Source organism: Tursiops truncatus, chromosome 5 (assembly GCF_011762595.2).
Source record: "Tursiops truncatus isolate mTurTru1 chromosome 5, mTurTru1.mat.Y, whole genome shotgun sequence".
Classification (NCBI taxonomy): Eukaryota; Metazoa; Chordata; class Mammalia; order Artiodactyla; family Delphinidae; genus Tursiops; species Tursiops truncatus.
The window spans coordinates 26,087,397-26,231,575 of record NC_047038.1 but is presented as its reverse complement, the minus strand read 5'-3'; positions in this window follow the sequence as shown (position 1 = coordinate 26,231,575).

Genomic DNA, 144,179 nt, shown 5'->3' with positions numbered 1-144,179 from the left:
AAGGAAGATATGGGACATATATACAATGGAATATTACTCAGCCATAAAAAGGAACAACATTGTGTCATTTGCAGAGATGTGGATGGATCTAGAGACTGTCATACAGAGTGAAGTAAGTCAGAAAGAGCAAAGCGAATATCGTATATATGTGGAACCTAGAAAAATGGTACAGATAACCGGTTTTCAGGGCAGAAATTGAGACACAGATGTAGAGAACAAACGTATGGACACCAAGGGGGAAAGTGGTGGGGGTGTGGGTGGTGGTGTGAATATTTGGGAGATTGGGATTGACATGTATACACTGATGTGTATAAAATGGAGGTTACTTAAAAAACTACAAATAGAACTACTGTACGACTCAGCAATGCCACTACTGGGTATATACCCTGAGAAAACCATAATTCAAAAAGAGTCATGTACCAAAATGTTCATTGCAGCTCTATTTACAATAGCCAGGACATGAAAGCAACTTAAGTGTCCATCATCGGATGAATGGATAAAGAAGATGTGGCACATATATACAATGGAATATTACTCAGCCATAAAAAGAAACGAAATTGAGTTATTTGTAGTGAGGTGGATGGACCTAGAGACTGTCATACAGAGTGAAGTAAGTCAGAAAGAGAAAAACAAATACTGTATGCTAACACATATATATGGAATCTAAGAAAAAAAAAGGTCACGAAGAACCTAGGGGTAAGACAGGAATAAAGACACAGACCTACTAGAGAATGGACTTGAGGATATGGGGAGGAGGAAGGGTAAGCTGTGACAAAGTGAGAGAGTGGCATGGACATATATACACTACCAAATGTATAATAGATAGCTAGTGGGAAGCAGCTGCATAGCACAGGGAGATCAGCTCAGTGGTTTGTGACAACCTAGAGGGGTTGGATCGGGAGGATGGGAGGGAGGGATACACAAGAGGGAAGAGATATGGGAACATATATATGTGTATAACTGATTCACTTTGTTATAAAGCAGAACGTAACACACCAGTGTAAAGCAATTATACTCCATAAAGATGTTAAAAAAAAGTGGATGACTAATAAGAATAAAAAATATTAAATAAAATTTCTTCACCAGCAGCAACATAAAAAAATTAAAAAATGAAATAAAATCTGCTGAAAAGAAATATCCAGGCACAGGTGGTTTCAATGAAGAATTTTACCAAACGCTCAATGAAGAATTAACAAAAATATTATGCAATGTCTTCCATAAGATATAAATGTAGGGAACACTTACTAACTTATAATAAGGCAAGTATTACCCTGACAACAAAAGGCTTTTGCACACAAACATGAAACATGAAAAGAAAATTATAAACCAGTATCTCTCAAGAACACAGATGCAAAAATTCCCCATAAAAGCTAGCCATCAGAGATGGCATCAAGGGAAATACCAGAGTAGAAACCTCTACAAATCCTCTCCCTGATAAAAGTGACAAGGACACTGGGAAAAACCATCAAAATCATCTTTTCAGAATTTTAAAAATTAACAAGGCTTGCAACCATCTGTGGACAATCTATCCAAGAAAAAATGACCAAATCTTATTATCAGGTTTGTGGCATTTTATTTTTCCTTAATTTTATCCTTCCCTCTCCCTTTCCAGTTCTGTGATAGCCTTGAAAACCAATAGCCCACAATCACAGTGAAAATCATTAGCCTGGCACACAATGGAGCACTCAAAAGAGCAGTTGGAGCTCTTTCAAAGGCTCATTTTCAGAAAATTGTCATTATTTGACCTGTCTGGCAGTTTCCAGGAAATCTCCACTTGTAAGGATTTTCTTTATTTGACTTGACTCAGAGCTCACTCAGTGTGAACAGCCTTTTCCTCAGGGGCATTTGTTGAAAACAATTAGTGGCAATTGTTTAACTTAACAGCTTACTGAAGTGGCATTACAAGTTGGGGCAAACAATAAGCTAAACAAAAAGAAATTAGAAGGAAAGGCTGAGAGGGGAAATCTCCATGGGAGGCTTTGAAAAGTGTTGACATATTCTTGGGAAGCTGAAAGGCCACACATATATATAGGGCTCTGCACATGCTCAGGGAAGACCCAGTGCATCCCTATGCTCTCTCACCTTTTATTGATCTTGAGGCACTGCAGGAAATGAAAAGTCAGAGGAGTGAAGTGCCTAACTGGAGTGTTGAGGGTATGCTCTATCACATACACAGAGCCCCTTAACGAAGACTGGGAGACTTTTTAGTTCTATATATATATAAGGAAATTCTTGTCTAATAAGTAGCTGACTGCTAAGCTAACCAAGGAGAGACTTCACTGACCACACACAACAGAGAATAGACTTCACAAAGTTCAGGAAAGTGATTAAACAAACAAACAAAAAACAACAAGTCTTAGGGAGAAGGAAGAAACTGATATCCAGATTTGTCACATATTTAAAATGTCTAGTTTTCAAACAACAAAAAAACACAAGACCTACAAAGAAACAAGAATGTATGACCTGTACATAGAGGGAAAAAGATAGTCAATAGAAACCATCCCTGGGGAAGTCTAGGTATTCAACTTACTAGACAAAGACTTTAAAATGGCTATCAAAGAACTAAAGAAAAGTATGAAGACAATGTTTCCTTAAATAAAGAATATCAGTAAAGAAGTAGATCCATATTTAAAAACAATAGATTTTGTGGAGTTGAAAAGTATAATAACTGAATTGAACAATTCAGCAGAGGGGCTCAACAGCAGATTTAAGCAGGCAGAAGAAGGAATTGGCAAATTGGAAGGTAAGGCAATTGAGATTATCATTTGGGAACAGAAAGATAAAGAATAAAGAAAAAAATAAACAGAGACTTGGAGACCTGTGGAACACAATTAAACATACCAACATAAATACAACAGGAGTCCCAAAAGGAGAAGAAAAATAGGCAAAAAGAATATTTGAATATTATGGTTGAAAACTTCCCAAATTTGATAAACAAAATTCATCTGCACATACAGGAAGCCCCATGAACTCCAAGTAGAATAACCTCAAAATGACCTTCATCTACACACATCATAATTAAACTGTTGAAAATCAAAAACAAAGACAGTCTTGAAAAAAACAAGAGAAGTGACTCATCACATACAAAAAACTCACTAAGATCAATAGTTATTTTACAGTCGGAAACCATGGAGGCCAGGAGGCAGTGGAATGACATATTCAAAGTGCTATAATTCGTGATGGTTATATAAAGCTATACAAGTGATAAAATTCCAGAAAGCTACCCATGTAAACACACACACACACATACAACTGGTGAAATATGAATAAGCTGCATGGTTTATACAAATGTCAGTTTCCTGGTTTATTACTGTACTCTAGTTATACAAGATGTTAACATTGGGGAAGACTGGATGAAGTGTGTACAGGACCTCTTTGTAAATTTCTTTGCAATTTTCTATGAATCTGTACTTATTCCAAAATGCATTTAAAATATATACATTTCATCTTAGGAGTACTCTGTAAAATATTACTGTTAAAGAGAGAATTCTCAAAGTTCCTGAAACAATACTCATCAAAGCTAAAGCCAGTTGCTGTAATTTTACTTTTCTCTCTATTCTCTGAAACTTTTAGAATGAGATAACCTGGTGCCAAGCTACTACTCTTACATTCCTGAAGCTGTCCTTGAATTGTAGTGTGACCTTAAGCTAACCATTGAATTTATGTACCCCTGAGAATCTTCAACTACTGCCTAACAAAGTGATTTTACACATATTAGGCAGCATGTGTTTTAGTTCTTTGAAAAGAAGATCAAGATAGTAAAAAATTTTTGTAAGTAAAATAAGTTTATACTTACATTAGAAAATAGTCCAACAATGTAAACAGAAAGTAAAGGCTTTAATGAACAAATGTTGTATCTCAATGAAACTGGCCTATTTCATTTTATAAATTGCATGATATGCAAATCTGTGACTCCCAGTAATCTTAGTTAGCTCTCTTTTGTTAATATTTTTCACATGATCATTTTCATCCCTAAATATCATTTTCTGCTTTTTGTTAAGTTCTATGATGTTTAAGTTTGTAATATTCTGTTGCAGCCTTCTCACTTTAGTAATTTTTAAGTATCACATTAAATTAAAATGCTTTTGATCTCATTGACTGAGCTCTTACCCATCAACAGCAAGGCAAGTCATAAGAAAAACTGCAGTTTTTGCCTAATGTCTTAGGATTTAATTTACAGTATCTTGGGAAAAGTTCTATTTATATTGTGACTTGAAAAAAATTTGATTGCTTTTGGAGATTTTGAGAATTCTTTTGATTGATTGGCATGATCAAACTATAAGAATGTCATGGGATATTCTTGCTTACATGATTTTCTCCTTAGAACAACAAACCCAATATACTAAAATATTCTGCAAAGCCTAAGCTAAAAATGCACCTGTGGCACTACTCAAATCATATTGAATGTGAATGACACAGATTATATTCAATAATATTCAATCACTGAAAAATTAGAATGTTTAAAAAAATCTTTCTAGTGCCTACTCCCTTGTGATGTCAGAAATTCTTTCCCTTCCTTATGTAAACCTGAGCTTTAGACTTTCAGTTGCTCAGAAATCTTTATGAAACGGCTGCTGTGGTAAAGGCAAATTTAAGAGTTTCAGGATCAGAAAAAGAAAGGATAAAGAGCCAGAGTGGCCACCTTTAGAATTTGAAGAAAATACAAAATATGCTTATATATTGGTCTTTATAGAACAAATGCTTCTTTAGAACAAATGTTTTATTTCACAGTTTTTAGAATTTTTCCCTGCTCCTGATTTAATTTGTTCTTCTGACCACCTTAGATAATCAGCACAGTAATATAGTCATTTCTAGTGAAAATATAACTTGGAATTAGGACAAGATCCAGGAGTGTTAATAGGTGGTCCTTACAGGAAGTCAATTATAGACAAGTTCGTGGTTAGAATCTAGTTTCAGTGAACACAAGAGTTTGTTTCAGGCTTAAAACAAGGATGGGCTTTTATGCACAGAAATATCTTGAGAACTAAGGAGACTGCATTTTCGGCAGGGTGTGTGTAAAATGTAACCCCTTAAGAAAGAAAAGAAAAAGGACGTGTGATGTGTTTTTCTCCACCAGGATGACATTATGTTACAGCTTGAGAATGTATAAGAGTTGCATTCACTGAAGACATAAACACCAAAATATATTATAAGTGCCACTATGAGGGCTTAGTGCTAGGTTCTTTACAAAGTGTATTAAACAATGCAGGATTTGTTTTTCATTAGAAAATGTCCAATCACATCAAGTTGTGTAATCAACCCAATTTTTTTCTTTGTGGTTGAATTCAGTAAAGGCCTGACCTAGCAGAACATTTAGGTTTACTATTATTATATTATATCTAGAGCACATCTTGCTATATTAAAGGCATGATATAAATAGATTTTGAGTCTATAACCAATTTTCATGATTAAGAAGTTCCTTGTGTTTACTTTTTTTATGATTTGTTTTGTAGAATACCCCCCTCATTAAAAAAAAGTGGAGTAGAAAGTACATTTGACCAATACTCCCTCTTTTATAAAAATGTATGCATCAGGTATTCAGAATTAGTTTAACAATAAACGTTGATTCATGACGCACTGTCATCAGTGAGCCATGCATGGCCACATTAAAAATTTTATTTTTATATGACACAAATGAACATATCTATTATACAAAACAGAAACGGACCCACAGACATAGAGAACAGACTTGTGGTTGCCAAAGGGGAGGGGGCATGGGAGGGAAGAATTGGGAGTTTGGGATTAATAGAGGCAAACTAATATACATAGGATGGATAAATAACAAGGTCTTACTGTATAGCACAGGGAACTATATTCAATACCCTGTGATAAACCATAATTGAAAAGAATATGAAAAAAACATAATATGTATAACTGAGTCACTTTGCTATATAACAGAAACTAACACAACATTGCAAATCAACTATACTTGAATGAAATTTTAAAAAAATTTATTTTTAATAATATAGTTAATATTAATGAACCTACTACCAAACTGGAGATCTATAGGACTGACAATAGCTTACATTTATTGAGGTGTTCCTTCCCTTGAGTAAACACAAGTTTACTTAAGAAGTTTTTTTGTTGGTTTGGCTTTTTATTGAAGTATGATTTACATGCAATATTATATTAATTTCAGGTGTACAAAAATAATGATTTGATATTTTTATACATTACAAAATGATCACTACAATAGTCTAGTTACCATCTGTCACCATACAAAGTTATTACAATGCTATTGACTATATTTCCTATGTTGTATATTACATCCCTGTGACGTATAACTGCAAGTTTGTACCTCTTAATTTCCTTCAGATATTTCACTCATCCCCCCATCTCCCTCCCCTCTGATGTCAGACCATCAGTTTTTTCTCTGTATGTATGGTCTGTTTCAGTTTTCTTATGTTTGTTAGTTTGTTTCCAGATTTTTTGTATCAGTGAAATTATACAATATTAGTCTTTGTCTGATTTATTTCACTTAGCATAATGTGCTCTAGGTCCATTCCATGTTGTTGCAAATGGTAAAAGTCCCCTTTTGTAAATGGCTAAGATTCCATATATATACAATGGTGTCTTACTCAGACATAAAAAAATATATATAAAATACAGCTCCAGTTTAGTGGCTACACAAATTTTGCAACAATTTTTGTTCTGTAGAAAACAAACTTATGGTTACCAAGGGGGAAAGGGAGGGGGGGAGGGATGAATTGGGAGATTAGGATTGACATATACAGACTACTATATATAAAATAGATAACTAATAAGAACCTACTGTATAGTACAGGAAACTCTCCTCAATACTCTGTAAATGACCTATATGGGAAAGGAATCTAAAAAAGAGTGGATATATGTATATGTATAACTGATTCACTTTGCTGTATGGCAGAAACTAACACAACACTGTAAATCAACTTTACTCCAATAAAAATTAGTTTACATTCCCACAGTGCCTGAGGGCTTCCTTTTCTCCATATCCTCAAAAACACTGATTATTTTTCTTTTTGATAATAGCCATTCTGACAGGTGAGAGGTGATATCTCATTAGGGTTTTATTTGCATTTCCCTGATGATTAGTGATACTGAATATCTTTTTACATGTCTGTTGGCCATCTGTATGTATTCCTTGGGAAAATGTCTATTTAGGTCATTTAAATTGGGTTAAATTAAATTAAAATTTTTAAAGATTTAAATTAGGTTCATTTTTTGATGTTGATTTGTATGAGTTCTTTACATATTTTGGATATTAATCCCTTATCAGATATAGTGCTTGCAAATACCTTCTCCCGTTCAGTAGGTGCCTTTTCATTTTGCTGATAATTTCTTTCACTGTTCACAAGTTTGTTTTGCATCTTTATGATCATTACCTTGAACTCTTGTTTAAAAAAATTTGTATACAATTTTTAAAGGTTACTCTCCATTTCTTTCATTTGTAATATATTCCTCTGTCTCCTCGTTTTTCCTAATTCTCTGTGTTTTTTTCTATGTATTAGGTATGTTGGTTACCTTTCCTGATCTTGTAGAAGTAGCTTTTTATAGGATAAATCCTATGGGGACAGGTAGCACCTTTCCCTCTGGTCACCCGAGTTATATGCTCTAGGGATGCATCCTATGTGGGCTGTGTGAGCCCTTTTTTGTGGTGGGACTAAATGCTGTGGCCATGCTGGTAGGTGGAGCTGGCCTGGACCAGTTGGCTGCTAGGCCCTCCTCATGCAGTAGATGCTGGCCCACTGGTGGGTGGGGCTGGGTCCCCACATGGCTGGCTGCTTGTCCTGGAAAGTCTTAGAACTGGTACTGGCCTGCTGTTGAGCTGGTAAGTCCCTGGCACTAATAGACAAGAGGGAAGACCCAAATGGTACTTGCCAACACCAGTGTCCTCGTGGTAGAACGAGCCCCTAAAAATGGCTGCTGCCAGTGTCTTTTTTCTCAGGGGGAGTCCCAGTTGCCTCCTGCCTCTCTGGGGCGGGGGCTCTCCAAGACTAACAAGTGGGTCTGATTGAGGTTCCTTTCAAATTATTGCCTCTATGCTGGGACTAAGACCATGTGAGATTTTTACATGCACCTATTAAGAGATCTTGCACTGTACAGTCTCTTTGTCCTGGTTCCCAAACACAATTTCTGTTATAGAGAAGAGAGATTCCTTTAGAATACTTATACAAAATCTGAGTGCTGCAGAACACCACTTTGTTTCCAAGACAGTTTATGTCGTGTTAATGTATCTGTTTCTCTTATATACATACACACAAAGGAGCACACAAAAAATGTATAAATACACATCTGTATACATCTAACTTAAAAACAGACTTTCATAATGCTGTTTACCCACAAGTTAAAGCAAGTTGTGCCTCTCCTTATGTGTTTGTTGTTGTTTTTGCATCATCACTATTTCTTATTGATTGCAATTTATTTTTCTCTGCTTTTGCAGTCCTAAAGATTGATGCTGTTTGGGGGTCTAATTACCCAAGCCATTACCAAGTATATTTTCAATGTGTTTTTTCTAAAATGCCTGCAGTTTATGGCACTCCCCAAATTGCCTGTTTAGCTGAGGTGCTTGCTCAGCATTTCTTCCTTCCACAAGCGTGTCACCTTCAATGAAGTCTCACTTTCCCTACAGAATACTTTTTATTTGCATTTACATATGTCAGCCAAATCCTGTCCTTCTTTTGCACTTTGCATTTTAATTAAGGTTTCTTCACCATGAAATAACCATAATTTATAGGGAATTGGTCAGAAAATGCAAAGAAGAAATTAACAGGAAGACATATTTTAAGGAACCATCCAATTTTTCCTTTTTCAGCATTTTTATTAAAACACATAAATGATGTTTTTCAATCTAAAACTGTTGTTATTTCATAGTAATTGGGTCTTCTCAGAGACTATTTCTTAATTAACTGATACATTTAAAAATTCCTTTCTTAAGAAATGGCAGTAGTAATAGAACAGCTGAATTCTCCTCTCCCTAAAGGGACAGTTAAGTAGGTCCTTAGGTATATATCATTAACAATATTTAAGAATATTCAGGAAAAATTACAGGAACAAGAAACACACACCTCTGAGAATCAGTTTAGCTTCTAGATCCTGGAAGGTGCTGTTTATTCCCATTGAGGGGTGGGGGAATGTGTTATGAATAAGAGCTGGAAATTCTAGAGGACTTGCTCAAAAATTGATATATCAAGCAAATAAAATATATGTAAAGGTATAGAAAAATTCAATAACAAGGTTAATATGCTTTTTTGTTTATATGTGTATGTATATATATAGATAGCTTATGTGTATATATATATATATCTTTGTACATATATATAAAGATACAGAATTCACATTTCAAGCACATGTAGAATATTTACAGTCATTGAAAGTATGCTAGTCACCATAAAAGCCCCAATACTTTTCAAAAGATTAATCATACAGGCTAGATTCCCTAACCAGAATGCACTAAGATTAAAAAATCAGTAATAAATGGCTAGCTGTAAAATATCCTATGTGACTAGAAACATTTAAAAAAATACTAAATAACTGGTTAAAGAGGAACTCAGTAGTTAAATTACTAAATTTTTAGAACTAAATGATAAGGAAAACATTGTATATCAAAATGTATGAAAAATATTTAATTTAGCACTTAGGAAAAGTGATACATTTCAGGTACCAAAAATAACGAAAAAAATGAGATAAATGTTCATTTCAAGAAGACTGAAAAAGAGCAACAGTGTAAACCCAAAGAAACAAGAATAAGATTAAAAAAAAAAAACAGTTGCAGATATCAGTTTCCATCAACCGGATCGACAAAAAAAATTATAAAATTAGGTAATATTAAGTACTGGCAAGGATGGTGGCAATAGGGACCTTCATTCACGGATGGTACAATGAAAACTGGTGAAGAAATTCTGAAGAACAATTTGGTGGTTACTTAGCGAAGTGATGAGTGTGTATATATATATAGCAATCGCATCTTTAATATAAACTGAAAAACTCAGAACACTTGCAAAGGTACACATGAGAATGTGCAAGAATGTTCACTGCAGTGCTGTTTAGGATAAACAGATGGAAACTGAATGACATCTATGACATAATAATCTTCATGTATTTTTAAAAAAATATAAGATAACATTTTTTAGAATAAACATATCTAAATAAACGTATAGACAGTGGATTAGAAGTTGTATTAGTTAAGAGACAGGCTAAGTTGCTATAACTAAGGGACTGAAATGTACAGAGACACAAATTAGATAAAAGTTAATTTTTGTCTTAAGTTGAAATCCAGAGGTAAGTAGTCACATGCTGGTGGGGTGGCTCTGCCATTAACACCTGGCTTCCAAGATTCCTCCACATCCTCCCAAAGGTAAGAAAGAATGTGCACCTTTGCAAATGTAAGACAACTAGCAAGCTTCTCCCTCTTCCAGCAGGACACTTAAGCATGTTTATCCTTATTAAGCTGCTATAAATCTGACTGCCTGTAATGTGTTCTGATAATTGAATGACTATCAGTAATGACCAACCAAGTATAACCCAGTTCTAAATTTTCTTTCCTGTGAAAACCAACATTAAAAAGACACAAACATTTTTAATCTGCAAAGCTTTGGCGTTTATGATGTAATTTTGTATACATTAACTTATTTCACTGATTTGAAAACATGAATGTGAAACATTCATAAAGCAGACACTAGAAAGAAATCTGCTTCAAGTGTCTAAAACGTAGTATATTTCTTAGTTGAAGAGTTTCTTGGAATGCTACTTATGCTTGGTCAATCAGTATACTTTCATCCTCCAGCTGAAATGGGTCCTCTTGCTGACATTAATGTTTTGTCTTCATAGGACAGAACATAATTTGCATAGAATTAAAAATCTACCTGACTGTCATAGATATGTCAGAGAGAAGTGAGCATAGAAATCTTCCTTCTAATAGAGGCAAAATTCTGTCTAGCTGGTAACATAATTCCTATTTTGTCATGGTGTAAGCAGTTCAGTGCCTGGCATCTAGTCCACACTAAGTCAGTTGATGACTATTTGTCTCATCAGTGAAGGACACAGCAGTCTGGTGTTTCATGTTCTGCCTCTGTCTCACGTTTAAGCATCTTATTACTATGTCGTAGGACATAAGGAAGCAGATTAAAAAAAGATATAGAAAACTTATACACTTGAGAAGCAGCTCAAGGAGAAGTGTTTACAAATATTTAAAATTTATTTATAAGGCATGGAGAATATTTGCCTGCATCACTGCACTTAATGTGATCAGTTTAGGTTATTTAATTCACTTGGTTTTTCCCTTTGAGGACAATATAAGAATAACAGGCATTGACCCTGATTTTATTTATATTTGTGCCATGATTAATAGCACAAAATATTTAGTTCAGTTTATTTTCTTTGTCAGAATAGTTTTGATAAATGCGTTGCCTTGATTGTATGATATGGACCTTGCTCCTCAGTTTTCTCAGTCATAATGCTACCTCTGAATAAAATAGAGATTTATTGGTGACCCTCCAATCAGGCGAATAGATTGATAAAAATGACTGATATAGACCAAAAACAAACCCCAAAACAAAAAACCCACAAACTTTTCTTTGATGCACTTCTTTCCAAATATGGGAGAAATTTCCTGATATTCTGCTTATTAGTGGCTTTGTAATGAATTTTCCTCTCAATATAAGACTTCATCATAAAATATGTTTGAATTACTTTTCTTACCTGAGGACTGAAGTGTGCTACTTTGCACATTGAATAGAGGTCAATGCAGAAGGAATAGGATCACTGACTTTTACTTGCTGCAGCTTTCTTTTTTTTTTTTTTTGTGGTACGCGGGCCTCTCACTGTTGTGGCCTCTCACGTTGTGGAGCACAGGCTCCGGACGCGCAGGCTCAGCGGCCATGGCTCACGGGCCCAGCCACTCTGCGGCATGTGGGATCTTCCCGGACCGGGGCACGAACCCGTGTCCCCTGCATCGGCAGGCAGACTCTCAACCACTGTGCCACCAGGGAAGCCCTGCAGCTTTCTTGACAAGGCAAATTGCTCTAATAATATGAAGGTGCTTGGAACCTGAAGTTTATATCTTCTTTGAAAAAATGTCTGTTCAGATCTTATATCCATTTTTAAAATCAGTTTGTTTAGTTTTTTTGTTGTTGAGTTGTTCTTTTTATATATTTTGAATATTAACCCCTCATTGGATGTATGATTTGCAAATATCTTCTTTCATTCTGTAGTTTGCCTTTTCATTTTGATGATGGTTTCCTTTGCTGTTTTAAAGCTTTTTAGTTTGATGTAGTCCTATTTGTTTATTTTTGCTTTTGTTTCCTTTGCCTCTGGAATCAGATCCACAAAAACATTGCTAAAACTGATGCCAATGAGGTTTCTACCCGTGTTTTCTTCTCAGAATTTTATGGTCTCAGGTCTTACATTCAAGTCTTTTTCTATTTTGAGTTAATTTTTGTGTATGGTATAAGATAGTAGTCTAGTTTCTTTTTTTTACATGTGGCTCTCCAGTTTTCCCAACACCATTTATTGAAGAGACTTCCCTTTATAGTATATTCTTTGCTCTGTTGTAAATTAATTGCCCATAAATGAGTGGGTTTATTTTGGGGTTCTTAATCTGTATGTCTGTTTTTGTGCCACTTCCATACTGTTTGGATTACTATAGCTTTGCAGTACAGTTTGAGACCAGGGATCATGATTCTTCTAGCTTTGTTCTTTTTTCTCATGATTGTTTTGGCTATTCAAGGTCTTTGGTGGTTGTATATAAATTTTAAAATTACTTGTTCTCGTTCTGTGAAAAATGCCATTGGAATTTTGGTAAGGAATTCATTGAATGTATAGATTGCTTTCAGTAGTATGGACACTTTAACAACATTTATTTTTCCAGTTTGTGAACACAGAATATCTTCTCATTTATTTGTGTCTTCTTCATTTTCTTTTATCAATGTCTTACAGTTTTCAGTCTACAGGTCTTTCACCTCCTTGGTTGTTTATTCCTAGGTTTTTTTTTTTTTTTGATGCAATTGTAAATGGAGTTGTTTTCTTAATTTCTCTAATAGTTTATTATTAGTGTATAGAAACACCACAGATTTCTGTATCTTGATTTTTGTATTCTATGACTTTTTTTTATATAGTAGCATTTCATCTGCAAATAGTGGCAGTTTTAATTCTTCCTTTCTTATTTGAATGTCTTTTATTTCTTTTTCTTGTCTAATTGCCATGGCTAGAACTTCCAATACTATGTTGAATGAAAGTGGTGAGAGTGGACATCCTTGTCTTCTTCCTCATCTTAGAGGGATAATTTTCAGCCTTTCATCATTGAATATGATATTGGCTGTGGGTTTGTCATATATGGCCTTTATTATGTTGAGGTATGTTCCCTCTATATCCACTTTGTTAAGAATTTTTATTGTAAATCGATGTTGGATTTCATCAAAAGCTTTTACTGCATCTAGTGAGACAGTCATATGATTTTTATCTTTCATTTTGTTAATGTGATGTATCATGCTGATTGATTTGAACAATCTTTGCATCCCTGGGATAAATCCCACTTGATTGTGTTGTATGATCCTTTTGTGTATTGTTGAATTCAGTTTTCTAATATTTTATTGAGGATTTTTGCATCTGTGTTTGTCAAGAATGTTAGCCTGTAATTTACTTTTTTTGTGGTGTCCTAGTCTGGTTTTAGTATAAGGGTAAAGTTGGCTTTGAAAAATGTGTTTAGAAGGTTTCCGTTCCTTTCAATTTGGGGGGAGTTTGAGAAACATAAGTACTAATTCTTTGAATATTCTGTGGAATTCACCATTCAAAGTCTTTAGTCCTGCACTTTTGTTTGTTGGGAGATTTTTGATTACTTTTAATTTTTTTCCTATGACAGTTGGCACTTGAACAAAGCAATGGTTAGGGGCACTGATGCCTTCGCACAGTTGAAAATCTGCGTATAACTTTACAGTCAGCCCTCCCTATCTTCAGTTCCCACATCCACAGATTCAACCAACCATGGATTGTGTAGTATTATAGTATATATTTATTTTAAAAAATTCACATATAAGTGGACCTGCACAGTTCAAACCCATCTTGTTCAAGGGTCAAACCTATTCAGTCTATTCAGATTTTCTGTTTCTTCATGATTCAATCTTGGAAGATTGTATGTTTCTAGGAATTGATACATTTCTTCTAGGTTGTCCAATTTGTTGTATAATAGTTCATAGTAGTCTCTTATGATCCTTTTATTTCTGTGGTATCAGTTGCAATGTTTCCTCTTTCATTTCTGATTTTATTTATTTGTGTTTTCTCTCTTTTTTCTTGGTGAGTCTATCTAGTTTTAATTTTGTCTTTTCAGAAAATTAGTTCTTACTTTCATTGATCTTTTCTATTTTTTTTAGTCTATATTTTATTGATTTCCACCCTGATCTTTATTGTTTTCTTCCTTCTGCTATTTTTGTGCTTAATCTGTTCTTCTTTTTCTAGTTCCTTTAGGTGTAAATTTAGATTGTTTATTTGGGATTTTTCTTGCTATGAACTTCCCTCTTAGAACCACTTTTGCTGCATTCTATAGGTTTTGGTATGCCATATTTCTGTTTTCATTTGCCCTCTAGGTATTTTTTGATTTCTCCGATGACCCATTGGTTTTTCAGTAGCACGTTGTCTAATCTTTACATTTTTATCGGTTTTTTTCTCATTTTTTCCTTGTGATTGATTTCTGATTTCATACCATTGTAGTTGGAGAAGATGCTTGATATGATTTCAATCATCTTGAATTTATTGATACTTGTTTTGTGACCTAATATATAATCTATACTGGAGAGTGTTCCATGTGTACTTGAGAAGAAGGTGTATTCTGCTGTTTTGGATGGAATGTTTTGTGTATATCTATTACGTTCATCAAGTCTAATGCATCGTTTAAGTCCAACTCTCTCCTTGTTGATTTTCCATCTGGAAGATTTATCCATTGATGTGATTACAATACAATACTATTATTGTATTTCTTTCAGTTTTTCACTTTAAGTCCATTAATACCTGCTTTATATATCTTGGTGCTCCTCTGTTGGGTGCATATACATTTATAACTTATATCTTCTTACTGGATTGACCCTTTTATCATTAGGTAATGCCCTTCTTTGTCCTTTATTACAGTCTTTGTTTTAAAGTCTACTTTGTCTGATATGAGTATAGCTACTCCAGGTTTCTTATTTCTATTTTCATGGAATACTTTTTTCCAGTCCTTCATTTTTTTGTGTGTGTGTCCTTTTAATGAAGTGAGTCTCTTGTAGGCACCATATAGATGGGTTTTGTTTTTTTATCCATTCTTCTACTTTATGTCTTTTAATTGGAGCATTTAGTCTATTTACATTTAAAGTAATTATTGATAGGTGTGTACTTATTGCCATTTTGTGAATTGTGTTCTGGGTGTTTTGTAGTTCCTTTCTGTTCCTTTGTTCTCCTCTTTCTCTCTTCCCTTCTATTTGGTAGTTTTCTTTAGTTTTATGTTTAGATTCCTTTCTCATTTTCCTTTGTGTATTTACTATAGGTGTTTTCCTTATGGTAACCATAAGGTTCACATATAACTGTGTGAACTATAACTATATAGCACATACTTACTATGTAAATAGTAGCATGTTTTCAGTTGGTAATGCAATTCAATGCTTTATCTTTTTATACCCCCCTACCTTTTATACTTTTGATGACATATTTTGCATCTTTTTATTTTATGCACTACTTAACTAATTATTGTCACTTTGGTTAATTTTACTACTTCTGTCTTCTAATCTTAATGCTGATTTATTAGTGATTGATCTACTACCTTTACTGTATATTTACTTTTTCCAGTGAAATTTTTACTTTCACATGTTTTCTTCTTATTGATCAGTGCCATTTCTATTCAGCTTAAAGAAGTCAATTTAACATTTCTTGTAGGGCCAGTTTAGTGGTAATAAACCCCTTTAGCTTTTGCTTATCTGGGAAACTCTTGATCTCTCATTCAATTCTGAATGGTAACCTTACTTGGTAGAGAGTTCTTGGTTGGGAGTGTTTTCCTTTGAGAGCTTTGAATTTGTCATGCCACTCCCTTCTGGCCTGTAAAGTTTCTGCTGAAAAATGTGCTCATAGCTTTAGGGGTTTCCCTTGTATATAACAAGTTGTTTTTCTCTTGCAGCTTTTAGGTTTTTTTAGCATTTCACTATTTTAATTATGATGTGTCTTGATGGGGCTCTCTTTGAGTTTATTTTATTTGGAATTCTCTGGTCTTCCTGGACCTGGATGTTTGTTTTCTTCCTTAGATTAGGGAAGTTTTCAGCCAGTATTGCTTCAAATATTTAATTTTATGGCCTTTTATCTCTCTCTTCTCCTTTTGGGACTCTCATAATGCAAGTGTTATTCCATTTAAGGTTGTCCCAAAGATCCCTTAAAGTATCTTCACTTTTTAAAATTATTTTTCATTTTGCTGCTCTGTCTGGGTGAGTTCGATTGTTTTGTCTTCCAGCTTGCAGATTTGTTCTTCTACCTCATCTGGTCTGCTGTTGAACTCCTCTAGAGTATTTTTCAATTTGGTTATAATTTTTTTGGTACTTTCTTATGTTTTCTATCTCTTTGTTGAAGTTCTGACTCTGTTTATCCATTCATCTCCCAAGATAGGTGAGCATCTTTGTGACAATTACTTTGAACTCTCTATCAGGTACATTGATTATCATTGTTTCATTTAGTTCTTTTTCTGAAGTTTTTGTCCTGCTCTTTCAATTGGGACATATTTTTCTGTCTCCTCATTTTGCCGAATTCTCTGTGTTTGTTTTTGTGTATTAGGTAAATCAACTATCTCTCCCAGTCTTGAAGGAGTGGGCTTAGTTAGGAGATGTTCTGTTGGGCTCAGAAAAACAACCTGCCTAGTTACCAGTGCCAGGCACTCAAGAAATGTTCAGTGTGTGGGCTTTGTTTGCCTTCGAGTTGTGGTAGGGCTATGGCTACTGCATTATGCTGGTGGGCAAAGCTTGCCCCCAGCCTGTCTGTGGGACTCAACTGTGGTTGTTGCAGTGTGTTTGTGGGCAGCATTGGCTCCTGCTGTGGGACCTGTCCATGACTTGAAAGAATTTTTTTTTTTTTTTTAGAATGAATCCAAGTTTATATCATTTTTCTAATATCCTAGTTAAAACTGTAGGGTAATATTTTGCATCAACATTATTAAATATACTTGTTTTTTCTTTCTTAGCTATTTTTGTCCAGTTTTGTATTCAATGTTATATTGAATTCATAGATAGCATTTGGAAACTTCCCTTACTCACATGCTTTGGAATACTTTAGTAAAAGTTATGTTCCCTGAAAGTGTGATAGATTTCACCTGTGTACTATCTAGTCTCTATTATTTCTCCCAATCAGCTCTATTATTTTTCTCATTCAACAAGTGTTAGATAATACTTAGTATCTTTATTTCTTTTGTGGTCAATTTTAGAAATTATTTGCCTAAGAAAGCAACTATTTTTTTTCCAGGTTGTCAAATTTAATTGCATATATTTGAACAAATTATGTTATTTTAACTTTCTTTCCATCTGTAATAATTTCCTCATATTTATCTCTGTGTTCTTGCATCTTCTCTCTTTTTTCTCAGTTAGCTTAGATATTTTATTGCTTACTTGTTGTTTTTGCAAAGAAATATCTCTAGAATTGATTTATTAGTTTTTTCTTTTTTTTCAAATTTATTGTTTTTGTTATCTTTATTTTTTGTTTCTTTTAATTTACTTTATTTAACTTTTTCTAATGTTTTGTATTGAGTGGTTAATTCATGTAGTGACTTTTCTACTATAATTAGCATTTAAATAATAGATTTTTTCTATTTTTTCTATTTTTCTAAAAATATTTTCTATTTTCCAGATGTTTGTCTATTTCAGTTATTTTCTTTCTGAATCAAAATAAAAAAAATAATGTCCACATAATAGATGTTTTTGGTATTTTCTTTTTATTGTTACCTATATGTATTTACTTGGGATCAGATAATTTTATCTCATTATTTTATCTTTTTATAACATATTGGCATTTTCTTTGTGGAATAATAAAGTCAGATTTTAAAATACTACACAAACACTTGAAACAAAGGTGCGTTATTTGTCTTCAGAATTCAGAGATTAAGATATCTTTTTGATCCAAATTCATTGTTATTTAGACATCCTGTTTGTTCCTTTTATAAAAAATCTATTTGATTCTTTAAAAGATGAGAAAGTGAGTTAAAATCTCTTGACATTATTAATTCTTTGTCTATTTTTACCTTGCATCTCCTGAAGTGTTTTCATCATACATTGAGATTCTATTGATCAGATGTATAAATATTCACAATCTTTTGTGTAAACTTAACCAGTTATTATTAATGAAATTGTCATTTGTCTCATATAGTGCTTTTGCTCCAGTTTCTACCTTGACTAATATTAATATTTCATCCCTCTGTTTTCATTACATGTATTTTTCATCATGAAAGTAAAATGATACTTTTATTTTCAATACTTGTACATCACTTGTCTTAATTTTTTCCCATTGTACAGGTTACTTTTGGGTTCTGCTTTTAGATTCAGTCTATTTGTGTTAATAGACTAATTAATACTTTTTATACTATTTGATATGATTGGTGTTTTGATTGTTCTTAATTTTATTATATTTCCATTCTTGATAAAAGTGAGAGAATAGATTAGAATAGTAGGTTCCAGTCACATCTTTATTAAACTGCAAGAGCTGGAGAGAGACTCCTTTTGTCTTTCCTCTTTTGTTTTCTTCACCCTGATGATCTTGTTTGTCTTTAATTCTCTTAATCCTTGTTTGATGCAAGATAAAACTAGCATTGAATGTTTATAAATGTTTTCTTTTTTTCCCTGTGTTTTACCTATTTATACCATTCATTAGGATTAAAGGAAAGGAATCTGATTTCATTTCTCCATTCTAACGCAGAAAGCTGAAGCTTATAAGTTTTAACAGATGCATAGCATATCATATTATAGGTGTTCTGAATTTACTTAAAATATGGCTAATATATAGATTACTTCTAATATGTCAATATTACAGGTACTGCTGAGTGGAACATCATTGTACAGACATACTTCTTTTTATTTCACTGCAATTTATTGCACTTCACAGATAGTGTGTTTTTTACAAATTGAAGGTTTGTGGTGATCCTTCATCAAGCAAGTTTTTTTGGCACCATTGTTCCAGAAACATTATTTTTTAATTAAGATATGATTGGTTTTCTTAGCCATAATGATTTTGCTTACTTAATACAGTACAGTATAGTGTAAATGTAACTTATTTGGGGAAACCAAAAAATTTGTGTTACTCACTTTATTGTGATATTTGCTTTATTGCGGTGGCCTGGAACCAAACCTGCAATATCTCCAAGGTATACCTGTACCTATATTTTGGTGCAATTGTGAAAATATCTCTGTAGAATGGAAACCTAGAAGTATAATTTTGGGACTATATACACTCATATATGCTCTACTAACAGTATATAAGGAAGGTCGTTTCCACATGGTCTAATCAACAGTGAACATTTTCAATATTTTCAATTATACTTTATTACTTTGATAAGTATAAAAATGATATTTTGTTTCTATCTCTATTTCCCTTATTGGTAGTGTGTGTATGTTTGTGTAGTAGTTATGTTGTCTGTTTTTATTTTATTTTTTTCTGTGAATTTTTCTTTTCCTTATTAATATGTAGAAATATTTTATATATTCTGGCTATTCCTTTTCTGTTACACACACTGCAAATAGTTTCTCCTTGTCTCTCACTTGTATTTTAACTTTTATAGGGGTTATTGACTCTTAAGTTGCTTCCATGTCCTGGCTACTGTAAACAGAGCTGCAATGAATATTGGTGTAGATGACTCTTCTTGAATTATGGTTTTCTCAGGGTATATGCCCAGTAGTGGGATTGCTGGGTCGTATGGTAGTTCTATTTTAGGTTTTTTAAGGAAAATCCATACTGTTCTCCATAGTGGCTGTATCAATTTACATTCCCACGAACAGTGCAAGAGGGTTCCCTTTTCTCCACACCCTCTTCAGCATTTATTGTTCGTATATTTTTGGATGATGGCCATTCTGACTGGTGTGAGGTGATACCACACTGTAGTTTTGATTTGCATTTCTCTAATGATTAGTGATGTTCAGCATCCTTTCATGAGTTTGTTGGCAGTCTGTATATCTTCTTTGGAGAAATGTCTATTTAGGTCTTCTGCCCATTTTGGATTAGGTTGTTTGTTTTTTTGATAATGAGCTGCTTGCAAACTTCGGAGATTAATCCTTTGTCAGTTGCTTCATTTGCAAATATTTTCTCCCATTCTGAAGGTTATCTTTTCATCTTGTTTATGGTTTCCTTTGCTGTGCAAAAGCTTTGAAATTTCATTAGGTCCCATTTGTTTATTTTGTTTTTATTTCCATTTCTGTAGGAGGTGGGTCATAAAGGATCTTACTGTGATTTATGTCATAGGGTGTTCTGCCTATGCTTTCCTCTAAGAGTCTGATGTTGTCTGGCCTGACATTTAGGTCTTTAATCCATTTGGAGTTTACTTTTGTCTATGGTGTTAGGGAGTGTTCTAAATTCATTCTTTTACATGTAGCTGTCCAGTTTTCCCAAAACCGCTATTTAAGAGGCTGTCTTGTCTCCATTGTATATTCTTGCCTCTTTTATCAAAAACAAGGTGACCATATGTGCATGGGTTTATCTCTGGGCTTTCAGTCCTGTTCCATTGATCTATATTTCTGTTTTTGTGCCAATACCATACTGTCTTGATTAATGTACTTTGTAGTATAGTCTGAAGTCTGGGAGCCTGATTCCTCCAGCTCTGTTTTTCCTTCTCAAGCTTGCTTGGGCTGTTCAGGGTCTTTTGTGTTTCCATACAAATTGTGAAATTTTTCTAGTTCTGTGAAAAATGCCATTGGTACTTTGAAAGGGATTGCAATGAATCTATAGATTGATTTGGGTAGTATAGTCATTTTCACAGTGTTGATTCTTCCAGTCCAAGAACATGGTATATCTCTCCATCTTTCATCATTGTCTTATAGTGTTCTGCCTAGAGGTCTTTTGTCTCCTTAGGTAGGTTTATTCCTAGGTATTTTATTCTTTTTGTTGCAGTGGTAAATGGGAGTGTTTCCTTAATTTCTCTTGCAGATTTTTCATCATTAGTGAAAATGAATGCAAGAGATTTCTGTGCATTAATTTTGTATCCTGCTACTTTACCAAATTCGTTGATTAGCTCTAGTAGTTTTCTCCAGCATCTTTAGGATCCTCTATGTAGAGTATCATGTCTTCTCCAAACAGTTACAGCTTTACTTCTTTTCCGATTTGGATTCCTCTGATTTCTTTTTCTTTTCTGATTGCTGTGGGTAAAACTTCCAAAACTATGTTCAATAATAGTGGTGAGAGTGGGCAACCTTGTCTTTTTCCTGATCTTAGTGGAAATGGTTTCATTTTCTCACCATTGAGGATGATGTTCTTGGTGGGTTTGTCATATATGGCCTTTATTATGTTGAGGTAAGTTCCCTCTATGCCTAGTTTCTGGAGGGTTTTTATCAAAAATGGGTGTTGAATTGTGTCGAAAGATTTCTCTGCATCTATTGAGATGATCATATTGTTTTTCTCCCTCAATTTTTTAATATGGTGTATCACATTGATTGATTTGCATATATTGAAGAATCCTTGCATTCCTGGGATAAACCCCACTTGATCATGTGTATGATCCTTTTAATGTGCTGTTGGACACCGTTTGATAGTATTTTGTTGAGGATTTTTGCATCTATATTCATCAGTGATATTATTCCGTAGTTTTCTTTTTTTGTGACGTCTTTGTCTGGTTTTGGTATCAGGTTGATGGTATCCTCGTAGAATGAGTTTGGGAGTGTTCCTCCCTCTGCTATATTTTGGAAGAGTTTGAGAAGGATAGGTGTTGGCTCTTCTCTAAATATTTTGATAGAATTCACCTTTGAAGCCATCTGGTCCTGGGCTTTTGTTTGTTGCGAGATTTTTAATCACAGTTTCAATATCAGTGCTTGTGATTGGCCTGTTTATATTTTCTATTTCTTCCTCGTTCAGTTTTGGAAGGTTGTGCTTTTCTAAGAATTAGTCCATTTCTTCCGGGTTGTCCATTTAATAGGCATATAGTTGCTTGTAGTAATCTCTCATGATCCTTTGTACTTCTGCAGTGTCAGTTGTTACTTCCCCTTTTTCATTTCTAATTCTATTGATTTGAGTCTGCTCCCTTTTTTTCTTGATGAGTCTGGCTAATGGTTTATCAATTTTGTTTATCTTCTCAAAGAACCAGCTTTTAGTTTTATTGATATTTGCTATTGTTTCCTTCATTCCTTTTTCATTTATTTTTTAAATTTAATTTTACTTATTGTTTTATACAGCAGGTTCTTATTAGTCATCAATTTTATACACATCAGTGTATACATGTCAATCCCAATCGCCCAATTCATCACACTACCATCCCCACCCCGCTGTGTCTTTCCCCCCTTGGTGTCCATACATTTGTTCTCTACATTTGTGTCTCAACTTCTGCCCTACAAACTGGTTCATCTGTTCCATTTTTCTTGGTTCCACATACATGCGTTAATATACGATATTTGTTTTTCTCTTTCTGACTTACTTCACTCTGTATGAGAGTCTCTAGATCTATCCACGTCTCAACAAATCTCAACAAGTGACCCAATTTCGTTCCTTTTTATGGCTGAGTAATATCCCATTGTATATATGTCCCACATCTGGATAAGACGAATGGATAAATTCGTCTGTCAATGGGCATTTAGGTTGCCTCCATGACCTGCCTATTGTAAATAGTGCTGCAATGAAATTGGGGTGCATGCGTCTTTCTGCATTATGGTTTTCTCTGGGTATATGCCCTGTAGTGGGATTGCTCGGTCATATGGTAATTTTATTTTTAGTTTTTTTAAGGAACCTCCATACTGTTCTCCATAGTGGCTGTATCAATTTACATTCCCACCAATAGTGCAAGAGGGTTCCCTTTTCTCCACACTCTCTCCAGTATTTGTTGTTTGTAGAATTTGATGATGCTCATTCTAACTGGTGTGAGGTGATACCTCACTGTAGTTTGATTTGCCTTTCCCTAATAATTAGTGATGTTGAGCAGCTTTTCATGTGCTTCTTGGCCATCTGTATGTCTTTTTTGGAGAAATGTCTATTTAGGTCTTCTACACATTTTTGGATTGGGTTGTTTTTTTCTTTAATATTGAGCTGCATGCACTGTTTATATATTTTGGAGATTAATCCTTTGTCCGTTGATTTGTTTGCAAATATTTTCTCCCATTCTGAGGGTTGTCTTTTCATATTGTTTATGGTTTCCTTTGCTGTGCAAAAGCTTTGAAGTTTCATTAGGTCCCATTTGTTTATTTTTTTAAAATTTCCATTACACTAGTAGTTGGATCGAAAAAGATCTTTCTGTGCTTTAAGTCAAAGAGTGTTCTTCCTATGTTTTCCTCTATGAGTTTTACAGTGTCCGGTCTTACACTTAGGTCTCAAATCCATTTTGAGTCTATTTTTGTGTATGGTGTTAAGGAGCATTCTAATTTCATTCTTTTACATGTAGCTGTCCAGTTTTCCAATCACCACTTATTGAAGAGGCTGTCTTTTCTCCATTGTATATCCTTGCCTCCTTTGTCATAGATTAGTTGACCATAGGTGCGTGGGTTTATCTCTGGGCTTTCTATCTTGTTCTATTGATCTTTGTTTCTGTTTTTGATCTATGTTTTGATCTAAACATTGATCTATGTTTCTGATTACTGCAGCTTTGTAGTACAGTCTGAAGTCAGGGAGTCTGATTCCTCCTGCTCCGTTTTTTTCCCTCAAAACTGTTTTGACTATTCGGGGTCTTTTGTGTCTCCATACAAATTTTAAGATTTTTTGTTCTAGTTCTGTAAAAAATGCCATTGGTAATTTGATAGGGATTCCATTGAATCTGTAGTTTGCTTTGGGTAGTATAGTCATTTTCACAATATTGATTCTTCCAATAGAAGAAAATGGTATATCTCTTCATCTGTTGGTATCATCTTTAATTTCTTTCATCAGGGTCTTACAGTTTTCTGCATACAGGTGTTTTGTCTCCCTAGGTAGGTTTATTCCTAGATATGTTATTCTTTTTGTTACAATGGTAAATGGGAGTGTTTCCTTAATTTCTCTTTCAGGTTTTTCATCATTAGTGTATAGGAATGCAAGAGATTTTTTTTTCATTTATTTCTGATCTGATCTTTATGATTTCTTTCCTTCTGCTAACTTTGGGAGTTTTTTTTTTTTTTCTTCTTTATCTAGTTGCTTTAGGTGTCAGGTTAGCTTGTTTATTTGAGATATTTCCTGTTTCTTGAGTTAGGATTTTATTGCTATAAACTTCTCTCTTAGAACTGCTTTGTCTGCATTACATTGGTTTTTGTTTGTCGTGTTTTCATTGTCATTTTTTTCTAGGTGTTTTTAGATTCCCTCTTTGATTTCTTCAGTGATCTCCTGGTTATTAAGTAGTGTATTGTTTAGCCTCCATTTGTTTGTATGTTTTACGGATTTTTTCCTGTTAACTGTTATGTTGTCTCATAGTGTTGTGGTCAGAAAAGATACTTGATACGATTTCAATTTTCTTTAATTTACCAAGGCTTGATTTGTAACCCAAGATATGATCTATCCAGGAGAATGTTCCATGAGCATTTGAGAAGAAAGTGTATTCTGTTGTTTTTTGTTGCAAGGTCCTATAAATATCAATTAAGTCCATCTTGTTTAATGTATCATTTAAAGCTTGTGTTTCCTTATTTATTTTAATTTTGGATGATCTGTCCATTGGTGAAAGTGGGGTGTTAAAAGTCCCCTACTATGATTGTGTTACTGTCAATTTCCTCTTTTATGGCTGTTAGCATTTCTTTATGTATTGAGGTGCTCCTATGTTGGGTGCATAAATATTTACAATTGTTATATCTTCTTTTTGGATTGATCCCTTGACCATTATGTACTGTCCTTCTTTGTCTCTTGTAATAGTCTTAGTTTTAAAGTCTATTTTATCTGATGTGAGAATTGCTACTCCAGCTTTCTTTTGGTTTCCATTTGCATGGAATATCTTGTTCCCTCCCCTCACTTTCAGTTTGAACGCGTCGGTAGGTCTGAAGTGGGTCTCTTTTAGACAGCATATATACGAGTCTTGTTCTTGTATCCATTCACCCAGTCTATGTCTTTTGGTTGGAGCATTTAATCCATTTACATTTAAGGTAATTATCAATATGTATGTTCCTATTACCATTTTCTTAATTGTTTTGGGTTTGTTATTGTAGGTCTTTTCCTTCTCTTGTGTTTCCTGCCTAGAGAAGTTCCTTTAGCATTTGTTGCAAAGCTGGTTTGTTGGTGCTGAATTCTCTTAGCTTTCACTGTCTGTAAAGGTTTAAATTTCTCCATGAAATCTGAATCAAATCCTTCCTGGATAGAGCAATCTTGGTTGTAGGTTTTTCCTTTTAATCACTTTAAATATGTCCTGCCCCTCCCTTCTGGCTTGCAGAGTTTCTGCTGAAAGATCAGCTGTTAACCTTGTGGGTATTCCCTTGTGTGTTATTTGTTGTTTTTCCCTTGCTGCTTTTAATATTTGTTGTTTGTATTTAATTTTTGATAGTTTGATTAATATGTGTCTTGGCGTGTTTCTCTTTGGATTTATCATGTATGGGACTCTCTGTGCTTCCTGGACTTGATTAACTATTTCCTTTCCCATATTATGGAAGTTTGCAACTATAATCTCTTCAAATATTTTCTCAATCCCTTTCTTTTCTCTTCTTCTTCTGGGACCCCTATAATTTGAATGTTGGTGTGTTTAATATTGTTCCAGAGGTCTCTCAGACTGTCCTCAATTCTTTTCCTTCTTTTTTCTTTATTCTGCTCTGCAGTAATTATTTCCAGTGTTTTATCTTCCAGGTCCCTTATCCGTTCTTCTGCCTCAGTTATTCTGCTATTGATCCATTATAGAGAATTTTAAATTTTTTTTATTGTGTTGTTCAGTATTGTTTGTTTGCTCTTTAATTCTTCTAGGTCCTTGTTAAATATTTCTTTCATTTTCTCCATATATCCAAGATTTTGGATCACCTTTTCTATCATTATTCTGAATTCCTTTTCAGGTAGACTGCCTATTTCCTCTTCATTTGTTAAGTCTGGTGTGTTTTTTACTTTTCTCCTTCATCTGCTGAGTGTTTCTTTGTCTTCTCATTTTGCTTAACGTACTGTGTTTGGGGTCTCCTTTTCGCAGGCTGCAGGTTCATAGTTCCCATTGTTTTTTGGCTGCCCCCAGTGGCTAAGGTTGGGTCAGTGGGTTGTGTAGGCATTCTGGTGAGAGGGACTAGTGCCTGTGTTCTGGTCGTTGAGGCTGGATCTTGTTTTTCTGGTGGGCCTGTCCACGTTTGGTGGTGGGTTTTGGGGTGTCTGTGACGTTATTATGATTTTAGGCAGCCTCTCTGCTAATGGGTGGGGTTGTGTTCCTTTCTTGTTAATTGTGTGGCGTAGGGTGTCCAGCACTGTAACTTGCTTGTCGTTGAGTGGAGCTGGGTTTTGGCTTGAGTTGGAGATCTCCTGGAGATTTACACCTTTTGATATTATGTGGAGCTAGGAGGTATCTCGTGGACCAGTGTCCTGAACTTGGCTCTCCCACCTCAGAGGCACAGCCCTGATGCCTGGCTGGAGCACCAAGAGCCTGTCATCCATGTGGCTCAGAATAAAAGGGAGAAAAGAAGGGGAAGAAAGGAAGAAAGGAAGGAAGGAAGGAAGGAAGGAAGGAAGGGATAAAATAAAATAAAACAGAATAAACAGTTATTAAAATAAAACAGAAAAAATAATTATTGAAAAAACATTATTTTAAATAATTAAAAAAAAAGAAAGAACAACTAAACCAAAAAGCAAATTCACCAATGATAACAAGCACTGAAAACTATACTAAAACAAAAACAAAACAAAACCATATAAAAAACAAAAAAGAAGAACGGACAGAGAGAACCCTAGGACAAATTGTAAAAGCAAGTCTTTACAGACAAAATCACACACAGAAGCATAAGCATACACACTCACAAAAAGAGAAAAAGGGAGAAAAAATATATATATATCATTGCTCCCAAAGTCCATCTCCTCATTTTGGGATGATTTGTTGTCTATTCAGGTATATTCCACCGATGCTGGGTACATCAAGTTGACTGTGGAGATTTAATCCGCTGCTCCTGAGGCTACTGGGAGAGACTTCCCTTTCTCTTCTTTGTTTGCAGTGCTCCTGGGGTTCAGCTTTGGATTTGTCCCTGCCTCTGCTTGTAGGTTGCCTGAGGGCGTCTGTTCCCGCCCAGACAGCACAGGGTTAATATAGCAGCTGATTAGGGGGCTCTGGCTCACTCAGGTCAGGGGAGTGATGGGTACGGAATGCGGGGTGAGCCTGCGGCGGTAGAGGCCAGTGTGACGTTGCACCAGCCTGAGGCACACAGTGTATTCTCCCGGGGAAGTTGTCCCTGGATCACGGGACCCTGGCAGTGGCGGGCTGCACAGGCTTCTGGGAGGGGAGGTGTGGAGTGTGACCTGTGCTTGCACACAGGCTTCTTGGTGACTGCAGCAGCAGCCTTAATGTCCCATGCCCGTCTCTGGGGTTCTCACTAATAGCTGCAGCTTGCGCCTCTCTCTGGAGCTCCTTTAAGCAGCGCTTTTAATACCCTCTCCTCGCGCACCAGGAAACAGAGTCAAGAAGAAGTCTCTTGCCTCTTCAGCAGTTTCAGACCTTTTCCCAGACTCCCTCTCGGCTAGCTGTGGTGCACTAGCTCCCTTCAGGCTGTGTTCATGCAGCCAACCCCAGTCCTCTCCTTGGGATCCGACCAAAGCTGGAGCCTCAGCTCCCAGCCCCCGCCCGTTCCAGCAGGGGAGCAGCAAAGCCTCTCGGGCTGGTGAGTTCTTTTTGGCCCTGATCCTCTGTGCGGGAATCTCTCCACTTTGCTCTCTGCACCGCTGTGGCTGCGCTCTCCTCCATGGCCCCGAAGCTCCCCGCTCCGCCACCCGCAGTCTCCACCTGCGAAGGGGCTTCCTAGTGTGTGGAAACCTTTCCTCCTTCACAGTTCCCTCCCACTGGTGCAGGTCCCGTCCCTATTCTTTTGTCTATGTTTATTCTTTTGCCCTACCCAGGTACGTGGGGAGTTTCTTGCCTTTTGGGAGGTCTGAGTTCTTCTGCCAGCCTTCAGTAGGTGTTCTGTAGAGTTGTTCCACATGAAGGTGTATTTCTGATGTATTTGTGGGGAGGAAGGTGATCTCAACATCTTACTCTTCTGTCATCTTGAAGCGCCTCCTCTGCTGTAGCTTTTGAAGTAGCTTATCAACTTGGCCCTTACCCCAAAGCAGTCATTGATGGACAAGACAAAATTACTATGGTTGAGTAAGTGCACTAAAATTCATCTCCAATTTCTTAGAGAATATCAAGTTTTTAAAATCCCTCAACACCAATAGGACTTCAGTCTAGAGAAACTGAGTAGTCCTCTAATACAGGGGTCCCCAACCCTGGTACCAGACTGCAGCCTGTTGGGAACCAGGCCGCACAGCAGGAGGTAAATGGTGGGTGAGCAAGCGAAGCTTCACCTGTCGCTCCCCATCGCTCGCATTACTGCCCGAACACACCCCCACCCTGGAGAAAAATTGTCTTCCACGAAACTGATCCCTGGTGGCCAAAAGGTTGGGAACCACTGCTCTAATACATTCTGGCTTCATGGATTATGGCTACACTCTGCATGTTATATCCCCTTTTACCCAAGGGTGCATGGGCCTTCACCGATTGCACTGTTCTGTTGAGTTTTACTTAATTCTGTGGAAATATTCAAACAGATGAAGAATTTTATGTAAGATTTTTCTTTTAATTCAGGATGTCTTCTCACCATAGGTCTAAGATAAAGCCTACACCTGATGCTGTATTAAATTTCTGATTTCTAGTGGATATTTGTTCTCTGCAACCCAAATAGAAAGCAGATCCCTTGAGATTGTCTTAATGTATGTTAAAAATACCAACTAGAAATGGGAAATAAGAATAAATTAGTGGGTACTTCAGGAAGGAGATATCTTGGGGCAATGAATAAAATGATACCAGCAAGGAATACCATCTGTCTAGAAGAGTTGTGAACCACCGTAGAATGAGGCTACTATTTCAGCAACTATCAGGTGTGTTCCAAGAGACTTGACATGAAGGCTTCATAAAAAACAAAACAACTATGCTTACATTAAAGGAAAAGAAAAAAAATCCAAGAAACTCACCAACTAGAGGCAAATCAAGAAGGGGATGAAGAGCCTCCTTAGAAGCAGTGGGAAAAGTATCAGGGGATTTACCACTGCTTCCTACTTTTTCCAGTGGTCCTGTCAGTGTCCCGTCCAGTGGCTCTACTGGGTGGTGAGCCTGCCCTTGCGGTACGCAGGCCTCTCACTGTTGTGGCCTCTCCCGTTGCAGAGCACAGGCTCCGGACGCGCAGGCTCAGCGGCCATGGCTCACGGGCCTAGCTGCTCCGTGGCATGTGGGATCTTCCCAGACCGGGGCACGAACCCGTGTCCCCTGCATTGGCAGGTGGACTCTCAACCACTGCGCCACCAGGGAAGCCCCAAGCCTGCCCTTTGAGACTGAGTGGTAGGTATCCCTGCTCCCTGGGGTCTTTGCACTCTGGGCCTGTGGTGAAACTAGTGGCCCTGATAATCTCTGAATCACTTTTGGGTCTTTCTTCCTTTTTCTTAAAGGATAACACACATTTGCAGTTGAATAGCTCTCTGGTCCTGTCCTGTGAAATCCAGCAGTCTGATAGCTTTCTTCATTCTGTCCTGCCTTCTCTGTCCCCTTTAGTTCAAACTGGCAGTATCTCTACTGGTAAGTATAATCCCATTTCCATTCCTGACTTCTGCTGAGGTGGCTGATTAAGTCTATAAGTTGCGTCAATGATCTTTTAATCGAATGGTTGTTCAGCCACACTCTTAGTGTTCTTTTCAGGACACATTTTCTCATTTTTTGCAATATGGATAAGCTGAGCATTTACCAAACCTTCAGGTCCTGGTTCCTTTCTGCTTAACAATTCCTTCTTCAATTCATCTCTTTCTTTTCACCTTTTACTATAAGCAGTCAGAAGGAATCAAGCCACTCCTTCAACACTTTGCTTAGGAATCTCCTCAGCTAAATATTCAGTTTTATCACTTGCAAGTTTTACCTTCCAAAAAAGACTAGAACATAGTTCAGTCAAGTTATTTGCCACTTTGTAACAAGTATCACCTTTCCTCCAGTTTCCAAAAACATAGTCCCGGGCTTCCTTGGTGGCGCAGTGGTTGAGCGTCCGCCTGCCGATGCAGGGGACACGGGTTCGTGCCCCGGTCCGGGAAGATCCCACATGCCGTGGAGCGGCTGGGCCCGTGAGCCATGGCCGCTGAGCCTGCGCGTCCGGAGCCTGTGCTCCGCAACGGGAGAGGCCACAAGTGAGAGGCCCGCTTACCGCAAAAAAAAAACCCAAAAAACAAAACAAAACAAACAAAAAACATAGTCCCCATTTATGTCTGAAACCTCACCAGAATCACCCTTAATGTACATATTTCTAGCATGCGTTCAAAACTCTTCCAGCCTCTACCAATACCCAGTTCCAAAACCATTCCTACAGTTTTTAGGTATTTGTTACAGCAGCACCCTACTCTCAGTACCAGAAGCTGTCTTTGTCTGCTTAGGCTGCCATAACAAAATACCACAGACTGGGTGGCTTAAACAGCAAAGATTAATTTTCTCACAGTTCTTGAGGCTGGAAGGAGTCCAAGATCAGGGTTCAGGATTCTAGCATGGTTAAATTCTGGTGATGGCTCTCTTCCTGGCTGTAGATGGATACTTTCTTGCTCTCTCCCTACTACGTGAGGACACAGGGAGAAGGCAGCATCTACAAGCTGGGAAGAAAGCCATCACCAGAAAGCAGCTATGCTGGCACCCTGATCTCAGATGTCCAACCTCCAGAACTGTGAGGAAATGAATCTCTGTTGTTTAGGCCCCTAGTCTGTGGTATTTTGTTATGGCAGCCCAAACAGTTTAAGACATTCTGATAGATCTTTGCCTGGACTTAATTTTCACTCTGTTGAACTTTCTCAATTACTTAGAATTATTATAAAAGTGGTGTAATTTTAGCTTCCTTGCATGTTCCTAAATGTATAAGAATAAAACATTGTGAGGATATATTCTTGGATCATGGTTTTTTCCTCTGGAAATCTATTTTCTTAGCTTACATGAGAAACTTGATGCTGTTTTGACTTCCTTTCTTCTGTAAGTAATCTATTATTTCCATCTGTAGACTTATAAAATTTTCTCTTTATCTCTGTCATTCAGAAGATTCTTTAGCTACCTCTTTTGAAATTAATCCTATTTTAAACTCAGTGAGTCTTTCTATTTGAAATTTTAAACCTTTATATTATTCAGGGAACTTTTCTTCCATTATCTGTTTGATTGTTTCTTCTTGATTATCCCTCTCTCTTTTTAGAAAGCCCTGGATTAGTTCCATATCTCTTATCTTTTTACTTGTGATTTCTATTATTTTTGCTTTATGTCTTCCTTTGACTTCCCCAAAAGTAATATGGTTTCCAGCATTTTTGAGTTTCATTATGGAAAGTAAAAATTTTGAAACTATATTTCTCTTTCCTAAAACTATTTATTTTGTAGTTCTCTGATTGTTCCATTGTGCTATGTTGTAAAACCTTAAGAATTTACATTACAGCTCCTTCAAGGTTGTCTTTTATTTTTCCAACTAAATATATCCTCAGTGGAAATCACTGCTCTGAACACTTGGCTTGGTCTCACTCCTTAAAATTAGTGTGTTCTTATGATTTGTAATCTTTCTCTGTCTACTCAATGTGTTTGGGTGAGAGTTTCCTCAAACATATTTTAGTCATCATTTCAGGTTCACCAGGAAACTGATTTGAAATGATTAGGGATACAAAATGTGCTTCTTTGCTATTAGGCAAGCAATAACTCAGTTGGCTCAACTGAGGTTAGATGTTCAGGCCTTTAGCTTTTCGTGCCTTTGTCAGTATAAATGGGAGAGAGTGAGCTTTCTCCCAAATGCACTGAAGGAGAGCAGTTGATTCCAACAGTCAATTTCTACTAAAATGTGGTTAACTACATCCTGATTATTGAAATTCCATCACAACTACACATATAGGGCAGGACAAAACCCTTTAGAGGCCCTACTCCTTGAAAAAAAAAATGGTATGTCTCCTGTCCTCCCCACACACTATATATAATCCACAATAAAACTAATAAGCATAAGAAAACCCAACCATGTTGTGATCCTCACATGATACTTTAAAATCAAGCATCAAATACTATTAATGTTTAAATTTTCCTGTAATCCCCACTTTAGTATTGCCAGAAGCACTTGCTTGTTTGATCAAGTAATAATCCAACAGTGTACATATTGTGAGCAGGTTGGGGGGCTCATCTATATGTGTTGAGGGAATCCATCCAGCTTTCTGAGCTGGAATGCTCTAGCAGCTATGAGTTCGAAGTCTTTGCTCTTATGCTATCAGGAAGCAGCACCTTCTCCCAGGCTTCTGGACCTGAGTCCTCCTCTGGGGCGGTAAGCAGGGACATTCTAATGCTAACTTCTCCTGGCACTGACTGCCCTATTCTTTCTGGAGTAGAAGCTTAAGATGTGTTTGGGAGCCCTATTATTTTCCAGGAATAAGTTTCACTCAAAATACAAGTTGAGCTGTCTCTAACAGAATAGGGAGAGAAAGGGAGTCATAGATATGTGCTCAGGCAGCTACTTTTCAAGAATTTCTGAAAACATGCTTTCAATATAATTTTTAGGAGATATCATTCAATTTCCATAAAATGAGGTGAACAAGGTTTATTTATAATTTGACAATTTGCTGTCCACAGAATGTTTCAACATTACTTGAATTCTTTTTTTATTGAAAAAAATTTATCTTAAGAACTAGAGCTGAAATTGTACATAAAATGATGTTGCCTTGAGTGCTTTTTATAAGAGTAAATGTTCTTCCAGGACTAGATTCAATTAACTACATTAGCTTAATGAGAAGTCCAAGTTCCCATCTACCATCTTTTTAAAAAAAATTTATTTATTTATTTTTGGCTGCCTTGGGTCTTCGTTGCTGTGTGCGGGTTTTCTCTAGTTGCAGCGAGCAGAGGGTACTCTTCGTTGCAGTGCATGGGCTTCTCATTGTGGTGTCCTCTCTTGTTGCAGAGCACAGGCTCTAGGCACGCGGGCTTCAGTAGTTGTGGCACACAGGCTCAGTAGTTGTGGCTCACGGGCTCTAGAACGCAGGTTCAGTAGTTGTGGCGCACGGGCTTGGTTGCTCCATGGCATGTGGGATCTTCCCGGACCAGGGCTTGAACCTGTGTCCCCTGCATTGGCAGGCGGATTCTTAACCACTGTGCCACTAGGGAAGCCCCCATCTACCATCTTTGATGTTCACAATTATACTAAAGTTATCTGTATGAAAACTGGTGATTAGGGCAGGAAATTGATTTTACATTTTGAAATTCTAAATTGAGAGTTTCCTTGGAGATATGTGTTGATTGCATAGTTGGTATTTTGGAATGCTAATTATTTTTTCATCAAAATGGACACATACATGATCTTCTATTCATCCCATCTATGTCTGTTTCTCTTTGACTTGCTCAGATTCCTAATGGAGAAGAAAGTGTAGCCAGCAATATTGCCTTCTTCCCAGCTTGACTTAAGGATGTACTTTATCCACACCTGGCTCTTTTCCAGAGTCAGAGAGTTCTGAGTCAGTTCTCTGCACCCCCTTTCCCTCACTTTTCAGTTGCACTCAAAAAAGTGAAAAATGACTTCTCATAAAAATGATGGGGGTAACTGTTGACATCAGAACAGGACTCTCTCATAGATTTCTGCCAAGATTTCATTCTCTGTGTAGAGAATTATTCACATCTTTATTTAGTACAACTGAGTAACCCAAATGGTTGAATAATAGTCACAGAGAAGATAGTAGGAGTAATTCTCTTATTGCAGAGAGAATTTTACTTATATTGACTTAAAACAAAGATATCAATTCCTTTACAATATCTGAAGAATATATATAATACTAAAATAAAAGGAAGACACTTATTTTTCATGCCCCACACTCAGAGGTAAAGGAAATCACATTTAATTCTTTAGTTTAGGGGTCACTTTTGATTCCTATCTCATCTTCCGTTTTTGTCTCCTTTCCATGGGAGGAGAGATGTCTTTTTGTACTCAGTGAGATTGGAAAAATGGACATTCTTCCAGCACGTCTCTGTTACATAGAGTACAGGTAAAACGTACCCTTTCCCCACTCTTGTTCCTGTGAGGCGTGCTCTGCAAGGAAACAAGATTGAGTGGCTGAGTGGCAGGGGCAGGAACTGTAATGCTGTTCTGTGCCCCTTTGGAGTAGGCCATGGTTCCCCAGCTATAGGTAAAACAATCCAACACAGGAAAATAGAGGTCAAAAACCAGATATGTGTCCGCTTAGGGCCTTTGCATTCACTGTCTCCTCTACCTGAATGCTATTGAGAATGCTAATTCTCTCAAATATGCTGGTACCCTTTGTGTCTTTGCTCAAATATCCCTTTTTAGTGAGGTCTTTCCAGACCTCCCTACTTAAAATAGCAATCATCTTTCTAGCACTCCTTATACCCATTTCTGGATATGGCATATAGCTTATTATTTCATCATTGTCTGTCTTTTCCCTAGAATGTAAGCTCCATAAGAATGTAACTTAACTGCTCTATCCCCAGTGCTTAGAATAGTTCCTAGCAAACCTCTTTAAGTATTATTTTAAATTATTTTTTAAAATTTATTTTATTGAAGTATAGTTGATTTACAATGTTGTGTTAATTTCTACTGTACAGCAAAGTCATTCAGCTATACATATATATATACATTCTTTTTCATATTCTTTTCCATTATGGTTTATCACAGGATATTGAATATAGTTCTCTGTGCTATACAGTAGGACCTTCTTGTTTATCCACTGTATATATAATAGTTTGCATCTGCTAAGCCCAAACTCCCAAGCCATTTCTCCTTCACCACCCCACCTGCCTCTAAGTATTTTTTGAATAAATGAATCAATGTGTTTCATTTTAGTCTTTTAATCAAGCTGTGTTCTCAAAGTTAGTTTTACAAAAACAAAAAACCTGTTCTTTGGAAAATAGAGTTTGTACTACATTCTAGTTCCTATATAGTTCCTATGTATATTTCTCAAATTTGTTAGCCACTTTGGTGAAAAGGATTGTGATTTATGAGTACCCCTGGACCCAGAGAGTAATATGTGAAAATCACAGACTGTATCAGCCAAAGCTGGCAAGTTTTGTTGGGGAGGGGGTGTATGGGAAGACTGCATAGGGATTTGATAGATTCACTTTCATTTTTTGCTTTGATAATTATACACACACACACACACACACACACACACACACACACACATATATATCTGTGGCAGCTACCTCAGATTTAAGGGATTATGAGTCTCTATCCTCGTTATATTTTTGAGGACTTTACTTCAAATTTTCTAAAATGACTATACATGATCTATACACTACACAGGGAATAATAAGCTCTATTGAAGAATAATTCTAAAGCAAAGGAAGGAGCTTCCTTTGGTAATAATATGTTCCACTTGACATGTTGAAGAGAACTTTCTGTCCTCTGCTTGATAGCAACCCTGCTGGAATGCTGATACACACAGAACACCTGCACTTCTAGACTTGAAACCAATCCCAATTGTTCCCATGTTCATGCAGTGCATTTTCTCAGAGTAATGCTTTTATCATAACATTAATTTACTCATTTGAAGAGTAAGATAGTCTTCTAATGGGAGTAGTTTGTCTTCTAATTAAGGTGACTGGCAGGTTGCAGACACATGGTCCATTTTAAAAAGGATTTGATTTGAATTTAGACTCTTAGCTCCTCTCTGCAAAAGATTTTTTTATTAGCTCAATATTATACATTACACTTTTGCACTTTTCCCAAGAAAATAAGTTTATTAATTCATTAAAAAATTATTGACCACTTCCTAGGTTTCAGGCACTAGCTTAAGCACCAGCAACATGGTGTTGAATTCAAACAGACATGGTTCCTGACAGATTTTACTGTTCTCAAGGGACCCTGCTTAATTCTCAGACAGACCTTCCCTTCCAGCCATGCTATATTTTCAATAGCCTTTCTGTAGCCTCAGAAGCACCTTTGAAAGCTCTATAACTTTTCATATTTCTCACGTAGTTGTTTTGTTCTGTAAATTTTGTTTCAGAGCCAGATATGGCAATTTCAGCTGACTTCTAATGACTTTTTCAAAAAGGGGTTTCTTTATAATGTGAAGAATACACGTTCCTTGAATTATGTAAGGAAAAGTCAGCTACCTTTCTGCTGTTATTTTATGCTGGAACCACGTGCCAGTACACTTAGAATACAGTCACACACATATGCATTGCTTTCAAACTGGGGGTCTTATATTAACACTTACCCATGCGTGTAACTGTTATGCTTTATTCCCTATCTGAAATTTCCTCTTCCTCATTCCATTTACTTTCTCTCAGTCTTCTCTCAGATATCACCTATTCAGTCCATTTCAAGAAGGTTTGTCTCCCTTCTGAGCCGCTGAAGCACTGATGTTGTGCACCATATGGTTATTTGGCACTTACAGTGGGAAGAAGCTATTGTCTATCACTGTTATTCACAGTTGCCGTCTGCTTGGTGTGCAGCTATGCAAGCTATTTTTAATATGTTCAGCAAGAAGAGTGTCTGGTGCTTTTAAAACCAGAAATAAACTTACACGAATCTATAAACTTCAGTACAGAAGTTAAGTATATTTAATTTTAAATCCTTGAAATGTGAACAGAGTCTGTTGCTGATTAGAAAACGATAGTTATGAATAAATATGCCAAGCATAGCCATCATTTTTTGCTATTCCTTTTTGTCCCTGATTATATGAGGGGATGGTTGCAAATGGTCAGTTTCTTCCTGTTGCAGAACTGTAGCTAAAGTATTTGCAAAAACAGAGCCTGGTATAAATGCTCAAGACAGTGCTGTAAGAAATCTAAGTTTCAGTGGAGTAGGCTTAGGTTGCCATGTCAGTTGAGGCTGTTCCAAAGGAGGCTTTAGGCACCCAGGTGTGTTTCATGTTTTCTCTCAATAGGGTTAAAACAACCTACTGAGAGTCGTTAAGCACTGATGATGGTTAATTTTAGTGTGACGATGCCTCACCATACATAGTGTAATAAAGACTGACTCCATTTTCTGATGTGTGACTGTTGACAACTTCTAAGCCCACCCTGTCTCTTCTTCTTTGCCCAGCTCTGGACAAGCTGATAAGAAAACCCAGGTGCTGCCTCCTTTGGCCCTGTTGATTCAAACCATGGAAGCTCCTGCCCATGCATGGGAACCTTCTTCCGGCCCTGCTCTCTAACTACATTAAAAATCCCATGCTCTCTGAAGCTGTTTCAGACTTACTTGGGAGGCCTGCCCTGCTCTGCTCAGAAAAGCTTCAATTATGTAAGTAATAACCCATACCATTTCACACGCTCCTGGTGTGTGTGATGTCATTGATCTTAACATGAACATTTTTTTTTTGGGGGGGGCATCTGCTTTTAGCAGGGTAGCCATAAAAGCCTGTATTTGAATTATAAAATTTTGCCATAGATGGTGTTTGTTTAAAATGATAGACTTTAACGCTTCGCTATCTTTTAAACAGTAAAAACATAGGTTATTCGCTTACGATGACTCATGTATCTAAATATATGGGGAAACTGATATGCATTGGTCATAAAGCTGTAGCATAAAGCCATAACAGTGCTCGTCTGGTGACTGATTCTCAAGTTACAATTGTGAGCCTTAAAAATAAACAGGTTTATTCATCCGTGCTCAACCTAGACACTTGAACCAAAATAGGGGCTTCACGTGCCCTTCTTATAGCCCCGTAGATATTTAGGACTGGAATGTAGAGGACCTGTCATAGGGCTTCTTAATGGCTTGTGCTGTTAAGTTTGCATATAACCTAATCAACCAAGTGATCCTTGAGGGCAGGGGATCCTGCCAATTTAACTTCTGAATAACTTAGTAATAGTAATGCAGCCACTCTACTAGGTACCTTATTATTTATTTACCACTACATTTCAAGCATATTGATAAGCTCTTTTCATCTATTAACTGTGTAATTCTCCAAAAGCCTTTATAAGGTAGGTTGCAGAGATATCGCTCATGAGCAGATGACACTTGTATCAGATAATCTCCAGTCCAGGGTCCCACAGCTGGTATGTCAGGCCTGCTTGGCTCCAAAAGCTACTATTAACCTCCTTGCGCTTCGATCCCAGTCTCTTGTGTGCATTCTACTCTTGGTACGGCTAAAACGTATTGGATATTTATAACTACTTTTGTATGGAACATGCTCACAGAGAATCAAGGTAGCATTGTAAAAAGGGTATTGAATAGGTTTTTTGTACCGATAGCTTTGAATTTCTACCATGTTAGGTATCAGCTGGTTGTCTGGAAAAAGTACCCTCCTAGTGACTTTATTTATTTATAAAATTATAGGGTTGGATTAGGTCAAGGGTTCTTATCCTGTGACTCAGAGAACCCTGAAATTATAGGCAAATGTTTTTTTTATGTGTGCATATGTATTTTTCTATGGACAGTACTCATAATATATCTCTTTCTCAACGGGTTTCATAAAAAATTATAAGAATGTTCAACTGGAGGATTAAATTATCTTGTAGTTATCAAAATATTGTGACTCCATCCAGCTTGAGGATGACAGAGAGGGAGCAGGAAGGATCAGGAAATGAGAAAGAAAGGATTATATTCCATATTTTAATTTAAACAATAATGTTTGGATAACATTTTTTTCTAAACCTGGCATTTAAAATAAAAACCTATAGAGCTTTCTTTTTAACAAAGCCCAAATCTACATCTTTATGTATAAGAGGGAGAAATAATAAATCTGGTTTGACCAAGATCCAAAACCATAGCCATTCCCTGCTTGAATGAATCAGTAAGTATCTTTAGTTTGGGAAATAAAAGTGGAGAATTATCTATTACATTGCATTAGCTGACCTTGAGTCTTGTATCCTCTTGACTTCAGAGCTCATATCCAACTATTAAAAAGTCATTTTCTTGTCTCTTTCAAATAAATAACTGAAAATTCTGAACTTTCTAATTATGTGGAGCTGTGGGATTTCAGGGGAAATAAAGAGCTTATTATCTTTCAATTCCTCAGATTTAAAAATAATGACATCCTGGTGTGTAATAACAGAGTACATGCATCCTGATCATATAACAAGAAGACCACCAGAGTGAGTGCAGCAGGGAAGATGCTATTTAACATCCTTGATTGCTTTTCAAAGGCACAGAAAGTTTTGATGAGAGAGCATCTGCTTCTTGTTAGAAATTTTTCCACAGTCAAAATTTTATGGAAAAAACAAATCTTACGGATCATAAGTAACACACAGTGTCATTGTCTGGATTTATTAATTGTGCATGTCATTTGTCCATGAAATATACTTATTGCCATTAGATTGTAGTCATGTTTGAAAGAAAAAAGTGTGTCAAAAGGAGCATGATCAGTATTCCAATTAGTTTAAAGAAATTTAGCCAAATTTTCAAAAAAGTAATGTGTTCCTTTCTGCAGTCATCACCCATTCACTTTAAAATTTGTGGCAATTTGCCTCTTACATCTCTAGCCAGTCTTCATCCCCTCTTTCTCTCTCCAACCTGGTTTTTGTTTTTCATTTTTTTAGTTCATTTTATTATTCATTCAACAAATTTTTATTAAGTATTATGTGCCAAACACTCTTCCAAATGCTTGGGATACACATTATTTACACAATGGACAAAATTAAATTTCTTCACCCACTGTACCTAGTTGGCAGCATGCCTCAATACAGTAGGGTGAAATATTCTGCTAAGTGGTGTTCCTGCTATCAGTTTTGCACAGTATAACCCAATGTCCATAGAACAGAAAAAGTGAGTTTTAAAAGTCAAATTTAAAAAATATTAGTCCTTTGCTACCTTCAACTGTAACTTAGCCACCTACAAAGCTCCCAATAATTTGGCCCTTCTTGGCTCTTAGCCTTACTCTTTTGTTTTTCGCTTTTTTATTTTTAATATCTTCATTGGAGTATAATTGCTTTACAATGGTGTTTTAGTTTCTGCTGTATAACAAAGTGAATCAGCATACATACAACCCCATATCTCCTCCCTCTTGCATCTCCCTCCCACCCTCCCTATCCCACCTCTCTAGGCGGTCACAAAGCACCGAGCTGATCTCCCTGTGCTATGTGGCTGCTTCCCACTAGCTATCTACCTTACGTTTGATAGTGTATATATGTCTGTGCCCCCTCTCGCTTCGTTGCAGCTTACCCTTCCCTGCTCTGTGTCCTCAAGTCCATTCTCTACATCTGCGTCTTTATTCCTGTCCTGCCCTTAGTTCTTCATAACCATTTTTTTTTTTAGATTCCATATATATGTGTTAGCATATGGTATTTGTTTTTCTCTTTCTGACTTACTTCAGTCTGTATGACAGACTCTAAGTCCATCCACCTCACTACAAATAACTTAATTTCATTTTTTTAATGGCTGAGTAATATTCCATTGTATATATGTGCCACATCTTCATTCATCTGTCAATAGACACTTAGTCCAACCTGTTTTTCCTCATTGCTCATCAAATAATCTTGTCACCAATTTTAGCAGTTATTTCTGAGTGATGGAGCTCTGCATCTGCTCAGAAGACACTACTTATCTCCAGCTCTTTTTTAGTAACGGTGTCTTCTATTACTTTCTGTGATTAGTTTTACTCCTCTGGTTCTCCACCCTCATTTCTTTTCCTTCTACTTTCTAAAAATAGATTTTCACTAAGATAGTTTCAGTCCTTTCATTCTCTCTAAACTTTTTTCTTGAGTGATCTCATTTTAAGGGTATATTTCAAGTGGAACACAATCAATTAGCTCCCATACATTTACTAACATCATAAAATATTGGGTTGGCCAACATGTTCGTTTGGGTTTTTCCGTAATGTTATGGATTTTTGTATTTCCGAAAGAATTTTTATATTTCCAGTATTATAATGGAAAGCAACTATGGTGGTTATTGAATAGACAGGCTTAATACTGAAGTGACTTACCGAAAATGCCCTAGTGAAAAGGGCAAATTAGACAGATCCAGGTGTTCTGATTCTAAATGTAATCCTTGTTCCATTATACCAGGAGCCACAGCTCAGAGAAGTAGAGGTGGAGAGGGAAGCCAAACACAGTCATAGGTGAGGCTGCTCAATACACTTTAGTTGAAAGCAATTAGATACAAAAAAGGTTGCTTTAGGTGACAATTTGTCTAGATGACGATTTCGCTTCTGTAATTAATACTCCATGTCACTGGTTTGTTTGTTTTCCCTTCCATATTGGCATTTGCCATGGCCCCATTTCTCTTCGTTTCATGAAATACTCTACAGGCCTTCCAAAACATTTCCTTTCTTTTCTTTCTTTTTTTTAAATTTAAACTTGTTTAAAATTCTAAGCTACTTGCGAACAAAGGAAACTTGCCCAAGACATATGTATTTGGAATTTAGTAGAATACATAGCTTACTCTCTCACTAGTGTAACTGTTACTGAACCAGCTTCATCTTGCCCAACACAGAGCAAGCCAAAACACTGAGACACTGAGATTTGAAGCAAAGAGAAGGTTTATTCACAAGGCAGCCAAATGAGGAGAATGTAGGACAAGTTTCAGATCTGCCCACCTGAAGGCAAGTGGCTGGAGGTATTTCTGGGATAAAGAGTAAAGAAGCAGGGTGATCTATGAGTGGGGAGCATGGAGAAAGATGATTGGACAAATGTTCTGTGCAGGGGTAACTAAGCTAGAGGCCTCTGCACATTCAAAAACGGAGGCGCTTAGTACAATCTGAGGGTGGAGTTTTCAGCCCTCCGATGACACATCAGTGGACATTCACAGAGCCTGGGTGGAGGGTCGGTGGTCCTATCTAATATTAACTGGCTCATCTGGAACTGGATACAGCTCACTCCAAGTTCTTGGACCACTTAGGCAAACATCTTATTTAGGCTATGTGCCACTTGAAGGACATGCAAGTCTTTTGTAGCAACAAGTAAAATGATCTTGGTTAGTGAAGGTAGGTTACAGGTGAAATGGATTTAACTAGTGATTATGCTAGGTTTCATAACTTCAATTCCTTTGGATGGGACTACTGAAATAAGTACAACCTATTACCCATCTACTAGGCTGCTTCACAAGTTTCCATTTGTAGTTGCAGTTACGTTACCTAAAATTTCCTTTCCCTAATATTTACATTCTCACTTTCTTTTTTTTAATAACATCTTTATTGGAGTATAATTGCTTTACAATTGTGTGTTAGTTTCTGCTTTATAACAAAGTGAATCAGCTATACATATACATATATCCCCCCCTCCCTCTTGTGTCTCCCTCCCACCCTCCCTATCCCACTCCTCTAGGTGGTCACAAAGCACCAAGCTGATCTCCCTGTGCTATGAGGCTGCTTCTCACTAGCTATCTATTTTACATTTGGTAGTGTATATATGTCCATGCCACTCTCTCACTTTGTCCCAGCTTACCCTTCCCCCTCCCCATGTCCTCAAGTCCATTCTCTATGTCTGCATCTTTATTCCTGTCCTGCCCAAAGTTACTCTCAGTGAAGCCTTCCTTGACCATCTTTTCTAAAATTTCAACCCCCAACCCTTCATATCCTTTTCTGTTTTTTTTTCTTTGCAGAGTACATACTGCTATCTAACATACTACATATTTTACTTATTTTGCTTATCACTTGATTCCCCTTTAGACTGTAAGCTCCCTGAGGGCAGGGTTACTGTCTGCTTTGCTCACTCTTCTATCGTCAGCACTAGGAGAAGTCCCGGATCCTGGCAGGTGCTTGTAACAGATGTCACTGTGTTCCACACAGAAACCTTGTTCACCTCAGTGAGATCAAATGAAGAAAATATGCTTCTAGAACAGGATGAAAGAAACTCAATTTCTTCATCAAAAATGTAAATAAAATGTCAGCATTGGAAGAGAGAATACCTACATAATATGAAATAGTCAAATCCTGTCTTCCACATCAAAAATCACTCTTTACTGACAGTCTTTGCTCTTGGGATCCTGATTAGCAATTCTATCCTTACCTTCAGGTGTCATTTCAAAACACTGAACACCTGAGATTAAGTGTCTGTTTTTTGTTAGGAAACAAATCCTTCTGCCAGTGTTGCCAAATTCCTTGATATTGAATAATATCATGGAAACAATGTTTTTCTATTCCTTTTTATGTTTTTTTCTTAAACAAAATACAGGTAACAAAGAAAGTGTGGGTTGTTATCAGAATTCATTATCCAGGCATAAAGAAATTCAGATGTCAGGAAGCCAGCATGAATCCTCTCCATTCTTGCCCTCGAACAGGGTTGGAGGACAAGGTCATCAGGCAACTTTACTTCCTTTTTCTCATAAATTTTCTGATGCTTCTTCAGAGAAAAATTTTTTAAAAATGACTCTCTTCATTGCAATGTAAAAAGTAAAAATTTTCAAAAGAAGGACCATTAAGACGGACTCAATTCACCTAATTCTACACCCAGAATCTGTAAAAATAGATTTTGATCTCGGAAAAGGCAGAAATTTTCATGGTGATCATATGTTTTTGAACCACGTACCTTCTTTTCCTTGCTTGGTGTAGCAAATAAGAGCATAAACTTTGAAGTGAGACAGACTGAGATTTCAGTCTGTGAAAATAGCTGTGTCACCTGGGACAAATAATTTTACCTGTTTAAATCTTAGTTTCCTACCCTATAATTTTGTTTAGCATATATATTAGGGCTGTTGTGCGTATTAAATGAGATAATTTATACGATATATATGATATAAAGTAGGCAAAGAGATACATAAAATTATTTCCTTCTCCTAACACACATACGCACACACATCCATTCTTCTTATAACGTTAATTTATTCCATTTAATTCCTAATTTAAAGAAAAGGGTGTCAAAGAATTTAATTTTTGACTATGCTCTAGTCCTGTCCTATTTATTTAGCATAGGTATTTTGGCAATTTGCTGACTATAACAAAAACCAATTCTGACATATTTTTAAAGAGGGTAAATAAAGTTGCAGAAACTGTGGTCAGAAAACTGGGTCAGAATTCCTAGATTTATTTTCTGTGGCTGAATATTGAGGTTGTACCGTGAATTTCTGTAACATTGGTGCTTTTCCAAGACATTACTGTCTCAGCAAGTCAAAGTTAATATACTCGAAAATATTATCCTTAAGATTACAGCTGTACTTTTTAGGGTAAATTACTTAGTTACCCTTTTTCATTTGGAGTGAAAATATGTTTCATTTATTATGGTTTTCCTTAGCAAAAGGATTTAAACTGCCTGAAAATCTGTTCTTGCTCTCTGTTCTCTTAATTCTCTACAAGTAAGAAATGTAATTGCAGTAAGCCTAAATCATCTGAACGTGGTCTTACATAGCCCTTTATGGCATTTCTAATTAAAATAGATGACAGAGTCTAAATTGTAAATAGATGTCTTTTGCTTAATGCATTCATTATTTTACACATTCATATAATTATTTAAATATTAGACAAATATAAAAATATATCTTCTACATATATGCTCATTTATGTTAATCTTTGGTCTTGTTACATGACTCCAAATTTGATTACAAATACATAGCATTAAGACTGAACAAGTACCATAGTGAAGAATCTTTTATTTATTAACACTCTGAAGTGTTTCCTTGACCCTCCTTGAAAGAACTGTTATAGGTGTTAATTAGTATCCTTGTCAAACTGTCAAGCAGTTACCAAAATAGGAATCAAAAGATTATTGAGGCAGAGAGAAAGTAGAATCTTTAAATGTTTATTAGTTAGAAAATAAAGATACAAAGGGCTTGTTTCAAACAGCAATTTGTAGCTTTATTTATTTATTTTCTTTAACCTAAAAAAGGTCTTAGAAATCTTCTAGTTCAACATCAACACGTCCTTCACCATCATCCCGCACTCTCCCTCTGCAGGTGTGTGGTGTCCCACAGAGGTGCCCCTATAGGATCCCGTATTCTAGCTCCCTGTACGCATCCCCAGCTTCTGGCTGCTTTCCTGCTAATGTCTCTTCCCTGTGACCTTTGGAGGATTGCAATGGAGCTTCTCACCTGTAGAGGTTGCTAGAAGTACTGAGGGTTCTTAGAACATTTTCTATTCCCCTATCCCTCATGATCGATGACTGGTGCAGGAGTACAAAAGCCCAGCTTCTTTGCCTGTGTGTGTGATCAACTTTGAGGTGTAACTTACACCCCAGAGCTCCTCATGATTTCAGGCTGTCTAGGAATTTTTCTGAAAACTCACCTGTGTGTGGTTTGTCTCGCTTCCGTTATTCCACTTTCCTCACCATCCTTCTGATTACTCCTGGAAGCATGTATTATATTTTTTCACTGGATCCTTGTCTTAAGTTGGCTTCCAGAAGAACTCACCCTGTGACACTTTGTATAGCATTTTATAAAGAAATATATTAGACCTAAGCAAGTTAAGTGGATACACTCATGAAATTTGCAAAATGAGAGAGGGCAGAGGGTGCCCATGTTGAAAAGGCAGCAAAGTCCTTAGAGCAGTGATTTTAGTTGTGGATGCCCACTAGTGCCACATAGGGAGATTTTTTAAAAAACACTGATGCAAAAGCCACATTTTATACATATTGAATAAGAACCTCTAGGGGTCGAGGTATGGCAGTGGTATTTTTAAGTGGCCCGGGTGATTCTAGTGTGCAGCCAGGATTGAAAACCACTGCCACAGAGTTAAAACACATGGTAATATTTTTAACACATGGTAACATTTTTAACGTAAGTGGTGAAATAGAAGAAGCGTTGGTTAAGATGAATAACAAACAAGGGGAATTTGAATTTGGCAGTGTTAGAATATTCTCCTTATTCTTTCTTACTTGATAAGGAAACAGGAACAGATACGTTTTTTAAAGCAAAGTTTACAATTTTGAATGGCATGAATAAATAAGTAGAGCAGGCAAGACTACTCTTACAAAACCTTCCTTTATCGCTTGGTATTGAACATGTAGAAACAGTCTATGCCTGCACCATATGCCCTTCCCCTCCCTTACTCCTACTTTATTTTGAAATACATAGCCCTCTCTGCTGACCTTTTATTTTCCTATTTTGGACAGAATATGGATACCAGAAACATTTCATTCTTTTTTTTTTTTTTTTAAATTTCTCGGCTATAAAAACGTTAGGCTACTGACACTTGTCCTCATGCCAGCGGAAACAATAGGAAGATGGAAATTCCCTAAAGCCATGAGGATAAGTTGCAACATCTCTCCAGCTGATCATTGTCTTTTGGGAACTCAGGGTCATTTGTACTGGAAATTTGATTTTTTAAAGAGACCCAATATCTAGATTTTATGGGAATTCACATATATTTAAATGTTAACAAATATATATGTTTTTAATTTAAGAAACTGTGATGACCAACATGCTCATCTGAACAACTGAGATAAATTTGTGTGATGGATTTTTCCTGCAGGTCACCAGTTTTTCACTTCTGGTTAAAGGTGTATTTGTAAATGTATAAATTTTTTGAAAACTACGAATTTAATTCAAAATTTTATTTCTCATTGATTTATCACCTAACTTTCAGTGATCTGTAAATTTTTCTAGCTTTATATGATTCAATCTTGCTCCCCTTCACACTGTACATTTACTTATGTATGCTTATGGACACATCGTATAATATATACACATGGAAATAAGCATGCACATATATTATTACTTTATATACATTCAAAGATTAAAATTTCCACCACAGGCTTCTGGATGGGAATATTCTAATAATGCTTAAGTAGGCTCTACATAGGCCAAACTAAAATATCTTTTAGTGGAATTTTATTTTTTTTATTGCAGCCACATTTCTTATGTCCTTTTTCCTTCCTGTTTCACAAAGCTTCTTACTAATCAGTAACCTGTATCTGTTCAATATATATATTTGCAGAAGTGCTGTGTTTATGTGAGTTTGGGGGTAAGAACATGTAATAGGAAGGAAAATAATGATCTAAAAATTTAAACATCTGTAGTTCCTATAAATCAAAATATAAACCAGGGAGAGAGATTTGTATCTCTGAAACAACTTATTAAAGGAAACAATATGAAAAATGCTTTCTAGACTTTAAATGTAATCAGGTCCCAGAAAAAGGTACACAGTGAGAATCTTTGAAGCTGTAGAAGAAAAATGAGATAATATCTTTTCATGTCTACTTATTTATCATTGTAATTAAATATCACAATATTGGAAATTTGAGCTCAGTATGGAAGCAAGATAAAGATGACAATTTTTTTTATAAGCCTGTCACATGAATATGGTTTATTTGGTGAGAAAAATCTTAATGTCTGAAAAGAAAGAGAATAGGAAAGGGAAGGGAGGGAAGGGAAGGCTGCTTGAAGGCCAGCTCTTGCTTAATTAGCAATCAAGGATGGAACAAGAAATATAAGGGCCTGAACAATCTTTTGTTCTGAGTGGGATGGGGCACAGAGATAATTACAGCAGGAGGTGTACAGCATTACAGTAGGCGTGTTTTCACATACCAAGAAGAGCCCTACTGTAGAGATGCTTATAAAATAGCTGTGATAGCATTTTGAATTCACACCAAATATTAAATAATAATATAATTTATGAGATGTCACAAAACTGTAGGATTTTACAGAAAGAGATGTGTAAGTGTTGTGAGTTCAAAGGAAAAATAAAGTTCATGAAAGAGAAGTAAGAAGAGTTATACCTCAATTTGTTTGAAGGGTTAAACAATTTTTAGATCAAACGCTTGGTACTACTTCTAATTCTCTTTTCTTTAAATGAATAAACTTGCCTAAGTTGACATTCAGTTCTTGTTACATGCTATCTCTGTGTCCCCGTCAAGTAACTTGTAGTCTACTAAGAGTTCTATTGTTCTCTATTACTATTTAAAATAACAGGACAGGAATCCTGATTTCTTGCTAGTAAACGCCTATTTATTTCCTTTCCTTCATCTTCCTTCTTTCATTGGTTCCCCTTCTAATCATCTCCCAGAATTTTCTTTCAAAGTGATGCTAGTTACGAATGAAGACTTGGTATTCCTAACTGATTATTTAATCATGTTACAACATATTGGAAAATAAATAAGCTTAATTAGAGTCATATATTCATGCAAGTTCTTTAACATCAGATGTATTTTTAGAAAAATAAATATAAAACCATGACTGTGTAGTATTTGAATAAATATTTAATCCATGTTTTATACCATTTCTAACATACATATTGACCATTAGCTATACTAGATGTAAAATATATTAACACTAGATTTACTTTTGCGTGTTTAGTGTTACATATATTTGTATAAGACAGTTCATGTTCATTTTTTTAAATGGGAAAAAAGAGTGATACCTAATCACTTTTTAATTTTTTTGGTTTTGTTCACATGAAAGCATATTAACTGCAAAAGACCTTAATTACTAGTACCTTCTTCTTTTCCGTGTTCTTGTTTTACTTGTTCTTCTCATCCTCATCCTCTTCCTCCTATTTTTCTTTCTTCATCATTTAATTTTCATAGTAAGTGAGATATTGTGTGGTCTACTCCAAACAATAAAAAGGGTGTGTATTTGTCTGGGATATTGTCTGTAAAAAAGAAAACAATATTTCACATAAAATACTTCTATGTGCATTTAAAAAATGTGGAATAGGTATATACAGTGGAATATTCATCATAAAGAAGGAAATTCTGCCACTTGGGACAACGTGGATGAAACGAAAGAGCATTATGCTAAGTGAAATAAGTCAGAAAAAGACAAATACTGTATGGTATTACTTATATGTAGACTCTAAAAAACATATAAACAGAGAGTAGACTGGTAGTTGCCAGGGCTTGGGAGTGGGGAAAGTGAGTTGTTGGTCAAAGTTGTAAGATGAATAAGTTATAAGATGAATGAGTTCTGAGGATCCAATGTACAGCATGGTGAGTATAGTTAACAACACTAGATTGCATACTTGAAAGTTGCTGAGAGAATAGATCTTAAATGTTCTACCACACACATGCACATAAAGGTAATTATGTGCAGTGATGGAGGTGTTAACTAACCTTATTATTGTGTTAATAATTTCACAACGTATTTGTGTACCAAATCTTCATGTTGTGCACCTTAAATTTACACAGTGTTATATGTCAATTATATCTCAGTAAAGCTGGAAGAAAAAAGAAAAAAATGTGCCTTTTAATAATACTCATAAATGACAGGAGAAAATGAATAAGATGTAGCAGACTGATTCAAACAAATAAGGAGAGATAAGGAAGAAGTCATAGCGACAGGCTTTATATTGTGAGCAAGAAGAAACTTCCACAAAGAAAATTTGAAAATATGCATATGACTAATAGATCAAATGAAGAATTAAGTAAATAGAGTAGCAGAAACCTATTAACACCCATAAAAACAAAATGATTTTAGGAGATAAATAAAATGGTATTAAATATTTTATATGAGATTCAGGATTTGATTTATTTGATAAAATTAATTATACTGAATTATATTGATAAAATATACACGTATACATTTCATCTGTCATTTAGGTAAATATTCATGGAACAACAATTCCCATACATTAATAAATTAAAATAAAAACATAATACAAAATGTAAAAATTACATTTTAAAATTATGGATACCACATTCACTACCTTCAAACAGTAAGAAGAATAATTGTGATCATAAATTCTAGACAACTTTTTGTGGCTTACTTTATTCTTCATAATGTCATATTTCCATGGTGTTGACAGTAGGAAGGTACACTCTCTCTCTTTATCCAACCTCACTTATGGGGAGTGAGGAATGATGTTCTGCCCTGCTTAGAGTTCCCTCATTTTTGGTTAAACATTGTGGGAATGCAGCTAGTTTCCTCTATGAGTCTCCTTGAGAAAAGTAGAATATTTTCTTCTTTTGGGGGAATAAATACAGTAATACTAGGTTGCTCTCAAATTTTAATAGTCAAATGGAACATTAATTAATATGGAAAGGGAAGAAAGAAAAATACTCAGCAACACCATACATGTACCTCATACTTACAATTTTGTCTGTTTTTTTCCATTAATTTACTCATTTATTACTTATATCCTATTTACTCTGGAATAGGTTAGAAATGTTCTATCGATTAGGAACATAAATTAATTAAAAATTAAAAGTATTTTAATAGACTCATTAGAACACATATATAAGTAGGCAATTTCAATATTCCACTTTCAGTTAGGGATAGATCAACCAGACAGATGATCAGCAAGGAAACAACTTGAGGACTGGAACAACACCATAGACCAATTATTCCTAACAGACATATGCAAAACACTCTACACAAAAACAGCAGAACTAACATTCTTCTCAAGCATATATGGAACACTCTTTAGGATAGAGCATACGTTAGGTCACAAAACTTAATACATTTAAGAAGATTGAGATCATACCCTGTTGTCATTTCTGACCACAGTGGAATAAAACTAGAAATCAATAGCAAAATAAAACTGGAAAATTCACAAATATATGAAAATTAAACAACACACTTTTGAACAATCACTAAAAGAAGAAATCACAAGGGAAATTTATGAATATTGAAGACATGAAAATGAAAACACAGCAAATCAAAACATGGGATATAGCAAAAGAAGTAATAGGAAGTTTATAGTGGTAAATACATTAAAAAATAAGAAAGATCTCAAATAAACAACTGAACCCCTATACCCCAGGCAACTAGAAAATGAAGAGCAAACTAAACCCAAATTTAGCAGAAGGAAAGATCAGAGTAGAAATAAGTAATAAGAAAATAGAAAAATTGAAAAAACTGAGTTGTTTCTCTGAAAAAAATCAACAAAATTGACAAGCCTTTAAGGTAAACTAAGAAAAACAGTATACTACCTGCATAAGACAAACACATAGACCAGTGGAACAACATGGAGAACCCAGAAATAAATTCTCATGTTTATGGTTAAGTGATCTTTGGCAAAATTGCTGATGCTACACAATGGAGAAAAGGTAGTCTTTTCAACTAATAGTGATGGAAAAACTGGATATCCACATATAAATAAATAAAGTTGGGCCATTACCTTATACCATATACAAAGATTCACTTACAATTGATTAAAGACTTAAACATAAGACCTGAACTCCTAGAAGAAAACAGGGGAAACACTTCATGACATTAAATTTGGCAATGATTTCTTGGACATGACATCAAAAGCATAGCCAACAAAAGCAAAAATAGACAAATGGGACTACATCAAACTTAAAAACTTCTGTGCAGAAAATGAAACAACCAACAGGGCAAAAATGCAATCCCTGGAATGGGAGAAAATATTTTTAAACCATATATCTGATAAAGGGTTGTATATGGAATACATAAAGAACTACAACTCAAAAACAAAAACAAAAAAATTTCATTTTAAAATGGGCAAAAGACTTGAACAAACATTTCTCCAAAGAAGAAATGTAAATGTCAACAGGAATATGTAAATATGGTCAACATCACTGATCATTACGGATTTTAAGTCAAAACTGTAATTAGATTTTACCTTATACCAATTAGGATGACTGTTACTAAAAAACAGAAAACAACAAGTGTTGATGAGGACATGGAGAAATCAGAACCATTGTGTAATGTTTGTTGGAATGTAAAATGGCACAGCCATTATGGAAAACAGTATGGTGGTTCCTCAAAAAATTACAAGTAAAACTACCATATGATCCAGCAAATCCTAGTTCTGGGTAATTATTTAAAAAATTGAAATCAAGATCCTGAAGAGATATTAGCACCCCCATATTCATTGCAGCATTATTCACAATAGCCAAGATGTGGAAACAGCTTAAATATCCATGGACGGATGAATGGATAAAGAAAAGATATTATATACAATAGAATATTATTCAGTCTTAAGAAGATAGGAAATTCTGCCGCATATGACAACATGAATAAACTTTGAGGATATTAGGCTAAGTGAAATTAGCCAGTCACCAAAAGACAAATACTAGATGAATATTTATGCCTCCACTTATATGAGGTATCTAGAATACTCTTAGAAACAGAAAGTAAAATGGTGGTTGCCAGGGGCTTGGGGGAAGGGAAAAAGTGACTGTTGTTCAATGGATATAGAGTTTCTGTTTTACAGGATGAAAAAGTTCTAGTGATCTGTTGTATAACAGTGTGCATATAGTTTGCTTTACATTTTAAAATGGTTAAGGTGATATGTTTTATGTTATGTGGTTTTTATCACACAAAAAAAAAAGAATTATAGGACTTCCATGGTGGTCCAGTGGCTAAGACTCGGCCCTCCCAATGCAGGGGGTCTGAGTTCGATCCTTGGTCGGGGAACTAGATCCCACATGCCACAACTGAAAAAAAAAAAAAAGAATTATCAGATGGAGGACACACACACACACATAGCCCTCAAAGAAAATAAAAACCAAGTGAGAAAATAAAGAAAATGGATAAAGCATTTAACATAGAATATATGAAGTAAGATAATAAAATTAAGGTAAGACTATTTGTTGTTTTAAGATGGGATAAACATACTCTTTAACAGAAAAATTCTCTGGATCAAAACCAATATCTAATTACCATATAAAAGAAGTACACCTACAAATGCTAAAACCATTAAAAGCAAAAAGAGGGCTTCCCTGGTGGCGCAGTGGTTGAGAGTCTGCCTGCCGATGCAGGGGACACGGGTTCGTGCCCCGGTCCGGGAATATCCCACATGCCGCGGAGCGGCTGGGCCCGTGAGCCATGGCTGCTGAGCCTGCGCGTCCGGAGCCTGTGCTCCACAATGGGAGAGGCCACAACAGTGAGAGGCCCGCGTATCGCAACAAAAACAAACAAACAAACAAACAAAAAGAACTGAGGATGCTTACCATCACCTTTTATATTCAACATCCTTAGTACATTCCAGCAAATTTAATAGGTCAAGTAAAAAAAAATTATTCTTATACGTATTGGCCAAGATTAGATAAAACTAATTCTATTGACAGCATGTAAAGTTTGTTTGCTGCCTACCCAATGGCCATTCCTACCATTTTTTTTTTTTTTGGGCTAAAAAACTACAATCTTATTTAGTACCCTCCCATTTCCTTGTTACTCATGGTTATGGACTGGATTAATAAAGTATTTGAATACATTAATAATTCATAACATAATATAGATCCCAGAGGATTTGTTTTAGTAGACTCCATGGCCAAATAAAGCCATATCACTCCAAGTTCCTTTAAGAAGGAATTTCCCAAACTATGGTTCGTTAAACACTAATGGTCTGTTAGATGTTAATGTGATACAAAACAGAGTTCTTTGATTTCTAGAAATGCTGGGTTAAATGAGATATTTTTTACTATGGGACTCTAGATACTTTAATAGCTTACGACACAATGTGAATTTTCTAGAGGAGATCATACTATATAACATAACCTCTTCATCATAAAACTCTCTTTACAGAACACCCCTTACCATCATGAGTGACACCTGTGTTCCAAATGCATACTGTGGCCACAGGCTTAGGGAATTTGGCTATACATACACCAAGGTAATTAAAAGAAATGCCAATCAATAGATAACAGAATCATTAATCTATCCATTTGTATTAAAATTCCTTCTCTGAGATCCTTTGTTACACAAGGTAGCTTTTGTTCTCTCCTTTTACTGGCTTCTAAATTTAAAAATAAATTACACAATCTGTAGAATATCTTTACATTGTTTTTATTTTGAAACAATGACCAAGGTAATAGAAGCCAGGGTTTTGTCATTTCTTCCTAAATACATTCATTTAGCAAATATTAATTGAGAATTGTTTGTGTAAAAGGCTTGGCACTGTGAGAGATATTCATTAGTATTACACATGGCCCTTATACATAAGAAATCTGTAATATAAAAGAAGATATGACCATGTATGCAATAATTGCAACACATCAAGCATAAAATAAGTACCATATCCGTGGAACAAAATGCCATAGGAATTGATTGGAAAAGCAGATCACTTTTTCCTTTGAGAGACAACCAAAGAATACCTAATAAAGAGATAAAATATAAGTGAAGTGAGCACTTAAGCTTAATAGTCAATATTAATGTCTTCATTAAACAAGAAGGCAAGGCTAACTGAAGACCTGGAGTGTGTAGGAAATTCAGGCAAGAGAATTTGAGAAGATGAGAAAAGATTCGGAATTTGAGCTGTAAGCGATGGATTAATTTATGATCAAGAGATGAATAATAAGATTGTCAAGTAGCTTTGAGAGCCCAACTGAAAATAGTCAGCATGAATTTATGGTAGGTCAGGGAGCATGGTTCTATGATTAGCAAAGCCAAATGAGAGAAATGCTCTTCTTAACTATCTGTGGCAGACAATGTGGGAAAATTTAACTCTTTATTTCAGCAAAAAGTCTATTTTGAACTATAATAGGCCATTACTTTTCATTGTTAATTCCTCAGGTCATCAAACGTTTACATAGAGCCTGACATCAATATCAAAGAACTGTGCATTTCAATTTATGTTTCAGAGTGCCTTCAGAGTGCTGAAATATAGAATAATAGAGGACTCAGACTTTATCTCATGCTCCAGGCACTGTTGGTTTTCTATAAATATTATACAATGAGAGGGTAATGTCCTGTACAGTTGTATTTTGCTGAGAATACAGTGTGTTATGTTCCAAGTGGTTACACATGATTTATAATTGTTGGTAAGATTGTTCTGTCAGGCAGATGGTGTTATGGCTTATTTTCACTTATCACGTTCAATAAATCACTTTAAAAACAGGCCACAGCATAAATGAAGCACTACAAAACAGCACTTAAAAATTCATTTGTCTTAATATTGTGTTATGGAGAGCTTTAATGGGAAAACTAAATGGATTTTTTTTCTCTGAAGATCAAGTATACATTACCAATATTTTTTGGCCTGTTTCCATTAAAGGGATAATAGAGCTGGGATTATAGTGCATTACTTTATACTTTTATATGCTATATCCTTGTTGGGTATTTCCAACTCTTTCACCACATAAACTCCAAGTGCATAGTGTACTCCAAAATAGCCTCAAAAATGAAAGTCTTCAATAAGAAATTTCACATTTTCTTACTATTGCAGTTTGCCATTTCTCTTTCATTCACCTTCTGTGTATAAGCAGCAGGAAAGAGAAGGAAGAAAATCTTAAGAGGGAAAGAAAGAATGTGTTTGTTCCTGCAACTTGACCTGAAGAAATGAGCCCTGCCCTATATGAAAGCGATCATTTTCTAAGAGGATTAAAACCATTTTCTCTTATTGGAGATTGCTAGTGTAAAAGTCAAAAAACTGTCCTTACTTTAATGTAGCAGCCTCAAGGCACATGGACACGTGGATGGGGCACTGACCCTATTCAGTGCATAGATGGTCATTGCAGTATGCACAGAACAGGGAGGGCACCACTGTAAACACACCAAGCCCTAGCCACAGTTCCCAGAGGTGTGACAGCTTGTGTTGCATCATCTTATTCTGATTACACCCTGAGACCCAGTGCTTCTTCTCTATCTCTCCGTGGAGAGAAAACTTGGTGACTTACACAGCCGAGCCATGGTCTTAGAGAAAGATGGTCCAGACCAAGAAATGATCAAGTTAATAATAAATGCCTTCAAAACCTACAACATTCAGACTTTCTTTTTCTTCTTTCCTAGTTCAAAATTCATGACAGTTCTCTCGATTCCATCTCTGCTCATCTCTTCAAATATCTTGGCTAACTTGAGTGTCCCCTCTCAGTTCTGAATTACCAATACTACATCTCCACTGAATTATTCTCTTCAGCACACCAATATGGGCTAGTATCTCCCATATTTAAAATAGAAAAAAAAAAACTGGCCTCACATCTTTCTGAGTTACCAACAATTTTTACTTCCTTAGAGAGCTTCCATTATTACATGGTTGACCAGAGTTCCCTGACTTTTCTCAACTGTCCAATAAATGTATGTCCCACCACAGGGAGAGAGTCCTTCTCATGCAGCACTTTCCATGTTTTGTCCAGCTGCCCATGGTATGAGGAATAGAAAAGGGAACTTGGGCATACTACTGACTCTATTGCTTCTACACTTTCCTTAATACATCTTAGAGTACATGTGTGTCAGTGTCCTTTGCATGATAATCTCCAGAGACTTCCACGCTCAGCTGTAATGGGTACTCTCATATCCTCATTTTATTTAAGCTGTCAGTATCATTCAATATGTGGACCATTCCATCTTTCTTTTTCCCTTTCTTAGTTTTCATGACACTATACCAGTGGGTCTCCAACTTGAGAGTGCATCAAAATCAGCAAAACACAGATGGCTGGGTCCCACCCCAGAGTTTCTGTATTAGTAGGTCTGAGGTGGGACCTGAGAATTTGCATTTCTGACATGTTCCTAGGTGATGCTGATGCCTTTGCTCTGGGGACCACACTTTGAAAACCATTCTGCACTCTCATGGAAACTTCATCTGTCTTTACAAGGTTCCCATTGAATTATGCCACTATTATAGACACTTATCATTCTCTTTGTCAGATTACCCTCCTTCAAATGACCTCTAATTTCTCCTCATAGTTCAGTCCCTCCTGTCAGTCTTCTGCTTGTACTATATAGTTTTACTCATTTTTTAAGATCTCTAGCCTACACATTTTGAATAAATTTGCCTAGTCATTAAGCCACAGTCATTACATGGTGTTGCGGTGAGGATTAGGTTGTAAATGTCAATTAATTTGGCCAAGACAGAGGGGTGCCATGATAATTAATAATGTAGGAACACTAACTATGGTAATCAGTCACAGACTATACACTATTTAAAATTAGGTCTTTAAAAGGTAAATCCAGAACCTAAAATATTTTTAAAACATTAAATTTTATATAGGTAATTCCTTTAAGTTACATCTCCATAGTTTGATTATTTTGACATGCCTTGTTTAAAATACGTAGCATCATTCATAGTTTAAACTTGTGTGGTTTTTTTTTTACATCTTTATTGGAGTATAATTGCTTTACAATGGTGTGTTAATTTCAGCTTTATAACAAAGTGAATCAGTTATACATATACATATGTTCCCATATCTCTTCCCTCTTGCGTCTCCCTCCCTCCCACCCTCCCTATCCCACCCCTCCAGGCGGTCACAAAGCACCGAGCTGATCTCCCTGTGCTATGCGGCTGCTTCCCACTAGCTATCTACCTTACGTTTGGTAGTGTATATATGTCCATGCCTCTCTCTCACTTTGTCATAGCTTACCCTTCCCCCTCCCCACATCCTCAAGTCCATTCTCTAGTAGGTCCGTGTCTTTATTCCCGTCTTACCCCTAGGTTCTTCGTGACATTTTTTTTTCTTAGATTCCATATATATGTGTAAGCATACGGTATTTGTCTTTCTCTTTCTGACTTACTTCACTCTGTATGACAGACTCTAGGTCTATCCACCTCATTACAAATAGCTCAATTTCGTTTCTTTTTATGGCTGAATAATATTCCATTGTATATATGTGCCACATCTTCTTTATCCATTTATCCGATGATGGACACGTAGGTTGTTTCCATCTCCGGGCTATTGTAAATAGAGCTGCAGTGAACATTTTGGTACATGACTCTTTTTGAATTATGGTTTTCTCAGGGTATATGCCCAGGAGTGGGATTGCTGGGTCATATGGTAGTTCTATTTGTAGTGTTTTAAGGAACCTCCACACTGTTCTGCACAGTGGCTGTATCAATTTACATTCCCACCAACAGTGCAAGAGGGTTCCCTTTTCTCCACATCCTCTCCAGCATTTATTGTTTCTAGATTTTTTTGACGATGGCCATTCTGACTGGTGTGAGATGATATCTCATTGTAGTTTTGATTTGCATTTCTCTAATGATTAGTGATGTTGAGCATTCTTTCATGTGTTTGTTGGCAGTCTATATATCTTCTTTGCAGAAATGGCTATTTAGGTCTTCTGCCCATTTTTGGATTGGGTTGTTTGTTTTTTTGTTATTGAGCTGCATGAGCCCCTTATAAATTTTGGAGATTAATCCTTTGTCATTTTCTTCATTTGCAAATATTTTCTCCCATTCTGAGGGTTGTCTTTTGGTCTTGTTTCTGGTTTCCTTTGCTATGCAAAAGCTTTGAAGTTTCATTAGGTCCCATTTGTTTATTTTTGTTTTTATTTCCATTTCTCTAGGAGGTGGGTCAAAAAGGATCTTGCTGTGATTTGTGTCATAGAGTGTTCTGCCTACGTTTTCCTCCAAAAGTTTTATTGTTTCTGGCCTTACATTTAGGTCTTTAATCCATTTTGGGCTTATTTTTGTGTGTGGTGTTAGGGAGTGATCTAATCTCATATTTTTACAAGTACCTGTCCAGTTTTCCCAGCACCACTTATTGAAGAGGCTGTCCTTTCTCCACTATACATTCCTGTCTCCTTTATCAAAGATAAGGTGACCATATGTGCATGGGTTTATCTCTGGGCTTTTCTGTCGTGTTCCATTGATCTATCTTTCTGGTTTTTGTGCCAGTGCCATACTGTCTTGATTACTGTTGCTTTGTAGTATAGTCCGAAGTCAGGGAGCCTGCTTCCTCCAGCTCCGTTTTTTGTTCTCAAGATTGCTTTGGCTATTCGGGGTCTTTTGTGTTTCCATACAAATTGTGAAATTTTTTGTTCTAGTTCTGTGAAAAATACCAGTGGTAATTTGATAGGGATTGCCTTGAATCTGTAGATTGCTTTGGGTAGTGGAGTCATTTTCACAATGTTGATTCTTCCAATCCAAGAACATGGTATATCTCTCCATCTATTTGTATCATCTTTAATTTCTTTCATCAGTGTCTTATAATTTTCTGCATATTTGTCTCCTTAGGTAGGTTTATTCCTAGATATTTTATTCTTTTTGTTGCAGTGGTAAATGGGAGTGTTTTCTTGATTTCACTTTCAGATTTTTCATCATTAGTGTATAGGAATGCCAGAGATTTCTGTGCATTAATTTTCTATCCTGCTACTTTACCAAATTCATTGATTAGCTCTAGCAGTTTTCTGGTAGCATCTTTAGGGTTCTCTATGTAGAGTATCATGTCATCTGCAAACAGTGACAGCTTTACTTCTTTTCTGATTTGGATTCCTTTTATTTCCTTTTCTTCTTTGATTGCTGTGGCTAAAACTTCCAAAACTATGTTGAATAAGAGTGGTGAGAGTGGGCAACCTTGTCTTGTTCCTGATCTTAGTGGAAATGCTTTCAGTTTTTCACCATTGAGGACGATGTTAGATGTGGGTTTGTCATATATGGCCTTTATTATGTTGAGGAAAGTTCCCTCTGTGCCTACGTTCTGCAGGGTTTTTATTATAAATGGGTGTTGAATTTTGTCATAAGCTTTCTCTGCATCTATTGAGATGACCATATGGTTTTTCTCCTTCAATTTGTTAATATGGTGTATCTCATTGATTGATTTGTGTATATTGAAGAATCCTTGCATTACTGGAATAAACCCCACTTGATCATAGTGTATGATCCTTTTAATGTGCTGTTGGTTTCTGTTTGCTAGTATTTTGTTGAGGATTTTTGCATCTATGTTCATCAGTGATATTGACCTGTAGTTTTCTTTCTTTGTGACATCCTTGTCTGGTTTTTGTATCAAGGTGTTGGTGGCCTCATAGAATGAGTTTGGGAGTGTTCCTCTCTCTGCTATATTTTGGAAGAGTTTGAGAAGGATAGGTGTTAGCTCTTCTATAAATGTTTGATAGAATTCACTGGTGAAGCCATGTGGTCCTGGGCTTTTGTTTGTTTCAATTTCAGTGCTTGTGATTGGTCTGTTCATATTTTCTATTTCTTCCTGATGCAGTCTTGGCAGGTGGTGCATTTCTAAGAATTTGTCCATTTCTTCCAGGTTGTCCATTTTATTGGCATATAATTGCTTGTAGTAATCTCTCATGATCTTTTGTATTTCCGCAGTGTCAGTTGTTACTTCTCCTTTTTCATTTCTAATTCTATTGATTTGAGTCTGCTCGCTTTTTTTCTTGATGAGTCTGGCTAATGGTTTATCAATTTTGTCTATCTTCTCAAAGAACCAGCTTTTAGTTTTATTGATCTTTGCTATCGTTTCCTTCATTTCTTTTTCATTTATTTCTGATCTGATTTTTATGATTTCCTTCCTTCTGCTAAGTTTGGGGTTTTTTTTTTGTTCTTCTTTCTCTAATTGCCTTAGGTACAAGGTTAGGTTGTTTATTCGAGATGTTTCCTGTTTCTTAATATAGGATTGTATTGCTGTAAACTTCCCTCTTAGAACTGCTTTTGCTGCATCGCATAGATTTTGGGTCATTTTGTCTCCATTGTCTTTTGTTTCTAGGTATTTTTTAATTTCCTCTTTGATTTCTTCAGTGATCACTTCGTTATTAAGTAGTGTATTGTTTAGCCTCCATGTGTTTGTATTTTTTACAGATCTTTTCCTGTACTTGATATCTAGTCTCATAGCGTTGTGGTCGGAAAAGATACTTGATACAATTTCAATTTTCTTAAATTTACCAAGGCTTGATTTGTGACCCAAGATATGATCTATCCTGGAAAATGTTCCATGAGCACTTGAGAAAAGTGTGTATTTTGTTGTTTTTGGATGGAATGTCCTATAAATGTCAGTTAAGTCCATCTTGTTTAATGTATCATTTAAAGCTTGTGTTTCCTTATTTATTTTCATTTTGGATGATCTGTCCATTGGTGAAAGTGGGGTGTTAAAGTCCCCTACTATGAATGTGTTACTGTTGATTTCCCCTTTTATGGCTGTTAGTATTTGCCTTATGTATTGAGGTGCTCCTATGTTGGATGCATAAATATTTACAATTGTTATATATTCTTCTTGGATTGATCCCTTGATCCTTAAGTAGTGTCCTTCTTTGTGTCTTCTAATAGTCTTTATTTTAAAGTCTATTTTGTCTGATATGAGAATTGCTACTCCAGCTTTCTTTTGGTTTCCATTTGCATGAAATATCTTTTTCCATCCCCTTACTTTCAGTCTGTATGTGTCCCTAGGGATGAAGTGGGTCTCTTGTAGACAGTAATTATATAGGTATTGTTTTTGTTTCCATTCAGCCAATCTGTGTCTTTTGGTGGGAGCATTTAGTCCATTTACATTTAAGGTAATTATCGATATGTATGTTCCTGTTCCCATTTTCTTAATTGTTTTGGGTTTGTTATTGTAGGTCTTTTCCTTCTCTTGTGTTTCTTGCCTAGAGAAGTTCCTCTAGCAGTTGTTGTAGAGCTGGTTTGGTGGTGCTGAACTCTCTCAGCCTTTGCTTGTCTGTAAAGGTTTTAATTTCTCCATCAAATCTGAATGAGATCCTTGCTGGGTAGAGTAATCTTGGTTGCAGGTTTTTCTCCTTCATCACTTTAAATATGTCCTGCCAGTCCCTTCTGGCTTGCAGAGTTTTTGCTGAAAGATGAACCTTATGGGGATTCCCTTGTGTGTTATTTGTTGTTTTTCCCTTGCTGCTTTTAATATTTTTTCTTTGTATTTAATTTTTGACAGTTTGATTAGTATGTGTCTTGGCGTATTTCTCCTTGGATTTATCCTGTATGGGACTCTCTGTGCTTCCTGGACTTGATTAACTATTTCCTTTCCCATATTAGGGAAGTTTTCAACTATAATCTCTTCAAATATTTTTTCAGTCCCTTTCTTTTTCTCTTCTTCTGGAACCCCTATAATTCGAATGTTGGTGTGTTTAATGTTGTCCCAGAAGTCTCTGAGACTGTCCTCAGTTCTTTTCATTCTTTTTTCTTTATTCTGCTCTGCAGTAGTTATTTCCACTATTTTGTCTTCCTGGTCACTTATCCGTTCTTCTGCCTCAGTTATTCTGCTATTGCTCCCTTCTAGAGTATTTTAAATTTCATTTATTGTGTTGTTCATCATTAGTTCTTCTAGATCCTTGTTAAATGTTTCTTGCATTTTGTCTATTCTATTTCCAAGATTTTGGATCATCTTTACTATCATTATTCTGAATTCTTTTTCAGGTAGACTGCCTATTTCCTCTGCATTTGTTAGGTCTGGTGGGTTTTTATCTTGCTCCTTCATCTGCGGTGTGTTTTTCTGTCTTCTCATTTTGCTTATCTTACTGTGTTTGAGGTCTCCTTTTTGCAGGCTGCTGGTTCGTAGTTCCCGTTGTTTTTGGTGTCTGTCCCCAGTGGCTAAAGTTGGTTCAGTGGGTTGTGTAGGCTTCCTGTTGGAGGGGACTAGTGCCTGTGTTCTGGTGGATGAGGCTGGATCTTGTCTTTCTGGTGGGCATGTCCTCGTATGGTGGTGTGTTTTGGGGTGTCTGTGGACTTATTATGATTTTAGGCAGCCTCTCTGCTAATGGGTGGGGTTGTGTTCCTGTCTTGCTAGTTGTTTGGCATAGGATGTCCAGTACTGCAGCTTCCTGGTCGTTGAGTGAAGCTGGGTGCTGGTGTTGAGATGGAGATCTCTGGGAGATTTTCACCATTTGATATTATGTGGAGCTGGGAGGTCTCTTGTGGACCAGTGTCCTGAAGTTGGCTCTCCCACCTCATAGGCACAGCACTGACTCCTGGCTGCAGCACCAAGAGCCTTTCATCCACACGGCTCAGAATAAAAGGGAGAAAAAGTTAAAGAAAGAAGTAGTAGAAGTTGAAAGAAAGAAAGGAGGGAGGGAGGAGGGAAGGAAGAAAAAAAGAAAGAAGATAAAGTAAAATAACATAAGATAAAATATAATAAAGTTATTAAAATAAAAAAATAATTATTAATTTAAAAGAAAAAAAAATTCAAAAAACGGACGGATAGAACCCTAGGACAAATGGTGGAAGCAAAGCTATAAAGACAAAATCTCACACAGAAGCATACACATACACCGTCACAAAAAGAGGAAAAGGGGAAGAAATCATAAATCTGGCTCTCAAAGTCCACCTCCTCAATTTGGGATGATTCGTTGTCTATTCATGTATTCCACAGATGCAGGGTACATCAAGTTGATTGTGAAGCTTTAATCCGCTGCTTCTGAGGCTGCTGGGAAAGATTTCCCTTTCTCTTCTTTGTTCTCACAGCTCCCAGGGGCTCAGCTTTGGATTTGGCCCCGCCTCTGCGTATAGGTCGCCAGAGGGCGTCTCTTCTTAGCTCAGACAGGACGGGGTTAAAGGACCAGCTGCTTCGGGGGCTCTGGCTCACTCAGGCCGGGGGGAGGGAGGGGCACGTAGTGCGGGGCGGGCCTGCGGCGGCAGAGGCCGGCGTGACATTGCACCAGCCTGAGGTGCGCCGTGTGTTCTCCCGGGCAAGTTGTCCCTGGATCCTGGGACCCTGGCAGCGGAGGGCTGCACAGGCTCCCCGGAAGGGGCGTGCGGATAGCGACCTGTGCTTGCACACAGGCTTCTTGGTGGCGGCAGCAGCAGCCTTAGTGTCTCATGCCCGTCTCTGGGGTCCGCGCTGTTAGCCGCGGCTTGCGCCCGTCTCTGGAGCTCCTTTATGCAGCGCTCTTAATCCCCTTTCCCAGGTACGTGGGGGGTTTCTTGCCCTTTGGGAGGTCTGAGGTCTTCTGCCAGCGTTCAGTAGGTGTTCTGTAGGAGTTGTTCCACGTGTAAAGGTATTTCTGGTGTATCTGTGGGGAGGAAGGTGATCCCTGCGTCTTACTCTTCCTCCATCTTCCCGGAAGTCTCTCCATAGTTTAAACTTTTAATGTAAATAATCTGACTAGATAAACTATTTTAAGTTTTATTTTCAGTCATTGCCAGAACAGATTTTTATAAGGCAGGCATTCTATCAAGTTTCATAATATTTATTACATAATTTTATCCAATGCTAGAAATTTTATTGGTAATATGCCCTAAGAAAAGCAGTTGCTTAACAAAGTGAAGATGTAGTTATTCAAACAAATGGCTTTTTGACAGCATAATTTCATGTTGGACAGAAACACTCATCACCTTTTTTCTATAAAGAAAGCAGTATTTATTTCTAGAAACGCATTATAATTGCATTGTTTTTTGAAGTTATATAATCATACTTTTCATGTTGAAAGAAATCTGGCATTGCTATGCAGCTCACTTTATTGCATACAGGCGGGAAGGGATGTAAATCATCTTGAGAATTCCTCATTCCTTTACCATGTCTATCTTTCTTTTTCTTTTTAATAGTTAATTAATTCAATGTCTGTCTTTCTTCCTGTTCTTCAGATTTTCATGACTTTTAATTTTGGTTAACAAAATGCAACTGTTTGTGATGTATCTGAGTAATTTTATGCAGTAAACAAGTTCCTCAAAATTATTTGTAAATTGATTCATTTGGAAAAATGTAAAATGAGGTTTAATACTTATATGAGATTTATTTTTCAATAAAATTATTCACAAATAATGTAGCTTTCTGAAAGATTATTTTTCAGACCTATAGTTCTGAAAATTGGGCAGCTGTATTCTATAGTGTGGCTGCTGAACAGAGCTTAACTCTCTAATGAGATTCCTAACGGACCTGTGATGAACATTTGGTGTAATTGAAAAATAAATATTTTTGTTTTAAGCCACTGATGTTTTGGAAACTGTTAGTTAACACAGTGTGATTTAGTCTATCCCAACTGTGTTAACAGGCATATTTGTGGGGTTTGATTACGGACCCTTTTGTTTGAGTTTTTAATTTCTCTGCATTAAAAACTACAACTTGCTACTTACCAACAAAATATATCAAAGGTGACAGGAGATGCAAGATTATCTTCCATGAGATTGAAATACTTATCTTGCTAAGAGGCTTTCTCCTTTGCTGCCTTTGAAAAAAAAAGTTGCCATGTTGTAAGATGCTGTATGAACAGGACCACACAGCAGGAAGTTAAGGACAGCCTTAGGCTGACACCCAGCAAAAAATTGAGGCCCTCAGTCTGGTAGCTTGCAAGCAAATAGAAGCTGCCAATAACTTTATGAGCTTGAAAGTAGATCCTTTCCTGGGTGACCCCAGATGAGAACCCAGTCCTGTCTGACACTGTGGCCTTGCAGGGGACCCAGCTAAACCATGCCTGGATTCTTGACCTACAGATACTGTGAAATAATATATGTATATTGTTTTTAGCTGGAAAGTTCATGGTAATATTGTTATATAGAAATATATAACTAAACAACTGAGGATCTAGTTCTGTGATTTTTTTCTAATTCAACAAAAAGGAGAGATTTCACTGGTTTTATTGTAGTGACTTCCAAGAATAATAATGGAGCCAATTATAAACTATTCTGAAGGTTCAATTTAATTTCAATAGCTTTGTGAGCCTTATATAGCATTTAATATCATAAATGATATAGAAGATTAGATATTTTGATCTTTTGACTAGTTAATAATCATTGAAGAATATTTTAGACTATTTCATTATTTCTGTCCAGGTTCATTGTATGGCTATGAGTACTTTATGAAATATACACTTTTCTGTATGTATATTGTTCTTCAATGAAACATGGAAGAGTATAGTCATATTGGTTTGAAGTATAGACAATCTGTATAATTATTTTTTTACTAAGATCTAGAGTGAATATAAAATAACTAGAACCAATAAGGTAATTTTAACATCACAATTAATAATTTTACCTTAGGATTTGTAAAGGCAGGCATCTTTGAAAAATAAAGCAACATCAGAAAGCAATAAATTAAAAGATGTGACAGATAGATTGATCAATAGATGGAGGATGATAAATAAATTGTTCTAAAATAGTGTATGTTTACCCTAATTTTCTCTTCTGACAATAGAGCTACAGATGTTTGGTTTTACAGGCCTTCTAATTAATTGTATCTTCAATTTCATACCTATTACTGCAGTCTAGTCTCTTCATTTCTTGGGTTGTCATTTCAGTCTAACTAAGGTACTTAAAAAGGTATTCTTACTATTATTCTCCATAACCCTGTGCTTATGAGTAATGGCTCACTGGTTAATTCTATTATGTATAGTCTCCTCTCATTCACCTAGCTTTCCAAGTAAGGAATGCTGCTAAAGACTCACTGAATTACTTTTTATTGCAGAAATTGGATCATGATTTCATGTTTAGTAAAAGTCTTGTTGCTGTGCTCAGTCTGATAGATGGTCCAATATATCTTCCCACAGCTCACAGCAAAAGACTAACTGCAAAAAAAAAAAAAAAGACTAACTGCATAATGTATTACTGTGGGATACTGGAAAAATACACATGAATCTACAACTATATATCATTGTTCTAAAGTCTTTATCTCCAGATCTGTGAGGCATATTATCAATCTCAGCTGAACCGTAGAGCAGTTATTGTGTCATTGTCCTTGGTGAAAGTAATTGACGACACTGCTGGCAGATTTGTGGCAGGGAAAAAGCTATATAATTTTCAAGGCTTTGAATTCATGGTTGTGGAGAACGGTGGAATGGAGTAACCTACCAAGGTTGATGAGTTCTATGTTAAAGATGGAAAACATGCAGCAGGTTACACAAATACATTCTCTGTACTTTTTGCTCCTGGGCCTTTATTCACAAAAAGGTTCTAACTTTCCTTCCCCCAGCTCCACATTTACCTCTAGAATATATATAAGAGTGATTAAAAATCATTGCTTACCTGTCCTTTAAGTTACAATTTATGTTCCAACTTCTTCATACAATTTCTTGGACTTCACTGTCTTCCCTTTACTAATTTTTTAAACTATGCATCTCAAACATGTGACTAGGAATTTAATAATTTCTGTTCATATACTGGTTTCATTCTTCAGTGATTTAATCTCGAGATAACTTACATTTTTAAATGGGATGAACTTTGTATGTACTTAATCATTCATTTTTATTTAAAACATGTACTAATTTCTTTAGTATGCACCAGGACAAATTGATTGATTGGTTTGGTTTTTTTCTCCCTTTCTTTTATTTTCTAGTAATATTTACTAGAATTACTGAATGCTTACTATATGTGTGAGGCACAGTGAGGAGTATATATAGAAAAGTAGATATAATGGGCATACCTACCTAAGGAATTCTTGTATAAGAAAGGAGACTACATCAAACTTCATTTTCACAAGCATCCCTAGGCTCCCTGGGAGAAATGATGAAGGGGATTGTGAGACTGAAATCAGGCTTTCAACCCTGTATCAAATGTCCTGCAGTGGTAGTAGTGGGAGCACAAAGGTGCTCTGCTTTCTCTGTTTTCTCGGGAGATTTAGAGCTCCAGAAACTTGGGGAATTTCTAAAGTAGGGGGAAAAAAATCCAAATACACATGCCCAGTGATGGAGTGGATAGAACAGTATGGTATCGCTCATATGAATTCTAGCTCAGAGCTTAAAAAAATGCTCTACATTTCTCAATAGGAAAGACCTTAAAACTGAAAGAATAATACAACCTGTTGAGGAGTAAGTTATCCACATTCTCTTCTAAAGAGTAGCTCAGCCTAACATAAAGATCTAAAGACACTTGAAGGAAAATTGCTTCTCCCAAGTCCTGGGAGTACAGTGTCCATGGCAAAAGCAGCCCAGAGAACTGAGTGCCAAGAATGCCAGAAGAATGAAGAACCAGTGAGAGCGTCTGTGAAGGAGGCATGGACTTAGGGTCAGTACCACTGAAACTTCTCCCAGACTAGACTATCTCCAAGAAAAGGCCCATGTACTAGGACTCCTTAGAAATGACATGAATAAAAGAAATGGAGATAGCTAACATTTTCAAATCCCTACTCTCTGACAAGCATCTGTTAAGCTCTTTGCATGTTTTATTTTCTTAAAAAGCATCTGACACAGGCACTATCACCATTTTACAGGTGCAGAAACAGAGGCCACAGAACATTACCCAAGCCCACACAGACTTTAGGAAAAATTCAGGATTCCCGAGCTAGTCTAGTACACTGGGGACTCCAGCATCTGGTTCCTGCCTACGTCTCCACCTCTATCTCCTTTTACTTTTGCTTCAATTGTAAGTTTCCTCAATGCTGCTCTAGAAGGATGTTTCCTATCTCCCTACCTTTTATGTTGTTTCCCATTACAAGAACACCTACCCTGCCCCCTTGTCCTTCTTCAGCTTGCTGAAACCCACTGCAGTTACCTCCTTCATAAATCTTTAATAGCAGAGAGGGTTAGCTGCCTCTGAGCTTATGTGACACCTATGAATATTTCCAACACAGCCTTTACCTTCACTGGAGTACCAAACTACACTGAGAGCAGGAACTCTGTTTTAACACTCTGTATAACATGTGCTTGACATGAACTTGGGGGGTAAAATCAGGATTCAAATCAATGGCTCTGTGATTCCAATGTTTATTCCAAAGAAGATATATATGCTCATGATAATTATTGCACAAGGTAGTTAGTGAAAATCTCCATTGACAAAGTTCAGATAAAATGCTGTGGGAATTCATAAGTGTAGAATTCTCTAGACTAGAAGGAATTTGACCTGTCTTCCCAGTATCCTTCTTTTTCCACAGTTAAGTATTTCTTATCCCAAACTGTAGAATTTCCTTGTCATTAACACTCCCTGGACACAGAAAGAATTCATAGGAGCTAGCCACCACCTGTTTTTTTTTTTTTTTTTTTGGTGTTTTTTTTTTTTTTTTTTTTGCAGTATGCGGGCCGGCCTCTCACTGTTTTGGCCTCTCCCGTTGCGGAGCAACAGGCTCCAGACGCGCAGGCTCAGCGGCCATGGCTCACGGGCCCAGCCGCTCCGCGGTATGTGAGATCTTCCCGGACCGGGGCACGAACCCATGTCCCCTGCATCGGCAGGCGGACTCTCAACCACTGCGCCACCAGGGAAGCCCCCCAACACCTGTTTTTTAATTGAAGTACGTTTCTTAATTTAGTGGTAGAGTCAAAAGAATTCACATTTTCTTACACAAAATTTGTTCTTTGTTAGTAGAGGCACAAAAATAGTTTTATGTTTTTTAATTGCACTTTCATGTTGACATTTTGGCTAACAAGTTCTACTCATAAAGATTCTGTTCCTTTATAATTTGTCATTGTAGGGCTTCCCTGGTGGCACAGTGGTTAAGAATCTGCCTGCTAATGCAGGGGACATGGGTTCGAGCCCTGATCTGGGAAGATCCCACATGTCTCAAAGCAACTAAGCCTATGCGCCACAGCTACTGAGCCTGCACTCTAGAGCCCCCGAGCCACAACTACTGAGCCTGCATGACGCAACTACTGAAGCCTGCGCACCTAGAGCCCATGTTCAGCAACAACACAAGCCACTGCAATGAGAAGCCCGTGCACTGCAACGAAGAGTAGCCCCCACTCTCTGCATCTAGAGAAAGCTCACATGCAGCAATGAAGACCCAAAGCAGCCAAAAAAAAAAAAAAGTCATTGTATTATTGACAAATGTATTTTAGTATTATTACATGATTTTTAATAATAGTGATTTCCTATGGATGTTATTTTGATTTTACTGAAACTTCTGGGATTTAAATAGAATTTTTGGGGAGAAGAGATCAGAAGAGCCATACAATTTCATTAGCACTTTAAGGTATGAATCCACTAATTTCTAAAAGAGGAAGTTAAAAAGGTTTAAATTATATCAGGAACTCTTTGGGTTAAATTCAAAGAAAGATTTCCAGACAGTAAAGTATGTTATGCATGAGCAAAAAAATGATAGACTGGAGCCTTAGAGCCTCATTGTCATTAAATGAGCATGGAGATTCCTATCTGCTTAGAATAGCTAAATTTAGGTAATGTCTGCCAAGAAGTAGATGAGGTGAAGCAAAAACGATAGCATTAGCTGGATGACTTCTAGAAGAACTTTTCGAGATTGTTGGAAGGGTTTATGAATGCATTAAATGAATGCAGTAAAGTAATAAGCTACAAATGTCAAACAGTTCATTTTTGTTTATCCCCTGAAGAATTTCAGGGACTGAAACAAGGGTTACAGAAATTTAGCTCCATCCTAGATACTTCCAACAGAGAAAAGTAATAACCAGTATTTTGTAGGAAAAGAAGTCAAAGGAAAGAGTTTAATATCAGGTACCCATCACTGATTCGGGTTATTTTATATAAAAATTCATAAAAATCAGCTTTATGTGAGTAAATATTTTAAAAGAGATTTTTTAAAGTGTGTGTGGTAGGCCAAATAATGACCCTCCAATGATGTCTATACCCTAATCCCCAGAGCCTGTGAGTATATTACCTTACATAGCAAAAGGGATTTTGCAGAGAGAACTAAGGTTACTAATTAACTGACCTTACAAAGAAGACACTATCTTGGATTGCCTGGTTGGTTCCAGTGTGATCACATGAACTCGTACGTGAAAGAGGAAGACAGAGGAATCAGTAAGAAATGTGACTAGGAAAGAAGCATGAGAGATTTGAAGCATCAGAGGAACTTGGACCACAGTCGCTGGCTTTGAAGATGGAAGAAGGAGGCCAGGAGTCAAGAAATCCAAGTGGCTCTAGACAGCCACTAACGAACTGGGGATGTCAATCCTATAATGAAAAGGAATTCTGCCAACAACCTGAATGAGCAAGGAAATGGATTCTCTCTAGAGATTCCAGCTAGGAATGCGACCTTGCCACACCTTGAGGAGACCCCTTCAGACTTCTGGCCTACAGACTTGTAAGGTCATGAATGTGTGTGTGGTTTTTTAGCTGCTAAATTGTGGCAATTTTGTTGGGCAGAAATTGAAATCGAATACAGCATGCAACCTGTTATATAACAACATTTAAGTATTTGTAATTCGTGACACAATGTATGCACTCATGAAGAGTATCATGCTTTTAGTATTCTGATTTATAAAAGATGGTTCAAAATATTAAGTGAAAATATAAATTTTCTCCTCATGCCCAGGAGAATGCAGCATCTCAGGATCACAGAGCCATGGAAACGGCATGAAAGCTGACAGCCATTCCAAAGCTAAGAGACGAGACGGTTGTCTGTACTCAGGGCCCATATGGCCACACAGAGTCATCTGTGCTGATGAATGCCAGGATGCTAGGTGTTAGCAGAAGAGGATGCAAGAGGAGGGAACAATGCTGCCTGCCTGGGATGGTGCAGCATAACTTGAAATAGAGATTTGATAAGTGCACCACTTATCAAAACAAAGATCCTGCACAAATACCCACCTTTCAGGCATGTTTCTGATCTCCAAGGCCTGCTGACAGTATTTGGCAAGAAATGAGACCAGAGCAGCTTTTTCACATACTTTCCACTTAGACTTAGGCGTCCTTTAACCCTGGTTTGGCTGCCCTTATTGCCTTCCTCATTTTGAGATGTCACTCATTCCACTATCATGCCATCTCTGTTCTGACCCGTTCACTGGGAAGAACCAAGACAGCTCTAGACTGTGTGGCATATCAGGGTATGCCTGCTGCATACCTAAGCGGGTATTAGCTGGAAGATGTGCATTATTGTCTGGGTTCACGTCTGCTATCTGGGCATTTACCAGGATGGCAAATGCTGGATATGTTTTCTGTGCTGTAATGTCGATGTAAATGCAGCATTTGCCATTTGGGTGCATACTTTCTACATTTCATCCCTAAGACAATTCTCCAAAGAGAAGCAGCAGCTGAAAAACACAGATACCAACTCTTGGAAAATAAGCCTCTGTTTTATACACAGTTAAGTTGCAGAAATAATAACGTAAGCTATTTACTGTAGACATTTCATTTGACCATACGTAAGCAGAAAGGGCTTCTTTCCAGGGTTGCTAATATTATTACTTTCTTTCCTAATTACCTCAGGAATCTGTGTTTCCTGAAAGAAGCAACACAGAGAAACATTCCATTTGAAACAAGCTTCACTTAAGCTTTTCTAAGCACAAAAACAAAAGTGCATATTAATCAGGAAGGAAAGTGAGTGAATCATTCCCCACTACAACAACTTAGGATGTGGTGAAACAGGTTTTATTTACTGTACTGCTTCAAAAAAAAAAAAAAAAAAGAATCATTCCACTGTAACGTGGAAGACACTGTGTATACAGGATATTTCTGAGAGTTTAGGTTCTATAACAAATCTGTTTTAATACTCTGTTCTACCTCAATACTGAATACTTTAAAGGGATTCTTTAATGCAATATGATGACAAGCACATGAAATTTTACATTAAAATGTCAAAGGTTAATAGTGGTTGAAATGTAGGTATGAATCCTATGTACCCATTTAAAAGGGAGGGTGGAAATGAGGGTTTATCAAAGCCTTTTTGGCCACCATATTGAGAAAATTAAGAATAAAAACAAAGAAGAAATGAGAGTTGGACAGAAGGAAAAGTAAAAGTTTCTGGACAATAAGGATAAAATCCCTGGATCCAGTCATGCTTGGGGCCAGGTCCTTTCAACTTTTAAGTAGTCAGTACCCCCTCTACGTAAATCACACAGTTGGGTGTTGAGGAGCTGGCATCAGTATGTGCATTATCCCAAGATTTTAGGAATGACAGTATGCATGTGTAAAATGATAATGCATTTCACGTGTCAGAATGCCTCGTCAAAGACTTATGTAAACAAAATGTGTTAAAATGATTTCAGTAGAAGGGGGTACATCTATAGTTGGAGATGTGAATAAAAGTTGAATGAACAGGATTGCGTGTTCTCTACAGTGGTTGGTGTAATTCAAATGAATAGAGGGAAAACATCTTTTACATTAATAATTTATTTTTTAGATTTTTTTTTGATGTGGACCACTTTTAAAGCCTTTATTGAATTTGTTACAATATTGCTTCTGTTTTATGTTTTAGTTTTTTGGCCGCGAGGCATCTGGGATCTTAGCTCCCTGACCAGGGATCAAACCCTCACCCCCTGCATTGGAAGGTGAAGTCTTAACCACTGGACTGCCAGGGAAGTCTCCTAAAATTCATAATTTTGATAGATCTTAACTAGGACACGGTCACATCTTATAAAGGTTTGTTTCTAAAACCATTACCAAAAAAAAAAACACCAATCACATCTAATGAAAATTACTCTTCTTAAATTTTATCATTTTTTAAAAAGTTAGTAATGCATGACTGAGGGTTTTTAGTAAGATTAGACTTCCCATGGATTTCTTGTGCTCTTAAACCTTGTGCTCTCATTCTTCTATTATGGTCTTAGGTGGTACTATAGGTCAGCACAGGTCAGGGCTGCCATGTGTGGCCACTTGGGCTGGTAATGCTTAAATCGAAGGGCATCTGATTTAGACTTTGATGTGTGAAGTATCCTGGAATGATGCAATGTGGAGATTGTAAGCATTTGGATAAACTGAATACATGATACTATGTGTGCTTGATGGAACTAGTTTCAGAAAACTGCACAACCTACAAGTTAGAAATAATGATTAATGTCACCATGCTTATATTCAAGTAAAATCATCTTTAGAACGCTTTCACTTATTCACTTATGCAAAAATATTTTCTAAGCAACTATCATGCTCTAGGAACTTCATTAAAGTGTAAAGATATCATGATGGTAAGCAACAGATATGACTGGTATGTTCATGGAGTGTACATTATAATGAAAGACACAGTCAAATACACATCCTTTTTTTTTTTAACATCTTTATTAGAGTATATTTGCTTTACAATGGTGTGTTAGTTTCTGCTTTATAACAAAGTGAATCAGTTATACATATGTTCCCATATCTCTTCCCTCTTGCGTCTCCCTCCCTCCCACCCTCCCTATCCCACCCCTTTAGGTAGTCACAAACCACCAAGCTGATCTCCCTGTGCTATGCGGCTGCTTCCCACTAGCTATCTGTTTTACATTTGGTAGTGTATATATGTCCATGCCACTCTCTCACTTTGTCACAGCTTACCCATCCCCCTCCCCATATCCTCAAGTCCATTCTTTAGTAGGTCTGTGTCTTTATTCCTGCCTTACCCCTAGGTTCTTCATGACATTTTTTTTTTCTTAGATTCCATATAAATGTGTTAGCATATGGTATTTGTTTTTCTCCTTCTGACTTATTTCACTCTATGACAGACTCTAGGTCCATCTATCTCACTACAAATAACTCAGTTTCATTTCTTTTTATGGCAGAGTAATATTCAATTATATATATGTGCCACATCTTCTTTATCCATTCATCCGATGATGGACACTTAGGTTGCTTCCATGTCCTGGCTATTGTAAATAGAGCTGCAATGAACATTGCGGTACATGAAGCTTTTTGAATTGTGGTTTTCTCAGGGTATATGCCCAGTAGTGGGATTGCTGGGTCGTATGGTAGTTCTATTTTTAGTTTTTTAAGGAACCTCCATACTGTTCTCCATAGTGGTTGTATCAATTTACATTCCCACCAACAGTGCAAGAGGGTTCCCTTTTCTCCACACCCTCTCCAGTATTTATTGTTTGTAGATTTTTTTTTTTTTTTTTGCGGTACGTGGGCCTCTCCCGTTGTGGAGCACAGGCTCTGGACGTGCAGGCTCAGTGGCCATGGCTCACGGGCCTAGCCGCTCCGCGGCATGTGGGATCTTCCCGGACTGGGGCACGAACTCGTGTCCCCTGCATCAGCAGGCGGACTCTCAACCACTGCGCCACCAGGGAAGCCCTGTAGATTTTTTGATGATGGCCATTCTGGCCGGTGTGAGATGATATCTCATTGTAGTTTTGATTTGCATTTCTCTAGTGATTAATGATGTTGAGCATTCTTTCATGTATTTGTTTACAATCTGTATATCTTCTTTGGAGAAATGTCTATTTAAGGTCTTCTGCCCATTTTTGGATCGAGTTGTTTGTTTTTTTGATATTGAGCTGCATGTGCTTCTTGTAAATTTTGGAGATTAATACTTTGTCAGTTGCTTCATTTGCAAATATTGTCTCCCATTCTGAGGGTTGTCTTTTTGTCTTGTTTATGGTTTCCTTTGCTGTGCAAAATCTTTGAAGTTTCATTAGGTCCCATTTGTTTATTTTTGTTTTTATTTCCATTTCTCTAGGAGGTGGGTCAAAAAGGATCTTGCTGTGATTTATGTCATAGAGTGTTCTGCCTATGTTTTCCTCTAAGAGTTTGATACTGTCTGGCCTTACATTTAGGTCTTTAATCCATTTTGAGTTTATTTTTGTGTATGGTGTTAAGGAGTGTTCTAATTTCATACTTTTATATGTACCTGTCCAGTTTTCCCAGCACCACTTATTGAAGAGGCTGTCTTTTCTCCACTGTATACTCTTGCCTCCTTTATCAAAGATAAGGTGACCATATGTGCGTGTGTTTATCTCTGGGCTTTCTATCCTGTTCCATTGATCTATGTTTCTGTGCCAGCACCATACTGTCTTGATTACTGTAGCTTTGTAGTATAGTCTGAAGTCAGGGAGCCTGATTCCTCCAGGTCCGTTTCTCTTTCTCAAGATGGCTTTGGCTATTCGGGATGTTTTGTGTTTCCATACAAGTTGTGAAAAATTTTTTTCTATTTCTGTGAAAAATGCCAGTGGTAGTTTGATAGGAACTGCATTGAATCTGTAGATTGCTTTGGGTAGTAGAGTCATTTTCACAATGTTGATTCTTCCAATCCAAGAACATGATATATCTCTCCATCTATTTGTATCATCCTTAATTTCTTTCATCAGCGTCTTATAATTTTCCTGTTACAGGTCTTTTGTCTCCTGAGGTAGGTTTATTCCTAGATATTTTATTCTTTTTGTTTCAATGGTAAATGGAGTGTTTTCTCAATTTCACTTTTTTATTTTTCCTCATTAGTGTATAGGAATGCCAGAGATTTCTTTGCATTAATTTTGTATCCTGCTACTTTACCAAATTCATTGATTAGCTCTAGTACTGGTAGCATCTCTAGGATTCTCTATGTATAGTATCTTGTCATCTGCAAACAGTGACAGCTTTACTTCTTTGCCAATTTGGATTCCTTTTATTTCTTTTTCTTCTCTGATTGCTGTGGGGAAAACTTCCAAAACTATGTTGAATAATAGTGGTGAGAGTGGGCAACCTTGTCTTGTTCCTGTTCTTAGTGGAAATGGTTTCAGTTTTTCACCATTGAGGACGATGTTGGCTGTGGGTTTGTTATATATGGCCTTTATTATATTGAGGAAAGTTCCCTCTATGCCTACTTTCTGGAGGGTTTTTATCATAAATAGGTGTTGAATTTTGTCGAACTCAAATACACATTCTTATTGTGACATGGATAAATGCTATGATGAGGGAGTTAAAAGGTACTGTGGGAAGATGGGGGAAGGACATTTAAATTGAAATCTAATTAATGAATGAGACCAAAGGGTTTTAAATATTATATGAGTATCATGTGTTTTAGTATGTAGGGCTTACTTTTTCATACTCTGTGTGTTGAAAAAAGCAACAAAAGTCAACCAGAGAAATGAAAAGTAAGGTTTCCTGGAGTTCCATTATCATAGCTTCTCACCAATCAGTTACTATACTGAATGCAATCATTTTGCTAGTTTGTTTTGGTTCTTACTTTTACTGTTCTTTGTTGTCTCTGGTCACAACTAGAGTTAAAAGAATATTTTTCTTGTGGCAGATGTCCCTCATCATATCAATGTATTGACCAGTGGGATGAATATCAAAAACTGGAGTTCTAAAAAGCCATCCACTACCTGTTTTAGTGTACCTCTCTCTTGAGCAAACCAATGAGAAGTGTTTTTATAAAACAGCTTTATAAGCTGTCTGCTCTGCAAATTTCTTCTCTGCTTATTTATTCTCTCACAAATGGCCCAAAGCAGGTCACAGGCCCAGTGATCTCTCCCTTGTTCTCCCTTCAAATAGGGAGTTTACCTCAGGTCTTCCGGTGAACCCTTGCTCTCTAAAGGAGCTGAACTCAGTGTTCAGTTATGTTGAAAGGCCTTTTATGATATTGCTGTTAGCTTAGGGTCTGTACCCCTCTCTTGCCCTGAAATGTACAGGCATGTTAAGCTTCTCTATTCACTGTAATTCTTGGCTACATGCAACACACCCTCCTGCACCCTAGGACACCGACCTAATCTTTTCTAGAGAAGGTACATACAATATGCAAGTAAAGAATACATCATTGAGAATGGTAGCACTGAGATGATTGGGAATATGTAAACCTAGCCTGGCTAAGAAAGCAAAAATAAGAACTAGGAAGCCATATTCATGGATTTTTAACAGGACCCAGAGGAAAATTCCAAGAATAAAACTCATAAATCCTTGGTTGAGTGTGCTCAGAAAAAAGCAAAAAATGAAAAAATAAATACATAAATTGTGTTAAAGATATTATGTACCTATGCACATGAATTCCCAAATAAAGAATGAGAAACAAAGATAGGTTTGTTTACACTGATTTTTCCTAATTCTTGTTAGGATAGTGTTGTTAACACTGATTTGTCCTAATTAATTAATCAGGTAAGGTTGGAATTGATTTGGCCTCCTAATAAAAATTAATTCAGCCTATTATTGCTAATCAGAAAATAAAATACCATTATTATTATGCTTCAGTTAATTGGAAACTATAATAATTGATATAAGTAGAGCTAGCTATGTACATTTAAATAAAAATACCAGTTGATAACCAAATTCATTAATCATAAATTTACCTTTAAAGCTTTGAGAAAATTAGGATAAAATCCTGTAAAATTAACCAGATTAGGACATCCCTCAAATTGGAAAAGAACCCAGATTAGGCTGAGTTAACTAGCCACTACAGAGAATTCTTGTTCTAGAAGCATGCAGGTTCACCAGCTGTGGTAAGCTTTGTGGCTTCCTTTCGCATTGTTTGTTCCTTTCCCATGTATTGCCACAGATGATGCTCTTAGGAAAATTATGCCTCAGAAGTTCTCAGAACCTTTATCACTTCAAACAAGGACCTCTTTATATAAGTGCCTAGATTGCCATTTCTGATTAAGCTATAATGATTGTTTGGCCCAATTTTATATTATTATCTAATTTGGATAAATGAAAGACTACATGTTATATACATGCAGGTGGCTTCTCCACTAGCTCATCCTCCTATACCCTCCCCCACCCCAACTGGAAGATAACCAGTATCTTGATGTTTGTGTTTATTGCTTTCTTTCTATTTGTTAAACTTGTTTCATTGCACATGTATGAGTCTTTTAACAATACATTGTTTAGTTTTGCTTGTGTTTTAGCTTTGTAAAAATAGTATCATACTATATATGTAGTTTTTATGACTTTCTTTTTCTATTCAAAAGTGTGTTTCTAGAATCCATCCATTTTATTGCATGTGGCTCTTTTTCATTGCTGTGTGATATTCGGCTGTGTGAATATATCACAATTGATCATTTATTCTCCTATATTTGGATGCTGGTGTTGCTTTCAATATTTTTCTGTAATGAGTAGTGATGAAAGAGTGATAATGAGTGGTACTAAGACTTTTTTTTGTATTTTGATACACATTTTCAGGAATTTCTCTAGAGTATATATTTGAGGAGTTGAATTGATGGGTTACAGGGTATGTGAATATTCATTACAAAATAATGCTAAATTGTTTTCCAAAAGTGGTTGTATTATTTTACATTTCCACCTCAATGCATAAGAGTTCTGGTTATCTACAAACTTTCCAAAGCTCAGAATTGTCAAAGTATTTTTGTTTTTCTGGTCTAGTACATATAAATCATTTGGGTGTTAATTTTCATTTCGCTGATTACTAAGGTTGAATATATTTTTATATATTTATTATTCATTTAGGTTTTTCCTTCTGTAAAATGGCTATTCTCTTACTCATACTTTTATTAGATATTTTGTATTTTTTTAAACTTATTCAAACATTTTATGTATTCTGGTTTATGAATCATTGGGCAGTTATATGTATTACAAATCCCTCACTCCAGTTTGTAGTTTATAACTTCTTTTTCTTCTTTTTTGGGGGCGGGGGGAGAACGGATATCTTTTATTGAATAGGAGTTCTTAATTTTAATATAAGCACATTAATTAAAATTTTAATGGACAGTACTTTTTTGTTCCCTTGGGAAAAAATTCTTTCTTATATGGAATAAACAACAAAAGGATTTTTTTCCTTATATTTTCTTCTAAAAGGTTTAAAGTTTTGCCTTTTATATTTAAGCCTTTAGTCTATTTACAGCTGATTTTTATATTGTTGTGAGGTTGATGTTTAATTTCTTTTTTTCCTCTGGTTAACTATTCCTCTCACCATAATTTATTGAAATTTCCCTTCTTTTCCTGCAGCATATCTTTTGTCATATACCATATCCATATAGCTATTGGAGTTTTCCTGTGCTCTCTTCTTGGTCTAGAAAGAACTTCTGATCTGTTTAATACAGCCATACCTTGCTTCATTTTATTGCACTTCACAGATACTATGTTTCTTACAAATTGAAGGTGTGTGGCAACCCTGCATCAAGCAAGTTTATTGACACTATGTTTTTCAATAGCATTTGCTCACTTCCTGTCTCTGCATCACGTGTTAGTAATTCTGATAATATTTTAAACCCTTGACCAACAAAAAGATTACAACTCACTGAAGACTCAGATGATGATTACCATTTTTAATTAGAATATGTACATTGTTTTTTCAGACATAATGCTATTGCACACCTAATACACTATAGTATAAGGTAAATATAACTTTTATATGCCCTGAGAAACCAAAAAATTTGTGTGACTCGCTTTATAGCAATATTTACTTTATTTTGGTGGTCTGGAACAGAACCCACAATATCTCTGAGGTATGCCTGTACTTCATTCCTGGCCTTCACCTGAGCATAGCTATGTCTGTTTTTCAACTCTGCATTCTTAGCTATCCTGTCCAGGATTTAACTTGTAAGAATAGTGGTGTTTTCAACATTTTCTTAAATAAGGAGAAAAAAGCTCACCTGTCCTGTTATTCTCCTGCTGTACTATTTTTGTTTGTATGTCCTTTGCACACTTTTCCACAAATGTTGAAAAATCAGGAAGCACAGATTCTTCTTAGGAAAACATGCTCCACCAACACCTGCAAAAACTAAAGCCAAAATAAAAATATATACATTCCTCAGCACTGCTGATGAATGCCTCATCCTTCTTAACTAAGAGGAATTTTAGACATTTCCTTGGATTTGGGCAAAAATCAGTGTCTTACACACTATGGTTTGCAGGAGACTGTCCCAAATTCTTTAGAAGCTCTTCATTATATGATAGTTTGCTATCTTCTACCAAAAATATATCCTTGGATGTGGCAGCTGGAATGGAAAAGTGGATTGTGAAGATTTAATCGGTTTTCAGAAACATTGGTACCATTTAACTATTGACTGAAAAGGACCTCCCAGCTTAAATATTGACTAACATGAACCTCTAGTCTCTGGCAAAATTTTAAGGTTATAGTTTACTAAGGAATGTGGTTTGGCAAAGATTTTTCATTTAAACAATTGGGTATTGTTTGCCATCTTAACCTCTTTGCAATGCCTCTTTGAAAACTGTAGAAAAAAGCACTGTAAGTATCTAACATAAATAAAACAGTTATAAGCAAACATTGGAACTAAATACCAGATTCAAGTGTGAGCTGGTAGAAGAATGTATTATGGTTGGCATCATCTTTGGTCCTCTGAGACTTTGGAATTTAAGTAGTGCTACCAATATTGCCCTTTTCTAAATAAAGTGGAAAAGGTTTCTTGGACAAAATTAAGCATGATTCAAGATATGGATCCGTAAAGAACATTTGACACTAAAGACCCACAAATTAGACTTTATCTAAACAATTATATATCTATATTTATATCTTTATACAGTCAAAAAATAGTTTTTCAGTGTAACAAAGTATTTCTGAAATACCCTGAATTATAACTGTAACTTTTCTGCTATTAATAAAAATGGTATTATAATTATTCATTAAAAGTAAATAAAAATTATTATTGTACAAAAGTCACTTGATTTCACAGAGCTGCACAAAAGGGATAATTAGATGAGTCTGGTGTGAAGTAATAATTTTATTAATACTTATATATAATGTTAATTTGAATTTGATTACAAATTTATGAAAATGTTTCAAAATATCTAGAAAAGATGTTTAAATGAGTAATATATATATACACGTAATTGTTAATATAACACAAACTGAATAATATAACTGTTAATGTAGAATCAAGGCTCAGGTGCTTTAGGCAAATTAAATAAGAAATTTTGAAAGATGCAAAAGCATGCAAAGTAAAAATATGTATGTAAAAATTCTCAAAGGAAAACTTATTTATGACATAGAAAATGTTATATATTTTACCAAAATGAATTTTTCAAATACTTTGTTAGGTGAATTAAATATTAGATGAATTGTGTTTGATTATACAACTTTTTTTTTTTTAAAGAAGATGTTGGGCATAGGAGTTTTTATTAATTAATTTATTTTTGCTGTATTGGGTCTTAGTTTCTGTATGAGGGCTTTTTCTAGTTGTGGCAAGCGGGAGCCACTCTTCATCGCGGTGCATGGGCCTCTCACTATCGCAGCCTCTCTTGTTGCAGAGCACAGGCTCCAGATGCGCAGGCTCAGCGGTTGTGGCTCACAGGCCTAGTTGCTCCGCAGCATGTGGGATCTTCCCAGACCAGGGCTCGAACCCGTGTCCCCTGCATTGGCAGGCAGATTCTCAACCACTGCGCCACCAGGGAAGCCCAGATTTTACAACTTTAATTGTATTCCTAGAGCCTGATTTGAGCAAGATCTTAAAGAATTGATTGGATTTTAAGTAGATTAGTGGATATGTATCAAGGGAGTCGGGGCATTGCTAACAGGCTGGATTATCTAGTAAGTTAATGAGAAGAAATGTCAGTGGGGCCCAAGGAGTGAGGAGCTGGAAATGTCACTGTATAAATCTCCAAAATGAATTTTCTACCATAGAGAATAAAGTGTGCAGTGTTCGTCCATTTATGCCATCTGGATCTTACAATCCAGTGGGAAGACGTACATTCATTATTGAGCACTTACTAGCTATTAGGCATGTTTGTACACCCTGAACATTGAGCAAAACAGAAAAAAAAAGTGCCTGCCTTCATAGATCTTATATTCTAAACATAACAATTTCAATTAGGATTAAAGTTTTGGGGGAAGGGCAGTGATGGGAAAGTAGGATTTAATTTATAAAACAGACCAGGAAGTGGAGTAAAGACAAAAGTTTTTATTATTTTATGATCAGCTGAAGGACTAAAATCAAGTGAGAGATACATAGATAGACAGGTAACCTTGTGTGATACCTAGACATTATTATATATCTCTGGACAATATATGAAGAGACCATGGGTGATGTGGGAAGAAACTGAACCCAGAACTAAGAAGCTAGGTGATGTGATATGTTAAAGGCAATATTTACTACTTATACATAAATATGCTGATGTTTCATGATGTTGCTAAAGTATAAAAGATTTGGTAAAACCCAGTTTGGGCTTCTCATTTCAGGGCAGGACAGGTTGAATACCATTATTTCCAATCTAACCCTGTTTCCCTTAAGGAACTGAGATGACAGAAACCAAGTTCACTGGATATCATCACACTTCACATCTCCTGGTGAGGTTTGCTCAGAATTTATCCTTTTTTTTACAGCAGTATACTGTAACCTTTGTAAGATGAATGTGTCAAAATGCTCATTTCCACCAAGTCTCATCTCAGTGCTCTGTAGGACTTTGACAAAACATCACAGAAACTAGCCCGCATTGACAATTTAATACAGCTTTTAGTGACTTCCTCAGCAGGTATCACTTGCTCCCTTGTCTGCTGGTCCACCATTAAATGGAGCTTTGTCTGGATTTCACTGGTCTGTTGCCTGTTTATGACACATATTTCACTGCCTTGTGGATTATAGTACTGCAGATTTTTTAAAAAAACTTTTACATAGGTCTCTTTTTTCCCTCATATTTCACATTTCAATATGTAATCTTTACACTTAAACTCCATTTGAACAAATTATGTCTTTCTCTTTAAAAATGAAAGTACCAAATGCAGAGAGAGAGGTAGTGGTCTATGGTGAGGAGCAGAAGGCAGTCAGCAGAAACCATGAAATCTAGTCATGGCATTTATCCCATTCATTCTGCTGTGATATCTGTGGCCCAGTCATGGTCTTCAAATGCTCACTCCATCATCCACTCTGGTGTCTCCTTAGCTAACTTCCAACTTCTCTGGTAGAGAAGGTTCAGCTGCTCTCTTGTGACACTTAGGCCTTAGGTCTTAGGATATTCAGAGTGTGGACATCAGACTCTCTCTGACCAAGATATTATACTTTGCCATTCCTAATTTGTTGTTAACATATAACTGTGACATGAGAAATTTCTCCTTAGATTGCTGGCCCTCAGAATTCTGAACAGGAAATTGGGATTTGGTCCAAATTTAGCTGAGAATTAAGGTGGTTCTAAGTGATTCCCATCTCCCACCTCCATCCCAGAAACTCAACCAGGAGCACTGGGAAAATTCACAGGCACTCCCACCAACATTGAAATATCCTCCATCATCTCCTTCAACTCTTATTCCTTCTCCCCTCTTGGAGAATCTTGCATGCATGCATGATTCCTTATGGGAAGACAATTATTAACTCTGCTAGATGGTATCTTCTCCTAAATCTTTTTATCTTATATCTGATGGTGATACTTTTCAACTTACATCCATTTGGGGACAATAGTGACCTCATGGCTGAACCCAAATGAGAATTGACAAAACCTTTCCCTGGTCCTCTTACCAAATCTCTGCCTTCTTTATTATCTTTCTTTCCCTGCCAAATTGAAAAAAAAAAAAAAAACAAACTAAGGCATTCTCAGTGTCTTGTCTCCTCTACCATTCTTACAGTCTGCTGTCAAAAGCATTATCATGATGCTGACTATGACAGGCCAGGTTACTCCTTTATCCTAAAAGCATTATTGACTTCCCATTGCCCACAGTTAGTCTCATTGTTTAAAAATTCAAAATCCTAAATGATCTGACCCAAATTTGCCTTCCCAGCACTACATTCTACCCCTGTATTTAATTTTTACCCTCTCGGCAAATTTGAATTCCTTAATATTTTTCATACATGTTATTTTTGTATCCATTCCTCCATGCCTTATTAAATACCAGAAGTGTCTTTATGGTACCATTTTAACATGTTTGAGTTCTGGTGAATTTGCAGGGTTCAGCTAAAATTTTTCCCCAAATTGCCAACACACATACACACACACAGAGAAACTTTTTTGTCCAAACTTCCAAAATCCTTTCCTTATACTTCTCTTAGCCACTTCTCTATCTCATATTACACCTATTTAAGGAAGGAGTGGCTAGATTAAACTGTGAAGAGAGGGGAAATAACAGAATTTGTTTGATGTTAGTCAGTAAAATAACTTAAAAGGTGACATAATAATCAAGACTGCTAGGAGACAGTGAAAGAAAGCAAGCAAATCAGTGAACAATGTTAACAGAAAGACCACTTATGGGAGAAAAAGAAAAATGCAATATTTCATGGACTTCATAAAGACCCAGAAAAAATATTGAAGGTTTAGAACTCTGGGGTTTAATTGTTTAACTTTTGTTTTTTTCAAGAAGTATTAAAATTACTGTTCACCTAAGTCACCTAGAAATATAATTTTATCACCAAAGAAGGGAACGTAAAGGACCTAAGGGTCCTTTAAAAGATCTTTTTACCAGATGTAAGCTCTGTAGAGTTTATATAATAAAACAATGGTAAGAAAAAACAGATGCTGAAGAAGCCCTGCAAGTTGTGCTTCTCTTTTAAGGCTTTAAAAATAACATTTTTTTTTTTGTTTTATAACTGTTGTTTGCTCCACAGTACTCTATCTTATTTAGATTCAAACTACAGAAACATTTTTTAAGGACTGTTCATGAGGCTTAATAATAATCTATTTCCTTTATTATTTATCTTTATGAGACCTACTGAATTTTTCTCTACATTGTTTTATTTTGATGGAGAGAAGGATGGCTAGGAATGTCACTTTACCATATTGAACAGATGGATGAGAATAATTGAGCAATACTGAATGCTTTAGCTACTGGCTAACCTAGCAAAATAGATTTAATATTTCTATAGGGTTTAAAGGGTATCATGTTGCTTTATCATTTTTGTTTCTGGAAATTAAACTTTGAAATTTTTAAAGGAAGAAGTCAGAGGAGACATTGGTAAAAAAACGTATTGAAAAAAGACAAGGTACGTTCACTTCTCTCCCGTGAGGCCCTCAGTGACGATCTCTTATTTCTTGGGTTCGAATGTACCCAATTTTATTTGATGTCATCAAATTATGTTTCAGTAATTTGGGCATTATTATGGTATATAGGATCTAGAAATGTCAACTAGATGAACTAATAAGGAATTATGCCACTGACTTAATGAATTACTACAAGGAATTCATGTAACTCGTCTGGGTCACAATTTTCTAGGATTATTATTTTCTGGGATAATTATTTCTCTATTTGGCAGGGAAATAAAAAGCACAGAATTTTTTTCGAGCACTCATGTCTTTTCTTTAGTCAGAAGTATATTTTTATGGCAAAATAATTATGAATATGTGGAAAATCCAATGAGAGCAAATATTAATTGGTGATCAATTTCTCATTTTCTTAAAGAAATTTTTATTTTCACCTGAATTTTTACAATTTTATTTAATTTATTTTTTTATACAGCAGGTTCTTATTAGGCATCAATTTTATACACATTAGTGTATACATGTCAATCCCAATCACGTCATTCATCACACTACCACCACCACCCCCCTGCGGCTTTCCCCCCGTGATGTCCATACGTTTGTTCTTTACATCTGTGTCTCAATTTCTGCCCTGCAAACCAGTTCATCTGTACCATTTTTCGAGGTTCCACATACATGCGTTAATATACGATATTTGTTTTTCTGTTTCTGACTTACTTCAATCTGTGTGACAGTCTCTAGATCCATCCATGTCTCAACAAATGACCCAATTTCGTTCCTTTTTATGGCTGAGTAATATCCCATTGTATACATGTACCACAACTTCTTTATCCATTCGTCTGTTGATGGGCATTTAGGTTGCTTCCATGACCTGGCTATTGTAAATAGTGCTGTAGTGAACATTGGAGGACATGTATCTTTTTGAATTATGGTTTTCTCTGGGTATATGCCCAGTAGTGGGATTGCTAGATCATTTGGTAATCTATTTTTAGTTTTTTAAGGAACCTCCATACTGTTCTCCATAGTGGCTGTATCAATTTACATTTCCACAAACAGTGCAAGAGAGTTCCCTTTTCTCCACACCCTCTCCAGTATTTGTTGTTTGTAGATTTTCTGATGATGCCCATTCTAACTGGTGAGAGATTATACCTCATTGTAGTTTTGATTTGCATTTCTCTCATAATTAGTGATGTTGAGCAGCTTTTCATGTGCTTCTTGGCCATCTGTATGTCTTCTTTGGAGAAGTGTCTATTTAGGTCTTCTGCCCATTTTTGGATTGGGTTGTTTGTTTTTGTAATATTGAGTTGCATTAGCTGTTTATATATTTTGCAGATTAATCCTTTGTCCGTTGATTCATTTGCAAATATTTTCTCCCATTCTGACTGTTGTCTTTTCGTCTTGTTTATGATTTCCCTTGCTGTGCAAAAGCTTTGAAGTTTCATTAGGTCCCATTTGTTTATTTTTGTTTTTAATTTCCATTACTCTAGGAGGTGGATCAAAAAAGATCTTGCTGTGATTTATGTCAAAGAGTGTTCTTCCTATGTTTTCCTCTATAAGTTTTATAGTGTCCGGTGTTACATTTAGGTCTCTAATCCATTTTGAGTTTATTTTTGTGTATGGTGTTAGGGAGTGTTCTAATATCATTCTTTTACATGTAGTTCTCCAGTTTTCCCAGCACCACTTACTGAAGTGACTGTCTTTTCTCTATTGTATATCCTTGCCTCCTTTGTCATACATTAATTGACCATATGTTCATGGATTTATCTCTGGGCTTTCTATCTTGTTCCATTGACCTATGTTTCTGTTTTTGTACCAGTACCATGTTGTCTTGATTACTGTAGCTTTGTAGTATAGTCTGAAGTCAGGCAGTCTGAATCCTCCAGCTCTGTTTTTTCCCCTCAACAGTGCTTTGGCTATTCGGGGTCTTTTGTGTCTCCATACAAATTTTAAGATTTTTTTGTTCTAGTTCCGTAAAAAATGCCATTGGTAATTTGATGGGGATTACGTTGAATCTATAGATTGCTTTCGGTAGTATAGTCATTTTCACAGTATTGATTCTTCCAATCCAAGAACATGGTATATCTCTCCATCTGTTGGTATCATCTTTAATTTCTTTCATCAGTGTCTTATCTGTTTTTCACCATTGAGAATGATGTTTGCTGTGGGTTTGTTGTATATGGCCTTTATTATGTTGAGGTAAGTTCCCTCTATGCCCACTTTCTGGAGTTTTTATCATAAATTGGTGTTGAATTTTGTCAAAGATTTTTCTGCATCTATTGAGATGTTCATATGGTTTTTATTCTTCAGTTTGTTAACATGGTGTATCACATTGATTGATTTGCATATATTGAAGAATCCTTGCATCCCTGGGATAAATCCCACTTGGTCATGGTGTATGATCCTTTTCATGTGTTGTTGGATTCGGCTTGCTAGTATTTTGTTGAGGATTTTTGCATCTATATTCATCAGTGATATTGGTCTGTAATTTTGTTTTGTTTTAATATCTTTGTCTGGTTTTGGTATCAGAGTGATGTTGGCCTCATAGAATGAGTTTGGGAGTGTTCCTTCCTCTGAAAATTTTTGGAAGAGTTTGAGAAGGATGGGTGTTAGCTCTTCTCTAAATCTTTGATAGAATTCACCTGTGAAGCCATCTGGTCCTGGACTTTTGTTTGTTGGAAGATTTTTAATTACAGTTTCAATTTCATTACTTGTGATTGGTCTGTTTATATTTTCTATTTCTTCCTGGTTCAGTCGTGGAAGGTTACACCTTTCTAAGAATGCATCCATTTCTTCCAGGTTGTCCATTTTATTGGCATAGAGTTGCTTGTAGTAGTCTCTTAGGATGCTTTGTATTTCTGCAGTGTCTGTTGTAACTTCCCCTTTTCATTTCTAATTTTAATGATTTGAGTCCTCTCTCTCTTTTTCTTGATGAGTCTGGCTAATAGTTTATCAATATTGTTTTTTTTCTCAAAGAACAAGTTTTTAGTTTTATTGATCTTTGCTATTGTTTTCTTTGTTTCTTTTTCATTTATTTCTGCTCTGATCTTTATGATTTCCTTCCTTCTGCTAACTTTGGGTTTTGTTTGTTCTTTCTCTAGTTCCTTTAGGTGTAAGATTAGATTGTTTATTTGAGAGTTTTCTTATTTCTTGAGGTAGGATTCTGTAGCTATATACTTCCCTCTTAGAACTGCCTTTGCTGCATCCCATAGGTTTTGGATCGTCATGTTTTCCTTGTCATTTGTCTCTAGGTATTTTTTGATTTCCTCTTTGATTTCTTCAGTGATCTCTTCGTTATTTAGTAACGTATTGTTTAGCCTCCATGTGTTTGTGTATTTACCTTTTTCCCCTGTAATTCATTTCTAATCTCATAGTGTTGTTGTCATAAAAGATGCATGATATGATTTCAATTTTCTTAAATTTACTGAGGCTTTATTTGTGAAACAAGATGTGATCTATCCTGGAGAATGTTCCATGCGCACTTGAGAAGAATGTGTAATCTGCTGTTTTTGGATGGAATGTCCTATAAATATCAATTAAATTTATCTGGTCTATTATGTCATTTAAAGCTTCTGCTTCCTTATTTATTTTCAGTTTTGATGATCTGTCCTTTGGTGTAAGTGAGTTGTTAAAGTCCCCCACTATTATTGTGTTACTGTCGATTTCCTCTTTTATAGCTGTTAGCAGTTGCCTTATGTATTGAGGTGGTCCTACGTTGGGTGCATATATATTTATAATTGTTATATCTTCTTCTTGAATTGATGCCTTGATCATTATGTAGTGTCCTTCCTTGTCTCTTGTAACATTCTTTATTTTAAAGTCTATTTTATCTAATATGAGTATAGCTACTTCAGCTTTCTTTTCATTTCCATTTGCAAGGGATATCTTTTTCCATCCCCTCACTTTCAGTCTGTATGTGGCCCTAGGTCTGAAGTGGGTCTCTTGTAGACAGCATATAGATGGGTCTTGTTTTTGTATCCATTCAGCAAGCCTGTGTCTTTTGGTTGGAGTATTTAATTCATTCATGTTTAAGGTAATTATCGATATGTATGTTCCTATGACCATTTTCTTAATTGTTTTGGGTTTGTTTTTGTAGGTCCTTTTCTTCTATTGTGTTTCCCACTTAGAGAAGTTCCTGTAGCATTTGTTTTAGAGCTGGTTTGGTGGTGTTGAATTCTCTTAGCTTTTGCTTGTCTGTAAAGTTTTTGATTTCTCCATCGAATCTGAATGAGACCCTTGCTGGCGAGAGTAATCTTGGTTGTAGGTTCTTCCCTTTCATCACTTTAAGTATATCATGCCACTTCCTTCTGGCTTTAGAGTTTCTGCTGAGAAATCAGCTGTTAACCTTATGGGAGTTCCCTTGTATGTTATTTGTCATTTTTCTCTTGCTGCTTTCAATAATTTTTCTTTGTCTTTAATTTTTGTCAATTTGATTACTATGTTTCTTGGCATGTTTCTCCTTCGGTTTATCCTGTATGGGACTCTCTGCACTTCCTGGACCTGGGTAGCTGTTTCCTTTCCCATGTTAGGGAAGTTTTTGACTGTAATCTCTTCAAATATTTTCTCTGATCCTTTCTCTCTCTCTTTTCCTTCTGGGACCTCTATAATGCGAATGTTGTGTTTAATGTTGTGTTTAATGTTGTCCCAGAGTTCTCTTAGGCTGTCTTCATTTCTTTTTATTCTTTTTTCTTTGTTATTCCGCAGAAATGAATTCCACCATTCTGTCTTCCAGGTCACTTATCCGTTTTGCCTCAGTTATTCTGCTATTGATTACTTCTACTGTAGTTTTCATTTCAGTTATTGTATTGTTCATTTCTGTTTGTTTGTTCTTTAATTCTTCTAGGTCTTTGTTAAACATTTCTTGCATCTTCTTGATCTTTGCCTCCATTCTTTCTCTGAGGTCCTGGATTGTCTTCACTATCATTATTCTGAATTTTATTTCTGGAAAGTTGCCTATCTCCACTTCATGTTGTTGTTTTTCTGAGGTTTTTATCTTGTTCCTTCACCTGTGTACATAGCCCTCTGCCTTTTCATCTTGTCTATCTTTCTGTGAATGTGGTTTTTGGTCCACAGGCTGCAGTTTTGTAGTTCTTCTTGCTTCTGCTGTCTGCCCTCTCCAGAAGTCTTTTCTGAAAGTTAGGCTTGTCTTGCAAAGTTACTCCTGGAGCAGACTGTCCCAGAGGGCAGTATTATTATAGTACCATTACTCTGAATAAATAGTTCTGTCTTATCTGTAACACTAAGGTCACGTGTTAAACACTTACGGCTTTCCTTGAACTCAGTGTGTTTGACAAAATATGTTTTATGAAGAATTCAAATTAATGTTATGTTAAAAGGAGTTATAAAACATGTTATTAACTTTTTGCATATTTATTTATATGAATGTGTTTCACACTTTGAATTTTGAAGAAACTTTAGAAATTTCTCAAGGCATATGATAAAGCTCAGTATTATAGACAAAGGTTCTAGACTTGTGTGATATTGGTTTAGTCACTTCCTCTGGGGGTCAGTTTCCTGTATTGTAAAGTGAGGAAATAAATTAATTGATACATAAGGTCTCTTACAGATCTATACATTTAAAATTCATGTTGTTTTACCTAAAATTTTAAAATTTTTAATAAACTTTTTATTTTAGAATATATTTATAGTTAAAAGTGTGAAGAGAGTATCACGGTTACCCTTGTTAGTAACATTTTATATTAGTATGGTATATTTGTCACAATTAATGAACCAATTGATATATAATTATCAACTAAAGTTCATACTTAGATATCCTAATGGTCTTTTTATATTTCAGTATCCCATCTAGGATACCATATTGTATTTTGTCATCACATCTCCTTAGTCTCTTCTTGGCTGTGACAGATTCCCATACTTTCCTCATTTTTTGATGACATTGATAGTCTTGAGGAGTAGTAGTTAAGTATATTTTCCTCTACTGGGATTTGTCTGATGTTTCTCTTGTGATTAGGGTGTGGTTCTAGGTTTTGATAGGAAGACCACAGAGGTAAAGTGCCATTTTCATCACATATCAAGGGTAAAAGATGTATCACTGTTGTTAACTTTGGTAACCTGAGGAAGTGTTTCCCAGGTCTCTTGACTATAAACTTACTCTTTCCTTTGCCTTCCTATATCTACTCTTTGGAAGAAAGTCATTATGAGTAGCCCATACTTAAGTAGTGGGGAGTTATGCTCTATCTTCTTGTGGGTAGAGTATCTACAATAATTGTTTGCAATTCTATTGCAGGCAGATTTCTCTGATCTCACTGAATTATGTATTTAATCAGTTATTTATATCTGTATGGAATAAGGAACATTTATTTTATAATTTAAGTTATCATACAATATTATTTATTGCTCAAATTGTTCTAGCTGTTTCGTTTTGCTGTTTTGATCAATAGTTTTGTCTTTTGACATTTGTCTATAGACATTTGTCTTCAGAATGTCATATAAATGTAATCATAACGTTGGTAGCATTTTCAGACTAGTTTCTACCACTTAGCAATATGCATTTGAAGTTCATACATGTCTTTTCATGACTTGATAACACATTCCTTTTTATTGCAGAAAAGGATTCCTTTGTGTGGATATATCATAGTTTGTTTATCCATTAACCTGCTGAAGGACATCTTGTTGGCTTCTGGTTTTTGGCAGCTAGGAATAAAGTTGTTAGAAACATTCACGTACAGGTGTTTGTGTAGACATAAATTTTAAAATCAGTTGGATAAAAACTTAGGAGTGTGATTTCTGGATTATATGGTAATAGTATGTTTAGCTTTGTAAACTGCCAAACTGTTTTCCAAAGTGGCCACACCATTTGTATGTTATATACTGTATTCCCACCAGCAGTGAATGAGAGTTTCTGTTGCTCTGTATCCTAACCAGCAGTTGGTATTATCTTTTTTTTTTAGCCCTTTAAATAGGTTTGTAATGGTATCTGATGTATCTCATTATTATTGTAATCTGCATTTCCCTATTGACAAATGATTTAGCATTTTCTCACATGCTTATTTGCCATCTGTATATCTTCTTTGATACAGTCTCTATTTAGATCTTTTACCTATTTTTAAATTTATTTTTAAGTTGAAATATAGTTGATTTACAATGTTATATTAGTTTCAGGTATACAACATAGTGATTCAATATTTTTATCAATTATATTCCATTTAAAGGTATTATAAAATATTTGCTATACTATTTGTGCTATGCATTACATTCTTGTATCTTATTTATTTTATACCTAGTAGTTTGTACCTCTTAATCTCCTTCCCCCAGCTTTCCCCTCTCTCCATCATTCTCCCCAGTGATAACCACTAGTTTGTTCTCTGTATCTGTGAGTCGGTTTTTATTTTGCTTTATTCATTCATTTATTTCATTTTCTAGATTCTACATATAAGTAAAAACATACTAAGCATAACACCCTCCAGTTCCATCTTTGTTGTTGCAAATTTCAAATTTTCATCATTTTTTATGGCTGAGTAATATTCCATTCTGTGTATATACCACAGCTTCATCAGCCATCTGTTGATGGACATTTAGGTTGCTTCTATATCTTGACTATTATAAAGAATGCTGCTATGAATATTGGGGTGCATGTATCTTTTCAAATTAGTGTTTTCATATTCTTTAGATATATACCCAGGAGTGGAATCGCTGGATCATATGACAGTTCTGTTTTTAATTTTTGAGGAGCCTCCATACGGTATTCCATAGTGACTGTACCAACTTACATTCCCACCAACAGTGCACAGGGTTACCTTTTCTCCACATCTTACAAACATTTATTATTTGTTGCATTTTGGAAGGTAGCCATTCTGACAGGTGTGATGTGTTATCTCATTGTGGTTTTGATTTGCATTTCCTTAATGATTAGTGATGCTTTTAATTGAGTTGTTTATTTCTTATTGTTGAGGGTTTTTTTTAACATCTTTATTGGAGTATAATTGCTTTACAATGGTGTGTTAGTTTCTGCTTTATAACAAAGTGAATCAGTTATACATATACATATGTTCCCATATCTCTACCCTCTTGTGTCTCCCTTCCTCCCAACTTCCCTATCCCACCCCTCTAGGTAGTCACAAACCACCAAGCTGATCTCCCTGTGCTATGTGGCTGCTTCCCACTAGCTATCTATTTTACGTTTGGTAGTGTATATATGTCCATGCCACTCTCTCACTTTGTCACAGCTTACCCTTCCCTATCCCCATATCCTCAAGTCCGTTCTCTAGTAGGTCTGTGTCTTTATTTCCGTCTTACCCCTAGGTTCTTTATGACCTTTCTTTTTTTCTTAGATTCCATATATATGTGTTAGCATACAGTATTTGTTTTTCTCTTTCTGACTTACTTAACTCTGTATGACAGACTCTACGTCCATCCACCTCACTACAAATAACTCAATTTTGTTTCTTTTTATGTCTGAGTAATATTCCATTGTATATATGTGCCACATCTTCTTTATCCATTCATCTGTTGATGGACACTTAGGTTGCTTCCATATCCTGGCTATTGTAAATAGAGCTGCAATGAACATTTTGGTACATGACTCTTTTTGAATTATGGTTTTCTCAGGGTATATGCCCAGTAGTGGGATTGCTGGGTCTTATGGTAGTTCTATTTGTAGTTTTTTTTGTTTTGTTTTTGTTTGTTTTTTTTTCAGTACACAGGCCTCTCACTGTTGTGGCCTCTCCCGTTGCGGAGCACAGGCTCTGGACGCGCAGGCTCATTGGCCATGGCTCACGGGCCCAGCCGCTCCGCAGCATGTGGGATCTTCCCGGACCAGGGCATGAACCCGTGTCTCCTGCATCGGCAGGTGGACTGTCAACCACTGCGCCACTAGGGAAGCTTGAAACCCTGGTTCTTTAATATTGTGTTTGGGGGGACAATTTTGAGGGCTGAAGGGAAAAATAACATATGCTTAGATATATTTTTTGTTATTTAAGGTTATGAATGACATTATGGTAACAAAAGATGAAAAGCAACAGCAATATCTCTGAAAATGCATTTTGGTTTGCCTAGAATTCACCAAAAAATCAATTTAAAACTCTTATACTCAACTATACTACCCTACTTAAGCAATATAGGGCATCATCCAAGCAGAATGTTGTCCCCAAAATATGTGTCATAAAACTTTGAAAATGAAATTCAGTTCAACTCAACTCAATTAAAAAAAAAAATGGTGTCTTGAGTGCTTACTATCTTTTTCCAAGAATAACTCTATTCTTGATAAATGAAAGTTGGTACACCACAACCTTTATCCATAAGAAGCCCAGTGTTGCAAGAAAAATATACATATGCACAACTAATTATAATACAAGTCAAAGTATGGTGATGCTAGAATTAAAATTCACAATTATACATATGAATTACATATATTCATTTGATTCATATGTAACGTTTAATATACTTCCAAGCCCCAAAGTACTTCCATAACAGGTAGTGAGGGAAATTGCAGGTCTAGATTTAGCAACAGTGCAATTCACATATCATTAATGGTGGAGTATAACTGAGTAATAAAATTCTGGGTCATTCTCATTTTTGTTATTTTGATGAATGTTTCCTCATAACTTCTCATGGTCTGTATAATAGTCCCTAGAATTATTCCACTGGTTTGTTTCCCAGACTGCTCAAAGATTTCAGGTAAGGTAGAAAATCTGAATGAAGACTGGGTACACATATGGAATAGGTAAATTTTGCACAGGTTTGAGAAACACAGAAGGAATATTATAAAGTGAAGTAGACTCTGGCACCCTGTCCACTTTTTACAGAAAATGTCAAGTTTTGGCTAGTTCAGCATGTCATCAATGACCTCTTAGATAAAAGCATAGATGAGAACAGCAGCTGTACCTGGATATGGTGCAGTTTCCTTACTTAATTGTTTTTCTATGGTCACAACTGAAATATAGTCACACATTCTCCCAACATGACTGCTAATGGAAGAGGTTTTTTAATATTATGTTATGTGAGGTAATTCTAAATGTCTGCTTGTCTATCCACCACATGTTGGTATTGTGTCTAGCTACCACAATGAATTTATATGTTTATAAGAAACTCTGGATTCCTTCCACATATGGTAGTAACAAAATAGACATTCCATTCTCATTGCTTTGTACATGGAAAATGCCATTTTTAGAATTTTTCCAAGTATGCCAAGAAACTGTACTGTTTGGCCTGAGAAAGCTCAATGGCATGTATCTGCCAGCTCCTGCTACTATTGTGAGGTCATTGCTAAGCATTTTATAAAGTGCTTATACCAAGAGCTTTTCCACGCTGGTGATTAATAGGCTTTTCCTGAGAAGTAAATGTAATACAGTTACTTTTCTGTTTGATTCCAAATAAATTATGTCTATAAACATAAATCAGTATATTCTTTTGGCCCAGTATATATATTGTTTTACGTATTGCATAAACATAAGATTCAAACAGACCTTGAAAAATCATCTAGTATATCATCCTACCTTCATTCAATGTAATATCCAAATAATATTCAAAATATGCAACAACCAGTATGACCACTGCACCATACATTAGTCCTTTAGGTGCTGGATAAGGGATGGTTCAGGGCTCTGGTGTAGAAGCCAAGTAACCAAGGTAACAGTAAAGCATTTGGGGAATTAGGGAGCCACTTTTAATCAACCTGAATAATTGATATAGGTCAGTACAGGTCCATATTTTATCAACTGGTACATACTAATATCAGCCCTCGTAATATCCAAACTAAGCATGTTTCCTATAACGCTAATACACATCTCTAATTGATCATGGCACCATTCCTACTGAGTTCAAATAAGATCTCAGGTTCTATCTCAGGTATTCTTCAGGGCCTCATTATCAATCAAACCAAGTTGTCTGTTTTGAGGAGAAAAACGCAAAAAACAAAGACACTGTTCATCTGTGATCTAAAAGAGTTGTACAGAAATAAGAATTCAAAGCTTTCCTTTAATGCCAGCTATTTATTATGGTCAATATTATCAAGGAAATCTTTCTCACATCTTCCATATAACACTTACATTTCCTACTCAAGGAGAAGGCTTATCTAATTCCATGGGCTCACATTGATATTCAAACACATCTTTCTTTGAAGTCTTAAATATTTTGTCTGAATCAAACAAGTTGACGCTTGTATACACAATAATTTGTATTATCTTCTAATTGTTTCATGTTTGGAAGCCTTGCTCCTTTTAGCAAGGTGAACTGTGGTTTAAGGGTCATATTTTATATTTATTGTGGATTTACCACTGCATTGTACAATATGTATAGTCGATATTATTACTATTTCTATTGCTTATATTTATCACATATATAATATACATTGCTTATATTTAACTATTATTTATATATCTATTGCTACTTCAACAAATTATTACAAACTTGCTTAAGGTAACACAAATATATTATGTAGGTTTGAAGTACAACATGGATCTCACTGGGCTAAATTAAAGGTGTTATCAGGGCTGATTCTTTTGTGAAAACCATAGGGGAGATCAGTTTCTTTGACTTTTCTAGCTCCTAGGGCCATCTGCATTCCCTGGCTCCTGGCCCCTTTTTACCATCTTCAAAGTCAGCAGCAGTGGACCAAGCCTTTCTGATGTCATATTGCTCTGAGTTAGTAGAATTCATGTTATTAGATTGGGTTCAGCCAATTAATCCAAAATAATCTCCCACCTCAAGGCCTTTACCCTTAATCACATCTCCAAAGTCCCTTTTGCCATATAAGGTAACATATTCACAGGTTTTGGGGATTAGAGCATGAACATCTTCGGGGAGACATTATTCCACTTACCACAAAACTAATCAATTTATTCATCCAAGTTCATTTTGTTTTATCCTCAGGGAAAATGAATAGCTAGTCAATAAATTAGATGCAACTGAAAACTACTGAATTACTTTATAGATGTGGGTGAAAGGCATCACTTCTCCTGGTCAGTAGTAGTATTTATTTTCTTCATTTAAATATATTCTAGGTCAATTTAAAGTCAACGATAATGATCCCGTTGAGCACTGAAATCCCTTAATGTTAAAAGCACCCGTTTCTTCTTCCTACTTGTACTGCCCCTCACGTGACCAATTCTATAGTAAAAGCCTATAATGGCATTCGGTTGGCAGATGTTTTTCATGGGAAAAGTTTCCAAAGTTACCTAAGGCTCTTCTCGAGTCTTCTGCTGACCCTGGTACGTACTATGTGATTGGTTGTCACAGTGTTCAAAGGCCTCATGGAGAAGACACGAATATTAACATGTGAAGAGCCCAGGAGAATTTGACCAGGCTGAACCTTGGAGAATTATATTCTGTTTCAATTTTGTCATTCCAGTATATTAATTTTAATCCCGGCTTTATTGCCTATTATCTTTTCACTTAACCTTTCTTTGATTTAGTTTTCTCATCTATAAAATAATTAAATGAGATAATGCAATTATCAGTATTCAGGAAATGTTTTCTTTTTTCCATTTTCTCCCTCATTTTAAAATATTTTTAGTGGAAATGACTAACTTTGACATACCTTATTAATTAGTATATTTCTTACCATTCACTTACTACCTTATAGAAAAACACCCTTTAAGTTTTATGGACGCATCCTTTCTTCCTATCTTCTCATAACTAGTTGTATCAAGGAATGGACATTATATATTATTCATGAAAGCAAACTATTTAGATATTTCCATATATATTACCTTTATAATTTTTTCCTACATTTTATTAAACAGAGACCATGTCTAATTTATCATTTTTTTCTCATATACATCTAATAACTGCCGTGCATACAATAGATATTTGTCAGATGAACACACAGGGCTTCAAGTCACTGCATGTATTTGATTTCCATATTTTTGGTGAATTCAAGTTATAATAGTTTTATTTATAGATGATGAATCTGCCTCATGTATACCTTCCTCAGAAGTAGCTTAAAGAACTTAATATAAAGATTCTCTTCCTACATCTATAAATATCCAGGAATTCAGTGTCAATATTTAGGCAATCTCATTATAAAATATTTATCTTATGGTCTTAATTTAAATTGCCTCTGTTGCTTTTAAAAGAAGAATACAACTAAAAGTACAAATTATTCTCAATTTTTCTTGGTATATTTAGAGTGATATGATTTCTTTCCTTGGAAACAGATTGGTAAGGTACTGGCAGAACAGTGATAAGGTCCAGGCTTATAGGATAGGACCTATCTGGACAGTCCAAGAAGGAGAAGGAGAATGTTTCCTCTGGGCTCATGAACTCATACACATCTACACATCTAATTCCAAAAATTTATTGCCACCATCTCCACTGCAAGGCATTGAGATAAAGACAGTACCACCTTCACTCACTCCACCTTCTATTTCTAACTGCCCTTGATAATTTATTTTCTATTTTTTAATCATTTGTTTTATGTAAGCATACATAATGATAAGGGAAGTAACAGTAGAAATAGAAAATCTGTAAGCTGATTTGCCCTGGTCATTGATCCTCATTTTAATGATCCTGATTTCTAACTTACTTGATCTTCCAGCTATAAATTATTCTCTTTCATTCACAGCATAAATCTACTTGCTCTTATTAAAATGTGGTCAGAAAATAAATCACTCTGCCATTTAAAAAAAGATTTCATTTTGATTTCAAAGGCACTATGCTTGTGTGAGAACGATGGGTTTTGCTCTAAACATGCTGACTCCATAATGCTTTAGCGGATGATGGAAAGTAGCAAAAGAGGTGAACAAAACCAGTTAACTTATGAGTACCTAATTTTTCCAGCACTTTGTTGAGGACTTAATAATAAATTTATGAATTTAATCAATTCCAGAACTTGTGCCCTTCATCCTTAGTCCTTTCTTTCTCCTTGTTGCATTATACTGTATATTTCAATTTAAAAAAATTACAAAGTAATTGAGGTTTGCTGTATATTGCACTGCAAAAATAGCCAATGGCTATGTTTCACCTTTTCTTTGTTCTCTTGAATGTATTCTCATACCATGTTTCACATTGGATAAGAATTGTGTATTTTATTTCTGTGAAGCCAGGCAATACAGGAGTTTTACTGCATGCTGGTCTTCTGATCATCCCCTGTATGAACAAAACCTTGGATGTCACAGCCACTGGTGCCATGCTGCTCATGCAAGGACTTGGGCATGTGCAAGAAAATTTGGTTTTGGAACCATATCTGTCTTATAATTTCCACAGTAAAATAGCCAAGGTTCCTCCTAGTTAAAACCCACACATCAAGAAAGTTTTGGTGTGTTCCAAACCTTCTTGGCACTGAGGCATATTGAACAAAGGCTGTGTGGCAAACTTACTCAAGAGCACTGTCAACCTGCATGTGTTCCTTACCATTATGCCAGCACCTGGAATCATGACTTCTCCTAAAGTCATTTGTTTAAGATTCCAGCATGTTACTCTCCTTCACATATGCTACTCTTCGAGAATATAAAATATCACCAGATTTCCTCATCACAAGCTTGTTTGCCTTTCTTGCTTGCTTTCTGTTTTCTAATACTTTAGCAATAATAACTAACTTTTATTGAGCAGTCCCCAAGCATCAAACTCCAAGTTAAGCACTTTATGAGCATGATGATACTGAAGCAGCATCATAACCTTATAATACAGGTTCAATTATCAAACCTGTTTTAGATGAAGAAACAGAGGCTAAGACTCTGTGTTATAAGGAATAATTATGTCCCTCAAAATGGAGTTTTTTGATGGTTGGTCTAGTGTGGATATGGAATAACACCATGCAGAGGCATATGAAAGTGAAAGAGACTTATTATACCCACGAGTCCTAGAAGAGGGAGGCACACCACACCATGCCATGCCACAAACAGGGGACCACACAGGAGGAGGGCCATGGGAGTGAACTCAGCAAAGCAGACGGGGAGAAGAGACTGGGGATCTGTGGGCAAGTGCCTTTATTGGGAGTCAGGGTGGGGTACGCAAGCAAAGAGGTAAGGGGAATTTCATCAATGTGTTTGAATGTCACTAGGTCAATCAGAGGAAGGCAAGAAGGGGAACTTCTTCAGAGACCAGCCTTATCACACTGGTGTACCTGGTCAACTGGGAGTGGTACCCACAGACTGTTTATGAGGATGTTGAGGCGTCAGGAAAATCTGAAGTTTTAAAAATTTACAATATAGACTCTAACCCAAATGTGTCCAATTCCCAAGTGTCTCCTCAAAACCACTAAACTTTCCTGCTATTGATAAAATCCCTTTGGTCACAGACCTTTACATATATTAAAATATATGTGTGTGTGTGTGTATGTGTGTATCCTCATTTCCATGCTTTGTATTCAGCTGCTTCAGGTTAAATAATTCTAAAATCTTATATTTGTAGCCTTTTAAAAAAATTGAAGTATAGGGGATTTACAATACTATATCAGTTTCAGTGAACAACATTGTGATTCAATATTATTATAGGTTATACTCCACTTAAAGTTATCATAAAATATTGGCTATATTCCCTGTGCTGTACAATATATCCTGTAGCTTGTGTATTTTTTTTTTTTTTCACGGTACGCGGGCCTCTCACCGTTGTGGCCTCTCCCGTTGCAGAACACAGGCTCCGGATGCTCAGGCTCAGCGGCCATGGCTCACGGGCCCAGCCGCTCCAAGGCATGTGGGATCTTCCCGGACCGGGGCACGAACCCATGTCCCCTGCATCGGCAGGCGGACTCTCAACCACTGTGCCACCAGGGAAGCCCTAGCTTGTGTATTTTATATATTATATATAGTGGTTTGTACCTCTTAACTCCCTACCCTTATCTTTCCCCTCCCCCATTCCCTCTCCTCACTGGTAACCACTAGTTTGTACTCTATATCTGTATGTTTCTGTTTTGTTATATTCATTAGTTTGTTCTACTTTTTAGATTTGACATATAAGTGATAACATACAGTGTTTGTCTTTCTTTGTCTGATATTTCACTAAGCATAATACCCTCCAGGTCCATCTTGCTGTCAATGGCAGAATTTCACTTTTTTATGGCTGAGGGATATTCCATTGTATATAAATACCACATCCATTAATTTGTTAATGGACAAACAGGTTGCTTCCATATCTTGGTTACTGTAAATAATGCCGCAATGAACATTGGGGTGCATATATCTTTTAGAATTAGTGTTTTTGTTTTCTCTAGATATATACCCAGGAGTGGCATTGCTGGATCATATGGCAGTTCTATTTTTATTTTTTTGAGGAAGCTCCATACTGTTTTCCATAGTGGCCACACCAATTTGACAGGTGTGATGTGTTACCTCATCGTGGTTTTGATTTGCATTTCTCTGATGATTAGCGATGTTGAGCATATTTTCGTGTGCCTGTTGGCTGTCTGTATTTCTTCTTTGGAAAAATATCTGTTCAGATTTTATGCCCATTTTTTAATTGAATTGTTTGGGTTTTTTAATACTGAGTTGTATATATATTTTACTGTTTATATAATTTGGATATTAACTCCTTATTGGTCATATCCTTTGCAAATACTTTCTCCCATTCATATGTTGTCTTTTCATTTTGTTGATAATTTCCTTCGCTGTGCAAAAGCTTTTAGTTTAATTAAGTCCCATTTGTTTATTTTTGGTTTTGTTTCCTTTGCCATAGGAGACAGACACAAAACAATATTGCTACAATTTAAGTCAAAGAGTGTTCGGCTTGTTTCCTTCTAGGAGTTTTATAGTTTCTGATCTTACATTTAGGTCTTTAATTCAAGTTTATTTTTGTATATGATGTGAGAAAATGTTCTAATTTCATTCTTTTACATGTAGCTGTCCAGTTTTCCTAGCACCACTTACTGAAGAGACTGTCTTTTCTCCATTGTATATTCTTGCCTCCTGTGTCATAAATTAATTGACCATAAGTGAGTGGATTTATTTCTGCATTTCCTATTCTTCTGTTCCATTGATCCATGTGTTTATTTTTGTTTCAATAAAATACTGTTTTGATTACAACAGCTTCGTAGAATAGTCTGAAGTCAAGGAGTTGTGATACCTCCAGGTGTGTCCTTTTTTCTCAAGGTTGCTTTGGCTATTCAGTCTTTTGTGGTTCCAAATTAATTTTAGAATTGTTTGTTCTAGTTCTGTTGAAAATGTCATGCGTATTTTGATAAGGATTGCATTAAATCTGTAGATTGCTTTGGGCAGTATGGACACTTTAACATTCTTCTAATTCATGAACTCAGAATACCTTTCTATTTCTTTGTGTCATCTTTGATTTCATTCATCAATGTTTTATAGTTTTCATAGCAGAGATCTTTCACCTCCTTGGTTAAGCTTATCTCTAGGTATTTTATTCTTTTTGATGTGATTTTAAACTGGATTGTTTTCTTGCTTTTTCTTGGTGATAGTTCGTTATTAGTATATAGAAATGCAACATATTTCTGTATACTAATCTTGTATCTTGCAAGTTTACTGACTTCATTTATTAGTTCTAATAGTTTTTTGGTGGAGACTTTAGGGTTTTCTATACTTTCAGTATGAGTAAGCTGAGGGTTTGTCATAAATCGCCTTTATTATGTTGAAATATGTTCCATGTATACCAAATTCGACCAGAGTTTTTATCATGAATGAATGTTGAATTTTGTCAAATGCTTTTTCTGTGTCTATTGAGATGATCATGTGATTTGTATTTTTCCTTTTGTTAATGTGGTATATTACACTGATTGATTTGCAGATATTGAACCATGCATACATCCCTGGAATAAATCCCACTTGACTATGATGTATGGTCCTTTTTATATATTGTAGAATTCATTTTGCTAATATTTTGTTGAGGATTTTTGAGTCTATATTCATCAGAGATATTGTCCTATAGTTTTCTCTTTTTGTAGTGTCTTTGTCTGGTTTTGCCAACAGAGTGATGGTGGCCTCATAGAATGAATTTGAGAGTGTTCTGTCCTCTTCAGATTTTTTGGAATAGTTTGAGAAGGATAGGCTCTTCTTTGTATGTTTAGTAGAATTCCCCTGTGAAACTATTCAGTCCTGGACTATTGTTTGCTGATAAGTTTGTTTTTTTTATTACTAATTCAATTTCACTACTAGTGATTGGTCTATTCACATTGTGTATTTCTTCCTGATTCAGTCTTGGAAGAATGTATATTTCTCGGAATTTATCACTTTTTTCTAGGTTGTCCAATTTGTTGGCATAGAACTGTTCACAGTATTCTCTTATAATTTTTTTGTGTTCCTTGTGACATGGGTTGTAATTTCTCCTCTTTCATTTCTTATTTTGTTTATTTGGGTCCTCTCTCATTTTTTTTGGTAAGCCTTATCAATTTTCTTTATCTTTTCTTTACCTTTTCCAAAAACCAGCTCTTAATTTCATTGATATTTCCTATTGTTTTTTGGTCTCTATTTTATTTATTTCCCTTCTGATCTTTATTACTTCCTTCCTTCTGCTGAATTTGGGGTTTGTTCCTTCTTTTTCTAATAACTTTAGGTGGTAGGTTAGGTTGTTTGTTGGAGATTTTTCTTGTTTCTTGAGGTATCATTGTAAACTTTCCTCTCAAAACTGCTTTTGCTGAGTTCCATAGAGTTTTGAAAGTTGTGTTTTTATTTTCATTGGTCTCAAGGTATTTTCTGATTTCTTCCTTAACTCTTCAATGACCCACTGGTTTTTTTAGTAGCATGTTGTTTAGTCTCCACGTGTTTGTGTTTTTGCCATTTTTTTTCCTGTAATTCATTTCTAGTTTCATACTGTTGTGGTCAGAAAAAATACTTTATATAATTTGTATCCTCTTAAATTTGTTGAGATTTGTTTTGTAGCCTAACATGTGATCTGTCCTGGAGAATGGTCTATGTGATCTTGAAAAGAATGTGTCTTCTGCTGTTTTTGAAGAGAATGTCTTGTAGATAACTAATAAGTCCAACTAGTCTAATGTGTCATTGAAGACTACTGTTTCCTTGTTGATTTTCTGTGTGGATGATCTTTCCATTGATGTAAGTGGAGTTTTAACATCCCCTACTATTATTGTATTATTGTCAATTTCTCCTCCTTTGTCTGTTAATATTTGCTTTATACGTTTAGGTTCTCCTGTATTGGGTGCATATGTGTTACAGAGAATAATACACTTTTCTTGTATTGATTCCTTTATTATTATCTAATGCCCTTCTTTGTGTTTTGTTATAAACTTTCTTTAATCTATTTTGTCTGATTTGAGTATTGCTGCCCTCTCTTTCTTTTTGTTTCCATTTGTGTGGAATAGCTTTTTCCATCCCCTCGCTTTCAGTTTTTGTCTGTCTTTAGCTCTGATGTGAGTCTCTTGTAAGCAACATATAGATTCATCTTGTTTTTTAATCCAGTCAGCCACCCTATATCTTCTAATTGGAGCATTTAGTCCATTGCATTTAAACTGATTATTGATAGGTATGTAGCTATTACCATTTTTTACTTGTTTTCTGGTTGTTTTGTAGTTCTTATCTGTTATTTTGTTCTTCTTTTGGTTTCTTCCCTTGTGGGGTTTTTTTTGGTTTTTTTTTTGTGGTACGTGGACCTCTCACTGTTGTGGCCTCTCCCGTTGTGGAGCACAGGCTCCGGATGCGCAGGCTCAGCGGCCATGGCTCATGGGCCCAGCTGCTCCGCAGCATGTGGGATCTTCCTGGACCGGGGCACGAACCCGCGTCCCCTGCATCAGCAGGTGGACTCTCAACCACTGCACCACCAGGGAAGCCCTGATGATTTTCTTAATGATATGCTTCTGTTCCTCTTTCTCTAGTTGTGCATCTATTATAGGTTTTTGATTTATGGTTACCATGGGTATATACATGCTTACCTATATCTACTAGTTTTAAACTGGTAGTCATTTAAGTTTAAATACATTCTAAAAGATCTACATATTTTTAAACCCCTCCTCCACATTTTGTGTTTTTGATGTCATATTTTACATCTTCAAATTTATCCCTTAACAGTTTATTGTAATTATAGACGATTTTACAGTTTTTTTGCGTTTTAATCTTTGAACTAGCTTATTTAAATGGTTGACCCACAGCCTTTACTAAATAGTCTTTACTAGTGGGATTTTTTTCCTTTCCTATTAATTCTTATCTCTTGTTGTAGCCTTTTCTTTTCCACTTAAGAAAGATCTTTTAACATTCTTTAAGGGTTGGTGTAGCATTAATGAACTCTTTCATTTTTTTGCTTGTCTGAAAGTTTCTTTATCTCTCCTTCAACTCTGAATGATAATCTTGCTGATTAGAATACCCTAGGTTGCAGTTTTTTTCCCCCTTCATCACTTTAAATGTATCACGCCACTCCCTTCTAACCTGCAAATTTTCTGCAGAAAAATCAGCTGATAGCTTTATGGAGGTTCTGTCATATGTGACTCTTTGTTTTTCTCTTGCTGCCTTTAGAATTCTCTCTTTACCTTTTGCCATTTTAATTATGCTATGTCTTTGTGTGAGTCTTTTTGTGTTCATTGTATTTGGGACTGTGTGCTTCCTATACCTGGATATATGTTTCCTTCTTCAGGTTCAAGAAATTTTCAGCAATAATTTCATCAAATACATTTTCTGACCCTTTTCTCTTTCTCTCCTTCTGGGACCGCTATAATGCAAATGTTAGTATGCTTATTGTTGCCCCAGAGGTCCCTTAAACTGTTCTCATTTTTAAATTAGTTTTTCTTTTTGTTGTTCTGATTGGGTGGTCTCCATTATCCTTTCTGATCACTTATGCATTCTTCTGTATCAATTAGTCTGTTCTTAATTCCTTCTAGCATGTTTTTCATTTTAGTTTTTGTGTTCTTCAGCTCTGACTGGTTCTTTTTTTTATATTTTCTATTTCCTTGTTAAAACTCTGTGTTCATCTCTTCTTTTCCATAGTTTATTAAGCATTCTTATTACCAATACTTTGAACTCTATACATGTTACATTAGTTGTTTTTTCAGGGTATTTTTCTTGTTCTTTCATTTGAAACAAATTCCTCTGTACTCTCATTTTGCTTAACTTTCTCAGTCTCTATGAAATTAGAGTAAAACGGTTATCTATCCCAGTCCTGAAAGGGTATCATTGTGTGGGTACATCACTGTACAGTCTACGTGTGCCCAGTGCCTTTGTTAGGAGAGCTGGGTCAGAAGTGAATATGAGTCACATCTCCCCCCAAGGTGTGCTGGCAGCTATCACCTTGAAGGGAGTTGAGGCTGGAGATGAAGGGGCTAGAGCCAGAGCCAGTTGTGAGCTGGGGTTTCTCCTATACTTAGTGACCGACACCATGCTTTGGGGGTGGGGGAAGGTCCCAGGGTGCTAAAGCAGAAACCCTGAGGGTAGGGTCTGAGCTGGTTCTATTGCCTCTAAGTGCACGCTATCCCCCCTTCCTGCATTGGCACATTTGCCACAGAAAGGAGCAGCGCTGGAACAAGGGGAGCCAGAGTAGGTGCACACTTGAGTGGTCCAGGCACACCAGTCAGAGTTCCAGACCACTCCCAATTTGCTGCCACCAAGAGCACCAGCAATAATCACCCCTGCCCCATTCAGACTAGTGCTGGGTCTGAACCAGTTCTTGTTCTCCACAACTGCACACTCTATTCATCAGTGGCAGTTTTCATCCAAGTGGGTAGTTGTACCACAGAGCAAGAGGTGCCAGAGTGGGCACTTGGCCTGGGTTGGGGCATGCCCTGGGGCAGTTGCTGGAAACCATCCAGAATCTCAGGTGGTCTCAATCTTCCTCTCCTTTGGTTTGGGAGCAAACAAGCCGGTGTGTACACTCTTCATGAGTGGAGTCCAAGTTTCTCATAGACCCCCTGCCAGTCCCGCTGGTCTTCAAACCAGCCAAGGGGACTTATCTTCCCAGTGTCCAAGCCCAGGGCTGGGACATCCAATATATGGTTTGAACCACTCACTCTTCAGGGAGGATTCTGAGTCTGTGTAACAGGTCCTGACCTGATTGTTTCTCTTTCCTTCTTAGCCAAATCCACGTGGATCGTTCTTACAGTCTTGGTGTATAAGAGTCTTTCTGCCAATCTCCGGTTTGTTTTCAGTGAGAACTACTTCACATGTAGATGCATTTTCGATGTGTTCTTGGGGGGAGGTGAGCTCAGCATCCTCCTACTCCACCATCTTGACCTCCCCAGTTATATCCTTAAATACTGGTTGTTGTCTTACAATATGACATTTGAACAGATTAATCATTGTCACTAGATCTTCCCCAGAAGACAAAAAAAGTCAGATTGAACATGCAGATTTTAGTCAGCTTAAAAGAGTTTTTAATCAAGAGAGAATGAACAGAAAAGTATGCCTTTATTCATGGGAGAAATAAACAGGTTTTCAAATGTAAATGACAAGTATTATTAAAATAGCTCCCTGTGTTTTTATATCCAGTTTAGAATTTATAAATATGGAACTTAAAATAGACATTTTAACCATTCAGTGTAACTATTTCTCTTTGAAATATACATTCTTGTGAATTATTGCATTCAAACAAAGAGCTCAATTTTAGTCAGATATAATTTTATTACTATCACTGCATCTTACTCCCACTGGCCCCCAAATTAGATCCACTTTTGGTTTTTATTAAAAACACAGAATATTAAATCTCAGAAAAACATCAAGGTCATGAAGTAAATCCCCTCCTTTGAGAAACAAGGAAAGTAAGTACCAATTCCATGATGATAAAGTGTTTACATATGTATATGGCTACTCAGAAAAATTTTCCAGTCTCCTTGAAGCTAAGCTCCTTGTATCTAAACTGTGTATCCTTGTGACTAAAATCTGTAGAAGGAATGAAAACAGAACTATATTTTGGTAGTTTCCAGAAATCTTCCCAAAGGGACGATTGGAATGTTTCTTTTTCCCTCTTCTTTATATTTTCCTTATTTTGCTGCAGGAGCTTGAAGGTGACCCACTTAGGCCAAAAGAATGATGGTTGTAGCCCAGAAAGAGAATAGAAAGGGAAATAAACTTCACTTAAACCACTGCTATTTTTCTGTCACTCACAGATAAGCCTAATTCCAGCTAGCACACAACTACATTGTCAGGAGATAATCATAAATCCCTTCTTGTACCCTACCACAGTCTACATTTTTACAGACAGGAACATGGAAATAAAAGAGATAAATTTTCCTCAAATACAAGCCAGTAAAATATATGCCCTTTGGATAGATTAGTGAGTTGTGGGAGTGAAAGTAAATAAGAGTATCTATAGCTTTATACCTGAAGAGTTTTTTTCATTTCTATTTTTAAGAACTTCACTGAGGTATAATTGATGTAAAATCAGTTGAAGAATGTAAAGTGTACAGTTTAATAGGGTTTAATATATATGTACACCAGGGCAGAAACCAGAGTGAGGTGGGTGAAGCACTCATCTTGGGTGCATTATTTAAGAGAGCACAAAAAACACAGTTATTAAGGTAAATAATATTTTTTTAAAAATTGAATTGACATGCTATACCTCTAGGCCATCTACCTCCTTTTGTAAATAAAGTTTCATTGGAACCAGAGCTTGGAGTAGAGTGTGCTGAGTGAGATAGGGTCCTGTAAGTGCAGTCAAATCTTGTCTTTACTTAAAATTTTGGTATTTTGTTCATGTTTTTAAAATAATTTGAATGTTTAAAAATATTGCACTGAATATTATTTATCTTGATTACTGAGTGTTTGCCTTCTCCCTTCATCCCCTTCTGACATCTCACCAAGTAAAAGGTGCAATCTAAGGAGAATTTACACTGCCTTAAGAGAAGGCTTATACTGGAAATCAGGATAGCCAGCTTTGTTTCTGACTGACATTAGGGGAAGGTCATTCCACAATGTTGTGCTAAACACTTTCCTGGGATAGCACGCTATTTATCACTAGAAGAAATTGTTTTGTAGTACAATGTGTCAGAAAAAGATTTTACTCTTAAGTTGATGTTTATTAGTAGGACTTAGGCAGAAAACATACTGGAATTTGTACCAAAACACATGTAGTCAAATCATTAGTTAGAATTGCATTTTGGGGTTTTAGAAAGTATTAATTTAAAAATATGTTTGTATAAGCAGCATAAAACCATGCTATGTAAGGCAAGTGCAATGTACTCAGGAGATATCTGACTTAAGCTGTATGTGTAAATAGATGTGAATATGTATCAAAATAACACACAGATTTAGAGGGGCTTCCTGACTCAGATTCATGAAGAATCACGTTTCTGAAATTCTTGGACTGTTACTCATTTTCAAAGGGGCATATGTTAGAAAATAAGGAATATTAAGTTTGAATTACAGTTTTACAATAAGTAGCGTATTTGCTTTAAGCATTGTCATCTTGAGAATTAAACATTGATTCAAAGAAACATAGCACCATGTACTCTTCTCTTTCTGGGATAAATAAGAATATGTTGAGAAAACTATAATGATGAGACTATTCCATTAATGTCTTATTTACGTGAATACAACACATCATTTTAACTTTGTATCTATAACCTGTGTATTGAGCTTCTTATCCATTTGTTCATGTACTTAATTCATTCATTAGTGTTTTTTAAGAATGTTTTCAGTGGTAGTGGGAGTGAATAGTCAGGGATGTCAGTTCCAGGATTTAGCCATTGATCTGATCTTTTTTTCACTCTTTCCTTCTCTTTTTTCCTACCTCTCCACCTTCCCATTTCTATTGTTTGGTAGGGGGAAGCATCCAAAACTGAGAATAGAAAATAGGACAAAGGCACTATAGTGGTCTTGATGTTGGCTGCCATCTCATTTATTTTTCCAAGAGTTAATCTCTTGCCAATAGTCATCACTGAACCTATATTGGTAAGATGTATGTCACATGTGATTCACTACTGTTCTACCTGCTGAACAACGGAGCAATGGAAAAGTGGAAACAAATACTGTTTTACCAGACAAAATGAATTACCACTCACTGGCAGGTGGGGTGGACTGCTTACGCAATCCTATACATGCCCTGAGGATAACCATCCCCAAGGGATCATATTCTCTCAGCTGTAGGTTAGTGACACAGCAGTCAGAGGGTGGAGAGGTGCCGGGAACAGCACAATTGTCTTGCACTGAGATAACCTTCTCCATTGCACTTAGATATCTAAAAAAAAAAAGACAAGGGGATATCCCCTCTTTGTTCCCCCCGCCCCTCCGCTCTACCCTAGACTGAACTGAAGGTCAGTTGTGGTGAAACATCATCCTGGAAACATTCCTTATCTTTTGGCTACCTGTTTTGGGCTCATTGCTTGCTTATCAGATCATGTTTATATATATTACCTGCCTTTTCCTCAGAGTTATTTGCATTTCCAGAAGAGGGTTCTATCCAAGCAGTCCTCATTCATTGAAGATTGAAATGAGTGCTCATTACAGTTTGGTAGGTACTGGAGGACTCATGGATCTCTACTAAGGTAGTGGCCCTGACAAGGCAAGACAATATGAATACTTCCAGAAATGCCCCTCCTTGTAGGGAAAGAATATCTGAAATTTTGGAAGGGAGAGACATAGTAACTGTCTTGCACTTATGAGATAATGGAAGCAAAGTTAACATACAAAATTAATAGTCTCCGATTACGCAAACAATGAGACAGTGTAATGGAAAAGAAAACCACACTTACATGACTATAACATGAGGTAAATTACTTAAGAATAAACTTAAGAAATATGCAAAACCTATATGAGGAAAAGTTTAAAACTCATGAAAACCACAAAAGTAGGCTTCATCAAATGAAAAGTCATCTGTTGTTCTAATTCAACATTATAAAGCTGTCATGCATGACGTTATCTTTTTTAGATAATTTATAAATTTAATGTGATCTTATTTAAAATACCACCAAGTTATTTTTTTCCTGGAGTAGACAAGTTGACTCTAAAGTTTATATTGAATAATCAAAGTATAATATTTGCTTATAAAATCTTGAAGCAGAAGATTAATTGCAAGTGATTAGTTTAATAGTTATTAAAATGTGCTCCAAAGCTTCCATACTTAAAATAGTGTGATGCTGAGAAAAAATCAGATGCTTATTGAAGAAGAAGTACAGAAATTAAAAAGATATAAGATTGAAAATATCAGAAGGAAGCATAATTATCTACCATTCATTATGGGATTGTTAAAGACTTTAGCAGAACACCAGCAGTTAATACCACTAGTAGAAAAGGCAAAAGAAAAACAGAATGCAAAGAAAGCACAGGAAACCAAATGAAGAAGATGCTTTGGGATGTGTACACATTTCTGCTTCTGCACTTATTTTCAAGGAAACCATTAAGTATAAAGAACTTTGAGCAACATCCTAATCGACTCAGTGCACGTTTGGCAATAGTCCCAGTCTGTCTCGTCTTCAGTACATGGATTCATAACCTTTCCCTGCCTGCATCATGTGCATGTGGTGCATATTAAATAAAAGTGGTGTTCACAGTGCTTGCCCAAATCCCATTATATGACATTGGATCTGAGAACTCCTGTTGGTTCTCTGGATAGATAACTACCGTAATGAACCGTAATGAACTACCGTAATGAAAACGGACAAATGATATTCTCTACCTGTAACTGTTATAATTAATCTTCCAATCTTCCAGCTTGGTTAAATGCTTAAAACTTATAAATGTCAGATCTTGATTAAAAAAAATAATAATAAATAAATAGTGTGATGCTGACACTTTAACAGAAGATTAAAAGGAAAGAATAGCAAAGTCAGAAATAGACCCATGGGCTTCCCTGGTGGCACAGTGGTTGAGAGTCTGCCTGCTGATGCAGGGGACACGGGTTCGTGCCCTGGTCCGGGAAGATCCCACATGCCGCGGAGCGGCTGGGCCCGTGAGCCATGGCCACTGAGCCTGCGCGTCCGGAGCCTGTGCTCCACAACGGGAGAGGCCACAGCAGTGACAGGCCCGTGTACTGCAAAAAAAAAAAAAAAAAAAATAGACCCACATCCACATGGAAATTTAATATATGATAAATGTGGAATGTCTAGGCAATCTCAAAAGAGGTCAAATTTTAATAAAAGATGTTGGGACAAACAACAGGGGAAAAAATTAAACTTGAAACCATACTTCACAACACTGAAAAAATGAACTCCAAATAAATCACAAAATTAAATATTAAAAAAAACTACAGAAGAACTAGAAATAAAGCATGCAGATTCCTTTATATTCTGGATATAGGGAATGTCTTTCTAACTATTATCTAAAATCAGAACCAAAAAAAGAAAGATAGATAAGATGGGTAAATTCAATTACCTCTAAGACACACTTCTGCATGCCCCACCCCCAAAACTCCAAACAAAAGCTACAACAAATAAATTCAAAAGACAAATGATAAACTGGGAGGAAATACATGCAATATATATAATAAAGAACTGATAATGTTAACAAATAAACTTTAAAAAACTGATGCTAAAAAGGCTAAATAAAAACACTAGAAAAGGGCGCATAAGTCTCATAAGAGACAGTTCAGAGAAATACAAAAGAATATGTGTAAATAAATATCCAGAAGTAAAGGGAGGACCTGAAATATATTTAAAGAAAAAATGGCCAAAATTTTCCTGAATTTAATAAAAATTATAAACCCACAGATCCAAGAAACACCAATAATAAAGCCCAAGCAGGATAAACACAGAGAAAACCACACCAAAGCCCATCATGCAAAACTAGAAGGAGAAAAAAATGAAAGCAGCCAGGGGGTGGAGTGGGGGAAGGAGCACATTACACATAGTTAACGCCTGAATGTGTCCTCTCTTCAAATTCATATGTTATAGTTCTTAACCCCAGTACTTTAGAATATGACTGTGTTAGATGTTAGATGAGGTCATATAGGTGGGACCTAACGCTGTCTTTACAAGATTGGTGATCTTTACAAGATCTTGTAAAGATTGGTGTCTTTACAAGAAGAGGAAATTTGGACTCAAAGACACAAGAGGCATGCCCAAAGAGGAAAGACCATACAAGGACACAGTGAGAAGGTGGCTATCTACAAGCCAAGAGAGAGGCCTCAGAAGAAACCAACCTGCCTACACCTTGATCTTGGATGTCTAATTGCCAGAACTGTGAAAAATAAATTACTTTTGTTTAAGGCACCCAGTCTGTTGTATTTTGTTATGGCAGCACTAGCAAACTAATACACACGTGGACAGAGAAACAAAGAATGACCCCAGATCAGCTCTTCATATCTATAAAGTATAGAAAGGCACATCTCAGGGGCTGTGTTGCTATTAATGTAGGGCATTATGAGAGCACAGAAAGAAATGGAAATAAGTTATTGGTGGACCTTCTAAACCATATTAAAGATCTTTTAATCTTGTAACTCTTGCCCAGCACTTTCCAAAGTATGATCCTAAGAACTCAGTTCTATAGGATGCCAATAACTTTTCTCTTGAAAATAGGAAGAGTTTTAGAAAATATTGTAATTACTATAAACCAAATACTTTTGTTGTTGTTGTTTCTTCCATTGTTTCTGTTTATTTTTTATTGAAATATAGTTGACATACAATATTATGTTAGTTTCAGGTGTAGTGATTTGACATTTGCATACATTATGAAGTGATCACCATGATAAGTCTAGTAACCATCTGTCCCCATACAAAGTTATTACAATATTATTGACCATATTTTTTATGCTATACATTACATACCCATGGCTTATTTATTTTATACCTGGAGGTTTATATCTGCTAATCCCCTTCACCTTTTTCTCCCACCCTCACTCCCTTCCCCTGTGGCAACCACCCATCTCTTCTCTGTACCTATGGGTCTGTTTTTGTTTGGGTAAACCAAATACTTTTCTTGTTTCAGGGAAAATGTATCCACCAAATAGCATAAGTAATGTGCAATTAATTTTCACCAAATGACCTAAAACAAACAATTGAATTAATCTATTTTGGACCTTACATGTTCACTGATAATATGTGAAAACTGCCAGAAGGAAATATATCTTCCTCCAAAACATGTTTGAATTATGCTGATCTAATCAAAAGATAGAATGACCACAAATTAAACACTTGAAATATTCTTAGTAATTCTTGACTGATTGTGTGTAAATGTTTTGCTTAATTGTGACCAGGAGTATGAAGTATGGGGGAGACAAAACAGCATTTCTGCTTTAATTAGATCTCCATGTATAATTAAATAGGCTTTGAGCTACATTTTAGGACAAGGGAAAAACAACTCTAGGATGATCTTCTACTTCCAGTCTGGACTTTTACAACAAATTAAGGTTTTGCTGGAAAATATTTTACTGATAATCTCACAAAAGCCTATCATGACTAAATTCACAATGATGGTGGTTTTATGGTAAATGAAGAAGTAGAATGCATATAACAACTTCTTTTCGAATCAAACCCAACTGCCTGCTAGACAGTATTCTAGTATACCTTCATTATGACTAGGAATAGCCAGCTGCATTTCCATTTTCATAAATCATTATTTGATGAACTATTTCTTAAGATCTGTGGTAATTCTAAATTCTGTGGATTTAGCTCTTGTTGTGTCTGTTTCCCAATGCTTTTAAGATTAAAGTGCTTCAAATTTACTGTGGTTTTAATGACTCAGAATACTCCCACCTGCCACAGAATATCATTTGTTTGTTCAAAGTGACCTTTGTTTTCTTGGGAAAGAATACTATACAGATGACATGGTTTTTCTAGGTTTCCACAGCTGCTTATGAGAGCCCGTTGTCAAAGAAAAAAAAAATCAGACTGATGTATTTACTTTTTAAAGCAGAGAAAATGTAAATAGTTTTATATGAGTTTTAGTTTCATAACAGTTACACTCTCCATCTCAATTATTCAAATATGAATAAAAGTGAATTCCTTCAAGATTGGTACAAAGCTAAATGCTTGATTGAATAAACAGACTTATGAACAGACTTCTTAGGAAAATAAATGGGGGGTGAAAGGGAGTTGAAACAAATGAAAAAATCCCCGTAGAATCATAGAATGTTAGAGCTTGCAGTTCCCTTAGAAACTTAGTTTTCAGATAAATAAACTGATAACTAGATAGGTTAAGTGATTTGCCCAAGATTATACAAGTAGGAGATTCTATGGCATTGTCTTGGAGTTGAAACAATTTGAGTGCCAAATAAACAATTACTCAACCTGTTCCACTTGAAGTGTATTTCAACATTTAGGAGGTTGAGTGTTTGTTATTAACATTTCCTATGGCTTGTTCCCTAAGTGTGGGAAATCTCTGCTGTGCCACTACCTGACTTAACAAGATCAGCTATTTACAAACTGTCGGCCTAGCCAGGACTTATTCTCTCCATGAAACAAACCACTGTTTTCAGAAGTCTCCTCCCAATCGCCCTTGGCATTTTCCTTCTTACTTCATTCTCTTCTCCAGGCTCCACAATTTACTACCTGTTAATTCATCTCTGTGGTCCTCAGTTTCCTCATTTGGAAAATGTGAAGTGTAATAATAGGACATCCGCCACAGGGTTGTTCTTAAAATGAACCATGATCATGTATGTAAAGCATTTGGCATGGTGCCTGGAGCAACATCAGTTCTCAAAATTCTAGGAGTGATTTTATTTAAAAAGCAATCTAATTCTGTTAAGAATTTCTCATTTTTATTTTTTCTTGTTCTACTTTTACATCTGAGGGGAAAAAGAAATACTGTATCTGGCAATAAAGCATGCAGAATCTTGTCATTTTGCTTTATTATGACAGTGTATTCCTGTCTTCAACTATCTGATTACTTAAATGGAAGTGAATGGAAGGGCAGAAAAGAGAGAAAAAATAATTTTTTGTGACTGTTGTGTTTGTTTTTTTCCTGTTAATGGCATTGAAAACAATAACTGGTTAGAGTTACCTGTCTTATTCAAAATATGACTCCTTTCCACTAAATATTTGTTTATTTATCACAGATGCACTATTAGTGCATGTGTAAAAATCTAGTTACAGTGTTGATGTCTGTTTTTGCTCTTCCCTGTAACCTCATTTCTTTATAAATTTATCACATAACATTTTCGTAAATTTAAAATTCTAGCTATTTGACAAAATAATTATTCCAAATAATGAGATAAAAATTTATATAACTCCAAGGTAAAAGTCATTAGAACTTTTAAATTTTATGACTTATCCTATAAGTGATCCTCATCCTCTTGATGTCAGCCACTGTACTTGGATTTGGAACTAGGGAAGAAAAAAAGATGTGACCAATTCAAAGTTGCATTTATTAATCTTGAATGACAGTACAAAGTCTGGCACTTGGTTGGATCAAAACTAGAAGAACCATTACAGCCTATTCATTGTTATCATTTATATAAAAAAATTGTCAACCACTTTAGGAGACTGTTCCCTACCCTCTGCCCCCCTTCACTGGGAATTTCCCACACCAGCAGTGCCTGATGTACTGTAGAGTCCAATCAGCTTTGTGAGTAGCATGTAACCAGGAAGGATGAGAATCCAAGAATAACAAGGCAATGAATGACCAGTGATCAATCAGAATTTTCCATTCCAATTTGAAACAAGGCACCCAGAAAACATGATTCAGAGCCACAACGGCCATGGTAAGCCACGTGAATTTTTGTGAATAATTCTAGGCCAGTTTGGAGCAAGAAGTAGGAGACATGACAAGAAAGGAGCAATGAGAAATAATGTGACTCCACAGAGATGGAAAGAGTGGCTCCCTCAGGTCCTGACAACTTCACAATGCATGACTCACTTCCACAAATCTCCTTGTGCTTTTCCCCCATACCCCTTCAGTAAATTTCCTCTTTGCTGTGGTTTGAATGTTTGTGCCTCCCAGTTCCTCCCAAATCAATATGTTGAAATCCTAACCCCACAAGGTGATAGTATTAGGAGGCAGAGCCTTTGGGAGGTAATTAGGTCATGAGGGCGGAGCCCTCCTGAATGGGATTAGTGCCCTTATAAAAGAGGTTCCAGAGAGATCCCTCTTCCCCTTCTGCCATGTGAGGATACAATAAGAAGTCTGAAACTCAGAAGAGGGCCCTCACTGTGCTGGCACTCTGATCTTGGACTTCCATCCTCTAGAATTATTGAGAAATAAATTTCTGTTGTTTATAAGCCACTAGGTTATGGTATTTTGTTATAGAAGCCCAAGTGGATCAGGACACTGCTTATTTGAATGGATTTCTCTTTCTTGCCATCAAAGAAGCTTCAGTACTACTCTTGGTGATGCACTTTGCAAAGTGATCTAATGGAGCCTGTGAAGGCAGGGTCATTTCAGAAAGACACTCTGGGTCTATGTTGTTGGCACAGTGATTCAATGTCCTGCTCAGTGGCTTAATTCACATAGTTTAGTTGTTTGAATATCAGCAAAATTTGATGATACTTTCTCAGGGATTAACTCTTGGAGTTAATAGTCTCAAGATTTGTCTGAAAATATTACCAATAAGTCACTGAAGAGACTTTCATAATATGACAGAGTGGCCCAAATGAGAGTAATTTCTTATCTCCAGTTGGCTTTGGTATTAAATACAAAAGGCTAATTCTAAAAGCATGTACTTCGGTCACAGTCTCTTTTAAACTGATTACAATGCCAAATCAGAGACATAAATGTTTAATAAAATTTGAAATATATTTCTTTTTTTTTTAATTCATTAATTTATTTATTTTTGGCTGTGTTGGGTCTTTGTTTCTGTGCAAGGTCTTTCTCTAGTTGCGGCGAGCAGGGGCCACTCTTCATCGCGGTGTGCAGGCCTCTATCGCGGCCTCTCGTTGCGGAGCACAGGCTCCAGAAGCGCAGGCTCAGTAGTTGTGGCTCACGGGCCCAGTTGCTCCGCGGCATGTGGGATATTCCCAGACCAGGGCTCGAACCCGTGTCCCCTGCATTGGCAGGCAGATTCTCAACCACTGTGCCACCAGGGAAGCCCTATATTTCTTCTTAATGCTGAATTTAATACAAGCATCATATCTTTCACTTCTGGAATCTCCACATTGCCTATAGAGTAAAATCTAGATAGCATGGCACAGGTACCATAAATGCAGCGTTAATATGCCTTTTCAGACTCAGCATTCTCACACTGGTCACTCTCTAAGCTACAGTCACAAAGAAGCACTTGCTACTTGCACAAAACACCATGCTTGTGATTTGAACATTCTAATACTATCAAACTAACATCCAAGCAAATCCCATTTCCTACCTCTCAACCTCAAATCTGGAGCTATACAGAGGTCAGCATTTGGGAGTGAAATATTCTGTAAGGAGATCAAAGACTTTAGGGAAATAAAACAGCTGGTTTTTGTGGTTTGCAAGAAGAGAGATTCACTTGGGCAGCAGAGCAGGGTTACCTGGGACCTTGAAGAGAGAGAAGGGATCACAAGTTGAGCAGATATAAATATTAACCCAATATTTATTTTCTTGATTTTCTTTAGGGACACTGGAGACAAAGAGAAGGAAAGGTTCTTGCTAATGACTGACAAAACTTACCATAAAACACTTTTTAAAAAATACTTTTTTCTTAAGCCAGTTTGTTTGGTACACAGAAACTTCTAACAAAGATTAAGAGTAGAAGGATTTTTTGCATCAGGATTGTTAATTCCTGGAATTGATATGTGGCATGAGACTGGAAGTCTCAGAGTCTATAGCGTTTTATTTTATTTTCAATGTTTATATGTGGGTTTCTTTTTCATTTTCATGTCTTTTCTCCTCTCTTCCATTTCTGCAGGACAAGAGAATGATTCCATTCTTTGTTGAATGTCAGGTCTCACTATAGCTAGATATAAGGAGGGAAAAAGAACTTTACGATGCATAAAAAGAGGAGAGGCAATGTTTGAGGACTAACATAAGATAGAGGTTGTTGCTTCAAATTTAGCTTCTAACATTATGGGCAATTGAGAAATGCCAAGAGCTGAGCAAAGGGTTTTGGCAACCATGAGATTTGGGAACAAAGTCCATGGCAGAGGCCATGTTAATTCTCATTGGGCCACTGGCGGTAGAGATTATGAAGTTTCAACAGCAAAAGCACAGGGTTTTGGATTCTACATGGTGAAAACATATAGCAGTAAATTAATTATTTAACAGAATTTCCTCTTAAATGAGTTTGTTATTAATTTTTTTAATATAATAGTGTTTATTTATTTTTACTTGTTGACAGTTTGCTTTATTTATTTATTTATGGCTGTGTTGGGACTTCGTTTATGTGCCAGGGCTTTCTCTAGTTGTGGCGAGCGGGGGCCACTCTTCATCGCGGTGCGCGGGCCTCTCACTATCATGGCCTCTCTTGTTGCGGAGCACAGGCTCCAGATGCGCAGGCTCAGTAATTGTGGCTCACGGGCCCAGTTGCTCCGTGGCATGTGGGATCTTCCCAGACCAGGGCTCGAACCCGTGTCCCTGCATTGGCAGGCAGATTCTCAACCACTGTGCCATCAGGGAAGCCCTGTTATTAATTTTTAACAACTAATATTCACAGATTGATACCCTGGATAATGTTAAACTGAGAAGATTTTATCTTTTCTCCATCCCCCATTTTGCCAGAAAACATCACATCTCTGCTCTGATCTTTGAATAGTATGTGATATGTCAGTAAAATGAGGCAAAATCTTAAGATTTTTATTTCTATAACTCTTCGGAAGAACAGATGTCTTTCTGCTGGAAATACTGCCTTGAAGAATTTTGTAAAGTTGAAGTTGCTGAGGACCACCATGGTGAACATTCTGCCTGTGAATTGTTGACTTAAAACAAATAGACTGCCAGATATTTCACCAGCAAAGATGGATTTATTTGGGATCATCAAAGAATTGCAATTCATGGTGTGCAGCCATGGGGAGCCGTGTGTGAGTCCCCAGGCAAGGGAAGGAGAATGCTTTTATACAGGGAAAAAGGAAGTTTGGAGGACTAAAGTCAACAAAGAGTCCTTGGTTTTTCATTGGTTGAGCCCTTGCCAGGAAAGAAGAGGAGTCTTTCTTCTTCCTGTTGGGCTCTGCTATCCTCCCAGGTTGTGAGAGCTTCCCCTACTGCTCTCCCAACTCTAATTGAGGTTTCTGTTTATTAATTTTTTACATAGTGAATCCAGCTTGGAAAAATAGAGAGCCCAGGAAATGGAAAAGAGGAGAGAGAGACCTGATGACACAGTTGGAGCCCTTAGATCCAGAAGCATCCTAGATTGTTCTATGAGGGACAGTACATTTTGTATTTTGATATAAGCCAGTAGAGTTGAATTCCTGGCTGATACCATCATTTTGTTTGAAATAGTTTCTTTTAGGAACTTGCATTTACTTTTTGTGAGTTTTTTTTGGTAGGGGACTAGTTTTGTGATAGTCTTTTAATTTCTGTTGACTATTCAGATATTTAAATGAATTAATCCAACCTCAGAAATGTTACAGATGCTGGTTGATGACTTTGGAGATAGGTGCTGAGAAACAAATTAAAATCCTACTAAGTTCCTAAGTTAGAACCTGTTTGCTGAGAGTGAGAAAATTTGAGGGGAGGATAAATTTAGAATAGCTTTTAATTTTTTTTTTTTTTTTTGGGGTACGTGGTCCTCTCATTGTTGTGGCCTCTCCCATTGCGGAACACAGGCTTCGGAGGCGCAGGCTCAGTGGCCATGGCTCACGGGCCTAGCCGCTCCGCGGCATGTGGGATCTTCCCAGACCGGGGCACGAACCCGTGTCCCCTGCATCGGCAGGCGCACTCTCAACCACTGCACTACCAGGGAAGCCCTTAAATTTCATTTTTTGTGAAATCTTAATAAGTAAAAGAGGATGCTAGTTTGTGGTACTTTTATTTGACTGGCATTCTATTTGAGCTAAGCCACCATACGGTGCAAATTGAAAACCCTCCCCTAGTGAATGGGGTTGAATATTGTGACTAGGCACACTTTGGAATTTATAAAACTTTAGGGAGTGATTTTTCAATCTAGCATTTGCTGAAACCTTGGAGATAACCTAATTAATGTCTGTTCAGACACATTTCTGAGGCAAAAACAGAACATCCCTTCTCTCTTTTCCTGGGAATATCTACAAAAGAAGCAGTTGTATACTTTCGGGGAGTGGATTTTAGAGGATGAGAACAGAATTACCTTGATGTGCTTTGTATCTTATCCCAGTGGGGGATCATAGGCTGGCTTCTGAAAACCCATCGAGCGTAGGAGAGATGGCAGTTGTCAACCTTTCTCCCATACCTGGTTCACATTCCCTTCCTAGATTTCTGTGACTAGTAATAGAGGTAAAATCTAATACATGGCCCTTACTATATATCAGGCATTGTTCTAAGTACTTTATATATGCTTATTGATTTAATCCTCATAAACACCTGATGAGGTGGGTAATTTTATTATCCCAAATTCATGCATGAGGGAAGAGCATAGAAAGGCTAAGCAACTTGTCCAACTTGTCCACAGCTCATAAAATGTAGAGCTGGGATTTGAACACAGGTGGCCTGGTCTATACATTTCTTGCTCCTCTAAGGGTAAAAGGAGGTGCTATTCTGGTAGAGAGAGTGTAAGATGTTCACTTGAGCTATATTTTACCAAAAAGCGGGCTACTGTGCCTCTTTAGCTTTTTCTGGTACAATGTAGTTTTATCCAGAAATGGACACAAGGTCTTTCACAGGGCCCAAGTATCTGTCTCTCTATATCTATCTATGTATCTATGTATCTATGTATCTATCTATCTTCTCTCTGTCTCTGTCCCCACCTCTTCCCTCTCCACATCTCTCTGTCTCATTTTTTTCACCACTAAGATACATCTGGACACGTTGGTCCCAATATTAATATTTAAGAGCAATGCAGGCTTCTGTGTGTCAGCTAATCCTTTACCAGAAATCTGCATTGAGACCTGTTCAGATATGATTTAAAAGGCCATTTGATCTCTATTCTGCTTGTGTTGTGTGTAACTATTTGGAGATCAGGTGGGATTGATTATGAGTGATTGGCAGGGCAGGATTTGGGCTCTTTATGTTGTTCAGAGTTAATACCATCCAGTGGTATGAAAACATCACTTGATTTCTGTGTTATTAACTCGCCTTACAGTAATCAAGGCTTTTTAAAGATTTATAGTGTGTGAACAGTTACATTCATTGACCATCAGACTGTGGGCCCTAGTTGACTATACAAAATATTCTAAAGTAGTTCTTGCACTTGAGTATATGAATATTTTTAAATGACACAGTGAGGGGTTCCTTGATTATTTTCATTTATCTTGCGCCTATTTTTCATGCCTTATTTGTCAATTAACACAAATCCAAAATACATGTTTTTTTGCGGTATGCGGGCTTCTCACTGTTGTGGCCTCTCCCGTTGCGGAGCCCAGGCTCTGGACGTGCAGGCTCAGCGGCCATGGCTCACGGGCCCAGCCGCTCTGTGGCATGTGGGATCTTCCCGGGCCGGGGCACGAACCTGTGTCCCCTGCATCGGCAGGTGGACTCTCAACCACTGTGTCACCAGGGAAGCCCCCCAAATGCATGTTTTTTAAGAAGTTTTCTTTTTTTTAATTTCATTGTCTAATGCTTAGAGAGAAAACTATCAGTGGGTCAGAGAGAACAGCTCATATATAACAGGCCAGAGATATACTAATGCTAGCTGGAAAAGCAAACCAGATGATTACAGCCTTTGAGGTTTGGACTTCTTGAATCTGCATGTAGAACCTGAATTTCAAACCATTTAAAAAAAACAAAAACCATTTAGATTGTATATAGTTAATCAAAGATAATGTTGTCCTGAAAAACAAAATGTACTTAGTACGTTACTGAGACTCATGGCATAAAGTTGGTGCCCGTTAGTCAAAGACCACCAAGAATACATCTGTAGTCAAATAAACTTTATTTATTGATATCTGTCGCAGCACAGAAGACCTTGTACCATGGGAACCATGGGGTTCCTCAGTAAGAAGTGGTAGAAGGAAATTGTTATAGGATTTGGGCTTGTGGCAGGTGATTTGGGGGAGGGTTCAAGGAAGCTGTTAGAAAGAAAGAGTAATTCTATGATTGGATATCTTATCTTAGAAGCCAGAAGAGTGAGGCTAAAGCTATAATTCGTTTAACATTTTAAAAGTTACAGTCACTCATGTCAGCTGGGAGAGAGAAGTATTTGCTCATTTTGGAGTTTTCATAGTGACTTAATGTGTATCTGTGTTCAAACATGATTATGAACTGGTTTTTGTCTCACTTCACCATGGTCACAGAGTGGCCTTCTCTGATGTTGGTTGTCTGTGGAATTATGTTTAACAGAAGAGCATGGCCTCAATGTGAGTACTAGTCTAGCTCTGGGTACCCTTTGTCTTAGTCAGCTCTGGCTGTTATAGCAAAATCCCATAAACTGGTGGCTTGTAAACGAGATAAGAGGCTCAGTCTCTATAGCCTAATTACCTCTCACTTCCCAATGCTATCATATTGGGATTAGGGCTTCAACCTATGAATTTTGGAGGTACACATTCCGTCCATTGTACCTTCCTTCAAAGGATGAAGTATAACAAGAATAGAAATAGCAACAATTACCACTTCCTTTTAAGAAAAATATTGGAGTTAGCTGTTTCTTCAGCTAAATGTATGGGAAAATAAATGTTTTGCTTCCGAGTGGGAAAAGAGCTACCATGATTTCAAGTTAACCAAGTATTCAGCAGCCCTTTCCTTTAGAAAGCAGAATTCCTCCAGTTCTGAACAAATACCCTTACACTCACCCTTTTCTATTCTTTAAACCAGGCAGTGTTCACAAGCAGTAAGACCACTGTCTTAGGAAAATAATAGGTAACAGAGCTCTTCTGCAAATTGTAAAATATTCTGTCTCATTAAAGAAGTGTGAACTCAGCAATGTGATATACTGATACTCCAAAATCTTAGTGGAACTTAATTTTTTGCAGTTTATTTCTTAAATATTAATTTTTTGCAGTTTATTTCTTAAATAACTTTTCCATTTATGTATGGGAAAATTGGAAAACTTCAATAATGAAATCAGTTTCACCACGTACAGTATGATTTACAGTGCTTTCTGCTCTTTGTACTAGTTGAAGACAAGCTCATGAATCAGTGTAGATCAAGGTTTTTTTATTTAGTTTTAGAATCAAGTTTTTGCTGTCAAAATTCCATTTATCAGGCTGATATTTGGAAAATGTTCTAAAAACATTTATTTCAGTCTTTAAGATCTTTAGCTGGAAATTGAAGAATAGTAAAAAATAAAATAGTATTTTCCTGTATTTGGTTGAGCTGAATAATGAACTGTTCTTTGTTACTTAAGACTAATTTTTAAGATTTCCTCTACCACAACTCCTTTATTTTAACAGCTTTTAGTCAAGGTCCCATTCAGATTGCTCAAATCCATCATAGTATACCAGAATATATTGTTCTTCTATTGAAAATTTATTTAGACATCCATCTGGGATTTTAGTCCTTCAATATAAAAAACAATCACGTGAATGAAATATTCTTTGCATTATATATGAAAGTAATATACAGGTTCCTTAAACAATTGTTTATTCAGTAATAGGATCTAGAAAACTGCCTACTATCATGTAATCGTTTCAATGTGTCAAATTTTTTCTTTTGATTATAGTTAAGCTCTTTGCATGGGTAGCATGTAGAATGATATCTGACTCATGGTAACCTGCTGAACTCACAGTGTCCAGATTCTGCAGGTGTGGAAAAATATATAATTCTTATAAGACAGATGAGCCCCTCGGGTTCCTAGAGAGTCTGTGCTTTGTCTAAAACAATTCATTTCTTTTATGTTTGGTCTAATTTTTCATTTGATTACATTATGGTTTTTTTTTCCCCCAGTAGGAGCGTTACTTAGTAAAGTTCTTAAGTTGCCTGAGGGGAGAGATTGTATCTAATACCTGCTAGTTTGCTAGAGGTCCAAGAACAAAACTAGTCACTGGTAAATCCTCAAAATATATTCCTTGACTTACTGAAAGGTAGTCTGGGCTATTGTTTGAATTATATTTCTATTTCTACCCTTGTGTTCAACAAATTCAGATGACTGTATGAGAAATTCTGCTTTACTGAGCTTCAAATATTTGAGAGTGATTTTATCTCCTCATTCTCTTCATGATTAACTGTGAAAAAGTTTGAATTTGGATCCTTTTCAGTCCTTCCTTAGGACCACAGTAGAGAGCTATTATTTTGATCACTTTGCAGCTGCAATTATAAAGATATGCTGAGCTACTAGAATCACAGATAACACAATTAAAAATATTTTAAGAACTCTAAAATTCATCATAATTTACAGGTAAAACAATAGACCTAAGGAGAAGATAGACCCATTTCTATTAGGTTTAAGAATAGGATTTAAAATATGATCTAATTCTCTCAGATAAATTATGCTGTTTATTGATATAAAGATCTTCATTACTGATGACCCATTCTCCTTGAGTATGCAAAAAGCACTATCCCTAGGGATTACTTGAAATAATCAAGGTTTTTTCATTGTTAACGAAAGATATTATTGATACTATAGATACACTAATATTAATATTACATTTTTAATAATACAAAGCATGTATCACAAGGGCATAGTTTCTCATAAGTAGTATTACTAGAGGCCAAAATGATAGAGGAAGCAGAGATATGCATACCAGTATATAATATAAGGGACTTAAATATTAAAATATAGACTTTACTAATGAAAAAATCAAATGTATCAGAAAATATGTACAGAATATCAGAGAGAGAGTGAAATATTCAAAATTACCAATATAGGAAAGGATATATAAAGGATAAATAGAAGAGATTAAGGGGATGGCCTGGCAGGGCTCTGTAGGTTACCTCTTCACTAGGGCAGAACAGACATTAAAAAGGATGTTCTATGCTTATCAGCTACTTGAAGTAGACTTCTATTAGCTGCAGGCCAGCCAGTTCCTGATTTACGTGTCTGGTATAGTGGGAAGCTGGTTCCCTGCTTACACACTTCCCTATACCTAGGACTACTTAACCTTCACCTATAGGCTCAGCTCTAACACAGTCTATTGGATGACTTTGGCCCAAGGCAAAAAATATTACAAAGATCCATGGATTCATAGCATGACAGTTCAGCATCAAATTGGCTGTATTGCTCTATTGCTAGAACCCTGCTCATCTTGCATCCTAATTCTATTCAGTATATCTCTTTGCCCTGTTCTTTGTGGCTCGGCTTAGTCTTGTAACCTGTGTCTACTGGTTGGTTTTCATCTTATTCTTCATGAAATAAGCTTTCAGTAAACCCAACACATACTATTTAAACAGTAAGGACAATTTATTTGTTCCCATTACTGGAAGATTCAGGATAATTTGAGTTTCAGGGATTGTTTGATTCAGCAGCTCAAGATTATTATCGGAGACCTAATTGCCTTTCCATTTCTATTCTGTCTTTCTTGCATCAGCTGAATTCTAAGGCAAATAATTTAATTCACTGTTGCAACAGGTAAGACCCGAATTCTTAGAGACTACACAATAAAGATTAATTTCCTGCTCACATCATCATCTAATGTGAATGTTTCTGATTGAGCAGCCTTCTACGTTGTCATTGAGGGACCAAGGTTCCTCCCAATGTGTGGTTCCACTCTCTTCTGAGTCCTCAGAGGTCTCTACAATCAGGCGAAGAGAGCATGGGGGAGGATACCTACATCTTATCACTTTGCTGAGAAGTGATGCAAACACTTCAGGTTACATTGCAATCACCAGAATTTAGTCACATGGATATGTGATATCCCTAAAGGCAGAGGGTATGGAAATCATCTTGTATCCTCAAGAAGGAACAGGAAACAGGTTTTGGTGATCACATAGCATTCTCTGCTGTAGCTGACTTCTCAACAGAAAGGAAAAATGGCTGTAGCACTTCTAGGATTCACATCCCACACCACATCATCCCAAACTGTAGAGTGGACTGGTTTCTGGTAACAAATCAAATGAGAATGAGAAAACCTCTTTCCCTAAATCTCCAGCAAGCCTTCACTTGCCTCTTATTAGCACAGAAGGTCTTAAGTGAATTACTGAGCCAGACCCTTACGCTGGGCCAGGAAAATACCACGTATTGCTTCATAGTCACCCTAACGACGTAAAAATAAATGAGACCACTTTTAACCCAGTCAACCCTTCTCCTGGAGCTAGGAGTGAGTTAACGTCACCTGAAGGACATGGACTTCATGCAGAATGATACATTCTTATATTATATTATTGGTAGCAAAGGGAAAGGAAGAATCTATATTGTTGTGTCCCCTTACGATGCATAAGTCTTTGTCTCTCTCTAAGATGGATTTGCCCACCCTTGTGCATATACAGTCCTCATGGGACTTTAAATCAATCCCCAAGTTTCTAGTGTAAATGACTACTGTGTCCAAACTTCAGCGTGCCATCTACTTCAAAATCTTTCAATGCTATGCTCTACTGCCTGGGAAAATGTCTGCCTGATTTCTACCAAAAGCGTCTTCACCCCTCTAACTCTGCAAAGCCAGTTTATTGACTGTCTTGATAGATAGACCTTTTCTGGCTTTAATCCTTGTTATCAGATCACAATCTGGTCTATCAGATCACAATCTAGACTCCAGTACTGACATTCCGAGGAAGTCAGGATGAAGATTGCTATCCTTGTCTCATGATTTAAATAACTGAGCTGTGATAATCTCCAATTTTGATGGGGAAGAAGTAGAGAACAAGAAGAAAGAAAGTAGGAAGAGGACCTGAGGGACGGCTATGTAATAACTGTACTTGCAATTATTTTTGAGCTCTTACAGATGGTGGGCCAGACAGCTACATAAAGTCTTACTTTATTAAATTTTCATAGCAGCCCTATGTGATAGATACTCTGCATTTGCTATTTTACAGATGAGGAAATGGAAGCTTGCAGTGGCTAAATGTCTTCCCCAATGATGTACATTTCAACATACGTAGGCCATGAGTGATGAGGCCAACCCAGACTGTATGCCTATGACAAAAGACAAAAAAAAAAGTAAATTGGGACTCTAAAAGTAAAATGTGCCAATTTCTCAGTTTTGTCTAAAACTGAACCCTTTTACATTTATTAAATCAAAATTCTGTTTATTCATTTACTATTTTGAGATACTTAATATTGCAAGGCACTGTGCTAAGATGTGTGAGTGGATGAAAGGATGAATTATTACATGAGGTGGCCTTAAGGAACCTCTTATATAGGAAAAAGTATATCAAATGTGATATTAATATATTTAAAACACAGTAAATTCAATAGATAAAATACATTAGATATTAAATATGTACATATATTAAAATATAAAAATATCAATGTCAACGTGTATGTCAGAGATTGGTGGCCCACTTACAATGACTAAAGAGTAAATAAGAGGTGTGGAAACAGAGCATTGGGCATAAGCTGCTTTTCTAAGAATCTTTGAAGAGAATAGACCTGGTGTGGCTTAGGGTCAAAGAAGAGTTATTACATCATTTTATTTTAGAATTTAAGAAAATAAATATAAGTTCAGATGAAAGAGCAAGGAAAAGGAGAGCCTGAAAATTAAACAGAAAAGGAGGGGAAAAATTCAGTCACTTTTGTTCCATAGATGTATATAGACTTTTTTTTTTTCACATACACACACTGTATTTTATTTTTACAAGAGATAAATAAACTGACACCAAGCATTGTAAATGGATGACCACAATGTATATAGACTTTTAATGGCCTACAGTCATTGGTTTCTAAACAGTACTTTCTTCCCTGTGTTTTTCTTTGGCTGTTTATTTTAATCTCCTTTGGATGCCAGGCTCAGAGTTGGGTGACTTAAACTCCTCAGTTCATGCTACAGCATCATGACCAGTGGTTCTGTGCAATATCCTGCTCTTACTTCAGTTACTTACATTTTTGTTTCCTCTTACGTCCCCACTCCCAAGTCCCTCCTCTCCAGTACTCCAAAGGCAACCATTTAAATCAATTTAATGTGTTTACTTTTGTTTCATTCTGTTGGTGCAAAATTTATGTATATTTTGAAATTATGTAAATGGTGTTGTTTTATACATATTTCACTTTTTCTTTTGCTGTCTTTATCTCTTATTTTCCCCTCAGCACCATAACTTTAAAGTTAGTCACACGTGTTGCTATGTGTTCTCCGTTGGTTCTGTCTCCTACGTGAGACCCCACGGTGTGTATTCCTCCCATTTTTCCTTTGACTTTCCTAGTTTGGGACCAGAGGGACTCCAGTTCTTCACCTCCACAAATAGTGTTGCAAAGAACGGCCCTAGTGTGTTACCTATGGCTCAAGTTGAGAATTTCCTTGGGATAAAAAAATATAGAGAAAAATTTTGGTTTCTGCAAAGAAAGCTACTAGGATTTAGACTTAGATAACATTGAATATATAAATTAATCTATGGATGTTTGATGTTTTTATAATATTAACTCATCGCATCCAAGAGCATAAAAGTCTCCAAATTAAATTTTTTCTCTATAGATGTCTCATACATGTTTGATTTACATTATATTTAGGATGCTTCTTAGTTTTTCTATTTGAACTTATTTTTATATATAGTACCTTATTTTTAATTTTTTTTTTTTAGTGATTATGCTGGTGTCAACAAATTCAATGTAACTGATTTATATCCAGAAAATTTATTGAGCTCTCACTTCTTCAAATAATCCATCTCTTCTGTTAGTTTTTTCCTGGTAAATAATCATATAATCCGTAAATAAGAAATTCTCTTCCCTTTTAATACTTAAGCCTCTTCTTTTTCTTTCGTTATGGCTTGGACCTAGAATTCCAGTATCATGTTAAATCAGTGATAATATACTTTTTTCTCTAGCCCTTGAATTTAAAAAGAGTGAGTACACCGTTATTTCTTCCATTATGTTTAAGCTTTGCCACAAATATTTTTTATATAAAAATTTTACCAAGTTGAAAAAATGTCCTTCTCTTCCTGGATTGCCAAGAATTTTCATCATAAATATCAAATGTTTCTTCTATATTGATTGAGATATTCCTTAGTTTTATCATTTAGACTAAGGATTGACAAACTTTTTCAGCAAAGGGCCATATAGTAAATATTTTAGGTAGCAGACTACATACAGTTTCTGTCACATATTCATTGTTTTGTTAGTTTGTTTAGAACCCTTTAAAACTGTAAAAACCATTCTAATATCAAGGATCATATAAAACCAAGCTACAGGTTGGGTTTGACCCATGGGCTGTAGTTTATCAATCCCTACTTTAGATTATTAATGTGATAAATTATAAGGACAAATTGATGCTGAAAATCCTTGAATACTGAAATTAACACTACTTGATAATGTTATACTATTTTTAATAACATTTTGAATTTTATCACCTATATATTTTGTTTCTAGGTTCATAAGTGTAATAGACCTAAAATTATATTTTCTTGTATTATTTGTGTGACTTTGAATATATATTCACAGGCCTAATATTAGGTTGTACCTTATGAAATCTCTACTAATAAGATGAGCTGTAGAGCTTTCATGATTTTTTATAAGACAGTAATTAACTAGTTATTTACAGCTTGGCTGAATTAATTTATAAACCAAATGGATCTAAGTTGTCCTAAAAGGGAAATATTTTCATTAACACTGCAGTTGTTTAGTACTTATTAGTCTATTTGAGTTCCATATTTTTCTTGATCCAATTTTTAGTATTTTTTTTCTAGAAATTTATTCATGTGATCCAGTTTTCATATGTGTTGGTGAATTTTAATAGTTTCTTGCTTTTCTTTTAATCTTTGTGTCTCAGTGGTGATTTTCTATTTCCGTCCTGTAGTTTGTTTTTTTGAATCTTTTCCCTTTTTACTTCTCTCTTTTTTCTCTCTTAATCAGATTTGCCAGCAATCTATCTTATTAATCTTTTTAATAAACGTGATTTTGAATTTGTTAATATTCTCTATTTATTCTTTATTTGTTTCTGCCCTTGGCTTTATTTCCTACGTTCTTCTTTGAGTTCAGTTTCTTGTTCTATTTCTAGCTTCTTGGGCTGAATATTAGCTTATTAATCCTTCTTAACTCCTGATAAAAGCATTTAAAGCTATCAGTATTCCTCCAAGTATGGCTTTAGCAGTTTCCAACAAATGCTGATATATATACACACATATATATATATAAACTATTGTTATATAATATATATAATATATTAATACACAATATAAAATATATAACTATTACATATCTATACAAATATACAATTATCTATGTATTATTTTTTCATTACTAAATTGTAACTCTTTACATTTCCTTTATAATTTTCTAGTTTTGCCAAAGACTGTTTAGCAATGTTATTTAATTGAAAAACATATGGGTTTTTCTTAGCTGCTCTTTCTTATTTATTTCTAATTTCACTTCATTTTGGTAGAAGAAAAAAGTACTAATCCTTTGGAATTTATTCTCTTATGACCTAATACATAATCTATTTTTTAATGTTCTTTGTGTTACGGAAAAGATCTGTATTTAATGTCCGTTGAATAAAGCAGGAATGATAGACAGATAGATATATATACTAGCTCAAGATTTTTCATTGTATTCTTCAAATCTTCATTATCCATGTTTATTTTTGGTCTACTTGTTCTATCAGTTTCTAAGAAAATTATTCTAGAAACAAAAAACTAAGATTGTTGATTTATATTTGTCTTCCTGCTATTTAGTTGTAGCTTTTATATATTTGGAGTCCACTGAATTAGATGGGCATATGTTTATGACAGATATATCATCTTGTCCTGTTTTATTTTTACAGAAATAATACCCTTATCATATCTTTTTATATTAAAATCTGTTTTATCGGGTGTTGATATTGCTTCCCCAGGTGTGTGTTTTGGTTTTTTTTTAGTCTTATTTACCAGGTATATATCTCTCCATCCTTTTATTTTCACTCTGTTTGGTGTTTTTAAGTAGATCTCTTACAAGGAATACATTAGTTGGATTCTGTTTCTGAATACAATCTGAAAGTCTCAATTAACATATTTTATTTTGCTTAATATGAGGCAAATTTTCCAATCACAGTTTCATCTGTAAACCCTTAGGGAGAAATGAATTCCAGCTCTGCAGTGTGGAAAGGGAAGTAGGAAAGGAGCAAGAGCCTAGACAATCTACATGTTTCCATCACCTCAGCAGGGATTTTTCCCTCCCTGGTTATTAATTCATCAGAATCAATGTCAGCAGTCTGGGGTGTTGCTGCCAATTTCCAGTAACAAAGAGAAAGCAGCAATTATCCAGAGTTAACAGGGGGAGAATCAAAAGCAAAATTTTATAAAGATTTTCCTTAATTTTTTTCTCACCACCACCCTCAGTGGCCTGTGCCAATTTTCAGCCATTTACTATTCACCATCTAAATGCATACCGATTTAGGGATTATGATTTGACTGTTGGATCTAAAAAGATTTTACCTAGCCCCAGGTCACAAATACTTTCCCATGTTCTCTTCTAGAAATTTTATAGAAAAAAATTTTTACATTTAGATCAATGATTAATCCTTTTTTTTTTTTTTTTTTTTTGCGGTACAGGGGTCTCTCACTGCTGTGGCCTCTCCTGTTGTGGAGCACAGGCTCCGGATGCGCAGGCTCAGCAGCCATGGCTCACGGGCCCCGTCGCTCCGCGGCATGTGGGATCTTCCCGGACCTGGGCACGAACCCGTGTCCCCTGCATCGGCAGGTGGACTCTCAAGCACTGTGCCACCAGGGAAGCCCTCAATGATTAATCTTGAGTGAATTTTTTTGTGTTATAAGGTATGGATCAAAGTTCATATTTTTGCATATGGATAACCAATTGTCCTAGCACCATTCATTGAAAAGGTTATTCTTTCCTCTTGTCACCTCTGCCAAAAATAATTTGACAAAAAGAAAATCAATTGACCATATACGTATAGGTCTTTTCCTGAACTTCCTTTTCGGTTCTATTGACGTATTTATCGATCTCCCATGTCAATAGCACACTGTCTTAATTAATATTACCTTATAATTAATTTTGAAATTAGGTTTTAAGTCTAAAAGCTTGTTATTTTTCAAAATAATTGTGAATTTTATAGATCAAATTCATTTGTATGAATTTTACAATCAGTATGTGATTTTCTACAAAAAGATGCTCAGATTTTTTTTGATAGTGGGTGGAGATTGTAATTAATCTATAGATTCAGTGAAGGGGAAATTAATATCTTAATAATACTGAGCTTTCTATTCCTGACCACAGTACATCTCTCCATTTATTTGGGTTTTTTTAAACTCTGTCACAGTAAAGTTTTTGTGGTTTTCAGTTACAGGTCTTGCATATTTTTTGACAAGTTTATCCCCAAGAATTTCATAATTTGATGAAAATGGCATCTTAAATTTCAATTTCAGATTGCTTGATGTTAGTTTATGGAAAAACAATTGATTTCTTTATGTTGACCTTGTAATATACAACCTTGTTAAACTCACTATCGTTTTTATAAATTTCTTACTATTTTCTACATATACAATCAGATTGTAAGTATAGTTTTACTTGTTTATTTCTAATCTAAATACTTTTATATATATTTTTTTTGTTGCCTATTACTTCTGAATAGAATCGTCAGCACAATGTTGAACAGAAATCATAAGAGTGGACATTTTTGCCTTGTTCCTTATGTTTGGGGTAAAGTATTCGGTCTTTCTTCGTTAAGGTCAAGGAAGTCCCTTCTATTTTTTATTTGCTGACAGGTTTGTCAAACGCTTTTTTCTGCATCTAATGAGGGGATTATGTATATATTACTCTGCGGACATGTGAATTATAGTGATTAATTCTTAAATATTAAACAAAACCTGTATTCCTGTAATAACTTCCATTTGATCATGTTTTATTTTTCTTATAAACCATTGGTATAGATTTGCTAAAAAGTTACGAAAATTTTCACCTCTTTTTGTGAGGTTGGTGAGTCCATGCTTTTCTATTCTTGCATTGTCTTAGAAATCAGAAAAATACTGAGTTCATGGAATGAGTTTTGTGCAGTATTCTCTCTTCCTAACTTTCCTGGAAGAATTTATGTATAATTGTTATTATTTCTTTCTTAAATATTTGGTCAAATTCATCAGTGAAACAATTCAGGCCCCGAGTTTCCTTTGTGGAAAAGTTTTTAACTACAAAGCCAACATCTTTAATAAATGTAGGGCTATTCTGTTTAACCATTCCTTCCTGGTGGGGTGGGTGGAGGGATAAATTAGGAGTTTGGGATTAACATATACACACTACTATATATAAATTAGATAATCAACAACAACCTACTGTATAGCACAGGGAAATCTACTCAGCATTCTGTAATAACCTATGTGGGAAAAGAATCTGAAAAAGAATAGATATATGTATATGTATAACTGAATCACTTTTCTATACACCTGAAACTAACACAACATTGTAAATCAACTATACTCCAATATTCAATATAAAATAAATTAAAAAAAATTAAAGAAACCATTTCTTCCTGATGAGCCTTGCTAGTTCATGCCTGTCAATGAATTTCACCTAGATTATCAAATTTATTGTCATTAAGTTGTTCATAATGTTTCTTTATTATCATTTAAACATCTATTAAGTCTGTAGTTACATCCTCTAATATTCCTGATGTTGGTCATTTGTGCCTTCTTTCCTTTTTCTCCCAATCAGTCTGGCTAGACATTGATCAATTTTGCTCATCTTCTCAAAGAATCAGCTTTTTGTTTCATTGATTTTTTTCTGTTTTCATGTGTGTGTTTTATGTTATTGATTTCTGTTCTTAACTTTTTACTTACTCTTCTGCTTACTTTGAATTTAATGTGCTCTTCTTTTTCTAATATTTAAAGGTAGAAGCTGAAGTCATTGATTTCAAATATTCCTTCTCTTCTAATACAGGCACTTAGTTCTATGAATTTCTCTCTAAGCAGTGCTTTATCTGAATCTCACAAGTTTGACTACTTTGGCAAAGATGTATTCTCATTTTCATTTAGATAAAAATATTTTCTAGTTCCTACTTCAATTTCTTCTATGACTAATGGCTTGGTTAGAAGTCTTTTAGTCTCCAAATATTTGGAGACTTTGTAAATATCCTTTTAATTGATTTCTAGTTTAACCATTGTTGTTGCTTTAAGCCACTGAGTTTTGGGGTTATGTGTTGTGCAGTAATTTGGTAATTGATAAAGAACGCATGAATATCTAGGTAAATGGGATACTGTATCCCATTGGTAAAGTTAGGATTTTGTAAAGAAAACAGGAAGAGATTTAATACAATAAATTACATGCATGCAAAAGCATTAGAAAAGCTAGAAAAACAAAGGTCAGGAAAGGCATCACTGACTTTCAGGAAATCTGGAAGTTGTAGACAATGGCAAAGAGAATGATCAGACCTATCAACTGCCTGTAGCACTGACACAGGTGATTCACAGAACACCTGAAGCCACTGAAAAAACGTCACATCTATCTTTTGCTCGCTGGCCTACTGCTGCCGGAGTGAAATGGCTCTGATTCTCTTTCACCTTACAGTTATTGTGTGGTGGCTCTCAACGGTGAAACCTAAACTAGTATCGGATCTTGGGAAAAGTAGGTTCCAGGCTTTGCAGATTCTGGAGAGACAAAATGATAAGATAATTCTTAATTATCTTTTGGCTAAATACTAAACTAGGGTAAAGATTCTCCATATCTTTCTTGTCTTGTTGGAGGGTTTCCTCCTGAGCCACTCAAGTAGTGACCATAACTGCTGGGAGTGGAACTAAGGTTGATGGACTAGGTACAAATTCCAGTGCTGTTTTTTCAAGTCCCTTGGGATGCATCAGAGAATCTGCCCTAATTGAGTTCCCTTAGTGGTGTGTGTATACATGCAAACTGCACACCATGCAGGGACACATGGTGTTCCATAATTCAAAAAACAATGATTTCAACACTTACAAAGTACTTTCATACATGTCATCTCATTTTATCCTTATAACACTTCTCAAATTTTACAAGAAAACAGAGATGCAACGAAATGAAGTTGAATTTAAAAAGTCATGTGATTATCAGAAGGACAGATTTATATCAGATCTGATGCTAATCCAGTGCTCATGTTATTTTCAGCTTTCTCATCTCCAATGGATGAGGGCAGGATTACATAACAAAAGGTCAACTCCTAATATTATATAATTGCATGATTTCTGGCAGTGAGGTGTCTGGGAGATACTGCTGAATGTGTAGTGATTGCAAATTGGAGTAAAATGTGTAGTTAGGTTACATGGAAGAAGTTTGGTAACCAGTGTTACCTAATTTCACATTAAAGGTTTTATTATGTACAATGGTATATCAGAAATATTCCACCACTCCTATAGTAGGTAATAATTTAGTCATTATATTGATTTCAATGAAGTCTCCTTTCTTTCTCCTCATCTTTACAGTATTAGTATTGAGTTATATGTCTCATATTGATGAAGTATATGATTCTACTGCTTTTGTCTTGAAAATTTTAAATGTTAGCAGATTATAGCTTTCACTGTATTTTTCTTTAGAGATGATTAGCACAGCTGACTACTCCTTTAAAGTGAATTTAAGCAATACTTTACATCTGATGAAGAAAAAAAAAAAAGTCAAGGGAAGCACCCTGAATTTAAGAAAGTTTAAAATAGTTCTGTTGTTTTGGGGGGACTAAATTCATTTCTGAAGCTATTATCTTTAAAAAGTCTTTAATTATCCTAAACTATTAAGAAAAGAATCGCACCATAAGTAACAACCTAAATGGGAAAACAATTTGAAAAAGAATAGATACTTGTATATGTATAACTTGCTGTACACCTGAAACTAACAACACAACATTGTTAATCAACTATACTCCAATATAAAATAAAAATTGAAAAAAATAAAAAGAATTCTTTCCAAAAAAAGAAAAAGATTGAGTTAGGCTGAAAATGTCTTTTGAGGGTTCTTTTTTTAAATTAAATACTATACATCTACTGTATTGTCGATGAAAATGAAATTTGATTCATGCAATAAATAAATTGATACCTGTAAATGAGTCTGAGCTTAAATAATGAAAGACATAAGCAGAATGACAATCTCTATAATAGATTTTTAACATATACATACACTTTTTTATTGAAGTACAGTTGATTTACAATATTGTGTTAGTTTCAGGTGTACAGCACAGTAATTCATATATATATATTCATATATGTATATTCATATATATATATTCATATATATATTCTTTTTCAGATTCTTTTCCCTTATAGGTTATTACAAAATGTTGAGTGTACTTCCCTGTGCTATACAGTAGGTCCTTGTTGGTTATCTATTTTATATGTAGTAATGTGTATATGTTAATCCCAACCTCCTAATTTATCCCTCCTACCCTTTCCCCTTTGGTAACCAAAAGTTTGTTTTCTATGTCTGTGAGTCTCTCTTCTGTAAATAAGTTCTATTTGTATCTTATGTGGCACATATATGTATGTATATATGTATAATAGAATATTACTCAGCCATAAAAAAGAATGAAATAATGTCATTTGCAGCAAATGGATGAACCTGGAGATAATCATACTAAGTTAAGTGAGCCAGACAGAGAAAGACAAATATCATATGATATTGCTTATATGTGGAATCTATACATACATATTTTAAAGCTTTTGCTATTCAAAAATTTTTAAGATTTAAAGAATATAAAAGGATAGCTTTTATAAGACAAAACTCTGTTTTCAATAGATTCTTATTACAAATCTAAGATGAGAATAATGGTGAACAGTTGTTGAAGACTTTTTATCCTTTCCTGCACAGTTAGGTTTGTGGTGCAAGCTACTTTCGGCAAAGTTTTTGGCCTTGAACCTTGGATCTGTGCCCTCAAATATGTAATGGCAGATAATGATCAAATTAGTGTGCATAAATCTAGACTTTAGAGATGATGCCAACTTCTGTCATATTCTGGTAGAGATTTTTAGTTGCATTTAGCTTCAAGCTGCAGTGAGGTGATCTTCCAGGAGCCACATATCCTTTGTAAAGGATGCCAGCCCAAGTCCTGAGGACTGTTTAATCACAAAGATCTGCATTTAATTCACAACATAAAAAGAAGCATCCTCTAAGTATTTTCCAGAATTCTTAATCTCAAAGTCAGTGCTATATAATATCTGTATTAGGATGAGAAAAAGGAGACTTTATAGGAGAATTTCTCAAAGAATATGCATCCAATGCTATGGAACAAACAATTATTATGGAATTTTTGCTGGTTTGTTTTGTTTTATTTCATTTTAATTTTCTGATGAAAGCATTTGGAACACCCAAGGATATTACACATGTGCATTCACATAAAAAATATTGCACATAATTTCAGGGGTTCATAGACCTGCTTTGAAACCTAAGGTTGGTCCAGGGATTTTAGGTAAGGATTCTTCCTAGTTGAGGCATTTTCAAATATACCTATCAGAACTGCACATGAACAGTTTTGGCTCCCCATAATTTCCATTTGGTGTAAGGTCATTAACCTATATTGAGAGATTCTGTTTATTTCTGTAAGAATGCAGAAAATTGTGGAAAATTTCATGAAAAGGAGCCATTCCCTATGCCCATCTCCCATTTGAGTGGGTGGCATGCTTTTCGTTTTGAAAACCAATGTGGGCGGCCCAAAGAGATACCTGTAAAATGAGGAACCTACATTGTGTTTTCTGGTGTGATATGTATTTAGCCATCAGACTTCCTGTTCTTTGTGTTACCAAAGCATGGGTAAAAAAAACATGAGAGGTGAAGGTTTGCTGGGAAGCCTGAGAGAAGTAAGAGAGAAAAACAGTGTCATATCAATGTCTCTGTTCTGAGAACTCACAAGTGTCTCTGTTCTGAGAACTCACCAGGAGACTAGGTAACCCATGGAACCACGGTTGAACATTAGACTATAGGAGTGTGGGTCAAAGGCATGTACTTTTCAGAGGAATGAAGTATGAGGCTGCCAGGAGGATGAAAATATGTGGCTTAATTTTAGAAGGGGCCACCAATGCCCAGGTGAGCTGTACGGGAGTGAGCCATTCACCTATAGGGCGAACATGTCAACATCAAACCCACAGCCAATGAGCAAGTTGAGGAGTTTGCACTAATTAAAGGGAGGACTGTAGTTTTGTCATGGGTGGTTATCCAAGGAAACTGCCTCCCTTCCCCTTCCCTCCACTTAGCTCTAACATTTCTAGAAAGGTACACATTAGGGGGAGTGTAGGGTTGAGATTTGGGAACCGGAATATCCTCCCCACACATACACACACTTCTAAACCTCCAAACCACTAAAGTGGAACCTCCTAGGCATGGGGTGAGTAGGAAAACAATAGTGATTGTTTAATAATAGAAAGTTATTGAAGATAAATTGTACAAATGGATTGAGCTAAGGTCATGAGAGAGGACTACAAGGTGAATGTGTTCCCTGGAGATGTTCAGTGATCAACCTGTCAACTGTGGATGGACTGACTACTCCACACAGCACACTCAGTGCTGGTGGTTAAAAAAATAAAGCCATTTTATATTTATGTATTAGCCTTGATGCTATTCAAATGCTTAGTTTGTTGCCTGGGACATAAAAGGTACACAATAAACAATATTTTCTTCTTTCCCAAACTTGTTCCATTTTTCTAGGAGATTTAACAAATCAAAGTTTCAGGTGCAATTTTACAAATGCCATATGTTCATTAAAATAATAGATATCAGGGCTTCCCTGGTGGCAGAGTGGTTAAGAATCCACCTGGTAGTGCAGGGGACACGGGTTCAAGCTCTGGTCCGGGAAGATCCCACATGCCGAGGAGCAACTAAGCCCCTGCGCCACAACTACTGAGCCTGTGCTCTGGAGCCCGCGAGCCACAACAACTGAAGCCTGCGCGCCTAGAGCCCGTGCTCTGCAACAAGAGAAGCCATGGCAACTAGAAGCCCGCGCACCACAATGAAGAGTAGATGCCACTCACTGCAGCTAGAGAAAGCCTAAGTGTAACAAAGACCCGATGCAGCCAAAAAAAAAAAAAAGATCAAATTTTTTGAGGAACCCATGCTTTTTCCATAATGACTACACTAATTTATATTCCTAGCAACAGTGCACAAGGGTTCCCTTTTCTCAATATCCTCACCAAGATTTACAATGGAATATTATTCAGTTATAAAAAAGAATGAAACTTTGCCATTTGTGACCACATGGATGGACCTGGAGGGCATAATGCTAAGTGAAATAAGTCAGACAGAGTATACTGTGTATTTTCACTTACATGTGGGATCTAAAAAATAAAACAAATGAACAATTATAACAAAACAGAAACAGACTCATAGATACGGAGAACCAACTAGTGGTTACCAGAAGGAAGGGTGAGAGAGGCAAAACAGTGAAGGGAATTGAGAGGTACAAACTACTATGTATAAAATAAATAAGTTACAAGAAACTAATGTATAGCATAGGGAATATCTTCAATATTTTATAATAACTTTGTATGGGGTATAATCTATAAAAATATCAAATTACTGTGTTGTACACCTGAAACTAATATAATCTTGTAGGTCAACTATACTTAAGTAAAAAAATAGGTATCAAAAGTCTTCAGCATTTTTATGTGTATGTGTGGAGTCAATAAATTCTTTTCAACAAATAGATATTGCCAGTCAAGTATGTACACATGGCTCCATTTGATAATCTTTAGGAAACTGGATTATAATCAGAAGTAGCCTTAAACTCTAGGGGAGCTGCTTATAGTTCAGAAAATTTTAAGATTGTGAAAAAAAATTCTTGCTGTCTGCCACTATTACAATGAATTTGGGCTAAGTTCAGTAAGTTTAGATTTAAGAACTATTTATGTGTCCAAATACCAACCATTAACAATAGAAGAGTACTAATTTTTTGACACCCTACTAAATGCCAACATCTTTATAAAAATTATAATTCTTACAACAACACAAAAGGTAGGTTTTCAGTTGGAAAAACAATAAAAAGAAGCAAAAACCCTGAGACATACGGAAGTTATTTTTAAAAAATCTCTGTGATTGGGCAAGTTATTGGAAGTGTAGCTGTTCTAGTAGTGATAGTAGTCTTATGGTGGTGATAATATGTGGCTTGTCCAAGATAAGGAAGGTGCTAAGCTACTAAATGTTCAAGGTTAGACACTCCCTTGTCTGTCTTCAGAGCTCTCGATTTTTCACATCACACTGCTTCTCACAGAAATTGAAACGTTCAGTTGGTTCTCTTTCCTTCACATCATTCTCAAGCTTCTACAACTACGTCTGAGCTTCACAAGTGGCCACAAACACAATCTTATTTAATTCCAAGTTCTACCTGTGTCTCAAAACACCATTTTAAAAATAAAAAACAAGTTGTTTTTCACCTACAAAATGTGAAAAGTAATGGCTTTGACCTGTAGCTCAAGGTCCTGACTTGTTTAAAATTCATCCCAAAGGGCTTGCTGATGTGAATCAAATGTCCCAACTCCCAGGTATACATTCTCTAGCAGCCTCAGACTACTTACAAAGGCAAAGAAGGTTTAGTAAAATATTTTTCTCCAGCCTAGACTGATCTCAGAAGAACATTTTTAAAAAATAGTCATTAATCCTTTGGTGAACTGAGGCATAGCTGAGCCAGAGGAATAAAAGTTGTCAGCATTTGATGATCTGAGGGAAGCTTAAGTGTAGAAAACTATTTCTAGTTTGCAATATTAGAAAGCACTCGGTCATTTAAAAAGTATTCCAATCTCTTCTTCAAGCAACTTTAGACTCTGAAGTGCATTATAGATATATTCGTTTCTAGCTTACATAAATACCAGTAAGAACGTAGTACAGTGTAAAATATTGCCAGATATTGACAAATCCTTTGTAGATGGACCAAAAAAAAAATCTCATTTGTAAATGAATAATTATAGACCCAGTTAGACTCTTCTGGGAAAAAAAAAATAATTATACCTAAAGAAGGGTGCCTATTCTTGAACATGTCAAATTCCAATGTTATTTCATAATCACATAGGTAATAAATGTAGTAAATGAAATAGCCCTCTGTGTTTGGGAATTAAAGCTCTCCTAGTGTGTTTGAAATTCTTACAACAAAAAGTAGATATTATATATTTGCTTACCAAGTAAGGAAAGTCTTACTCCAGGCAGTGGAATATTTTGCTCGTGATGGCATATTCTCTCATGTATGCATTTTTTAATAAAGAAATTTTATAGAAACCTAAAGTTTATAGAAGCCTAAAAATTATTATAGTTAATATAAATTCATTCCTAGGTAAGATATTTAAACAAAATGTTGAAAGTGGAGTTTTGAGGCAAAATACAAAGAGACAATTAAATAGGCCTATTAGTTGCTTTATTGTAAATAACTGACATGGCTATTGCTAACAGATTTTTAGGCTTGTTATTTGACCTTTAGTATTATTATGGTGGACCCCTCTTTCAAGCATAGCTTTTTTTAGGTTGAGTGGACACCGGGCACTTGTGAGTACAGTGTTAAGTACAGAAACCACTTTACCTAATTTGGACAACCTGGGAAATGAAAAACAGAAAAAATACTGTTCTTTTGTGAGTCTTCTTGTAAATCTCTGAATTTTGGATTATTATCGTAAGATGAAATATTTGAGTGGTCAAACTGCCAAGGGATTAAAAAGGATTAAGTGTGAGGTGACTAGAAACTAGAACATACTCCCAGCAGAAGCCAAGAAAAAAATAAAAACAGTAATAAAACAGTGCTTTTACTATTAAAAATGAACCAGAGTGTTCTTTCATGGGTTCATTATATTATGCGGCCTGACATTGTCATCAGGTTGATCAATAATCAAATGTTCAACATATTTCTTAACTATAATCCTACCACCTGGATATTAATGAGAAATGAACAAAGTAAATTATTGAGGTGGAGGACTAATGAAAGCATAAGGAATGACATGCTGGTAGGTGACACAGCTCCCCAGAAATATTTCAGAGTCTGTTCTGAACCAATAAGATTACAGTGACAATAATTCTGATCATTACCTGTATTATGTATCCATTTTCTTTATCTTTTAATCTTCCAATTTTCACTTCTCTAGAGACAAAGTACAAGATACTCAAGTAATAATCTGACAAGCAAAGATTGCAACACAGGAGGTGAACTGTAAATATTAGTAGAGGGTGATGATGATAGGGAACATAAAGAAAATTTTTAGTGCAATAATGATCAGCACAGGTTTTTTTTGTTTTAGTAGTTAAAGTAAGACCTATTTAGCCAAGAGTTTGATGATCCCACATGTATCCAAGTTTCACATAAATATTCTGTGAAAATGGGGTTATTCTAAAGACAGACTAGGCTGTGGTCAATACTTTTTTTTTTTTTTTTTTTTTTGCGGTACGCGGGCCTCTCACTGTTGTGACCTCTCCCGTTGTGGAGCACAGGCTCTGGACGCGCAGGTGCAGCGGCCATGGCTCACAGGCCCAGCCGCTCCGCGGCATGTGGGATCTTCCCCGACCGGGGTATGAACCCGTGTCCCCTGCATCGGCAGGCGGACTCTCAACCACTGCGCCACCAGGGAAGCCCAGTCAATACTTTTTACATGACCATTTCAACCCAGAACATGTGTTGTAATGCCCAGGTGGTGTTTACTGAGCAGACCACTGTGCAGTTCATTCATACACCCTTTCAATTAATGTTTGTCGAGAGCCTAGGTGCCAGGTACTGGCATACAAAGTAAACAAAATCCCTTTTTCATGGAGTTTATAATATAATGGAGGTAGACAAACAAAACAAATTGTAATCAACAGTTCAGATGGTAATAAGTGCAATCCAAAGAAAAATAAAGCAAGATAAGGGGTTAGAGATTGGTGATGGTGGTAAGGGAGAGCTATTTTATATAGGGTGGTCATGGTAGATTTCTCTGGCAAGATGACATTTGATAAGAAACCAAAGGAAGTGACAAAGTGAGCCAGTGGATATTTAGGGTGGAACATTACAGACAGAGAGAAGAGGAAATGCAAAGATCCTGAGATAAAGCATACTTGGCCTGTTGGAGAAGCAGTGAGGAGTTCAACGTGGCAGGAGTGGAGTTGGTGAGGGTCAGAATGGGAATGGAAGGCGAGTTCCCAGTGGTGGGGCGGGTGGGCAGATCCAGGAGGAACATGCAGGCCTTTGCAGGGACCTTGGCTTTTACTGTACGTGAAATGATAAACATTGGATGGTTTTGCACAGGACAGTGACGAGATCTACTATTTCTTAAAAGGATTACTATAGTTGCTGTGTTGAGAAGAAACTATAGTTATACAAAGATGAAAGTAAAAAGACCACTGAGGAGACTTGCAAGAGTCTAGGTAAGGGAAAATGGTGATTTGTTCCTGGTGGGTAGTTGTAGCAGTGGAGATGGTGAGAAGTGGTAAAATTTTGAATAAATTTTGAAGGGTGAGTTGATAGGATATACTGATAGATGAAATGTGGGATATGAGAGACAGAGGAAGTTAAGGATGAGTCTGAGTCTGAGATTTTTTGCCTAAAAACTGGAAGGAAGAAGTAGTCTTTCACCGAAATAGAAAAGGAGGATGGGGCTTGAGGGGTAGAACTGGGGATCAAAGAGTTCAGATTTGAGATTATCAGATTTAAGATGCTTATTAAGTATCCAAGAAGAAATGTTGAGTAGACAGTGAGATACAGAGCAGGAATTAAATAGCAATAATGTAGATGACATTGTCAGATGTTTGCTATTTGGGAAGTCAAAAGAAAAAGTACACAGTAAATAACTCAGAAATATTACAATTAAAATATATAATAA